The 122,176-nt window shown below is 42.2% G+C and overlaps 4 protein-coding genes, 1 long non-coding RNA gene and 1 pseudogene across 7 annotated transcripts; 3 read left to right on the forward strand and 3 right to left on the reverse strand.

The window, feature by feature from the left end:
* Positions 1 to 6,182: 6,182 nt before the first annotated feature.
* Positions 6,183 to 37,684, reverse strand: DYRK1A (dual specificity tyrosine phosphorylation regulated kinase 1A). Of its 3 annotated transcripts, XM_053456217.1 has the most exons (13): positions 37,235 to 37,684; positions 27,424 to 27,510; positions 25,265 to 25,336; positions 16,335 to 16,534; positions 14,753 to 14,845; positions 13,989 to 14,177; positions 13,121 to 13,268; positions 11,755 to 12,041; positions 11,517 to 11,663; positions 11,078 to 11,218; positions 10,640 to 10,946; positions 9,791 to 9,915; positions 6,183 to 8,554 (listed from the first exon to the last, which is right to left on the reverse strand). In XM_053456217.1, exons 3-13 carry the CDS (start codon positions 25,272 to 25,274, stop codon positions 7,940 to 7,942), a joined length of 2,262 nt encoding a protein of 753 aa, XP_053312192.1. In that variant the 5' UTR covers positions 25,275 to 25,336; positions 27,424 to 27,510; positions 37,235 to 37,684; the 3' UTR covers positions 6,183 to 7,939. The 3 variants fall into 3 exon arrangements, with proteins under 3 accessions (XP_053312192.1, XP_053312189.1, XP_053312190.1); XM_053456214.1 differs by lacking the exon at positions 25,265 to 25,336; XM_053456215.1 differs by lacking the exons at positions 27,424 to 27,510; positions 37,235 to 37,684 and having other exon boundaries at positions 25,265 to 25,466.
* Positions 37,685 to 38,618: 934 nt separating this feature from the next.
* LOC128473991 (uncharacterized) lies at positions 38,619 to 45,910 on the forward strand. The gene is made up of 2 exons (XR_008346306.1): positions 38,619 to 38,718; positions 45,777 to 45,910. It is a non-coding gene; the product is annotated as an uncharacterized LOC128473991 (long non-coding RNA).
* A 4,411-nt stretch (positions 45,911 to 50,321) lies between these two features.
* On the reverse strand, positions 50,322 to 50,489 carry LOC128481129 (uncharacterized; annotated as a pseudogene).
* Positions 50,490 to 53,851: 3,362 nt separating this feature from the next.
* VPS26C (VPS26 endosomal protein sorting factor C) lies at positions 53,852 to 59,358 on the forward strand. The gene is made up of 8 exons (XM_053456224.1): positions 53,852 to 53,997; positions 54,858 to 55,001; positions 55,597 to 55,746; positions 56,019 to 56,099; positions 56,732 to 56,806; positions 57,534 to 57,684; positions 58,052 to 58,204; positions 58,891 to 59,358. Exons 1-8 carry the CDS (start codon positions 53,941 to 53,943, stop codon positions 58,971 to 58,973), a joined length of 894 nt encoding a protein of 297 aa, XP_053312199.1. The 5' UTR covers positions 53,852 to 53,940; the 3' UTR covers positions 58,974 to 59,358.
* Positions 59,359 to 60,497: 1,139 nt separating this feature from the next.
* TTC3 (tetratricopeptide repeat domain 3) lies at positions 60,498 to 106,079 on the reverse strand. Its single transcript, XM_053456213.1, has 46 exons — positions 105,936 to 106,079; positions 97,821 to 97,896; positions 97,481 to 97,529; positions 96,818 to 96,950; positions 96,060 to 96,147; positions 95,544 to 95,597; positions 94,185 to 94,320; positions 93,472 to 93,557; positions 93,055 to 93,149; positions 92,657 to 92,719; positions 92,264 to 92,318; positions 86,942 to 87,104; positions 86,813 to 86,861; positions 84,309 to 84,393; positions 83,071 to 83,125; positions 82,707 to 82,764; positions 81,987 to 82,047; positions 81,132 to 81,269; positions 80,222 to 80,302; positions 77,239 to 77,351; positions 76,212 to 76,338; positions 75,632 to 75,754; positions 75,357 to 75,458; positions 74,981 to 75,073; positions 74,764 to 74,828; positions 73,945 to 74,075; positions 72,847 to 73,167; positions 72,268 to 72,531; positions 71,733 to 71,782; positions 71,444 to 71,500; positions 70,788 to 70,861; positions 70,325 to 70,480; positions 69,151 to 69,820; positions 68,260 to 68,325; positions 67,943 to 68,092; positions 67,357 to 67,496; positions 67,034 to 67,102; positions 66,462 to 66,561; positions 65,675 to 65,778; positions 65,274 to 65,361; positions 64,808 to 64,906; positions 64,378 to 64,691; positions 63,795 to 63,930; positions 62,865 to 63,002; positions 62,485 to 62,577; positions 60,498 to 60,888 (listed from the first exon to the last, which is right to left on the reverse strand). Exons 2-46 carry the CDS (start codon positions 97,881 to 97,883, stop codon positions 60,781 to 60,783), a joined length of 5,463 nt encoding a protein of 1,820 aa, XP_053312188.1. The 5' UTR covers positions 97,884 to 97,896; positions 105,936 to 106,079; the 3' UTR covers positions 60,498 to 60,780.
* Positions 106,080 to 114,949: 8,870 nt separating this feature from the next.
* Positions 114,950 to 117,700, forward strand: PIGP (phosphatidylinositol glycan anchor biosynthesis class P). The gene is made up of 5 exons (XM_053456489.1): positions 114,950 to 115,063; positions 115,919 to 116,008; positions 116,340 to 116,412; positions 116,587 to 116,705; positions 117,463 to 117,700. Exons 2-5 carry the CDS (start codon positions 115,927 to 115,929, stop codon positions 117,594 to 117,596), a joined length of 408 nt encoding a protein of 135 aa, XP_053312464.1. The 5' UTR covers positions 114,950 to 115,063; positions 115,919 to 115,926; the 3' UTR covers positions 117,597 to 117,700.
* The last annotated feature ends 4,476 nt before the right edge of the window (positions 117,701 to 122,176 follow it).

The raw sequence follows: 122,176 nt of genomic DNA on the forward strand, positions 1-122,176 counted from the left end.
GGGATTTTATGCGCTGGATTCTGTCGGCGCGGCGGTTAGGTTATCAGTTCTGGCTCGATACATGGAAATAGGCTGGCGGTGAGACATCTGCTGGAGCTGCCCCCCCCCCCAGCAGATCATTATCACCCCGGGAAGAGGCGTCTTGGCGCGGTGGTTGCAGACGTGGCAGACCCACCAGCAATGACTTAGCGGATGCTCGCCTTATTACACAAAGCGCCACTTAGCCTCATCAGTGATGTACCAACGTCACCACGTTCACAAAGCGGTGGAAGCCGATACACAGCCCCGGGGGTGAAGATTTAGGCAGAAAGACTGCAGGACGGGGTCAAGAAGGACAATATGCAGTGGAATACATAGAAAATGACTTGTTATTGGCAGGACTGGCAATGCCCCCCATATTTCCCGGCAGCCTTTCGAGCCCATCGCTTATTCCCGCACCGATCAGTGCGACGTAGCTGGAGAATACATTCAGGATTTCCTTCGCTATAAATGTATGTATAATTCATAGCGAGGTGTTTTAAAAGCAATAGCATATTCCATGCGAATATTACAAATTGAATCTGGGTTCTGCGTCATTTCTATATGTATAAGTAGTAACCCCCCGCAGAAATCAATGGAAATTTGAATCGAGATGCAATTCTGTTACACCAAATGCAATAAAAAACTTAGCATTAAAGAGAAAAGATATTACATTGCGGATCCAGTGTATAAATTGTCAAAAGTTTGCGGTGGCCAGGTGCTGAATTCCCGGGTTTTATTGAGTTTTATTCAGACTGTACAGATGCTGAAAAGCATAATGCTGACAGTTTCACTTTCTGGCACGGTGTATCGAGACCCCTTTTTCTGGTCTGCTGCCCGTCCTGACCTGGCTTTTCACATAGCGATCAGTATTTTAATGCAGGACTGTTAATTAGGACATAGGTCTAGTTGTCAGGACTATACCAGCAAAATTCAGGACTGTTGGTGGCTATGCTTGCAGACAGACTGGATGGTGTTACTGCATGCATCTCAACAATCAGTTTGTGGAGAGGTGAAGAAAGGGGGAAGATAATGATTGGAAAATTTTTATTAGCTATGTATGTATGTAACACAAGTCAGTGAGATTATTATTATATTTATATAAATATTAGATTAAATAAATTAGAAATATTAAATATATTTTAATGTATTCATACATATTATGAATAATAATAGTAATAATAATAGTCATAATATTAATTTGAGTGAGTGAGATTATTATATTTATATAAATATTATATAGTATTAAATATATTTTAATTTATTCATACATATTATTAATAATAGTAATAAAAATAGTCATAATATTAATTTGATTTAAATCAGTGACATTATTATATTTATATAAATATTATATAGTATTAAATATATTTTAATTTATTCATACATATTATTAATAATAGTAATAAAAATAGTCATAATATTAATTTGATTTAAATCAGTGACATTATTATATTTATATAAATATTATATAGTATTAAATATATTTTAATTTATTCATACATATTATTAATAATAGTAATAATAATATAATTGAAGTCAGTGAGATCATTAGTGTATTTAACCCACACAGATGGATGAGGCGGATGACAATGGGTTCGGCAAACGGTTAAATGACTGTTTTTATTAAAACAGATACAGCAAAGTCTGTTCGCAGAGTGATAATCCCCCCTAAACATAACCTGAGGGGGTAGCAAAGTAATGAAGCCCGTGGAATTCTTTGCACCCGGGCGTAAGCCGTAGGATCTGAATCGTGTCCGCCGTAGTATAATTAATCTTGTCGTCAAACAGATCCCGCGTGACACATATTACAGCAATAAATGATCGCTTAAAGCCATAATTACCCTGTACTTAGCATTAAGTGCCGGTGTTAACACCCAGGGGCAGTAATGCCGGCCGGTCATATCCTTCTCACAGCCTCCTCTGGGTCGGGAAATAAAGGCGATCTAATGGGGATATGGCTCAGAGCCCTTAGTAAATAATATTATTAATATCCCTCGCTGCGCCCATTCTTCACCAAATGATGCTACGATCAACTAAAGTATCTCACATTGGGAGGAGGATTCACTGATCCTCTCGGCGGAGCCCAACGTGCTTTCTTCCCCTACCTGTTAATGCCGTGCTTATTGGGGGGATTGCACAGCTGGGTACTGTAGCCCTGGAGCTGCAGCTTCTCCTCCCGGTACCCGTGCTTTATATTTATTTCATCTAAACAAGTAACACTTGTTTTTTTTGACAAGTGTTACCCATTGTTCATATTAACGTTGGCCTCGAATGCTGGACAAGAACCCGATACTTTGCAGATGGTCCTGGTTTGTTATCCAAAGAGCGAAGATCCAGCTTCCAACAGACAGTAAATGTCTCTTTGTAGACCACTCCTTTATTACAAATGGTCAGAAACCCAAGTTTGATACGAGGGGCATTTTGTTTTTTTTTTTTTGTTTTTTTTTTACTAATCCAAACCCAGTTTGTTTTTCATTTGATTAAATTTTTTTTTTAAAAAAAAACCCTTAAACCCCCAACTTCTGAAGCTACTGTGTAAGAACGTGTCGTAGCCCTGGAGAAACGGAGGTGGGTCTGCGTAGCTTCTGGTTTCCATGTAATTCCATTAATTCTGAATATTTAATATGAAAACCGTAGAGGGTTTTCTTCCAATAAAACACAATAGTTACAACAAATGGAACACAGTTAAGTTTTTTTTTGGTTTTTTTTACATTGCAAATTTATCTCTTGATTTTCTAGCAGCGGACGCGGAAACGTGTAAGCGGGCGTTCTATGTGCAGTTAGGATCGCAGGACGCAGGGATGGGGCTATTCGATGCATTAGACATTTATTGAACCGTCTTCAAATGCGCATTCATTCTTTGAGAAAGCGGATCTGGCCAACACATTTCCCGTTCTGTCCCACATTACTGATAACAGAAGCAGAGACGAGAACCGGATCAATTGTCTTCTACTGTGTTTAAAGATGGAACGCGGAAGCTTCGCTGTTTAGCACCAGTCTGTGATTTATAGAAGCAGACAGGAGAACAGAGGGATGATTTGTCAAAATAAGTTATCTGAAGACCATTTAGGAGAGCTCAGGGAATGGGAAGATCACATAACTACATTGCGTGTTCTCTCGCCCTGATCTATACATTTGTGAATGGAGAAAACCCACAAACTGGGGCTTATTCACTAAGCGGAGAGTTGTGTTTCAGCCCCTTGACCTTACTATACATTATAAAGGGCCAACGTCACAGAGCTTCTGCTGGAAGAGCTAATCCAGCCCTATATAATGTATAGGTAAAGTAAGAAGTAAAATAAAAAACAAAAAAAAAACATTTCATGTATCTTTAAAGCCGGCCAATGCAATTTACCCCATCAAATGATATATTTTTAAAAACTAGACACCCCAAGGTATTTGAAATGCTGGAAATTTAACCCTTTCCATGCACTGATTTTATCACCAGCCTTTGTGAAACTTTATGGTAGTAAATTTTTTTGTATTTCCGGTATAAATTTATCGCTCCTGGTATGTGTCCGTGTTTTTTTTTTTTTGTGTGTAATTCAGTTCTTGTGTGATGGCATTTGTCACAAAACTTGCCTTTGAAACTCCTTAAAACCCTTTTTTAATTTTGAGGTCTGCGAAGCCTTTAGGTGATACGACATAAACGGATAAACGGGGGGACGGCGTGGAATTTCAGTGCAGGACCCAGCATGGGACAGGCGACAATTTCTTCTAGACTTTTTTTTTTTTAATCTCTAAAATGAATAATCAATAAAGCATTTGTAATAATACATAACAGCTGGCATCATGATGCAATTACAGAGTTTGCCTTTTGCTGGGAACAACCTGTATTCCAAAAACCGGAAAATATTAGATTATAAAATAATAAAAAAAAAACAAAAAAAAAAAAACACACGCACAAAGAAAACCTACAAGCATGAAACTATAAAACAGCAGAAGCTCTCACCACGGATGTGTTTTGGTCACTGCTATCTCGTCCTCAGGCCGGTTGAACCACAGCTGGTTTCTCAAAGCAGTTTGATGCCATTTTATTTTTTCCTTTTAAATATCCCTTTGTCTTAATTATTATGCGTAAATCCGTAAGAACTTTATCCTACGCGGAGGACGCTGAAATGGCATCACGCTACTTTTCACGTCACACCCTTGCTCTGCGAGGTCAAGGAGTAGTGAAGAAAACACGGTTAAGGAGTAAACTGTACACTTATTTATTAAGCGGCATTTATATACAGATTAAAAGGGAGTATGACAAAATACATTTTGTGGTGAACGTAATCCTTAATTCTACAGGTTAAGAATACAAAAATATGCCACTATCAAATGGCAAAACAATTGCCATTTTGTTTAATTCGAGGGATTACAAATGAAGTTACTTTGTGACACTATTTTTTTTCCTTTTTCTTTTAATGACACCAAAAAGATTAAAATTTCTTAAACTGGACAACTGCAAAAATACCATACTTTGGAGGTACCAGACTAATCGAGCCTAGAACATCTGTTATGTCACCCTAAAAAAAAAAAACTAAAAAAAAACAGCATTGCTCAACTTTGCTAATCACCGGTGAAACGCGTCGGCCGTCATATCCTAAACCTGTGGCCAGCAAAATCCTATAACATGGGTTTTCTAACATGCCTATCGCGGGGGTAAATTGGGGGGGAAAGATCGATGCTTAATGCTGCATGTGCTGTAATTTACCAAAAAAAAGAAAAAAATTATAAGAAAACAGTGAATTAAAGCTGGCTTTGGCATAACAAATTTATATACACACATGTTTATATATATACATATATATACACACACATATATATACATATATATATATACACACACACCTAAGAAATATAATATTTTAGACTCGTCCTTTCTGATGAGCAAAATATACACTGTATATATTTAGAATTTTGTATAAATATATTTCAGATTTGTGTGACAAACAGAAGGGCATTGTTATGTCTTACCATTGTCCACTGCTGTGTAACTGATGTTACGTCATCTTTCAATAAGGCAAGTTAAAAGGCAAGCGTCCTGTGATCTGACCAGCATCATCGTATACAAACATAGTTGGAATCTTAACATTCTGGCTGGATAACATTTTTTTTTTCCTCTTTTTTTCAACCAAAATGTATTCAGCCTTTCACTGAGCAACTGAAGTTAAAGGCATTTGTGTGTAACTGATGAGCACAGCTCTGTTCAAAATGCAGTTATAACAGAAAAGAATAAAAATAATGCCAAACCCCCGCCCCCCTTAAAACATAAAAATTTATATTCATTATTTTTTTTTTGCATGTAGTGAATCAACATTATTTCCAATCTGTAAGAATTTAAAAAAAAAAAAAAAAAGTCATTATGGATTCATGCGCCTTGAAATCCACCAGGTTAAATACACACTACAAAAGAAAACAAAAAATGCAGAAAAAGATTTAACTGCATAGTAAAATACAAATTTTAAAAGGATTCTATTTTCAGAAATAATAATAATAAAAAAAAAGCAAAGTAAGGAGTCCGAGCAGAAATTATTCAACTGTTTATCATACATAAGACTGCATGACTATAATACAAAGGGCTTTTCTTTTTTTTTCATCGTTTTTTTTTCTCTTTTTTTTTCATTTAACATTACAATATACACAGCAAGTCCGGACTAGATCTTACAATCTGAACACATGTATATAACCTTTCTCCATGCTGTTTGTTTACAATGCACAGAGGTCCTGTAACCAAACTGCGTAGTAAAGCACACAAAACTGGACTGTAAGTTAGAAAGCTGAAGTGCCTAGCGCGAAAAGCGTTGTATATTATTTAATTTAAAAAATATATATTAAAAAAAAATTAAATGTAAAAAAAAAAAAGGTACATGGTTCAACAAGGAGTTAAAAAAAAATAAAGACCAAAAGAAAAAAAAAATAACTTACAGAAAACCAAATATTAAAAGGGAAAAATGTAATTTTCTCTTACACCCACTCTTATTCTAGTTGTGTTTTTTAAATTAAGAGGTCATAATTTAACGTTAGAATTTTAAGGACTTACACCGTATCGACTGGACAACTGGGTGCTATTGCTAACTTGGCAAGTCAGGCTATTAGCAACTTCTTAACGTTAACACGCGGTGCCACACTCGTAACCTTGTGCTCTTAATCTCTTCTAGAACTAAATTCAAATGTTTGTTTAGGAATATATAACAACCGGAGGATCAGATAAGAACGGCTAAATTGCATCTGCAGCTCGAAGCCCGATTACACACAAAATGCTAAATGCTATTTAGGTGACGGTAATATGATGTCATACTTTCAAATACAGCAGGCCTGTAAATGTTCTCGTTAAGTTCAGCAACAGTCCCAGTTTTGTTTAAGCAATAATACAGCCATAATTTTTTAAATGACATTTAAAAATCGTCTAGTTACACCATGTGCCAAAGTGCAGAACTGCTACATTATTGGTTACAGACATCTATGTGCTATAAAAACAGCTTTGGTACAATAAATTATCAAAAAAGGAAAATATTTTATATTTCTTTTTTTTTTTGTAAAATTCACAGCATAATTGTGAGGCAAAAATAAGCGATCACGTAAAATTCTGCATTTTTAAAAAAGTTCAAGATGAACAGAAGACATCTTTGTGCAGAAGTATTTGTGGAGATACCACATGCTGAAAAACATAAAAAAATGTAAATTATATATATATATATATATATATATATATATATATATATATATATAATTATAGGGAAGCAGGAAGGACACAGGCGCAGCTATTTTCATGAAATGCAAACCTCTACTTCCGTGACTTCCCTCTATTAAGGAAGTTAGCTTTATGACACAAGCAAGTGACCTTGCCAAATTCTACAATTAGTGGGTCAGAAATGTCTATTTTAAAAGAAAGGCCTCTTGAATTTCCCCAGTCTGTGTTTTCAGCATTAAAAACTATCTGCAAAACCATGTTGAAAAGTGATTGCATCTGAAACGGCAGGCTCTTCTATAATTCAGAGTCCGATTCCATAAGGCCAAAGGCTATCTCCCCCACAGACCACCGCTCGGACCTCCTCAAGGCAGGCAACCACTGACCATCTGATTGCTTTCCAGTGCATCTTAAAAACGGGACGAGCTGACCGATCGTTTAAGTGGTATGACCCCAAAATCTCGCCTTGCTGCTACAGCGCAGACTAGGAGATTTTGAAGACCGACACTTACCAATGTGGCCGCGTTACACACGACCGTCCCTTTCGCTTAGTTATCTATGGATTAAGGTTTCTAAGGTTCATACTTCCCTTGCTCCTTTATAGTACTGCATTGTCTGTGCCCATGTTTCAGCAGACATATAAGCCCCAAAAAGGGCTGGGTTCATTTTTTTATTTGATAATGTTGCTTTTATCGTGTTGGCAACCGACTACGTTAAGTATTACTTACCATGGTTAAAATATATAAATATATATGTATATACAAATACATATATAATTTCATAAAATAATTGCGAGTGTACAGTTAAAAGGGGGGGAAGCAAAAGGAGAGGTGATAACTCTGAGCCATCCAAGATGGAGGGTTTGGACAAAGCTTTAAAAAAAAACTAAAAAAAAAAAACCCACAAACAAAACAAAAATAAAAAGTTTGACTTCATTGTCCCTTTGCAATCGTTTCAAGTTTAAAAAAATAGTCAGCTTTTCCCTGTTGTAGCGGTAAAGGGTGTTTATCTCCTTCTGGTTAAAGCAGCTTTTTGCACTTTGTTTTTTTAGGGGGAAAAAAAAAAAAAGAGGGAAAGAAATCCAATTCTAGCACACAAAAACCCAACCCAACAAAAGAAAAAGAAACAATAAAAAACATAAATAATACAAGTTACTGGGAAAAAGAAAAAAAAAATATGAAAAACAAAAACAGAAAATAAAAAAAAATAAACCCACAAGAAACAAATCTAAATTGAATTTAGTCACGAGCTAGCCACAGGACTTTGCTGAACACAAACTCCAGTCATGGGAGACTCTTCTCTATCTATTCCTTGCCTCATAGTCAGATGTCCTTCATTTACATAGTGGCCAGCGCCCGTATTTGCAGAATACTGGTATGTTGGATGTCCAGTAATGCCAGTCTCTTGGCGAGGATTCGAAAAGACTGTTAAATTAACACCCATAGTTCCGTTCTGTCCAAAGTCCAAGGTGTTGGCGGCCACAGGGCGGTTCTGATAGGCCTGATTGCCTTGGTTGCCGGTAGAGGAGGAAGATGTTGAGGAAGAAGTAGCTGAGGAAGACAAGGATGTCATGGAGTGGTGGCTATGGCCAATCTCCATAGAATCCTGGGTAGAGGAGCTATTTGAAGGAGAGTTGTAGACCCTGGACCTCGTCCGGTGGCCCAGGATTTGTCCATGATGGTGATGGTGATGATGGTGGTGGTGGTGATGGGCGCTATTCCCATGGTGGTGTGATACATTTTGCTGTGAATGGGGCACATGAAATGTAGTTTCTTGAACAGGGCGTGTTTCGATAGTGACTTGGGTTGGGGCTTCAGTGACTGTCCAACCAACAGGTGGAGGAAACGGCTGTCGAATCTGGAATAAATTCATAAAAATGAAAATGAGTATAATTTTAAAGTATCTTTATAAAAGATACCTGAGGACACAACTTGAGTGGTCATCCAAGGAATGATTTCTCTGCTAAGGAACCCTTTTGTGGCAGCTTTGCGCTGGACTGAAATCAATAGTTACTCAGATGTAATTATCGTTGGCAATGGAACGACTTAAATGAACAGTTTCCTGTCAGTGGGATTCAACAGATACTAAAGGGAAAGTGTAAGTCGCGAGCTGTAAGAGCGTTAAATAAACGGTTCTGCTGCTTGCAAAATCGCCCTGCAAAAAATAGCTGGATAATTTCTACAACTAAACGCGTACGTAAGGGGCAGACAGCAGCTGCTCGAACGCCTTCCCACTTGGACAGACTAACTGCCAAGAAAAAAAGGTTCTTTTGCGCAGGATAAATCTCATTTGTCCAAAGCTACCAAGGCCTTTCAGATTAAGTGTGTTTTAGGCAAGGCTAAACATTTTTTTTTTTTGCCAAAAGGTGTATATGACAACAGACAAGGCAATAAATAATAAAAAATATAACAATATTATTAATAGGGAAAAGAAAAAATGTCGGTGCGCTAAGCTAGTCACAGGCTCAAATAATACAAATGTATAATACGAGGCCTACCAAACAGGTGTAAGCATGCTGCAAGAAACAGTGTATTGGCTGTACAATGTATACAAAAAACAAAAACTGTCTGCGCTTCTTACCCTAATAAAGTTGGCAACAAATATATAAACATAATATAAATGAGAGGTTTTGGTTATATGAATTGGCCAAAGCACAATTAAGCTCACCCGCCACGTCAAGGCACACTCTCAATAGGGTGAGAACCGACTCTCACCTCATACATAGCGGGCACACAAAGCAGTTTATACTGCTACCAAAACCTTATTAATGTGTTGGGGGAGGTGCAATTAAACCTCCTCCCTATTAACCCCCGGACAGCAAGCTGCAACCAGACTGATGAGGAGCCAACAACCTCAAATATGTGCAAACAGGGAAAAGAAAAAGTGTCGGTGCGCTAAGCTAGTCACAGGCTCAAATAATACAAATGTATAATACGAAAATATTGTTTTTCAATATTATTAATTCGCAATCAGAGTAGACTACATAAAATAAAGCATTTTTGCACTTTTCATCTTGTTTACAGTTACTAATTTAACCCCTTAATGACGATTTCTCCATCACCTGAAAACAGGTGTCAAGTAGTAAAATGTTACCTGAGGACTGTGTGCTTCGCAGTCCATAGCTTGAACGGCAGCGGTAAAATGGCCACTACTATGCCTATGTTGATGTGTTGGGTCAGACCTCGCTCTCCCACTGTTGCTAGTCCCAGAAGAGCCGCCTATGTCAAGAAATTAGAACAGATGGAGAAAACGGTCAGCAAACATCTTTGCTTGTGATTTTAATATGCAAAACAATTGTAGAATTTAAGCCATTTTAAAACCCAGCATATTTTTTCTCCCTGCTTCTATAAGAACGAGGCCTCCTCTGTAAACCAGTAAAAACCACTGAAACAAGTTAACAGCCAGTAGTAAACATTTCAGAAGCCATGGAAAGTTGACTACAGTTTGACAATTCCTTGATAAACCATGAAGTAAATGCAGTTGTAACTATTAGATTAGCAGCGAATCAAAGAAAATAAATAAAATGTAAAGGTCTCCAGAGTTTATACTAGTTATGTATGATTTATTTAGACAGTTCCCTGGAGTGGCCAGTGGCCTCTCCTACAGTTAACATCGAGGTTTATTAAAGCCATAGTTTTTAGGAGTTGCCACTCGCTGGATTCACGATCCATTTAGGGCCAGCCCTGAAATAACACAAGGGATTGTGTTACCTCAAGAGTTGGATGTTGAGATCCCCTGTGGATGCTTCAGAGCGCATTTATTCAGACACCCTGGGAAACCATTATCCCGTAACTGATCATATTCCTCCCGTGGCAAGGTAAAACAGACTAAGACAGCAAATCAGGAACATGAGATACCTTGCCATAGGAACGAGAGTGGAAAAGCGTGATACCTGTTGCATTTTAAGTCATCGTACATGTCTGTCTCTTGGGGTTATCGTACCTGAGCTAGACGACGTGCTCGAGGTGGTTCCTGACGACTGGGACTGCTCCATTGCTGGACTGGTAGATACACTGTTACTTGTGTTTGTACCTTCGTCGGCAGTTTTCTTAAAGAAACTATGTTGCAGGGCGTAATATGGTTGGATACGGGTCTTGGCATCATAATCTAGCATCCTTAAAATAAGGTCTTTAAACTTCAAATAGTCCGCTACAGTGTGACCCGATTCCCCAGCGCGACGCCCGCCTGGTCCTCCAGTCTCTACCCCAAGTATAATGTGAAGTTTTCGGGTTCCTGCTGGTTTATATTCCTACAGGAAAAGTACATCGTGTAAAATCAAGGGAAATGTATACAGAACTAAACCTCATTGTAAAGCAATACTCAAAGCCAAAGCAACTTGGGATACCCCAGCATTCAGAATATTCACTTTAAGCAATTTACCTTTTTCCCGTCTTTGGTCTTCTTTAAGTTCCAAGTGCCGTCTGGCAGCTTCTCAAAGAACTTTCTTGCTTTTGGTGCTTGGTCAAGGATGTGAGCAGTGGGTATTCCCAAAACTTCGACAATTTTATTCATCTGATCAACCTATCGAAAGGAGACAGTAGGCATTGAGCTGCACGCAACGGCAAATTATTTTTCTACACCGGTTTTCTATATCATAATTGTATTACAATCAACACTATAGATCAGATTCAGCCTTTACCCAACTGAAACAGGTCAACATGACTGGGGACAGTATTTTGGAATAATTCCTTGGAAGCACTTAATTGCACGCTGCATGCGCACCTTTTACTTCTGGCTCGCGGCCGCAGTATTGGTTTATATTTACTATGAATCACTATATACGCTGTTTATTAAAGAATAAGAACACTTTCACACTTACCTCATTGGCTCCACTGAAGAGTGGCTCTCCAGTGTGCATTTCAACTAAAATGCACCCAAGTGACCACATGTCAATTGCAAGGTCATAAGGCATTCCCAGCAATACCTCGGGAGAGCGATAGAAGCGAGACTGAATATACTGGTATATCTGGAAAACGGAGAGAAGAATTAAGGGGGGAAGAGTTCTGTTTTCTATCCGTTGCCCTGCCTTCATTTGGAAACCGATCACGAGTACCTACCCTCTGGCCCAGCTGGCACGAACTTCCAAAATCGACAATCTTGATAGCGCTTCGTTTAGGATTACAAAGCAAGATATTCTCGGGCTTTAGGTCACAGTGAATGATACTAAGTTCTGGAGTAGCCAGGAATAGTAGTGCGGTGCACATCTGCTGCGCAAACTTCCGTGTCAGGTTAAGGGAAACACCACGGAAGTTGGTGTTCCGCAACAGGTCATAGAGGTTGTAGGAGAGCATTTCAAACACTAAGCAGAGGTGGTTTCGGAACATAAAATGGCGTTTTAAATGCACTGCAGGGGACAAAAAAAATAAAATAGTTATTAATTATGAACAGTATTCACAAACAAATGAATCCACAATATTGAGTTACGTTAAGGATCTGTGTGAGTACTGTGTCTACACGCACACACAGCACTGTACAAAAGTTTTAGGCAGGTGTGAAAAAAAATACTGTGAAGTAAGAATTAACCATTTCTTTGTGCTTCTTCAAATGAGCTTGGACAGAACATCTGGAAACCCTCGTCTGCCTTGAGATGTCTGCCTGGGAGAGACCCTGCAGATGCAGTATGACTACCTTGTGGGTTGTTGCTGTGCCGAGTCTTGCCAGACACTTGTTAGTGAATTAGGCTATTTCTCACCCAGTTTTATTCTTCCTACACAACTGGTTCTGCTTACGTTAATGGTTATGTTTCAACCTACATATTAAATTGGTGATTGCTAGCACTTGGTTTGTTTAATCGTACCCAACTATACGTCTACAAAACCCCTGACGTTGTGCGAGTGTACCTAGAATAATGTATGTTGCTTTGAAGGCAAAAGGGTGGTCGCTCCAAATATTGATATGCGTCCCGTCTGTTTACTTTGCATTTTGTTAAATGAACTACAAACATGTTTTTGAAAGAATTTCTTACTTTACAGCATTTTTTCACACTTGCCTAAAACTGTTGCACTCCGTAAAATATTTAAAAACTTTACATGCTTAATTAACTATGGTCTTAAACCTAATGAACCATTTAATGGTGTTTACATGACTTATTGCTTAGAAGCAAGGTCTATTTCATATCATGTCACCCAGCAAGTGACAGACGGGGGATTTCATGCAAAAATAAGTCAAAATACAGTTTTAGTCATGCCTAGTAATGGAATATAAAAAACTGACACTTACATGGGAATGGGTTTACAAGACAAGAAAAAGCTAGGATCATTAACATAATGACTAATGTTCTAAAGAGGGGAAAGGCCGAGTTTAGCCCAGATCTGATAAGAATTCCCTTTGTCATTTTCTTGCCTGTGCATTTATAATTAAACTAGAAACAATGAAAGCAGGTTTCAATTTTAAGAAAACGTATAAGAAAAACATTATGCTCACCAATATAGTACTTCATCTCCGTGTCATGTTTGTTCATGAGCTCAAGAAGTCTCACTTCGATTTGGGCTTGATTTAGGAACGCTTTTTTGTTCTTTATAATTTTGATTGCCACCCACTCCTGTTCCACGCGATCATACGCCTTTACCACCTAAGGGAAGAATAAACGAAAATCAGCTCGGGTAATGCCATCTAGTGATGTGGATTATAGCACCTGATAATCTTGACTCAATCGAGTTTACAAGACACAAATAGGTTATTACATTAATAAAAATATTGTTGTAGACTAGTATTTGTCATCAGTTACAGTATTCTGTCCGTACTATTTAAAAGTACACAAAAATGTGAACAATGACGGGTTTTTTTACTGATATACTTAACACATCAAAAGTGATGGTGATTGTAAATGGCGAACCCTCTGAAAAACCTGAACCCACAGGTACTCAAGTTATGTATGTATTTATAGGGGTTACCAGTACTACATAAAGTATTAACCATACGTTTGCCTGTAAAGGCTTCCTAAATTAACAGCAACCAAAATAACAAATGCCTCGTAACCAGCAAGTCTCTATTAATAATGTAGTTATGAGGCATTTGTTATTTTGGTCGCTGGTAATTTAGGACTGTGGTTTTTCAGAGGGTGTTGTTCGCTATTTAGAGTCACTAAGACTTTTGAGGTTTTAAGTATATTAATAAAAATGAGCATTTTAGATCTTTCAGCATTTTGGCATTTACCATTCAGGGATTTAGTCCCCTGCCGGCACATACAGGGAGAGTGATACTTGTTCTTAGGGTAAACAATTAGGTCTTAGAGATATATATTTATATTTGTAAAAATTAGTAATTTCAGTCCAGCGATTTAATGGCTTACCTGCCCAAAGGAGCCTTTCCCAATAAGAGAGTCGATTTCATATCGATCCATCCACTTCTCCCCATTTTTTACAATGTAGTCATAGTTGTCGTCATCGTAGCCATCATTGTAAACCTTCCTCTCCTTCTTATGACTGGAATCCTCTCCCTGGCCTTGCTGATGCCGGCGCTTCTTTTTTGCATAGTAGACCTGGTAGTAAATAAAAAGGATTTGAACACAACCCTGTCACTCTTCACAGAGTTTACTCCAGATGTATGTATTCCCTTTACAAATTAAATTAATTTTAATAATCATAAACTCATAGTGTGTATTATGTGGTGGTGAATCAGGGGCCATCCTGACATTCTGTTAACTTGATATACATGATTATGTCTCATCTGCTGTTGGATATTGTGATTGATCGGATCAGGCAGATTTTAGGAGGGTGAGAAAGGCGTCAAGCTCATGAGAGGATATTCATTAGATCATGCAAGCAGATCATTTACCTTTTTCTGTTGAACAAAACAATTAAAAATGAACTGTACTACCACCCAACCCCCGACATGGACTGTTCCATGATATCTAAATTTGTGTATGTGTGTATATTTATTTTATACATGAGCATTCGCACTAAACACAAATGAGAATGTGTTCTAGGAACGTCATGTATCGTTGGTAGAGAAATTAAATAAATACTTCTAATCTTACAAATAACGGTTTATCGGTAGGGGCCCAACGAAACACCGCCTGCACAGACCCCGGAAACGGCCAAGAAAGCTTCTCACCTCATTAATGTGTTTGTACGTTTTAATCAAGTCAATTGACAGTTTCCTTAACGGTGCTGCGGTTGGATCACGAAAGGTTTGGGGCATCCGCCGCTGCAAAACGAGACGGTTACAGGGTTATTAGGTGCATACATTACATACATCGCTAGCTAAGAACACGAACCTCAAAACATTGGATGAACAACAAGCGTTTATATAAGTAGGTTATAACACGTTATATTGACACTATATGCAGTAACAAAGCTGAAGACAAACATTGTTTTACCAGATTAACTGCAAATTAAATTGTACGCAAATATAGGAAAGTAAAGTTTAATTGGGGTGGCCTACGTTTTATATAATACGGGATTTCTCAGGTCATTGCAGCCTGTTATTTATACAAACGTATGAATACATTGTTGTGTACGTTTCAGTTGCTAAGCAACAGGTCTGCAGTCTTCCCCAGATGTCCTTTGTGTGGGATCGCTGCACTGTAAACACTGCAGAGGGGGCATTACCACCTCCGACGCCGGCTTCGCACTTACACATCGCCTACTAAACTCGCACTACTAGTCTCTTTGTTGTCCTTAAAACACCGCAGCCCTATTTTTAGTACTAGTAAAATAAATTGTTATCTTAACCCAATCTACACAAGGTTCCTGACTCCTTATGCTACTTTGTAGTAAACAATAGAATGCCCCAGTCTTAATCACCCAGTTGGATACTCTGACTAATGAAAGCATATGGGGCGTAGCCGACTTAGTTAGCATTGCCATAAAGAATCAGCTCAGCGTGGTATTGGGGCAGAGAAAGTCACCCAAAATATCACATGACTCACAACAATGGCGGCCTCCATGTCCGCAGATAAAGGGAGTTTATTGGAAAAGATCCAGTTCTGTACTGTATACAGAACTGGATTTAAGGCTATTTTTCATCCACAGGGCTTCCCTTTACTATCCAATGCATACATACTTAAGTACGCTGCAGCCGCCAATCACAGCATTAAAGGGGAACTGAGGACGCTTATTTGAAGTATAGTAGGGGGAGAATTTAACTTTTCATATATTGCTAACGCCACATCCTCTCACCCCTGTCCGGAAGCAGGAATCTACATGCTGGCCAGCGGATCTTATACAAGGTTATTTGTAAGCATCGGTTTTGTACGTTTAACATTAAAAGGCTTTACTACTTAAATGATTTGGACAAGTTAAAGACAGAAGAGCACTAAGTACGGTCTGTAATTGGGAGAATTCCAATGGAACATATCCATAGGAAAGAAAAGTTATTTAGTATTTATATTATTCATATTCAAAATCACTGATGGTATTTTTTAAGGGTCTGGTTTGCATATTCAGTGCCCCCGAATGCGTTTTTTTAACCTGGAAAAGGTTGTCGTCGGTTCATTTTAACAAGCAGGCTGCACAGACCCAGCGATTCAACCAACACCAACCTCTGCCTTGTAACGGCCCGTAAGCACATAGTAGTCTATGCTTAGGGATATTGCTGCTCGTTACCCCAAAAGGCTATGTATTGATAATGTGAATGTGCAAGTTGGTTGCTACATATGTCACGGAACATATAGAACACAGCATTAAGCGTGTACCTGGTTAGCCGAGGGCTGCTGATTCTGGTCATTGTAAGGCAAGGCAGATACTTGAGGGTCATTTAGGTTCTGCTGACGGCGCTCACTGTACTGCTGATGCGAATGGGACATTTGTCCAGCCATCTGAAGGCCGGCAGCATGGAATGAAAATGATGGTGCAAGCCGGACAGACGACGGTTTGCATGCTGAAGTCTCTCCTCCTGCAAAGTAAAGACAGTTCTGTTATTCAAGACACATTTGTCTTAAGTTGCATCTCCATCTTCCTCCAATTCTAACATACAACATGGACACGAGAAGGATACATGTAATGTGGATTTTGTGGCCGGCAATCAAACATTGAGATATATTTTAAAACATTTTCTCTAATTCATGTTCCCTCCTTGAATTACCTTTAATCATTAAACAGGACACACACCACACAAAATAAAGTGTAAGCGTGAAGCTCAATTAACAGAGTTCCCCTGGGCGTTCACAAAGTTTACCAATCAAAAGAAAAATATCCAGGCGTGCGCAAATATTACGTATGAACCGGGAAAATATGTTAGCCGCTAAAGGTTTTAGTAAAACATCTCTATTAGCTCGGAAAAATCCAGATTTGTTAATGCATAGCTCGCCCCTAACAATCAGCGCGTTTCTGGCAACGTCGCTTCATATTTACTCAGCGTCGGGCGCCAGACGAGAGACAGAAATGTATTTCATGTGCATGCAGCAGATACGCACTAGGTGGCGCTCCAAGACGCATGTATGGGGGAACTGCACAGAGACCGTTAGAAACCATCACTTAAAGGGACAGCGCCGCCAAAAATCCACACTTACAGGGCTACATACGTTACACAAACAGTTCACTAGCGGCACTCCGGCTAATAAGCAGGCCGAGTTATGTTTAGAAAACACATTGTGGGAATAAAATGATTCACTCACGATTTGCCCCTTAACTGGGATGTTACTATATAGGTACAATTAAAAAATATAAATGCGTCAAACGACCAATCAATGCTCTTTTTAAATGTCCTATGGTCTCAATATAAAGCTCTATGCAACCAGTCACGAGATCAATCATCTGGATTGTGAGCTCTTGGGCAAGGCCCCTTTATACCGTACATTGTTTCATCCGAGACCCTATGCAATGTGAGAAGTGCTGTGTATACTGTTGGCGCTATATATAAATTATAACAGTATGATCTCCAGTACTTCAGTCCGGATTAGCGCTCTTTTCCCAGCGACCCGGCGCAGTAACATCACATACACTCATGACCTGTTTGGATTAGTTAGCGGGATGGGTGGGCAACGGTGCAAGTCAAGCGACGTGTCCGAGTAATATACAGGCTCCTAAAAACATATTTGGAAGAGAGGAGTCTGATCCTTATCTTTATTTAATTTGCTCCGTACGCCTTCGTCATGGCAATCACAATACATAAAACGCACGTATCTCCCCTACGACCATGTGCAGTTTGGTTACACAACGGTTAAAACACACAATCCCTTCCGATGCTGCGTGAAAGGAAGTGACATCATGTCCGTACAGCGAGGGGCAACTCAGAGCCCCCCAGCATGCTCCATGGGACCCCCCAGCATGTGGAGTCTGATGTGAGTTCAATGCTCGCTCACAGAGAACTTGCAGCAGGGTCTGCGCTGAATGCCTCGATGTTGCTGCGCAGGCGCGGAATGTTCGGAGACATGCATTTGCTGCATTCAGCGTGAGATCCTGATTTCCCGTTACCGGAGAGTTACCTGCAGTTATTAAGAAGGAAATCTAGAGCGAGGAAACAGTCGACAGCCTAAAATGCTACATAAAATATCGTTTCAGAAGGAGGCAGAACCTCAGCAGCGTCTTCTTCAATGATTCAATTTTTTCTCTGCTGGTCCAGGTATCTGCTTTGGCTGATCCATCTTCTCTTGGGCCAATACGGCCCTTTATGTAAAACATCTACACGCGTTAAGCAGTTGCGGAAAAAGCCATTAGAGCAAATGCACGGTTCAGTTGCGGGGCTCACGCTGAACGATCACCACGGGTTTTGGTGGGGACTCCAATGCAGGTAATCAGAAGCACCCAACGAGGTCTGAGGTGGTCTCCTCATCAACTCTGTGCACTTGTACCACGTCTCTTTCTGGACCCAGAGACATAAGGTTTCTGATGCTCCTCTTGCTCCTCTCCCTTCAAACAAGAACCTCTCGGCTACGGCAACCCTGGCCTAGAACAAAGGCAAGTGCCCTACGTGTGCAGCAGCTGGAGGTGGTCTGTATGAAGTTGCATTGGTGGGGCTTATAAAGTGACCCCATGTTTTGGACCCCCCCTTCATAGTCTGCCCTGGTAAAGACAGCAAAAGTTTCAGGCCTTCATCTGAATCGGGTTCGTGGCTGATGTGTGAGAACCTGGTTCCTCATCATCCATGCTGGACAGCTGACCACCGACACCGGAACACATCGTAGCGAACTCCAAAACAGATCCCCACCATGAACTTTCCTTCCCAGCTTCAGTATCCCCAAACCTAAAAACGCGACAACTGTCCGGGGTCCGGATTCAACCTACAAAGCGCTACTTTGGGCCTTAACTGGGTCCTCAAATACACAAGATCTCCAGAGATAGGAGGGCAGAAAGGAAGGCCGGACCCTTCCAGCTCCGTCCAAGATGCTTATTTAGCTCTTAAAAGCCAATTTATTCAGACCAGATACTACTGTTCCTCGCGGCCGTAGCGGTGTAAATGTAGCCTTTGAATAACGATCGATGTTTTCCTGCAGTATTTCAGTGAAAATGTCATTAATGAAATGATGCCGCCATCTTCTCTAACATTATCAGAGATAAGCCTGAAATAACTGGGATTTCACAAATTATTTTAGGAACGCGTCGGCTTCGTTAACTTCTACGGACCGCGGTGTTCTCGGCAACAGTGAACCATGCTATTTGTGTGCAGCGAGTAGTCGTCATGGAAACAATGACAAACATACAAGTTAGAGAAAAAAAATTCAGCTTGGCATTCAAAGCTCACAGAGGTAAGAGTGCACACGCTACACGCAACGCATAACCAGACAAGATGAAAACATGTGCGGGGAGACGGGTCACTGCCGGCGCTTCGGTCACCAGGCCCAGCGATGAATACGTTGGAACCGAGCAAAGCAGCTCAGAGTTGGGTTAACCCTAGCCTCACAGGACGTGAATTCAGATAGCCCCGCCATCGTTAAGCTGTCAGTATGGAGACTTTCAGCCGGGTTGAACTTGATGGACTTTTGTCTTTCTTCAACCTGGGATGTTCTTATGTTCCTATCTCTCTGCCATCCAGAGAAGCTCCTCGCCCTGTGGCCGATCCTGCTTACGAGTGCAGGCGCTTTGGGAAAGCGTTCACGCGTTCCCATAATTCTCATGGTTTACAGCCAGGTTCCTTACAGAACCCAAAAAACCCAGGATGCGCTCAAAGGCGGCGAGGTAAGCAAAGGACACGGGGCTAGCAGCTCCGCGTATCATTTCACTGCTCTGCAGGGCACAAGACGACTTTTGGGGCTTCAAAAATGGGCCGGGCCGAACCCGTCGAGACATGGACTCCGCTAGACCTCTGAAAGCGTGCTGTGGTATCTGCACCGAGATGTTAGCAGTGGGTCCAAAAAGACACAGTTGGATGAGTTTGGGGTGGAAGAACTTGACTGCCCCCCCCACAGAGCCCTGACCTCAACCCCATCCAACACCTTTGGGATGACCTGGAACTGAGATTGCAAGCCGGGCGTCTCATCCAACAACATCAGTACCTGACCTCACAAACGCTCTACTGAATGAACGGGCAAAAATTCCCACAGAAAAATCCAGTGGAAATCATTCAAAGAAGAGTGGAAGCTGTTATACCTCCAAAAGAGGGGCCCACTTCATATTAATGTCTATATATTAATGGTCAGATGTCCCAATACCTTTATCCATATTGTGTATCTGGAAGCCAACTCACTGCTTATTTGCTATACATTAAAATCTAAGGAACCTGCAGTAATGACCCAAGACAGCATAGCCTTTAGTAATGGCGGCCCCTTTTTATCGGACCCACATAGAAAGCTGGAATTTCTGAATAAGAGACCTCTCAGATCCCGAAAGCTTATGTAACCCTGCATTGGCCCAAAAACACATCACCACCAACAAATAACAGATTAGTAAATAAGGCCACTTGTTGGGGGGTCATGGGGTGTAGTTCAAGGAGAACTTGTGTCACAAAAAAATAGCACTCTAAATATAAAATGTATTCAACTTTCTCGTGGCCGGATGAGGATCAGGAACCTGAGCTTCTTAAAAACATCACCGCTGGATCTCTGCAACACCAATTTTGTCATGGTCCTCTGTTAAAGGGCATATATGGAAAGCACAGGGATTAATAGAAAATCATGATATTAAACTATATAAAAAAAATCTAAATGTAAAAAAAACCCCATTGGTTCGACAAACCCATGTGACTGCGGAGTAAAATGATCGGCCCCAGTGCCCACCTGTTGGGATATTAGCACATGCTTTTTATTTTTTAAATCAGAATATTTTTAGATGGCCCGTTGCAGGGAGCGCAGTATATTTCTCGGGCGCTAATGGCAGCCTTCCTCCGCATCGAATCAGAAGCCCAACGCGTGTGCGATTCTCTCTCTCATGGAAAAGAGCAGTAGGTTTAACCTCTCCAGTGCCAGAACGTAGTGACATGCCCCGCAGTAGGTTAAGAGTCCGTCTGGCACAGATAGAATTGAGATGCATAAAAATACCAGGTTGTGTCTTAATGCGCATGTAATATACATATGCAGCCGTGTGACATCCAGATCACAGGACCCTGTAACATGGGCAAAAATAAACATCTCTCCCTAATTAGCATCGTTTAAGAAAGCAATAGCACATTTTAATTAGGTTAATAGGCAGAAGGTATTATAGCATGGATTTTTTTTTATAAAGTTACTTGAACTGGACAATGTAATCCTTATTTCTGCTTTTTGTTCTCAGAATCCGTCTGCCTGCAGTGAGTACAAACTGCTGCAGATCATTAAATCCCCATTTATCAACGTCTTTCGCCAGGCAACACAATGCAGAAGAACGGCATACAGAAAAAGCACCAGACACCCCGGCAACAGCAGCTAATTAGCACAGCCTACCACGAAGACACAGAGCTGCGATTGGACGAGCTCCGAGAACGACTGGCCAATCAAAACAGCCTTATGCAAATCCACAGCTCAAGTTGCCAGGGCGCAGCCACTCCCCAGCTGCCTAATAGTGAAACAAACAATAAACAAGAAATGAAAATTGAGCATTGTCACATTTTCAAGTTGACATTAACATTAGAAATTAATGGTGGGGGGGTGAGGAGAGGAGGGTAGAGGTAGTTGGGGATGGAGGGGGGGGCTGGGAATCAGATGCAACTGGAAGGGATTAACTGCTTGTGCTCCTGCAGCCACTGGAAAGGGCAGGGCAATGCAGTGATATTGTGTAGGGAAATCTTTCGTTAGGATTTAAAGCGCCCCACTCACAGACCCGGCTGGGATTCGTTCTTTTGCCCGGGATCCGCAGGCTGCCGGACGCTATTTTTTGCATGCAGATGACGGCTCCTGGGTCGCGTGCCGCTGCCGGCTGAGGAAAGCCCCCGGCTCGCATCTGCACGCAATTCTGAGGAGCAGAAGCACCTTCCGAAAGGGGGCTCATCCAAGGCGGTTACTCGCCAGCAGCAGCGGGTTTAGACCTTGGCTGAGAAGAGACGTTGCGGCTCGCGGGCTTCTCAGACATTTGCAGTAACGAGGTTTCCCTAGCGTGTGGAATTTAATATGTATTGGCCCGCGGCATCACATGTAGTGGTCACCTAAAGAGCTCATTCTATATGTAATAAATATAGAAGACCCGATACATACTGCAGATGTGGTTTAGTCCTTTTTCCTGACACATGTAACATTCACATGTTACTCTGTTATGCCCCCCCCATACACCGCAGCGGGCAGTATGTTGCATGTCCTGCAAAATGGCTGATTTTTTTGCCCTAACTGGGGCAACTTGCTGGTCAACCAAAGAAACGGCATCCAATCAATCCATCTATATTAGGTGGCACTTATAAAGAGGCCAAATGAAACGTTAAAAACCAAAGATATCCAACAAGAAAGCCAAGGTGCGAAATGTAAAAGTTCTCTCTTTTAAGGACAGAATGAAAGGCGCGTTGGGTGGAGAACCGGGACGCATTCAGCAGCAGAAACACTCTGCCCGGCTTCCATTCACGGGAAAATCCCAACTATCAGCCATCAAGGAGAGACGCTCTCTACAAGAAGAAATGGACAGATTGGCTCATTACAGGGAAACGCAGGATGGAGTCTTTTCGGTAACGACTGCTGTCCGAAAGGCAGAATATCAAAGATCACAACGTATGGAACATAATTTCAGGCCCGCAAGCTGTGTGTGTGTATATATATATATATATATATATATATATATATATATATATATATATATATATATATATATGGTAGTAGAAGCATTATTAAACAATCTACAGACACCAGACAGGCCAGAAGGCTTGTTTTTCCCTCAGAAATCTCATGGGATTCTGGGTAGGCGCATGCAAATAAGGTCAACAATGATCATCTCATGCCGAGTCCCATTAAGGATGAAAAAGCTGCCCATGAGTGATCTGGCTATTGCACCTCTTACCTGGGTTTTATCAAAGGCTGTCTTACTTTCAAGGGATCCATGTATAAAGTGGATATAGAGGCAAAAGGTGATCATTGCTGACCTTATTTGCATGCGCCTACCCAGGATCCCTTGTGGCAGCACCATGAGATTTCTGAGGGGAAAAAAAACAAGTCTTCTGGCTTGTCTGGTGTCTGTAGATGAGTGTTTAATAATGCTTCTACTACCCCCCGCAATTTTAAGTGGAAGAGTTTTCCATCACCTTTACCCATCATATCCTACTCACCCTCACTAGGAGAAGCCAGGTGTTAGGGATTTGTAGTGCGATTTCTGAGATTTGCAGGAAATATGTACTATTTCAAGTGCATTGCCATCAATTCAACCCTTAAAAGCTTTCTCCCATGGGCGAGGGTTGCTATTTTAAACTATTAGCTCAGTGTTCTCCCACGTGGGTATCCCAAGGAATATCACCATCCGTTACCCCCGGTTGGGGAAGAGAAGTTTAGGGCCTCAGGCACAGGATCTGGCTGAATGAAACAGCGTAAAAGTGCTGAATCCCCCCGAAGACCCTTCACATAGATTCCCTTTCTGCCGGGTAATGCTGCATTTGATCACTGCATCCACGGCTTCTGCCGGCACAATATCTTACATCGCAAGTTTCAGGTCACTTCCACAAACGCCCTTGAGTGCCTGGAGCCTTTATTTACCTTCTGCATTTTCTGGGGAGCTGGCCCTTCCTGGCACAGCTAAGCACCTGGGTTCCCTTGGAGTGTGCAGATTCTTCATTCTGGTTATTCCACAAACACTAAGGCAGCGCTGAACTATTCCTCCCCGCCCGTGTGGTCACTAAACTGGAAGCCCGCGGGTGATTTCACTTCCAGCAGCTGTCTACATGTTATGGAGCCAGAGCTCAGGGGTGGCCTCACGTAACACCAATTCCAGGAACTCTCCCCGCACTATGATGTCAGACCGGGTCTTCATAAGAGTGACGTCAGCAAACTGAAATGTCCAAGGTTTGGCGACTTAACATCGACGCAGCAATTCACAAAACATGGAACAACCGGAACAGTGCCTCCCATCAGGCCTCCGAGCCGAGCGCCAAAAAACATGGCAATAAACAGTGCTATAACACACCAGACTGACAACCGGTAACGGCAGATAACACGCGTAAGGGGCGTAATAACCTTTTTCCTCCAATGGAGGGCCGGCATGGGCCATACGAGCTTTGCGCCTTCCAGGGCCATAGACGGAGGGGTTTATGGGCCTGGGGAAGCAGGAAGCTGATACGGCCAATGCCGGCCCTCGATTAACAAATGCTTTTGAGCAGATCGGCTGGAGGAATAAGTTATTACGCCTCTATCTGTATCTACATACACCAGTACACGCGTGTTATCGCACATTACTGGATTACCGATCAGGAGATCAACAGCGTCTACATCACCAGAAGCAAAAAAAATGTTTTAGGAAAATTGAAGCCTAATTATCTTTATCTGTCCATTTAACACACAGGAGAAGTAAGCAGTCTCTATACGTTGTTAATGGCGTGATCTGGAGTTTTATTCTTTCATCTGACGGCTTAAACAGAAATACTTTTATCGTTTTTATGGCAACAGCGTATCGGTATCTGGTTTGGCATCACATGACAATTAGGCACTCACTGAAAAATGTAGGCGGCGGCAAATTATTAGGGGGTTTGGCCCTTCAATGGTACAAGGAAAAAAGTTTGACAGAGGAGGTGGGAGAGCGCCTCACGGCATAAGAAACACTGCGACGCATCTACACAGGCAGACGATTTGGTCCTTCCATGTTCCATCAAAAAAAAAAAATACTCGGGACGGGGTTCATGAAGAGACAACTACAGGGCTACGAAAAACAAACGCACAAAAATCTAAATACCAAGAAAAGATCAAAAATTTGAATTGAATAAAATTATTATTTTGGACAAAAAATAAAGTCTCGGGGGCTGGTCTCTGCATTTCAGCAACTTCAGCAATAGTCGCTCGGTGATGAAAGCAGCCAGACGCAAAGTACGCGGAGGAGAGGTCTGCACACAGAAAAGCGAAGCCGAGACTTCTCTACGTGTTAAAAAACGCAAAGATGGAAGATTTTAATACCCGGTGAAAAACGTACGGCGCCGTATCATTAATTATCCCCGTATCAGGACTATTCACGTATTCAAGAGACACGACTTATGGGCTCGATGGCAAAAACCGCCATCAACCGCAACGCGGAGGCTCTTTGACAATTGCTTTTTTTTTTTGTATAACTTTATCGTCACAGACATGAGTTGTAAAGAATCGTGTAAAGAGGCGTTTACCTGTATGCATCGTCTTCTTTCAAGTCTCATATCCAGGGAATGGAGGGGAGAGTCCAGCCGCAAACCACAAAACTGAGAGAACCAACAAACACAAGGGATAATAAATACAGAGTAGCACTTCCAGACGCTGCGTTTCGCTGCCGACTGGACGTATCTATGAACCATAGCGAGAGATTCCAAAGGGGTTTAATATAAAGTATACAAAAAAAAACATTCATGGGACGACAGCTCTTTGAACTGAGCAAAAGCGTTTATTTGTTCCACGTTCTGATGTATTTACTTATCCCCAATGCCAAAAAAGTCTTTTATTGGGGTTTATTACTTGAGCATTGGCACAGATCCGCTTTTTTTATTTTATTTTATTTTTTTAACATAGAAACACAGAATTGGATGGCGGATAAGAACCGTTTGGACCTCCAGTCTCTTAATCAGTCGTTGGTCTCGTCTTAGATTCAGGAGCCCAATGCCCGTCCCATGCATGTTTGGATTCAAACTCTGTATGAGTTTAACCAATTCTGATGGGAAGCTGTGCCATTTATCTACCACCCTCTCAGTAAAGTACACACAGCTTGAAAGAAAAAAAAAAAAATTATATACATACACACACACACACACACAATGTTCATAGATTAAAAAGGCGAGGAAATATAAACATAATTTGCACCTGGAACATCTATGCTTTCCCTCCGAAGCAACATATTACACGCCCCCCCACAATAAAAACATCCTTCTAACAAAGGCTATAACTTTACAAATCTTTTCCGTGTATTGGGCGCGACATTCGCTATGCGTGCGAGCGCAGGTACAGCGCAAAACAGTAGACTTTCAATGAACTCGATCAACGGACAAATCATTTTGCTTTGTCAATTTCAATTTGTTAGAATCGTACGGTTCGCAGAGCAGCAGAGAAATCCAAAGAATTAAAAACCAAAAATAAAAAATAAAAAAAAAACATTTTGTTTATGACCCAGGCAGGACCGGTTACCGACTCAATACGTACGTAACAAAAGAAATAAAAGCGGTCGGGTCAGTGGCAGACTCACGCAATCAGAGGTAATAAGTTAGTTTATTCCGGCTGGTTGTGACCGGGTCATACTCGAGAAAACACAAAAGGAACATTACAATACAAGCGAATCCACGTTCAGAGGCAGGTGTGCAGAGCCCGGGTCTCTCCCGCTCCCACCGAACTACTAATCCCAACAGGTAACACCAGACACACAAACCCGAGTCGGAGGCTATTGTTTGACTCTCGGTATATATCGGCCCTTGCGGTCAGGCGAGGCGAGTATGCATTCAGGAGACGCCTGCTCTATACGTTACGCTGGTTTACAGAATACCAACAGACTCAGTAGCGCAGTCGTTACTACAATAGGAGGAGAGTAACATCGACACACGTTCACACACGCTGACTGCTCACAGCCCTTTATCAGCAAAGCCTCTGATGGCAGCGTGAATATTTTATCACATGAAAAACTATGGCCCTAAAACAAGCCGTTCCTCACACAAACAGGCTACTAATTTTGTGCACAATATACCCCCAGAATTAATAAAATTTAAAAAAATTCCATAAAAACTTCAAACGGGTTCACTGGCAGAAATCGGGGTCACATCTGCACTTTTGATACATAACTATATTTAACAGCCGCCGACCTATACACTACGCAACTTATGGCAAAACTATTTGACTCCAGACAGGGCTGGCCTCGGCGACAGACTGTTGCTTTGCTTCTAGAGGACTCTGAGGGCATCCTGAATTTGAGAAAAGACCAATAAATGATTAAAGTTTAAAGTGTTTTTTTTTTTAAAAGCAGGTAGACTATAGACAGCCGAATGGTTTTTATCCGCCGTCAAATTCTATGCTGTGTGATCCTCTTGGCTCAGAACACATAAGCCTGGCCACGCCATAAGTTATAGCCACGTACAACATACCCGACTACATGCCCTGGGGTATCTGCATATATGATAATATCTGAGCTTTGGACCTCCAACATCCTCTGAGCGATATACATTATATAATAATAACAGTACCAACTGAAAAGGGGCTTTGGCTTTGATGATGAGGAAAGCGGTCCCTGTTTTATGTAACGAAATGTTTAATAAGCCTAATAAACCAGGCTCGGGCTCGGAAAACGATGCCGCCATGAAAAGTTCTTACATACCTTCTCTGGTCACACGCAAACAAGTCGGTTTTATCCTCTCCAGGCAAGCGTCAGACATCAGAAAGGTTATAGATGCCATTCAAGCGTCTGGAAAATAAAAGGAAAACCAAATCACTAAACACTTCTTTGCGATCACGCTCGTTGGCATTAAACCTGCGCATAAAAGTGATATAATGTTCATTTGGCTTTTAAAATAAAGTTCTAAAAAAAATTAAAAAAGCGACACAGGTAAAGGTGACTTGAACTTGTTGAACAGGTAACTTGGTCTATTCACTTGCAGGTTGTGGATTTAACTTGCTTGGCTATTCAATATGATGGACCAACAGCGGCAGGTTTCTCCAGCATGACACCGTGCCCTGTATAATGTATAATTTCATGGGAGAGGACTTTGAGAAATTGCACAGATTCAACTATACATTGTACAGGGCTGGCCAAGCACCTGCTGCAGAAGCTCGCTGGGGTTACACATTCACGATGTAAAGCGAGGTCAGGGAGCTGAATCTTCTTCAAACTTCTCACAAACGCTGCGCGGGGGAACGTCACGGACCCCAGTAACAGATTAAAGAATTATATTCCTGGCCGTACGCATTAAACCTATAGATGCACGTTTTAATGTTTAAAAAAAAGGCACTTCTATTGAGTTATATTAAAAATATTTCATAGAACGGAACTATTTTAGACTTTAAAACAATGCTGGTTTCCATACAATAAACAGCGGATATCGGCTTTACGTGGGAGGCCGCAGGCTACTGGATGAGCAGAGTCCTTACACTGCTTTCCAGCACATCCACCTGCTGAGCGTCTATAGGGAACTCCACACGGAAGTACGGTTTCAGGGTACGGGGTATCAGTATATTAAACAGAACGGCTTTTATTGACCTTCTCGGTCCAGCCGGCTAGCAGACAAGCACCGTCCTCGTCACATTTCACTCGATCTTAAATCCCCTGGAGGGACGTCCGACCAACGAGTCTGAGGACTTCATTTGGCCAGATTGGTGTTGGCACCTACAATGGTCTAAAAGGCCGACAGAAACCCTTTTCGTGGGTCTCAGGGCGTTGGATAAACCCCCCCATTAGCTTGTTGTTCGTACACTCAGGGACCCAGCATGCGCTTCCAAAGCAGATTCCCATCTCTGCATTCGCACCATCGGAGTGCCGGGAACGGCCAAGCCGGTCAGCGGGGATCTCAATATTTAGCGTTAAGGAGCAGCGACTATTCCTGAGCAATAAACACACTTTACTCCGCCATGTTACAATAAGAGTTAAATAATCACAAGCTCCCGTGTCAAGTCTCCGTTTAAGCGGCCATTATAGCCATTGAAGCCGTTCTTCCAATTCTCTTCCAGAATGTCTCTGATTTTTAACGTGTTAACAGAATGTATAGAATTCCTACGCAGATACACCGTAAATCAGCAAAAAAAAACACTTAAAAAAAGGCGCCTTTTATTATTTTCCCGGAAGAGAATTGTTGACAGTTTTGTTTCAGAAGAAACGTGTGGATTGTGGATGGGTTTTCATTAAAAGTTTGGTATATTTTACATTTTAAGTAAAAATCTGGGGGAAAGAGTTGGCTTCACACTTTCTGTAGGTAAAATCCGGTACGCAGCGACAAACACGGGAACACAGAATCTGCCGGCAGACCGGCCCCATTCGGCCCGCTTCAAAGACTGAGACCTTAATCAGTCGTTGGTCTCGTCTTAGGCCCTTTCTGCCGATCCCGCGCATGTTTACATTCCCTCGCTGTATTAACCTAAAAAACCATTTATCGGTTACCCTCTCAGTAAAGTAAAACTTCCTCACACGGCACGCAGCCCTCTGACGCTCCGGCTTTAGACGAAAATCCCGCTGGTGGAAAATGTAACAGTGAAAGGTTTTGGGCTTTTATAACGTAATGCAGGCAGAAAGCGAGACTCACCAGGGTGCTTTATACAGACCGGCTCGAGCTTGTATCTGTTACAATAGATTGGTATATCATTATTAAAACTTTTATATAGCGCCATCATATTCCGTATATAACCCACTATATAACATGCAGACCGTCGTAGCGCGGCTCGTACATTCATCACGTCAGACATCCTCACAGACCCTCTAATGCGAAAGTACGAGTCTACGGCCACCAATACCCATCTCCATGAGCCACGGCAACGATGACCGCATTATACAGCTCTACCCGTCGCAGACACAAGACGTGGTCTATATTAATTAAAGGGGCAGCGCGCACCTTATTCCACGCTACCCATGTTTGTGATGGCTTCAGTGACGTCACATGATATCTCATGCAAACCCTAAACACTATGTATGTGTGAGACGACAGGGATGCAGAGTTTATTTGGCCCCCAGTGTTATACATTGTACAGGGCTACAGTTTATAGAAACAGGTTGGGGGCCAGGCTGGAAACCCACTGACTAGGCAGGTATCAGGCACAGGCAGCCTTAGGAAAGAAAACTTCCCGCTGTATTTCATCTATAAAGCATGTAAAAGGCAGCAAAGGCCCATTGTGCCGCCATGACACTTTAGAGCGCTGCTCCGGGCCTAGAGAGAGTACTTTGCTTCTCTAATTGAGATAGAAGGTAGAACTCTTATCCCAGTACGAGCCAAATGAAAGTAAAGAAGCGGGTTGCCATGACATGTCCCTGGAAGTGCCGCTGAAGCCTCATGAATGCAGCACATCCGGCGCGATACAAACCAGCAGACGTGACGCCGATGCTGAGAGAACGTCGGGGCGCACAGCAAAACAAATAGAGAAAGAGGGACGCCCCACACGATGCCGGGGTACACTTAGGGCTCTGTGTAAACAAATACACAACCAACATTTTAGATCTGAAGTAAAGAAGAGTTTTATGTTACTGAAAGTGTGGTAGATAAACGGAACCGCCTCCGAGGAGGGGTGGTAGAGGCTAATACAGAGAGGGAATTTAAACATGCACAGGAGAGGCATGTGGTGATTCTGAATATAAAATAAGACCAGGGGCTGGTTAAGGGCCGAGTCTTTAGAACAGGAGAAGCCAGGCAGATTAGATGGGCCAAACGGGTCATTTCTGCCAGAAAATTCTGTGTTTCTATGAGAACAGCGTTGGGGGGACAACGTAACAAACACACAAAGGCTGGGGTTCCCTTTAATGACCGGCTTCCTCACTGGATACGGGTCAGAGGAGTCATAAGGTCAGCGAGAGGATCATGTGACCGAGGCGATGTTTGTAAACAGCAGCTTCCCCCGAAGCTCGGATTCATCGGGAAGCGGATAGAGACCGAGCCGGAGCGGAACGATACCAGCGCCGCGGAACAAACTGCTTCATCATCGCTAATCAGAAGAAATCACCCCGAGCCGCCAAACACTCCTATGTTTGCACAATCCAACGACCGGTCACACTCGTACAGCTTTACAAGTAGTGGATACTGTGCACCACTGCCAGGCCACTGAAACATCAGTTTACACCTCGACGGAGAGGTTTTCTTATTCAATTCAATGGCATAAAAAGGTTCTCATCCCGGAGATAATGGGAATTTCCGTACTGGATTTGGGCCTTTTACCTCATGAACATGCATGAAAACAAGCTGCACGCCACAGCTGACAGGAGAGTTTGCAGTAAAGCTGCAGTTTCAGCTCCTTGGCTTCCTTATACATTATGAGAGGCCAATCGCAGTGAGCTTCAGCTTGGCTGGCCCTGTATGATGTATAGTCCAGTCAGTGGCACTTATCCAAGGTCTCCTCACCCATTAAAATCATGCATTATACAGGGCAAGCTCAGCGGGGGGGGGCATCTGCCAGCGAAGTGAGAACTAAAATTAAACCAAGTAAATAAACATCAGTAGAGAAATAACGCTTCTCTCCCAGGTCCAATTCAGGAACCCAGGGACATGGACAAAGTTATAAGGAATAAATAAGTACAAAGACTTAATAAATCACAATCAGCACCAGAGCCACGTCCACCGCCCGCTCAAGTCACCATTTACTAAAACTACAGGCTCTCCACACGTCAACAACTAACATTATGGAATCTTCCAAACTGGCATATAGTTTACCCAAAATTAAGTGTTTTGGGTTTTTTTAAAAGTATCATTTTATTAGAAGCGACAGGTGAGTACACACCAGCATTGAAACACACACAAGGAGTGATAAAGGGCCATTGGAACACAGGAGTGATGGGAGTGATAAAGGGCCATTGGAACACAGGAGTGATGGGAGTGATAAAGGGCCATTGGAACACGGGAGTGATGGGAGTGATAAAGGGCCATTGGAACACGGGAGTGATGGGAGTGATAAAGGGCCATTGGAACACAGGAGTGATGGGAGTGATAAAGGGCCATCGGAACACAGGAGTGATGGGAGTGATAAAGGGCCATCGGAACACAGGAGTGATGGGAGTGATAAAGGGCCATTGGAACACAGGAGTGATGGGAGTGATAAAGGGCCTCCGTACGCCTATGAAGAGATTCCATTAAAAATCTGCGGTTTCAGCTACAATAGTCATTTACAGCATTAACCCCGTCTGCGCTGGATTTCTCATCCGTTTCATGTTATTTTAATGGTCATATTTCTAAAGCAGGGCCATTTCTAAGCGACCGCAAACTTTTAAACGGTAGTGCATGTCGTGTGCGTATGGTCATCCCAGGTCACATCTTTTAGAATAACCAGTTTAGCAATAAATTTGAACAGAAATGCAGAGTATGAGGCACACAAATAAAAATGTAAAAAATGAACAGAATATATGACAGGGACACCCCCTCCTGCTCAGCCACCTCGGAGGGCTCCATGTACCTAGGCCAAATACTCTAAGCCGCTTGCAAGATCTACGGGTCCCATACCTAACAAAACAATCCATATAGATCTTCCATTGTAGTGAACATTCTTTTTGTATTTTCTAGGGGATTCAGTGAAGATTTGCACCTCTAGGATAGTAGGGACCAATGGTTTATTCCACTGCCAACTGGGTTGGCCAAAAAATATTTGCATAATTAACTTACTCTGAACAACATTCCAAGAACAGCCGCCTCGATCACAAATTGCAGAGGGAACTCAGCAACTCTTTCCCCAAACCAAAGGCTTCCTTCCCCAAAATTACATTTTTAACTTTTGCGACGACTCCTTGGAGTGTAAAATTTTCCAATCTGCCCGGTATAAACGTCCGAGCCCACCGGGGGGCTGACCAGTACAATAAAGTGTGGGGGGATTTCATCAACTACTGATATACTATGCTTTATCATACCTCCCAACTTCTACCAACCCCCCCCCCCGGCGAATTGGGAAGCTGGAGCTTGGGAGGCAGCACATTTCCAGTATGGATTCGCTCAGCGGGACAGAATGACAAAATCGTGACTGTCCCGCGCAAAGTGGGACAGTTGGGAGGCATGCATTATGCAGCTCAAATCTTCTTGCGACTCCCTGTGGTTGACCAACCATAATGAAGACATGAGTTGAAAATCTGTCTTGTGTTAAGCGAACGTGCCCCTAAAATCCCAATCGGAAATCTGCATCAAAGCTTTTTAAACCGTTCCTGGCGAAAAATCACTATTTTTAAAATCAAAGAAAAAACAGTATTTTGCTCTCGATGTCCTCTGTGAACGAGTCAGGACACAATTTTCCCATCAGGTTGGCCTAAACAGCTTACATCACGTGGATTTATTTTCTACAGGTTTCTCCCGTGTGCCGTTTGTAACTTATTTGGCAATTTGTATCGTCCGTTGTATCTATTCACCGGTTATTTTCCTGGGTGTTTAAAGTTATAACTGGGGTAAAAAGCAGAGAAGAGAATTGACCAGGACAGGAAATACAATTATTAATCCTAAAATAAATAAAAATTATCACCAGCATGGCTACGATTCACTTTTCTCTAATGATTGGGAGGCCAATAACTTTTTTCATGACTATTAGGAATAACCGCCAACGATTCCATCATCTCCACGCTAAGAACTTTGTTCGCTCGTAGGAAGGAGTAATTGAACGGCATACGCTGAACCCGGAAGCCCGGCAGACGTATTTGGGATGCAGGCTTTATTTTTGGATTAGGCCACGCGGAAGCTGAACGTCGCTTAGATTGTAGAAGAAAACGCTAAACCCGTTTCATTAACACGAGAGATATTACAGGTGGGAGCGAAGAACGCCGCGGCCGGAACTGCTGAGCATCAGAATATATAATCTATTATATATATATATATATCTCCATATCTATATCTATGTTGGCAAAACTAACATAAAACTCGGTTTCTTATACTGAATGAACATCTCCTCTTCAATCCAATTTACAGGAGGCAGCAACCGGCTTTCACCAAAGGGGGAGGAAAGAATGAACATATGACAGCTGTGTGGCCCCTTTAAATTTTCATGAGGTTCATTCCCCCCCTCAGCTAAATGCCCCGCAGGAGAGGCATTCAGCTGAACGCATTTCCCTCCACATGTTGTACTATCATTGGGGGAGATTCCTGCCACTGATTTGACAGCTTAAGCAGCCAATCAGTTGACAGCAATGCTCCCATTGCTTTCGTAGCAAGTACTATACACTGCCACAGAGATTGGAAGCTCAAGCATCCAATCAGTGGCAAGAAACTTTGGATCATCGAGGAAGGAAGCAGAGTTTGTAGACGGCGGCACATTCCGTGTGCAGCGTTCTATCATTTCGAGGAATGCATATTAAATGAAGGAATGGGGTTCCTCCAGAGTGCTTTGATATCAGTTATTCTGTGGTAGGGGTGGTCACGGATATTAGACTGTCCCAGGGCTGATCCAATGTGGGGGGGGGGCTTTAGCCACATTAATAAGTCCCTGATCTGAAAGTCCGTCTTGGGGAGAGCACTTTCTGTCTCTGCCTGGTGGAGCGCGAGACGGACAGCACGGCATACAAGGCCTGTTTATAAACACCGGCTTTACTGCGTGAGCCGTGATCGGTTTATCACTGCTCACATAACTCAGGTGTATGGGACCGCCTCTGCGGCGAGGCAGCGCTCCGTACCCGACAGACTACCTCACACAGAGGCCCGGGGGTATTGCGCTGTTCTAAGTGCACTTAAAACGTGTTCTTCTCAAACAAAACATTCGTTGTTCAGTAAATAAACCTTAAGTGGATCATTTTATTCTTTAGTCTGAATGTTTAATGACCAAAAAAAACTCCACGGAAACTTTTAAAGAAGCCTTTTTACTTTGCACGGTAACAATCTATCAACGTCTGTCACATGACAAGTAAAACAAAAACTTTATGTATATATTACGGATAAGGCAATATGTCACAATTCTGGGACGGGTCGGTCCATTCAGCAGAACTAGAAATGATGTTCCTAACGGCGCATTTCATTACAAAAGTGTTGCAATCAGTAGAGAAGGTGGAACGGCCCCTTTAAAGAGCGGCGTATGCACACATTACGCGTGATAATAGATTATCTACATGATCAGTCTTCACACAGCATGATTTCAGAGTCTGTTTCCCATATTTTGACCGATTTAAATCGGGCTGAAGAGCATTCATGAACCGGACTGGATTTTGTTCATAAATGCAGACGTTGGCCATAAATAAAATGGTCCTCTGCACGGTTACCGGGTCCGTTAGAACCGCTGCAGTCACTGGAGGATCCGTCTTCTCAGAGTGAACCGCCGGCCCACAGGCCCGACACCATCATGGAAGCAGAGCTACACACACAGCACATTCACTCCCAGCACACCGGGAAAGCCAGTCTTGTTTCCGAGAGGAGAAGTGAAGCCATGCGCTCTGTACAGGTGAGCGTTACCTGCCTCACTAATGGCCGAGCGATGTCTGTGCGATACCTGCGGGAAAACAAGCTCTACTACTCTAAAACGTTCATCAGACCAGCTATACGATAAAGCAATCATCAAACGACCTGCCTGTATCATAAAATAATCCAATGTATGACATCATGACAGTTATAAAAAGAGCCAACACCTGCACATACTACAGGCCCGCTACAAAAAGTAGTAGTACAGATGGGATTCACCGCACTGAGACAGGTGACATTTGTTCTAAGTGCCCACACACTCATTCAAACCAGGTAACTGCTCACAGGGCCACTAAATCCACCGCGATCCACTTACCGGAACGACCGGTGAAACCGGGTACCGGCAGCCGCTCGCAAAGGAAACCTTTCAATCTGCGCACGGCAGCGGCTGATAAAACACAGAAAAATACAGAGTACTAAACACAAAAACACACCATACGGACAACGCAAAGCCGTCTGATACCTTCAACCATGTTTAATCACCTGTGCTCGAGGCCTCAGAGGTCTCTTCTTCAGAAGCAATTATGAAGTAATTGCATTTGAAGAAAGGGACACGGATGTCTCTACATCTTACTCTATGAACAGAAGGCTCGCTCGCAATCGTAAAACATGTTTGGACCGCTCGTTACACACAAACAGATCAGACAGGTGTGAGCAACGTGACTATATTTTACAGGCAGGTAAAGACTCCGGGAAGCGTTTTGGTTTGATCTTTACTGGCCGGGCACGGACTGACTGAGCCACAGTAACACGTCACACTTTGTGACCCGGGCCGACCGGCCAGTAACTTTTTAGGAGCTGCGATCTGCCTTCCCGTTGGGGTTGGTAACACCTTGGGGTAGGTACATTAATACGATGGGATTTCACCATTTAGATCCGGCAACGTCTGGATCATAGAATTTAGCCAATTTGCCAGATTGCAAGCAGGTTTTTGAATACAGATATTGAGGGCCCATTGGGGCCAAAAGGCAAATGTAATCACAAACAAATCACCCCCAGATCTGCAGTACAGAAAGAACACAGAAGACATACAATTCCGCACACAAGGTACCAGCCACGTACATAACCTCTAAGGAGAATAACTGCATACATGTTACATACATGTTTTTTATTTTTTTTTATTTTAAATGTCAGCTTTAGATAATTATGCCAAAAATTGGATCTACCCACCTCCAACCCCAAACTCCCCTCCCTCCCCTCCGAGGAGGCCGGTTGCCTTGGCAGCCACCTTAAACAAATGTAGATAAGGAACCGAAATGTCACCAGAAACCCGACGGTCCATGCTGCTGGCTGAGTGAGAGGTGGTGGGGTCCTTCCAGCCATCAAACCAGATCACAAAGTAACGGTACCAAAAATACAAACAAAAAATCTCACGGAGAGCGGCCGCCGGGGGCCGGACGGTCACATTAGTTTGGCCCGAACCAGACACAGCGCTAGGACGGGTCCCCGGCATCCAGACACCGGCTCAACCTCACCGGGACAGGTGATTGCGGTTTGCCTGGTCACATCCCCTGCGCGTCACGCACACAGGTACCCCGTCCACAGGCCTGCGATGGGCAATCCAGAGGGGGTATAAAAGGGGCGATCTACCACCCACCAGGCCGGACTTAACGTTGCCTTCCATCTACCTCCATACATCGCATAACCCCCGCAGCAACCGGATACTCGATACAAAGCGATCCGCACAACGCATCCCAGAGACGATCCCCCAATAAAGCAGCACAAGATGGCTCTATGTTAAGCAAGGTGCCTGATGGCCATTTTATTTTAACACAATTGGGGTGCCAGAGGTGTGCGGTGCATTCCAAATCAGGAGGCTGGGCACCCCCCGCCAACCAAGGGCGCTGAGGGGAAAATATATACGAACACAGAGACAGCCTTGTGGGTTTGCAGTGGCCTCTATACGGACTGTACGGCGGATCTAGGGGTGGGAATTAGAAATGCCATCACACCTCCACGGCACGCAAAGGGTTCCAAGGGATGTTGCAAATCGCATTGGCCCCTGTGTAATACATGACAGGGGCATCCGGGGTGGCAATAACAAATACCCCCCCAAAAAAAACAAGGCAGCCCATCGGCGGCTCTTACCCGTCTCCTCCTGCGCCTCTCCTGTCTCTCCGGCGGCCGTTAGACGCCCATCCGAGCCCAGCCAGTCACATCCAGCACAGCCAACGGGATCACTGGGCAGAGACAGCTAAATATATACCTGTGTATAGAGAGAGAGAGGGAGCTAGAGACAGGCGAGCGGCCTGGGGGAGTCAGCCAGTCCGCTCCATGCACTCTCTCCCTCCCTCCACCTCCAGGAGCCGGGGCGGTGCTGCTCCCGGCCGCTCTCTCGCCTGCATAAGCCGGGTAGCCGATCAGACAGCCCGGGTGCGCAGCATGTCCGCTCCCCCGGCCGCCGCTCAGTCAGCCCGCTCACGGCACGGAGAAGCGGGGCAGTAATTCGCTGTAGAGTCTGTGCGCTGCTGTTGCTGGGGGGAGGCGGCGGTTCCTCGGTTCCCGGCCGTGCAGGATGGAGGGAGAGAGGGCTGGGGAGGAGGGAGAGAGGGCTGGGGAGGGGGGAGAGATGGAGGAGGAGGGAAAAAGAGGAGGGGGGCACAAAATGGCGCGCGTTTCTAAAGCTGCGCAGCCCAAGGAGGGCTGAGGGAATCTTCCTTCACACCGATACCCACCGGAGACTCGGTGCGCACCAACCCAGCAGTGCAGGGGTGATAACGGGGGGAAATTACTTCGTGACACCCGCTCCCAGTATATAAAAACGGCTCCGGAAAGGGAAGCCAAAATATTAACGAATTAAAAAATATTTAAAATAAAAAGAAATTGAGCGGGTGGCTAGAGAAACACCGCGTATCTGCCGCGGACAGATTTATTCGCGCGGGAAAAAAAACACGGAAATATACTTGGGGGGGGATAACAAAATGGCGGCTGGATGAGCGTGTTGCTATGGTAACTGTCAATCAGCGGAGAGCGCTTTCCCCCCTCCCGGATGCGAGCTGACGTCTGCAAATCAAGGTGGCGCGGCCGTGGATGACGTGTAGCGGTCACATGACAGGGAAATGTAAATTGAGGGTTTAAAAAAAAAAAAAAAAATAGTGCGGGACGCGAGACGAGCAGCTTATAAACATACATGGGACGTTTGGGGGCGGGGCTCGCGTGCTGCTCATTGCGTATTTTTTTTGTGTACATTATTGTAATTTCATCACAATAAAATTATTTTTCATATTATATATTTTTTTTGTGACATGTCACATTTTCGTGACAGACTATACATGGAGTCACAGTGTGACCATACCTGGGGACTTTTAGGCTTCATGGCGTTGACGGCTTTCCCCTTCATTGTGTGTTTTCTGCCGGGGGGATACCTGGGGACTTGTGGGCTCTGGGATACCTGGAGCCTACCCTCATTGGATGCACCTGGAGTGCCCACTGACGTCAATAGGGAGTCCTGCTGATGTCTGGGGCGTTCCATTTAGGAAATTGTCGAGGAGCGACCCGTTTGGGTGTTGACCCATAGAACTGGAGAAGAAGCGCTCCTTGAGTTCACAGGGCCAAACCCGGAAGGTTCCCAGGTACGGTCAGTGGGCGCCATCGCTGACGTTATGGGGCATTCCTCCATTTAAATTTGCGGGGAGTGGGGCATTTCAGGACCTTTCTCCTGCGCCCCGGAGAAGCGGCGGATACCCAGAGTCTCTGGTTGAAACCTGGAGAGTTCCCACGTATGAGTACGACCCGCAGAGTGAGGCCTGGAAACTCCTGGTCCAAAAGGCCCGATAATAAAGTGCGTGTGGCAGACAACGCTGGTAAACTGCACTGAGCTGATTGCTTTACGGCAAGGCTAATGAAGTCCTTTTCCCACACAGACTGTCCTCTAGTCAGACGGTCCCCTTCGGATTCTGGGAGGTTTACGTAAAACCAAAACATTTTTAATTTGCACATAATTATGAAAATTACTTTGGTCTGCGACTGACTGACAGCTGATGGGCTTCAGACGCCCTGACGTTATAATTGGATGCCGACAGACTCCTCCCCTCTTCCTTGCGTGCAATGAGGTTGGTTAATTTGGCTCAGGAACAGTTGAGGGAATCTAGTTCTGATCCCCTCTATGGATCTTGGGGGGGGGGGAATCTCGTCTGTTGCTATGGAAACAGTAGGTCACTCTTGGCAAGCAGCGTGTAACTTTCAAAGTGAAAGCTACTTTCTCAAAATGTTGGCGACTTTGAGAAATACGGAATACGCTGTTTGTAAAGCTGTTATTAAGAGAAAGTAACGTGGTTTATGGTCCAACGCGAGAGACTCTACTCCCTGCACGGATTGGGGGAGAGATGAGAGAGAGCGGGATGGGATAGAAACATTTAAATACATAAAGTACATGTTAGAACAAGAGATCATAACCTAAATCTAGAGGGCCAGAGGCTTAGACGTTTTTACTTTATTGATTGGGTGGAAGATAAGTGGAACAGTCTCCCAGCAGAAGTGGTAGAGACGAGAACAACGACTGATTAAGGTTTGAGTCTTTACAGCAGGAAAAACGGGGCCGATCTGCTAGCAGATTCTATGTTTCTGCACCAACTTTCTAAATGAGCGGGACCTGAAACATTAACCCCTTTGACTTGTCAGATTTTAAAGATACACTTAACTAAGTCACCTGCGTTCAAGCAGGGATATCAACCATAACATACTGGGAGCAAAAGCACCGATTGGGAGTCTTCTATCTGATCACAGCGGTGTAGAGTATGAAGGAGCTCCAGACTGTGTGACCCTGAGAATCTGCTCCTTTACCCTGACACCCCGAGACTGGGGCAAATACCCTGAGAGTTCGCAGGTATGGCGTGTGCCCGGCGGGTCAGCTGACCTATGAATCATCTTTATCTCGAAAATGGAATTTTTCACACAGTATTTCAAGCAGTAATACTGTACTGTGCTGCATTTTTCAAATGCAGAAAACGAGGCAAACCCTTGGAATAAAAACTTTTTTCGTTTTTTTATTTATTTTATTTTTTACGCGTTTTATGCTTTTCTGTGTAGATTGAATACGTCTCAAAAAAAAGCAGGTTTATTAGAGACAATTGTAGTTCTCCCCCCAAAAAAACTAGGGAGGTGATAGTTTACCAGAAGATACCGGGGTATATGAACGGTCTTCAGAATATAATAAGAAATAGAAACTGTAAAGCTTTCGGTTTCCATAGAAACAATACATTTTTGAGAAGTGCATTTAAAAATGCTCAGATTTAGCTTCTTTTTTAGAGGCGAGATTGACCTGATTTTACCCCGAGAACATCACTCGCGGTAGGTTTTTGCTACGGGGAAGACGTGTTCCTTGCGTGCGAAGAACAGGTTAATGGATCTGGGGTTTTGCTGGTTTCAGTGAAATGGGTTTTATCTTATTTTGGGTTTTTTCACAAATCCGTTCACTTTTTAACCCTTAGAGGTCGTGATGCGATTCTCACGTTGATGTCACATTCTGTTTGTACCCCGTCATGGGAAAATCATGACACTGTTTTGCCCTACAAATTCATTTCTTGCCCCATCCATATAAAAACAGCCCCCACCCCAACCATTTTTTTAACATTTAGGAAGCAGGCTGGGGCTTTTGCAGGACCCCCATAAAAATATACCACCCAACAGTCCCAGTTTTAACAAGACACTCTCGATTCTATCTGCTAGGCTGAGCGCTGCAAGGTCGCTGATCAGGTAAGGCAGGCCGGTGGCCATGTCTGCAGCCCTGGCCGCTTCTGGCACTGGATCTACCCCTCCGGACCTCTCGCCGATGGCCCCGATTTGCCCTGAGTAAAGGGCGGCCAAGTTGCGTGTGATAGAGTGAGTAGAGCAAGTGATTACAGTGAGTGGAGGGTGTGATTACAGTGAGTCGAGCGTATTATTACAGTGAGGAGAGCGTGTGATTACAGTGAGTGGAGGGTGTGATTACAGTGAGTGGAGGGTGTGATTACAGTGAGTGGAGGGTGTGATTACAGTGAGTAGAGCGTGTGATTACAGTGAGTGGAGGGTGTGATTACAGTGAGTAGAGCGTGTGATTACAGTGAGTGGCGGGTGTGATTACAGTGAGTAGAGCGTGTTATTACAGTGAGTAGAGTATGTGATTACAGTGAGTAGAGCGTGTTATTACAGTGGAGGGTGTGATTACAGTGAGTAGAGTGTGTTATTACAGTGAGTAGAGTATGTGATTACAGTGAGTAGAGCGTGTTATTACAGTGAGTGGACGGTGTGATTACAGTGAGTAGAGCGTGTGATTACAGTGAGTAGAGCGTGTGATTACAGTGAGTAGAGCGTGAGATTACAGTGAGTAGAGCGTGTGATAACAGTGAGAAGAGGGTGTGATTACAGTGAGTGGAGGGTGTGATTACAGTGAGTAGAGCGTGTGATAACAGTGAGAAGAGGGTGTGATTACAGTGAGTAGAGCGTGTGATTACAGTGAGTAGAGCGTGTGATTACAGTGAGTAGAGCGTGTGATTACAGTGAGTAGAGCGTGTGATTACAGTGAGTAGAGCGTGTGATTACAGTGAGTGGAGGGTGTGATTACAGTGAGTAGAGCGCGTGATTACAGTGAGTGGAGGGTGTGATTACAGTAAATAGGGGTATTTGCAGTTACAAGCACCCGTCAGATTGCGTAAATCAGGTGACGATGTGTCCTCCGAGCTCTCAGTATGTTTTCAAACAAATGTTTCTATGAACAGTCACCTGACGCGCTTCAGTGGATCGCGCGTCACGTTAGTCACATGACCCACTCGCTCGGACCGGAATTGCTGTTTACGTTTCACGGCCGTCTCTAAAGCAAATATAACGCGTCCTCCGTTTCCATGCGGTCGTTTATCGGCGCTGCTATTTCTTGGTACTGCGTTAGAAACTCCTTGAACCCTTGTGCTTTCTCAATGGCCTGAACTTGAGACCCTTCAAAGCGTCTTTATCGGGGGATTTTTCCAGTCCTGCCCCTCACATGAAGTTATCAGGAGTGTTAAAGGAGGACAGAGTTGGGTATTTAGCTCTTCGTAAATAGTGTTAATTCTCCCTGCAAAGTTCTATGCAAAGTGTATACCTACTCACAACGCAACACACTGCAGCGTCACAATCTCCACACTGCACCACATTACTCGGGAAGCAATGCTTTACACAAATCTTCATATCGTATTTCGTCTTTAGGAAGCGCGTTTCCTATAATAACGCGGATCTGATGTTCTTCTGGTTACTTTAGTTACAGTTTCACAACGATTCACAGTAGTGGACATGATAAGCATTTCACCGCCACCAGCAGCAGCGATACAAAGACAGCCAGGCAGCGCTTTATTTGTAAAAAAATAAATAAAATTAAAATGAGGTGCTGGTACTCAAGTTTCTTTACATAAAAAATACCTATATATACTGTATATACACAAATACAGTGTGCCTTACCCACACATATACACTAACTATCCTTTACCCACACATATATATATATACTAACTATCCTTTACCCACACATATACACTAACTATCCTTTACCCATACATTTATACTAACTATCCTTTACCCATACATATATATATATATATATACTAACTATCCTTTACCCATACATTTATACTAACTATCCTTTACCCACACATATACACTAACTATCCTTTACCCACACATATATACTAACTATCCTTTACCCATACATTTATACTAACTATCCTTTACCCACACATATACACTAACTATCCTTTACCCACACATATATACTAACTATCCTTTACCCACACATATACACTAACTATCCTTTACCCATACATTTATACTAACTATCCTTTACCCATACATATATATATATATATATATACTAACTATCCTTTACCCATACATTTATACTAACTATCCTTTACCCACACATATACACTAACTATCCTTTACCCACACATATATACTAACTATCCTTTACCCATACATTTATACTAACTATCCTTTACCCACACATATACACTAACTATCCTTTACCCACACATATATACTAAGTATCCTTTACCCACACATATACACTAACTATCCTTTACCCATACATTTATATACTAGCTATCCTTTACCCATACACACCATCTCCCTTACCCATATATATGTTAGAGTGCATTATATGTGTAGTACGCCAGCAATAGCTCTATTATGGTATGGAAGAATGACCAATAACATGAATACAAACGAAGACATACTGGTGTAGGAGGAGTAAGCATTGGAGAGCTTACAGTCTAAAAGGAGGAGATAGAAGGTGGCCGAAAATGGTTTGATTGTAGTTCATGCGGAAAAGTCGGTGATCTCAGAGATGGTGGGAAGAGATGGTGTAATAGTGGTGCGTTTACTGCATTTAGGACGGCGCAAGAGAAGGAGGTTGTTGGGTTCCTATAAAAAGCGCTTGGACAGGAATGAGGGGATCGGGGTTTAACGTCTCCTAAACACAGAAGAGTTTGGTTAAATAAGACGGAGGAGAGGTTTATGTGAGGTGAGGTCGGAAGTGGTGTGGAGTGCATTGTGGTTGTTATGGAGGGAGGGAAGCTGGAAGCTAAAGGAGAAGAGGGTGAAATAAGACGAGAAATAATAGATAGGAAACCATGATGGAAATTGGTTGCTGGTGAGATGAGTTTTGCAAATGAAACTGAATACCTGATGATGCCGTTTGACATTGTAACGCTGCACTTAAGATTGTAAAGAAAGATACTAATCACATGTAGTCATAACTACCAACTTCCTGGCTCCAACCTCAAGGACTCCTAAAGCCGTGTGATGTCACACAATTTGAACATTATGCATCCAGAGTCCCTGGCAGTCCTTTTACTCCGCACACTCTCTACCACACCCAACACCTTAGACATCAGCTGTCAGGACAGTCCAAGCAAATTTGTGGCTGATGGCAGCTATAGCTGTGCAATTTCCTATAAGGTATCACTAGGGTGACCACATCGGCCATGTTTTCCAGCACATGTTTTTGTTTTTCATATCGCTGACCAGCTCAGGTAAAGTACTGCCCTGCAGTTTAGACTCACGGAAGGGAACTGGTTTGTCAGTTATACATCCTCCATACCACAGGGCAGCATTTTACTTGGGCCGGTCAGCAATATGAAAAACAAGTGAGGAGGGCCCTGATCAAATGAGCTTACAATCTAAAGGGATCCTAGATGTGAATCCATCCACATATTAGAGAAATAAAACAGACTTTGTGCTTTACAGAGGGAGGCAGTCAGAACTATTACATGAACTAGCACAAGAAAAATAACATATTAACATCACCCCGCACCGAAAGGGAAACAGTTTCCATTGTGAGATATCCTTACTTACTGTTACAAATTATTAACTATATCTCCTGAATTCAGCAGAGATCAGGGGATGGGGGCATCTTCATTAAAATTATCTTTCATTTATATGCACCTATTGTACAGCGCTACAGAATATTATGGCGCTATATAAAACAATAAAAAAATTATATAGCACTAACAGTTTCCACGACCCAGCCTTTGCAGAAAATGTGTTTGTATGAGACTATTATCACAGTTCAGGAGGTTATTCACCAAACAGAAATTTTCCCAGAGTCGACAAAAAGAGGTGGCAACTCTGGGGTTAAAAAAAAAGAACGAACACAACTTTTTAATTCTCAAAATATCTGTGTATTTTTGATACATTACACTTTTTTTGCAGAATAGCTTAATATGCAGTGCAACTTTTCTCAATAGCTTTCTATGTGACCTATCCAAGGGTACTCAGTGAAGCCCACCCAGGACCCTGGTATTGAACGTTGCCTCAAGCTGCTAAACCCAGGAGCTGCTCCTTACCAACTCGGCTTGTTAGGTTGTCAACTGTTCAGTAGCCAGTGCAATAGATGTTATGCAGGGGGGGGCTATCACCTTCTGGTGATAACTCACATATGCCCTGGCACACACATTCACACTAACGTTCTAACATACATTCACGCTAACATACGCCTCTTCTCATGCACATTCATGCTCACACACTATACATCCAGGCCAAAACACACTCCCTCTCACACACTTACATATTTATGCTAACACGCACACTTATAAATACACTTTAACATACATACATACATACTACAGCCTTACCTCACCGACCCCCCCCCCAACCTCCGGCTTTCTTGCCGGATGCTCGCACACCCCACTTTTACATCGGGTCACATAAAATAACATTGTGTACCCTTTTGCAAAGGCCAGATCTAGGTCGGACTGGCTCTTCGTGAAGAATTCTGGATCGGCCAGGATGGGTTAGGGGGTTAATTGCCCTGGGGTTATGTATAAAAGAATGCTGGTGCTGAATGATACTATTTGGTGTAAGTGCGGTAGAAACCGTCCCATCCAGTCTGCCCATTTTTCTTGACGTAAAGACTCAAAAGTCTTAGATTCAGGAGCCTTATGCCTATCCCATCCTATGCATGTTTAAATTCCTCCACTGTATTAGCCTCTACCACTTCTGCTGGGTGGCTATTCCACTAATATACCACCCTTTGATAAAGTTAAACTTACTCACATTGCAGTGAGGTGGAAGAACAAGCATATATCCCATTTAGTAATAGCAAAAGCTGTGACGGTGACAATTCCCCTTTAAGGTAGGAAGCAAAAGAAAGGCTTTGAATTGAATCCGACATTTTTTCCTCTAGAAGGAGAAATAAATAACGCTTCCACCGTCTGTGGGATACAGGCACCCAAGCTGTTGAACGTTGGCAATGACGAGAGACGTTTCCTGTTTCCAAGTGGTGCAGATGCCCTGCATGAAAATCCAAAAACACAAAAAGCTAAGTAACCATGGAGTCAGATCGGTGGGAACAGTAATGAGGCTGTCACCCACCTGCTCGGTATCAGGGTACAGGAAGTCAGCCGTTAAACTTCAACATTCCAAAATGATGATTATTTCATTTCGTTTTGAATAAACAATTTTGCATCAATGGAAAAGTTGGGAAGCTTTACGCAGGTTCATCGGGGGAGCAGGTATAACCAAATCCCTCGCTCGGGGAGCGAAGATACTGGCTTGGGTTCCTCCACCATGACGCCGAAGGTCAAGGCCGGCAATTTCACAGGTATGACATATCACAATAATCACGTGACGGAGCAAGTAATCCCAGGAGCCAATCTATCTATATATTGGATACAAACCCAACCTTTTGTGAAGCCGCCCGGACACCAAGGCGTGAAGATCCAACCATCACCTGTGAGGACCGGGGCGGCTGTTACATCCTTTGCGGTTATGGCGAGTTGGTTACACTGTTGATGGGTGAAACTTCACAAAACATTGGGTTAGATACATTTGCATCGAATATATAGATAGATTGGCTCCTGGGATTACTCACTTAGACAAGTGATTATTGTTATATGTTGTATCAGTTGCTCAAACCTGAGTAAAGTCTCCGGGTCTGCAGATAAAAGGAGTTTATTGGAACAAAATGAAATAAAATCAGATTTCTGCCAATCATGACCAACATTACTGTACACAGCACTGGGTGTTATTACTGTATACAGCACTGGGGGGGATTATTACTGTATACAGTGCTGGGGGGGTTATTACTGTATACAGCACTGGTGGTAATTACTGTATACAGCACTGGGGAGTTATATTACTGTATACAGCACCGGGGGTTCTTACTGTATACAGCGCCAGGGGTTTATTGCTGTATACAGCGCTGGGGGGTTATTACTGTATACAGCGCCAGGGATCTATTGCTGTATACAGCGCTGGGGGGTTATTACTGTATACAGCGCCGGGGGTTATTACTGTATACAGCGCCGGGGGTTATTACTGTATACAGCACCAGGGGGTAATTACTAGACTTGTGCATTCGTCTTCCACTTCCGGGAACTGCCGCGATGCCGCGAAGCCGCGAAGACAAGGTAAGTTAGAAGAGGGGGGGAAGAATGGTAGACGAAGACGAAGACAATCACGAAGATCTTCGTGGTGTGTGTCTTCGTCTTCGCCTACGTTTTACCGCCGCCGTCTTCTCTTCGGCATGTCTTCGGAAACAACACGAAAACGCACTCTTCGTGTTCGTTTCCATCTTCGTCCGAAGACGAATGCACAAGTCTAGTTATTACTGCATACAGCACTGGGGGGTTATTACTGTATACAGCATTGGGGGTTATTACTGTATACAGCATTGGGGGTTATTACTGTATACAGCTCTAGGGTTATACTGAAGGAGAAAACAAGCCTTTTAATACTATTTCCTCTTAAAGTGTAGCAGAAATAAAGTGACTATCGTAACAAAGTATCCCGGGATAGAGGTTTCAATCACACTGACCTCTCAAAATGGGGATATCTGCCCCCAGTCACAGGCAGCCCTCCTCAGCCAACGCTTACACAGAACACACATGGAAGGAATTTCAAGTAGGACTGTAACCGCGACAGCTTTTAGCATAACTACATTTATTTACTAAACCACCTTTAGCTTACGTTTTGGAGATATTTGGATATGGGACTATTTTACCTCTTAAAAGTGGAGATATGTGGCAAAAGGTGGCAAAACTCACCTAACACTTAGCTTCCTATCCTAAAGCGTTCTCGGTTCCCTCAGTCACACTCGTGCAAAGGCAATAATTTACCAAAGTAGCGGGGTAAAAAAGTGAAGCAATAATCACGCAAATTCTGAAAATGGGAACTTATAGCTGATCTGTCATTATTTTCACTCAAATTCCTGCATTTTACAGTTACTTATCTAAAAAAAAATTTAAATTGCACTATATATATATATGTAAATAGATATATCTATATATCTATATATACATATACACACCACCTTATGTGTACACAACGGACATTTTAATTAGCTAACTAATATAACTACACAGATTTATTTAAATGTAGGAAATGTAGAAAAATGTTGCATTTGGAAAAGTTCTTTAAATCCCTGGCTGTCCGGCATCTGTAGCGCCACGATGAGTCCCACTGAATCTGACTTTTGAGAGGCAGGGTAGGCAGCAGCGCCTGACTTTTTGTGAGTCTATGTGAACGCACACAGGAGATGGCGTTTATTTTTAATTATTTCTAATAATGTAGTTATCTATATACGGTATATATTATTAGTATTTTATTGGACATTTATAAATGATCATAGGTATCATTCTGATTAGAGAGTCGTTTAGGAGCAGTGAGGTGTTCTTTCACAATTCTAAACAAATGGTTATCCATTGCCATGGCAATAGAGAAAATGTGATTACCAGAATGCCAGGTAATCAGCCCTCTCTAACACACTGTCCGCACTGCAGTTGTTTTGTCTTACAATTTAACCCACCTTACTGCATTACTCCCCCCTCCAGCATAGACAGGGTTAACAGAATTACTACACATCTGCTGTATTTTATAAATAGTGATTATATATATGATATATACCGGTATATATATATATATATATATATATATATATAGATATAGATATATAGATATATATAGATAGATATAGATATAGATACATACATACAGTTTAGAATGTTACTTCATCCCCAAATAAAGGCGCTTGCACTTTAAGACCAGCGGCCACCGATAACATAAGTGTGACTGATGGCTGGATATGAGAGTCCGCATACTAGGTTATCATCACACCTAGGAACATTCAGGCTCCAGCTACCTGGAGCCATCCCTTTTCAGCGCTGAATTCGGTGGGCGGTCCTGTGGCGTCGATGGGCGGTCCCGCTGACATCAGTGTTTGTCACCGCTGATGGCAGTGGGGGGTCCTGTGACAGGTACTTAGCGACCAAAGATGGTCAATGCATGGGAGATCAGGATGAGGACAGCCTGGTCTCCCCTCTGTCAGCAGAAGCCAGTATCACAACATGAAGGTTCTTAAACACAACGATGCTGAGCAAGTTCAACAAATCACCAATCCCTAGGCACACGGTTACTTTTGTTTGGTAGTCCTTTTGGCGCTAGATGGTAGTTGGCCCTTAATTCTCAAGCAGGCTTCACTCTGTGTTTCTTTCTTCCCCAATGCCCTTTTTGTAGGTTTTCAGAATGTTTGCTGGGTATGAGTGTATCACAGTGTTCTACGGTCCTAAAAGTCCCAATAATGTGTATAAAAAGAAATCAGCTATAAATTATAAATCAACTTGTGTAAGTAAAATACATTCTTTTTTCTTAGAAATGCCTTATAAACAGTCACGTAAATGTCTTGACAAAGCCCTGCCACCTGACCCTGGCTCCAACTACATCTCATAAAACAATAGTGTTGGGAGGTATGCAGCATCCAAATAGAAAATCATTCTTCTAAAACCATATTAAATTGTTCCTTAATGATAACAAAATAAATCATTATTATATAAATCCCTGGAACCAAAAAGTATTAAAAGGCCCAAATAAGTACCTGGCAAATGACCGCCTGACTTCACAAGCAACTTGTATCACAGTGCCACCTTTGCCTCAAACAACCTGTCTGTGAAACCTTTGCCCCCCAAACAGTATGTCTAAACTATCTGTGCCCCCAAACCGCCTGCCTGTGCCATTTTGCCCCAATTAATCTGCCTGTGCCATTTATATTCTCCACAAATCCTGCCTGTGCCATTTCTGCCCCAACCAACCTGCTTGTGTCAATCCTGCCCCCAAAGAGCCTGTCTGTATTATTTCTGCCCCTCAAACAGTCCGTCTGTGTAATTTTTGCCCCCTTCAACACGTATTCAGCCATGCTAACACACAAACATTTACTAAGGGTGCATGTAGTTTACATTAAATGTATTGTCTTTCCTTGCCCTTTTTAAGATGCCCCTATCATTATTTTTCTTTCATTTAAGGGACAATAGCATCTCCCTCTTTACTAATAGACTAATGACTGAAGCAAGTCAGTCCAAATCAGGACACTTCTTCAATACTTTCATGAATGAAGGAAGGAGAGTTGGGTCAGTAACATGCATGGGCACTGATACTCGCACACAAGCACTATTTAAGCAACTTCCAATCTTGCCTCAAAAAGGAGAAAAATCCCTTCCAGCTTTATCGCTGAAGCGATAACAAATTTTGTCTTTTCCACCAGTTGAAGACTGAATGGATGACGGCGTGTTCTTTGTACAGTCCTACTAACGGGCAGGTGATCAGAGTATGGCTGGTATTGTCCCCAAATGTATTTGTATAGGAGCATATAAAAATATAAAGACACTTTGTAAACAAATCATCTAGCCTTCCTTTATAACTAAGTTGTTCCATTCCTTTGTATTCAAGGTGGGGTCTTTTTTTTTGCAACGGTCCTAGAGATACTGCAATACCAGAATAATGCGTGAAGCGGATAGAGCAAGCTCTTCCTCCATCTCCATGTTCTAACAATCCATTTAATAAGTAGTCCCCAGATAGGATATTAAACTGATAACACTTGATATTAGCAAAAATGTTGAGAAACTATTCAATACTTCTTTTTATATTTGCCAATATCTTACCGGCCCTTGCCAGCAGCTGCCTGACATTGAACACTGTAGCCAATTGTATTGTCTACAATTATACCCAAGTCCTCCTCGTTTACCGATTAAAACCCCCGTTTAAGGTATAATTTCCACATTTATTTTTTTTCCTAAAATGCATAACTTTTCATTCGTCAACATTAAATCTCATTTGCCACTTGCCTGCCCGGGCTCCAATTTGACCCAATCTCATCGCAGGGAAGTAACATCTAGTTCTGACTTACTGTTTTACAGGTATTTTATCTCATTTTGTGTCTGACACGTGGCACAGTATTAGACAAAATGTTTCTCCAGAATGTTATCCCTTAACAAGCTTTCAAATGGTTTCTCCAAGAAAGATGTTAGGCTCACAGGTCTGTAATTACCCGGCCGAGTTTTAAATATTAGTACCAGCTCTGCTTTACACCTGTCTTTTGGCACTCGACCGTGTACCATCTGGCCCTGGAGCTTTATCCATATTAACACTTCAAATTATCAATTGTAATTGGAGCGGTAGATCGGGTAAGTAAGGGGCCACTGTCAGACAGCGTCCTAGTGCGCCAATCCGGGGCATGTCTGCAGTTCCAAGCCCTCTCCTCATTTTCACTCCTTTATAAAACCATAGCGTCAGAGGTTAAGCTGTGATGTCAATTTAAATTTACTGAGAGGGTGGTAAATAAGTGGAATAGCCTCCCAAGCAGAGGGGGTAACTGTTAATAGAGTGAGGGCATGTAAACACGCCTGTGATATATGTATGCCTATTCTGAACATAAGACCAGATCAAGGACCAAATATAGTTTAAGGACTTGAGAGCAAGGGCGACCTCTGCAAGGTGGGGTGAATGTTATCTACTGTCAAATGCTAGGTTCACCTTTAGAAAAGGGTGAACAAGGACACAGAGGTGGTCACTCACCACGGATTCCAAACCTTTGTCTCTCTGTCTTCTCCTGAATTCTCTATGACAAAGGGGTCTCCTGCAGAATCTTGGCCGGAAACCTCTAAACATATTTTGTCGCACTTGTAATTCTACAAACAACCCACAGTTCTTGGTGTCACTCTTGCTAACATGGCCATTTCTCACATTAACTTTTCGAGGGTTCGGATGTATTTTCCCCCTTGAGAGTGTGAAAGCCTTCTCCGTCTTTTGGCCAAGATCAAGTGAGTATCCGTGAGAGAGGGAGAACTTGGTCCTCTCTGAATATTGAGCCTCCTGGTATGGGGGCACTAGGGTCGCTTGGTGGGTTTTTGTGGTGTGCAGGGGCACATTCACTTACATGGGAGTCTAAGAGCACTTGAATTGTTTTTAGTTATTTTTTTCAGTATACGAACATTACAAAATTCAGTTACAAACACGTCAAGGGGGACAGACAAAAACGTAAAGGGTCTCAGCTGTCATATGCATTACGTACAGTGTTTATGCAAGTGTATATGATGGCTATGGAGCCCTGCTTGCTGATCACAGTGTAATCAGCAGACAGATCAGGAGGAGGAGAGAAATTTCTCTCGCTTCCCAAAAATGTATGAGATCCCCCAAAAGGGAAAACCCCAAAAAATAATAAAATAAATGAAAAAATATTTTTAAAGTTACCCTTAGCCCTACCACTTAAAATAATCAAAAAATCACTACCCCCAATCCCCTTAAGCCAATAGTATTAAAAAAATATGTGGTACAGGGTAATATGTAAAGCATGGATGTGGTCCTCTTGAACACAAACAAATATGTATGTGGGTTATCATACAATGGGTGATTAAGCAAAATTGCAAAAAATTATCGCTAATAATAATTTTTATGTTTTATGTATTTCTACAGTTTTAAAAGAAGATCCTACTTCTCCTGAACAAAATGATGTACAATTTTTGTAGGTTCATCAAATAAAGATTAACAGAGTTATGGGCACGTAGGCTGATAAGCATATAGGTTCCTTTAGTATTATTAAATGTTACTGTATACGGCGCCCGGCGTTACCCCCGCAGCCCTGCGAAGCTGCGTATAGCTATGAGGGTCTCCCAGTGCAGGGGGGGGCGGAACCATCATCTGTTCCATCTTTGATCTGATTATTACGTGTGTTTTGATTCGGTTTATAAACTATATGCATCGTTTCATCGAGCGAGAGCGTAAGCTCTGTATCCTCAAACCTGTTAACCCCTGCTGGTCTATATGCAGGCGTGTGCGGTCGTGCTTTACCAAAAATATGGTAAAAATTACAAAAATGAAAATCTGGTCCTTCGGTTATGAAAACTACCAGGGCTGGAGGGGTTAATTTGTAAACCAACTTCTTGCTTTTTTACACATTATTGGGGCTTTTAGGGCAGCGGAACCCTGCGATACCCTCACACCCAGCAAACACTCCGACTCGGAGCTCCTAGAAGAGGGAACATGTAATTTTAGTCAGAGGGACTGCCCCTCGTGAATTGGGACAGTGGTGAAACACGCTGGCACAGAATGTCAACAGGCAGGAGAGCTGCAGCAGTCTAGAAAACTGACGTGAGCAACGACATAAAGCTTACATTACCGGAAATAACGGAATGAGTTCTATAATACACTGCTGTGCGGTTTAGTCACAGGCTTAGTCACTTGGATGACTAACGCTTTGTGTATTTGTATGACGTGGTAATCTATAGTGCTCTGTGTGTATGAATATATATATATATACATTTTATTAAATAAATATATATATATATATTCCTCACAGCCTCCGCCACACGCGATGAGCCCACACACAGCATGTAGTGAGAGCCCGCCGACACTTCGCGCTCTGAATCACGCGACACAAACCGCCCGCGCACCTGCTGCAAACCACACCCACTATCCTGGCTGAGGAGCAAGCGCGGGAATCGTGTACACAAGAAGCCCCGCCTCTTTTGAGGTGGAGAATCGCGTCACCCGCCGCCATGTTGTAGAAAGATCAAAACACACTCAGGGAAGCGGGAAATAATTATCACGAACGCAAGCAACTAGATCACGAAATATACAGCTTCTTTCATGTTTACAGGGGAGCAACACCATGCGTCGGGCCTTCAGATAGTGACTAATAACCATTACTGCTACCAGGGAGCGCACGTATGAGTCAGGGGCGGTTATAATGTGAGGGGTCATGTATCGGTCCTTCATCATCACACAGGGCCCACGCATGACTCTTAACAAGAACAAAACTTCCATCCGGTGACACTGACGGATAAGCGGAGTGAAGGAACATTTTATCCCGCCTATTTCTTTCAGGGGTGCGTCATCGCAATGAGCGCACCGGTTGCTGTGGTGACAGCAGAGTACGTTGCAATGCGCTGGTCGATGTTCAGGGACTCAATAAAGTTGGTTCAATATCCTTCCGTTTCATCTGCTGTGTTGTAATCACGTGGTGTTCCCGGTCACGTGACTCTTCTTTCCTGTATGGGAATAAGGAGTGTAGAGATGTCAGTATGGGGACTGTTCTGGACATCAAAGTTAAGAGAGCCAATAAAGTCTACCGTGAGGGGGTAAGAGCGGAACCGGTCCTGCTGCGTAAAAGTGGTTTGTGCGGACGGGAGCGATGATGCTTATTGTTAAGACTCAATGTGATGCTGTGACATAGAACTCCCATGGTGCTCAGCCAGCCCCACCGGCAACAGCTGAAGTCATTATAAAAATCCACTTAACGTTTATTTAAATACATTGCGCTGGGCAGCTCTGAAGCATAGCAAAAAGGAGCTGCCGCTTTAATAACTTTTTTGTTTGCATTATTATATACATTTGTAATCCCAGATGCATAAACCCACCCTTAAACCCCTTCAAAACTACTACCCTATAAGGTACTATTTAAGAGATGGCTGTTGCCCCCGATATAAGCATGTATGTGGGCTATGTCTGTAATCAGGGGGCGTTGGGTTGTTGTCAATCAGTGGAAATTCTAATCAAAGGATTGGTTGCAAATAGAATTTTTTTTTTTTTTTTACATAATAGCACTAACAATTATTTCTTGCTTATTTCTATGGGTTTTAAACAAAAGCCCTTGTTTTATGAAAAAATGATGTGTAATTTTCCTCAAACACGGAAAAGGGGACATTTAATAAAACCCACAAATGGTAAAAATGGCAAAAAATGTATGCTACGCGGGTTGCTAAGAAGCGAAGGCGAGAGATACTTTGCTTACGGCTTTGCGGTTCTGTGGCATTCGCTAAATGTAGTTGCCACCTGCTGGCCGGAGAGTCGCCCATTTTTTTTTTTTAATAATTTTTTTTAAAGAAAATTTGTGTGAAATTCTTCGAACCGGTTGCCCTTTGACCCGGTGGACGTGTTAATAGACGGTAACGTGCGGTTTTGTTGATCTGTAACGCTTCTCGCTCTCGCCGCCCCCCAGGAGCTGTTGTCGGGACTGGTGGTGGTGATGAGTAAGGACTCGGTGCAGCACCAGGGGATCTCGCTGACCATGGAGGGATCGGTTAACTTGCAGCTCAGCGCTAAAAGCATTGGCGTGTTCGAAGCGTTTTATAACTCGGTAAAGGTGAGTGTTATTGCTTCTCCCGCGCTCCCGTACTGTGCTGCGGATGAAGGATAGCGATTCAATCCTAGTCGCTGCTCGGGGTACAGAGGTACCGGGTGATCTCCTCTCCTGCTTTCACACTCGTGCCGTGGCATTGTCTGGTTAGAAGTATATCTTATAGAAATAAGGTACCCGTCTACTATACGGAATGCAACTGGACCCGATGCCAAATATCACCTATAATTCCCGAAGGATGATAAATACTAAGAGGAGGCAGTAATGCCCGGGATGGAATTACATCTGTCCTGAGTAGTGTCTAAAATAAAGGCTCGGTGCAGAAACCGCTTACCTTGAACATCCAGGATCCAGCTCCTCGGAGGCCTTCCATCTTTGGGATGTGGGTAGGCGGACCTGCTGAGGTTGGGTAAGGGGCTAGCCCCATACACGGTACAATAGTACGTGGTGGGATGGAAGTGGGCGGGGAGTGGGTGTACCTCAGTCCCACCCCCGAGTTTCTCAGGCTGCGTTCCATAAAGGGACGGGTTACAGGAGGTCGGTTGCACCGATGAAGCCGAAGCGTCTGATTTCTTAGCGTCCGTTTGTTTTTATTATGCAGCCGATTCAGATTCTCGGCAGCACCGTAGAAATGGTGAAACCCGGAAAACTTCCAAGTGGCAAAACAGAAATCCCCTTTGAGTTCCCGCTGGTCATGAAAGGAAACAAACCCCTTTACGAGACGTACCACGGCGTGTTTGTGAACATTCAGGTAAGATCGCAAATATCGGGATGAGGCCGGCCTTGTGACCGGCGACCCGTTTAGATAACATTTCCAAACCCAGGGGCTGCCAAAAGGCTCTGTGCTTAGTGAAAGTTACTTGCTCCGCGTGTTATTTTGTGCTTTACACAATGCTTCGGCTACTTTTGAAATAAAAATTAGTTTTCCAAGTGCTATTTATTTATTTTTTCTTTTCTATTTCTCATGCATTTTTCTCTTTATGTTCAGACGGGTTTGATTAATTTTGTGCATCTCCCCCGCAGTATATGCTCCGCTGCGATATGAAGCGCTCCCTGCTAGCAAAAGACTTGACCAAGACGTGCGAGTTCATCATCCACTCGTTGGTAAGAATCATCTGTGTGTTTTCAAAGTGTTTTCACCGGTGATGTCTTTCGCTGTCTGTAAATATCTTCTATAAAATAATGTATATAATCACCGGCTAACCCGTGAAATGTTGTGTTCCGCCCGGTCCATCATCCGAGGAATCCATATTTAAGGAGATGATTTGCGCCTCTGTAGGTTCCCCCAAGATTCTTTTCCCGCTGGAAGCTTTTTACGTCTTTTGTTTTAAACATTTAAGGACGTAATGAAGCCTGTGACGATGTTATAGAAGAAATCGAATGTTGTAGTTACTGTTTATTCCTGCGGGCCGATGACTATGCAGTAGAAATGTATGTAAAATTAGTTGATTTGCCAGTCATTAATGACGTTAGGCGTCCCACCCAAAGTATGTGGGCCTGGGTGGTACGGAGTGTGAGGGGGTCCCGGGGAAAGGGCACAGAAATAGACAGATCTGCAATTCATCCGATCCCTGCTGTGACATCGGTCCATTCTGTGGTGGGATATGTGAGACGCCGGCGTCTACGCGATATATAGCATAACATACATGTTACTTTGTGAATTTGCTCGTTTGTTCTTTGGTCTGGTCTTCCGGATCGCGGGTTTTACATCCCTGACGACTTTTATTCTATTTTAGCCTCAGAAAGCCAAGCAGACCCCGAGCCCCGTGGACTTCACCATTACCCCCGAGACATTACAGAATGTTAAAGAAGTAAGTATTACGCACCCTGTGATAACAAACATTAACAATAATCCCACAAAACAAACGTTTGGGGCTATAAATACAGGACGGGAACGTGTGTTCCTTCTTCTTCTGGTAACTCTTAGGTGCTAGAGGGGCTGGCGTCATATTTCTTTATAGTTTATTGGCGCACAATGCAGTCATTTGTACGCACTAGGAGGGGGCAAATGTGACAATGCTGTTATCTGTGTTTGGGGTATCTACATACAGAACCATTCAAACAAACCTTGATTGCGATGAAGACTCTTCATGATAAATGCGTCACTACAGAGTATAAAAAACCCTTTAGAGCACCGTTGCTCTTTTTGTTTCTTACCTGGAAACAGAATCTGCCGGCAGATCAGACACATTCGGCTGTCTAGTCTGCCGATTATTCCTGCTGTAAAGACTCCGACCTCAATCGGTCTTCTGTCTCGTCTTAGATTCAGGAGCCATATGTCTATCCCGCGCATGTTTAAATTCCCTTATATTACTCTCAGTAAAGTAATTTGTAAAAGTAGTATTATTAGAATGCGACATCGGTGGCCTGCCAGATCCAGTGCCTCGCGGCAAACGTTACTGTGTTTGTAACGTGTGTCCACCTAAATCCTGTGTAACTTGTACATTCACCCATTGAAGCACTGGAAGGACTGGTGTTGGCTTTTGTATATTATTGCTACTAATTATCCGTTACCGGGGATTTGGAATTGTCTTACAGAGAGCTTCGCTGCCCAGGTTTGTGATCAGAGGTCACCTGGACTCCACTAACTGCGTAATCACTCAACCTCTGACCGGAGAACTCCTCGTGGAAACATCGGAAGTGCCCATCAAAAGCATCGAGCTGCAGTTAGTAAGAGTGGAAACGTGTGGTAGGTTTCCTTACACGTGAGTGAGTGTGAGGTGGATAGTGTAGGTAGTCTCAGACTCCGCTTTGAGTGAGATAATTCATGAAGGGGTTTTTAAATGCGGGGACAGGAGGGAAGGAAAGTTACGAAAATCTATCTTTTTGGGTGCTTCCCAATCACAGGGGCTCGATTTGTAAAGACCTCCTTTCGCCGTCATATCCACTGCAAGGAAATGCGAGACCTCCACGTGAACGAGAGACGTCTGTCTCTCAGATTAGACATGTTATAATTGTGGGAGGCTGTTTATGGTGGAGGGAAGACACTGATACATGTGCCGGTGCCGTTTGCATGGACCGGAAGCTTCTGACGCGCATTCTCTTTGCATGTAAAGGCTGCGCAGAAGGTTATGCCCGAGACGCCACTGAAATTCAGAATATACAGATTGCCGAGGGAGACGTGTGCCGCGGACTGTCTATCCCCCTCTACATGGTGTTCCCCAGGTTATTCACCTGCCCAACCCTGGAAACGACCAACTTCAAAATTGGTAATTTTAATACTTTATCGTTGCTTAATAGTTGTTCTTCCCGACACCAGCTGCTGTTCTTCTCTGCGTTCTCGGTTACTTTGTCTCATTCTTCTGTTTATATTCCGATACGGGAATCCCTGCCAGATCCTTGAAGCGGCCAAACGTGTTTTCCCCACGTAGGGTTATGTATGGAAGACATGGATTTAGCGCCATATATATATTATAAGAGCGCTTCTCCTTGCGTAAATTTCGTCTGGTTCAGCAGTGAATAAAATAAGTGCCAGAATCAACCACGGATTGCGATGAATATGCTGTACGATTTTATTTGCTTCCCTAATAACGGATGGTAAGCCGGCTCTTTCAGTATAGTTGAGTGCAGTAAGCCGGACGGTGCAGTTGGTACAGGTTTTGTAATCATTGGATATTTTGTTTTATTATATTGAAGAGACCCTACTCTGGTTGAACTGATTTTTAACGTTATTTTAGCCACTCGTGTAGTTAACTTCTAATCGTCTTGTGTTCTCTTCCGTCGGTATCGTGTTAGGTGTATAAATCAATCTTTTCTAGTTCCTATCGACTGCCGTCACAGCCCACGTGCTGATTCCGGGTGAAGCTCCTTGCTGCAATGTTCTGCGCAGGGCTAAGAAAAGCTGGATGTTTTAGTGTTATTCATCGGTCCTGAAACCGTTGCTCGTGTTTTCCAGAGTTCGAAGTAAACGTGGTGGTGGTCCTGCACGATGACCACCTCATCACAGAGAACTTCCCGCTGAAGCTGTGCCGGATGTGAGACGGAGGAACGGAGCGCCTACTGAAGGCATCTGTATTGTTATCGCAGCATTTTAACCGCCAGCACTTATGAGGACGGGCTCCCCGAGCTCCGTATCAAACCCCGGGTCCAAGGAACAAGTAAATCATCATGAAAAATGCTTTAACGTTTCTCATGAAACCAGTATTACCATTTAACTGCCGGAGCAGGGGGGCTCCCCGGGGCTCTTCATGACTAAAGTCTAAGGGGGAAAAGACTTCCATCAGAATAAAGAATCGGTGTGAGACTCTGTGAGACGATAGAGAAGACTCCCTTCTGGTAAAATAGACTTTGCTGCCCCAGTCACGTGGAAGTGCTTGTGAAACGTGTAAGTAGCAGGTATACAATTAAATGCTTTAAAACACGACCGTTTAAGCTCATATTAATTCTCTCCATAACATGTGGTAGGTGGCTCTGAGATCAGACTCCACCACCCTACGGAGATCTTTAATTCACATACGTTCCTCGATGCTGTTAGTAGAAGCCCCGATGCATACGCTGTGAAACGCGCTGGAGTCCGGGTAAGATCGTCCGATAAGCAATTTTACCATAGTCAAGGGGATGGGAAGCAGCTCTTCTACAGCCCCTGCCGGCGGGGATAAGCCGAGCTTTGAGGCGTATCCCTCCTCGTTAGGAGAAACATTTAGACGAGGCTGGGCGACTTCTCTGCTCTCAGCACTCTGTAGACGACTTCATATCAACTCCTCCGTCGATTTCAAGATGAACTGAATGAATTTCTACGACACTCCCCCGTGAATATACCCGAGCAAATTCTGCTGCTATTGCCAGACCCATTTTTCTTAATGCTTAAATATTTATTTCACCCCAGTAACCATCAGTCCTGTCTACACAGGGTGCTTATATATAAACACCGTACATGCACAAAATTACAAGCTGCAGTTATACGCCAGATGCAAAAACAAATAATGCCTCAGAATTCTTATTTTTAGGTTTAAGTTGAAGTGTGTGCGGAGAAAAAAATGAAATTAACGCTAATTTTTAAAGTCTGATAGCCCAATAAAGGAAGAACATGCAGACAGATAAAAGGGAGTTTATTGTACGTGTCGCAGTACACAGAAAATCCATTTTTCTTAATCAGGTGACGTAACATGAGAATTTACCCCAGGATTGGTTAAAAAAATGAAAAATTTTAAAAAGTGTTAAATTTGGAAAATACGCTGCGTGTCCGGAAAATACCGGAAAAAAAAGTGATACTTAATTTGCCCCCAAAACACGGGTTAGGAATATATTCCCCGATCTTTACAATTCACTAAAACACCAAGAAACGTTTTTTACGGGTTTTTAAAATGTACGCAGCGCTACATAAAGAGAAAATAGGGGTGAAAATAATGGGGGGGGCTGCGGGAAATGAGCCACTAAAACACCCCACTTCTGTTTGATATTCAGCAAAAGGTGAAACGTGGATTAAAAAGATTCCCGAGACGGCAGCGAATGGGGAAGAAAACGCTCTAAAGAACACAATTTAGAAGATGGACCTAATTTCTGCTAACTCAGAATAACAGGTCTGAGGCTACCTGTGGGAAAGTTAATTGCCCCAATAGGATGATATTAATTTATTAATTAGCCAAGTGATATTTGTCTTATAGTATGACAGAAACGGACAATATTTATGCTGCGGATTGGAGCCTTTCTATAGTATTTTCCGGGAGCCTGTCGAGTTCTTGCTTTATACGTAATTAATAAAAACCCGTGCATGAAACGGTAGGACAGGCTGTTGCTGTTGGTTACCCATTCAGAATATCAGATACTTCTGGGTAAAAAAGCTGCACTAAGCGGTTCTCATTCTCCCAGACAGAGCCGGGAAGTCTTCCGGCAGGAGAGCATGGTCTCGGCACGTCGGGCACGTGCTCTGCGTGTTCAGCCATTTCTTTATACACTGGAAAAGAAGATGAAGAGGACATGCGGGAGGTGAAATAATCCAGCGGTTTCCACAAACATGCAGTACTTCTAATAACTGTAATCACCATTTTTAGAAAAACAATTACTAACAAGCAGTCCGTCGTCTTTAATACTCGAGCGAGTGAAAGAAATACTTTGTAACAAGGTCAGTGACGTTGGGCATAATAGTGCGCTGCTGCCGCTCTGCTGATCCTCCGAGGAAACACGTTAGGCGTATTCTGCTACTTGCAGGTTACACAGAACCTTCATTTGGAGAAAAGCCCTCTTTATACGAAAAGTTAATGTAACGGCCGCATCCATCAGCCCTCGGCCCCAATCAGTGCAGGCGAGTTAAATCCTGCCATCTCTGGATGATTTGTTTGCAGATCATTGCTATGGCTGCTGTCTCCCTTTTCTTTCCTTCCTTTTGCAGCTAGTGAGAGGTTTTATAATAGAAGACATTTCATGAAGCTGAAGTTGTTCGCGGCCCTCACTTGGTCTATCGGTCTCATCTTCTAACCCGGCCTGGACACGCAGGTCGCCCCCCCCCACACACATTTCAGCCGCTGATATGCGTTTCTTACGCTGCTTCCTACACGGTTCGCTTTGTGCATTCTCACCGCTACAAACCGGCGGTTCCCTCGCTCTGGGAAATTCAGCTTTTACAGATTATTCATTGTTACTTTTCTGGCCCATTTAATAAAAAAAAAGTGAGCTTTGCCTCCTTATCTCTTACTAAGACCAGAAGAACCATCACTCGCTGGCTGACATCTACTATGAAAGATGTATTCTCATTTAAGGGGCGCACACTCTCTTTCCCCCAGTGCCCACCCCACCTAGACGCTCGTGGCGTCCTGATAATCTCTAGATGCCGCCTGAATGGCTGCTATCTGGGGGTCTCTGCAAACCTTTATCAGGCTTTACAGGTGTAAGTGTGCCTCGGTGGATACTCATTTTGGCTAGTAAGTGTCACTTGCCCTGTACTTGAGGCCCACTCCGAATGGAATTTATTTTTTTTTTATCTCTATTTTAATTTCTCTTTTTGCTGTGAATTTCTGGGCTTCCCTGAGCAGACAAGATTTATATCCACAGGGAGATGACGGAGGATTTAACCCATTCATTCTGTACAGACTACACAGCTGCAAAAAACTGATTTAAGAATATTAAAAAAAATCTGTTTTTAAATGCCTGATCCTTTAACCCTTTAGACCCTGCATCACTTCCAGTAATTATTTCATGCTAACCTAGAGGCCCAGCAGTGTAGGATCCAATCCTAAACACAACCAGAAATAATCCCCGAGCTTGGAAATCTGTTTAATAATATTAATTATAACGGGTAACATTTAAATGTGCTTGCGCGCTCCCTGCACTTCATGGTTTAGATGTCTAGAAGTAACTACTTTAGAAATAAACCCGAAAGCTTCACTCAGGTCCTTTGAAACGGGAGTGCTTGATGCCATCACACAAGATGTAATATGGAACATTGGGACCCCCGCCGCAGGTTGGGCACAAGGAAATGGCCCCCCGTTTAAGAAAAGATCCTCGGCCCGTGAGCCGCAGCGATGTTAGAATACAACGTGCCGGTAACTCTTACGTGTTTGTGAAAGTAGTGTCCGCAGTCCAGCATGTGCACCGGGTACTGCGTGAGATCATCGTGACATATAATGCAGGGCTCGTCACTGGGGGGCTGCACAGAAGACAAAACGGACAGAAAGTTAACGTTTCGCACTAACACGGATATTACATCGCAGAGCAACTTGGCCTAACAGTCCATTCTCTTCACTCTACGTAGAAATTCTGTCTGGGTTTCAATGTAACAAATGTATTGTTGAATGTACAATCCAGATGTTCCTAGGAAGACTGTTCAAATTTAAAAGTTTCTGCCAAATCAATATACATATAGATTGTTTATACAATAATCCAGTAAATATCTAACATGAGATCATCATTAACGATACAGGAGCTGCACAGTACCTCAAAGTCATTCGATTTCTGCCACTTGTTTTTGGACGATCCTGAAACCAGCCTCCATGGTTGTTGCTTAGTTTGGGCAGCCGGGGTTTGCTGAGAACTGGCCTGTCCTGGGTTAGCCTTAATTCCCCCTGTCGGATTCTGTAGCAGAGAAAAATGGGGTGATTTAAGTTAAGTCGAGACGAAGGGTAGGTGTCTCAAACAGCTGCAAGAAGACGCAAGAAAAAAACATGATTGTCCAAAAAACAAGCATTTACTCCAAAATAGCGCAAATCTTTATAAATAAATAAATATATATATACATACACATACACACATATACACACACACACATTTCTATAATACCTACATGTGTAACGATAACATAGTACAGCACCACCTTGTGGTCAAAAGCAGTCCTTGCAGCACTGCAGGTTCAGTTATTTACGCAGTAACAGACTTCAGAGGGCATTATATTTGACTATTATTATTATTATTATTATTTTTTATTTATATAGCGCCAACAATTTATGCAGTGCTTAACACAATACATATATTCAAGACGAGAATCGACAAACCGGAACATTAGGTGGAGAGAGCTCTACTCGCAAGCTTACAAATCACCAGATAAAGCATTTTGTATTGAAGAAATGTGCCTAAAAACTAGCTTTGTTACAGAAATATTTGTTAAAATGGTTCAGCAGTACATCTTTCATAACACATTTGGAATTACTTTGCAGGCCACCCTTAATAAGAGGGGGGATACTTGGGCTCACAGTGGGGTAGTAAGTTGGTGAGGTTGGTGAATGCAGCCATAATAACCCCCGACACACCCGGAGATGCTCATAGAATTGTATATTATAAACGAATGGTTCACTATCTATGTTGGTGCTTAATCAGCCGCAATGATTCCTGCGTAAAGATGTAAAGCAGAAAACCTCCCTATCTACTTACCTGCTTTACTTGTTGCTTCGTCTGATAGTCCAGTATGTATTCAGTGACTCTTGCAATGACCTCCTCCTGTTTCATGCCCCCGAGAGACCCTCCGACCTTACTACGCACCTCCTTTATGAAGAACGCGAGCTCCCCGCTGCCACAAAAGATGCACAAGAGGGGAATTGAACAATTATTTAACCATGTGACATTAACCATTTCAAAGCCAAAGGAATCATTGGCACATTGCTTAAACCTCTGGCACGGAAAACGGACAAAGTGCGGGATTCAGGGAACGTTTGGCGACGTACCTATACTTATCACTCGTTTAAGATAAACGTGTTAACTGGAAAATGCTTAGGTTATGAAGTCAGGCTGGGATGTCTCATATAAAAAGGGTCCAGCCATGTCCAAATGCATCCAATTATTACCCATCTGTACGTTATACTAAAACACACACTTTGCTCCATTTTTCACTAGTTAGACTTTCTCTCCAGAGACAGGAACGGCAGAATGTTGTTATTCTTAACGGATACAAACAGCTTATTATAACGGCAGTGATGCTACACCTCTCTGCGCTGGATGCGGGTTTGCAGGCGCGTACCTTTTATAATAAGGAAAGATTTCCTGCAGCTCTTCAATGATCTTATCAAACGGCGTCTGTTTCGCCGGGGAGGGAAGTCTCGCTTCTTCTCTTGCGTTTTCTCTCCTCTGCTGAGCGGCCGTCCCCTTAGCTTTAGAGAAATGGTGCACTTGCATCTTTGGTTTGACAGCTGCATGGGGTACGCGGGTCCTATCAGTCGGCCCGGCTGCTTTGACTACGGCATGGCTCTTTAAAGGGGACGAGAGGGGTATCTGGGACACAGCAGAGATGGGACTGGATGCAGAGCTACCGGCCGGCGACTTAATTTCACATCCCTAGAGTGAGGAAACCAGCAATATGAGCGAATCATTACCGTTAGTCATATGTTAAAACCGCTTGATTCAGATGTTAAACGGTTTTTAATGGTTAATGATATTTAAAAGATACTCACAGTAGTAAGAGTGGTCTGGAAACTGGATGCAGGACGGTCCGAGAGGGAACTGAGCTTCGTACCATCTTTCGCTAGTTTGATTTTCTCATCAAAATGGCACTACAATGAAGAGGATGTTTTTTCTAATTAAGACTCTCTTAACAACAACCAAGGTTTTTTTTTTTATCTCACAAAATCCTTGAAAAATAAATCTTTAATTTAGTGCGTACCATGTACAAAAACCATCAGTGATATCTGGGGCAAGTAACTAATAACCCCCCAAAAAACAAACATTGTTCGACAAAACCCCAAAAAGACTCACGGGCTCGATGGCTGGGGTATCACTTGCCCGTAATGTGAAACAATGCAAGCAAAAGACCCTTCTGACACAACCTGCTATTGATAATTCATGCCGTGTACAGGTAATTATAACACTAAAGCTAGAGAAGGAACATATGAAACATTGAAATCTGCAGTCTGGTTTCACCTTTAAACGTTCTGCCTCCAGTTTGAGGGCCGACAGCAGAGACTCCAGGCCGCCAATCTGTTTCAAAGACTCTGCGGAAGTCGGGTGACTGCGAATCAGAGAGCAACGTTTTTATGTAAAATACAGCGTAACAAACATCGTACCAACAAAAGCTAAAAAAAGTAATCCTGACGGTGCCCGTTAAGGAAAATCCCAGCTGGCTGCTGAATGCTGAAGCCCTTCCTAGGAACAAATCTTTAAACAAGTGAAATGTTGCCAGGATCACTTTACTGTCACGTGGCACAAACCGATGTCCCGACTCCATCCTTATCCTCGATGTCTGCGCTGCAGCCTCACAATCCCCCAGGGATATCAGGGCTAATTTGTGACCGGCGGCGGCTGGTAGAAGGGATGCGACGTACCTGCTGGCCATTGCCTTTAATAGACCGAGGCTGTTTTCTGCCTTCGATGCTTTGGTCCTTAGCCGTAATAATTCAGACTGTTTTATATTCTCCAGCACATTCACCTACAAGAGAAAAAACGAAAGCGTCAACAGAAAGAAAAGAAGAAACTCTCAGCACTCGCAGCACTGGAGCTGTCATTATACCCAATACCACCCCGATTCTTTACATAACTAGAACCGGCATAGACACTATGAGTTTGCAGAGAATGTAGATCTTAAAAAAGTAACATTCAGGAAGCTTTCAGCAGAATCAAATTAAATATGTGATTTGTGCTTTTGGGTTTTTAATCAGAATTTCTGTTTTTGGAGATATTTGGTTTAAAAATGTACTTTTGGGAAATTGAGATTGTCACCAAACCCAGCCTCCTGTTCTTACGAAGGGAGGTGACTAATAACGCTACTCCTTTATAGATACACGGATTACTTTAACATTTAATTTGGCAGCCATAAAAGGCCGACTTCCATACGATAATTGGACCAGGAATTCTAACCATTATGTTTAGTTAACAGCGCTAAACTTTAAAAAGTAAAGTTTGGTAGAAGAAAGATCCATGTTGGCAACCAAAAAAAACAAAAAAAAAAAACGACATATATAAAGTTATAAAAAATAACACAAAGAACTAGTGGATTTGTGGATATCATATCTTAAATATGGAGAAGCAGACTCGGGTCTGAAATGCCACGACTCTGCTAGCTGGAGGGCCACTTGCCCAAAAACTCCCAATTTAGCAAGAAAATACCCTGACCTCGGCAGCGAGCGCTCTCTGCCGGATTTCCGCCAGCTCCTCTTGTCGTTCCTTCGTACGTCTCTCCACCTGGGTTCTCTCCTCTTCAAAATTACTCAAACTGTAAAAGATTCTGCGTTAGATCACTGGGTCACAGAAACACAACGAACGCAGGGACCCTGCTCGTTTTCTCTCTCAAAGCTCAAGAGGACAGAACGGGGATGCCGTAGTCACGTTTCTCCAGCATTCCGTCACACAGAAACCCCATTCTACAACTTTATATGCCTTTAAACATGGCCTTTATGTATTTAGTATGCACTGCATTGCACAATATCATTTAACACTGTAATTGCCGTAATTAAATACAAACAAGAAACAGATTCCCCCGATTACTGTCTGCCTAATGTGCTTGGGCAAAAGCTCCTCACACCGTTCCCCTATAAGCGCTCGAATGGGGCCTTTAGTCTATGAATTATTAGGGCGCTGGGGCACGGCGATAAAAGTGTGAAGAACACCGTGCCAGATCACTGAGCGTAACAAACAGATCCACGTAGAAAGCATGTAATAAATAGAAAACAAAATGCAGTAAGTACCATGTGTGAAAAAATTTCTCCAGATGCGTTTCATACTGTTTTTTCTTCTCTTCAATTTCTTTATAACACCTATAAAACCCAACGAAAAGATCAAACATTGGGATAGAACAACATTTTATTTGCCTGACCACAGTTGTATTTATCACCAATATAGCAGTCGCTCGCAGCACAAAATCACTTGACCGCAGCTTTTCCATCAGACTCTGGACAGCCTGAGGATTATGGGAGTTGCAGCGGAAGACTAGTTGTGGTTCTACTATTCGGCAAGCCGTGATAAGGCGTAACCATCCAGTTGCTAATAAAAAGTCTTCTCTGGTACTTACCGCTCATTGGCTTCAGACACCACCTTAATATTATTCTTTAGAGCTTTGATCTTTTCCTGATTTTCTTTCTTCTCTAGCTGATATTTTTTGACTTCATTCTCCAAATCTTGACTAAGCCAAGTGAGTTCTTTCTTTGTAATCTAAAAGAAACGCATATAAACACACATATGAAAGAACAGCAACATTTAAATTAATTCACCCATCGCTCAGTTAAATGTATTAGATTTTCGGACTTCATCTCTATCTTACAGATCAGATACGTTAATGAATGATGCCATAAGGCACCGGTCCTCCGACTACCACATCTACAGTACAAAAAGCTATGAAAGTTTACATTTCAAGGTTAAAAACAGATTCACAAACTGTAACCGGCAGAAACAAAGACAAGGGAACAAAAATAAAAATGTAAAAGATTTAGAAAAGACGTATAAATGCTGGAGATGGAACTGGTGGGTGAAGCGAAGACTTAAGTCTCCTTATAGAGTTCTACAATATACTTTTATGCAATATTTACAGGTCATAGCTGTCTTTGTATACAAAAACAAGCCTATACTAATTATATAGAGGATAGACCTTTAACATTTACCTTATTCTTTTCTATAGTGTCATTGATCTGCTCGGTCAGACTGACTATTTCCTCCTGACAGCGGCTCTGCAGATGCTCGTATTTCTCGGTGGCTTCTGCCAGATGCTCTTGAAGAACTAGATGCTCCTTTTCCATACGCAATATATCACCCTGGGGTACAGACCGGAACGCAAACACAGCACTGTTTTATTATGGAATTATGTATTAATTACATTAAGAAAAAATGGAAAGCCAAGAAACACCTTTTGCTTGTGTGTGTGTGTGTGTGTGTGTGTGTATATATATATATAATGAAAATCTGACAAGCCTGTACTCACCTGTTGAGTTTCAAAGGGCTGAAACGGATCAGTATTCATATCGTGTTCTGACACCTCTATATCTACCTATTAAAAGACAGGAACAGACTGTTAAAGCACGACTTTGCTTCAGGTGAAACGGGAACTCCAGCTTTACAGCTTGCCTTAATTTCGCTGGCACAAACATAATGTCATTTAATACACAATACAGGAAAAAACTAATTTAGAGAGCAAGCCTCGTCAGGCTTCCCGCCTTCACAATGGCTGCCATGATTATACCCTCTTTCACTCTAAACACATCTAAACATGACCGAGGGCAGGACTAGCGGCACTAAGCGTGTAACGGAAGGACGCGGGTGGATGCTCTACCTTTCCTCCCCGTTTATTAGGCATTTGTGTGATTGGAGTTATACAAAAAGGATGCCCAAGATCCTCAATACTAGCCATCAAAAATTATTAAATCAAAACGTCATTAATATACCCCAAGGGTGTTCTATTATTAAAAGAACTAAACAGCAGTGAATAGATTATAAATCCAGATCTCCGCTAACATTAGGTATTAAGATTATAAACGTTCTCACGTTCTAGAAACAATAAGTTACATTGCATCGACCCAAAATATTCTTGGTGAGATCTGAATTAAAAAAAAAAAGAAAAAAAAAAAAAAAAAAAAAAAGAGACCAAATTAGAAAGGTCATTGTATTTAGAAGAGGGGAGACAAAAAATTAATTAAAATAGTATTATTACAATAATAATAAAAAAAGTAAAATTTGCTCCCATTTAGATCCACTAAAAACTATTACATTAATAAATAAAAAAAAATCATCCGAACAGGATTGAAACCCAAAAAAAAAAAACATTGGAGACTATAATCGCGCAGATCCAACATTTTGCTATCCTCCAGCGACTTACCTGCACCGCTACTATTGCTGTACGTTTATGTTTCAGTGGAAGGGACCTCTGTTTATCCTTTCTCGGGGAGGAATCGCCGTCGCTGCCGCCACAAGGTTTCTCGCTAGCCCGTTGCGGATTTACGTTATCACACCGAAGTGTATTCACACTATCTACCGTAAAGGGGTCCACATCTATACCTGTATTATAAACCCTATGAATATCTCCAGTTATAGAAGGTATCGGCTCGGTGTTGGGACTAACGGAAGTTCCTATAGTCATCGGCGGCAAAGTCCCATGACCTAGCGGTAATATAGGATATAGCGGCATATAATTAAAAGCAAGGTCAGTATAAAGGACTGGAGATGGATTAAGATACGTTATATTTGCAGTGCAGTCTGAATTATTACGTATCACTTCATTAACGGCTTTATAAGATACGGGATTAAATTCCTTGGCGGTTGGGTTGAGTTGGGTTCTGTCCGTGATATTTTGGAGCAGAGCGGCTTGACTCTGGAGGCCAAGCAAATTGCCAACCGCTGCAAAGCGCCTCGATTCCAGGAGGAAATCCTTCAGCCCTCCAGATTCATCTACCAACTGGTGTGTTTCTGCGGGGAACTCTCTATATTCCCCAGCCAGGATCTCATCGATCTCCAGAGGGCCGTGCTCCTCCAAAATCAGAGAGAAATACCTGGGAAGTGGAATAAAATATTATCAAAATCACACAAAAAAAAAGGACCGGGTCTCAAACAACAATACTCAGCATTTTGACTTTTATGACCAAGGGAGAGTGTGCAGCTGCAGCGGAACTAAGAACCATCACAAAACAAACATATCCCGGGAACAGACGGTCACTTTGGGCAATCGCTGCCGTATGATGGTCCCGGTCTGACAGCGACAAGCGATTTCCAGCATCGTTTGATCTCAAGGGGAGGCAGAGAGGAAAGAAAAGCGAAGGAAGAAAAAAAGGAGGAGAAAAGGAGTTTTTGCTAGACCATTTCAATGGTGGACAAATAGGCTAACGTAATAATAATAATAAAAAATACAGATTCAGTACACGACACAAAATACACTCGCATATCTCATCTATCAGCGTAATTGCTTCCCTTATGCAGACAGGGATAAGCTATGTATTAAAAAATGTTCTTCCAATTAAAAGATCGTCAAGCGTGTTAACGACGGGGCAGAGTCTTACTCGTAAAGCGTTTCCCGGATGGCATCTGCACCGCTATCAAAATGCCGCAGGTAACGATTTCTACCGAAGTCAGGATCATAGAGGATTTCAAATTCTTCTACTTGGTGGCGCAGATATTCAGGGACTATAAAGGGTTCGTTTGGATCCAATAGGCTTCTGAGGATGGGAACAATTGTCAGCAATTAATAAACTAAGAAAGACATGGTTTACTAAAGCATACAGTATACTTACATTCATTTATTCAAACATTCGATAACATACTTTTTGTTTCAAAAAATGACTTTTCTGATTTTATCATCCCAAAGGGTCATCATGGGGAGGAATTATACAGACTCTGAAAACAAGAAGGACTGGCAAGACTTACTTTGTGCCAAAAAGCAAAGTCATTTTTTGTTTTTTTTTGCAGAAAGAAGTATGCATTTTGGTTCTGTGAGCTTGGGATAGGTATTTGAAAGCTACTCACAGGGTGTTTTCTTCAGTAAATATGTCTTCTTCTTGAGACCTAGTGCTTACAGCCCCCGACAACATATAAACAGTCTGAAAAAACAAAACACATTTATTAACACGGCAGCATTCATCTGCACTAAATGACTTTGACTTAACGTTTCTCCTACTTCACATTATCATTCATAATTTTTCCAAATGTATCGAGCATATTCGAGAGTCTCGGGAAATCAGGGCAGCCATGCCAGGGGGGGGGGGCTAAGCAGACCGTGTAGATCATATCATAAACATAGCAAGTGACGGCAGATAAGAAGCATTCGGCCCATCCAGTCTGCCCAACCTCTCAATACTTTCTTTAGTACCTGGCCTTATCCTATATCTATCTTGGGCTTAAGCCTATACCATGCTTGCTTAAATGTCTTTACTGTATTAACATCTACCACTTCTGTTGGAAGGCTATTCCATCCACCGACTACCCTTTCAGTAAAGTAATATTTCAAGCTGTTACCTTTAAAAACCTTTGCCCCTCCAGCTTAATACTACATAGTAAAAGTTTCATAACCCACTACGGTTTTTTTTTTCTTGTAGAAGAAAAAACAGAAAACCACACATTAAAAACATGATAAAACCAACCAGAAAATAAGAAAACAAAAATAAAAAAGCACAACAAAACACCTTTGGCTGATTCTGTTTCTTTTTCTTGTGTTTGTTTTTCACTTTGATACATTTAGTCTAAAGAAAGAAAGAAAAAAAACATGGATTAAATATTAAAATTAAAATAAGCAAGCTAACTTCCGCTAGGCAAGCTTCCGTAAGCCATGACAAGAAGAAAATCATTTTCAAACGTTTGATTTTTAGAGTACTAGATAAGAAATGTTAGAATACGAGGCATAGAAGCTTAAAGGGAAACCAGAAGACTTAGTAGTCAACGTTTTTAAGAACATCTTAAGAAATGCACACTTACGGGCTGAGCTTCATTTGAGGATTTTGCTCTAAAATTATAATACGGCGCATCTGTAAGAGAAAAGAAATAAATTAGCATTTAGAGTCAAGCTCTGTTCTACAAATAGAAGTCTCTAACTCTCAGCGTAGCCCAAAAGCACATTAGTCCTAATATCACTAATATTAAATATTCTATTAAATATTACTCACTAACACCAGCTCTAATGCGCAGTTCTTGATCCTGGGTCAAAAAATGGTAAAACCTCTATTTTAAGCTCATGGCTAATGATGCCCTTAAAATGGATAAAAATGTCAGGCGCCATAAAGTTACGCTTCAAATAAAATGCATTGAAGGGTTTTCCTAAAGCAACACCGTTGTAGTAATCACTAATAAGATTGTAAGCTCTTCTGAGCAGGGCCCTCCTCACCTGTTGTCTCTGAAAGCCAATTTGTTCAGTTACATACTACTTGTTATGTCCTGTCCACCCATTGTACAGCGCTACGGAATATGATGGCGCTATATAAAACAATAAATAATAATGATAAAGATACCTTACCCATCTGTGTAAAGTATATATCTAAGGCCCCTTCCAGGCCTCCATATGAGAAGTTCCCTCTGTGTTCCTCTAGGAACCAGATGAAGCAGCGGAAGGACTCTGGATCGTTTAGTTTATCGAGGATTTCTTTTACATCGAGATCCACGATGTCGAAGTCCAGATACCTTCCGTACGTCTCGTTCCACGGATTAATCAGAGCCTCAAAGTTAAGTTTACCAAACAACTCTTCATTGCAAACATGAAAGTTTCTCGCTGCTCGCAAACCTTAAGAAACAGACAGAGGATCCTTAAAACAAAAACAATATTCCAACTCCCTTCAATTCACAGATAAACCCAATGGTTGTATTAAAAAAAAACCCAAAAAACAAAAACTTTTTAATGAAATATCTTAATAATTCATACATCTAGCCCTGAAGAAGCAGTGGGCTTTTTCTTGGAATAAAGACCAATTCTGATGTTATAAAAAAAAATCTCATAGTTTTAAGTATTTTTATATTTTTTGGTAAAACACAAAAGTTACTGTAATATTATAACAGAAACCGGCACGCTCAGCTCTTTCTACAACAAAATACAAGTTACCTGCTACGTCAATCATATTTATCCAGTTATCCAGCTCTAAAGTTAGGAAATAACATTTTGACAGCAGGTAAAGAAATATTCTGGTTTTCACTCTATGGTTAAGTTTGTAGAGGTGTTTCAGGAGGAGCGTCATCTCTTCGTGCGGACCGTTACAAGACGTATCAAACGAAAGCGCGTCGAGTTCCTCCTCGCTTATAATTTCCCATAAGAGTAATAGGTCCTGAAACTGTTCGGTATCAGAGAGTCCAGACGTAATTAAAGCTTCTTTCTGCTTTATATGCTCTAACATTATTTCGAAAGGCACAGTATCGTAACAACCTTCTGTAAGAGAGGAGAAAAAGGTATTACCGATTACTGGACATTATATCCACAACATTTATAATACATATACATATATATATATATATATATATATATATATATATACACATATACATATATATACATATACATATATACACACACATACATACATACATACATACACATATATATATATATATATATATATATATATATATATATATATATATATATATACATACACACACACATACAATATAAAAAATGGCAAGGGGAAAAAAAAATAATAATTTTATGAAAACCGTATTTAAATCTCACATAGAAACTAAACAATCTTATTTGGTAGCCCCCTGCTTGAATACATTTCTGGCCCTTTTCCGCTACGGTTTGCCTTTCAACCCACCTGGCTAAGTTTCAAGGTTCATGTCCGGCAAAGTCTAATCATTTGACCCGTCTAGTCTGCCAGTTTTTTTATGATGTAAAGACTTAATCAGTCTTGTCTTGGGAGCAATATGCCTATTCCATACGCGTTTTAAACTACGTTACTGTATTGGCCTCTACCACTTCTGCTGGGAGGTTGTCCCATTTATCTACCACTCAGTAAACGGCTTCAAGGACCCTAGAGACCTGCGGACGGACTGGTTCCATCTGTATTCTGCAAGTACTACATTGCAACATAAGCAAGGATGCCAGTCTGTTGAGCATTATATTTTTAGATGTTCTTTCTCTTTACGAAGCATTCTCACATCATTCATAGTTACCAGCAGATCCACTCAAAGCTCCCATTTTACTCACTTTTATAATCTACGCTAGGGTTTTTCTTATGGTTTTTCTGCTTATCATCATATGGCAATTTTAGCTCCTCTTCCTCGGCTATTTTCTTGCGTTCGCCTTTATTTTCTAGTTTAATTTTTAATTTCTTGGTGCTAAGAGAAAAGGAAAAATAAAGTCAGGTTGAGCATATTCATGTAACATTACACTTCATTTAATGAACTCGTGGACTTCAAACCATACAACATGAATTACATCTCAACAAAGTGAATTCTATTTCTCTATAGCGGAACTATTACCTGACAATCCCAGAGGAGCAAGGACACGCCGGATGCTGGTTTTATAAATGTGTCAATTATTAGGATTAAAGGGACACTCCGGCTGTAATCAGTTAAAGGTCCATTTTTAAGATTCCATGTGGTTCCCCACCGCAAAATGAATGGTGTTCTCCATTATGCATTATTTCTTTGAGAGGAGGCAAGAAACACTATACCTTGCCTATATAATAACTTTTAGTTCTGAGGGCTGATCCATAATATATGATTAAAATATAAGAGCACATTAAGGAGTTGTTAAAGCATCTTAAATCACTGGCTTCGCTGTACTTGGTGATTTAAGGGCAGAGGTGGCGTAAAACACATTCAGCAAGTTTCCCAAACATTCCTTCTGAGATTACAGCGTAGTAACTAACGCCTTTGTGTTTTATTACGCAAATATTCAATTTAAAACATTGCCAACAGGGTAAAAGTCATTCTTTTAAATGTAAACCTTTCAAATTATAAAGGCATTTTTTACACTGTGTAAATCAAGCAACTTTTACACGAGAACAGTATAAAAACATACCCCGATCCCTTCGGCTTGGGCGCAGGCTTCTGAGACTCTCGCTTTTTAACAATTTTATCTTCAAACTTTAAAGACAAGGAGAAAAAAAATACTAATAAATATATATAGTTAAGAAATCAGTTACTTGGGAAAATCACGTTTATCTGACACTCTCACTTTTTTCATGTTCTAATAACATTGTAATTGTCGGGAAGAGGATGACCCGTTTCATATTTACCTCGCATTTCACAACTCCAGTGCTATCAAAGATTACAATGAGACAGATGCTACCCTTACAGTCCGGCGTAAGACAAGGGCCTCTTAGGAAATCCTGCATGGGCAACACACAAAATATCAATTAGAATGTTTGTTCCTTCGTAAAATATCAAGAATTATTGCTAATAACAAAAAAAGGAGAACACTTGGGGGCCACAGAGTAAATAACGGACAACAGACCAGTTCCTGTTACACGCAAACTAAATGCGTCCGGCAAGCTGTTGACAAACCTCATCGCCAGTATAGAAACCTCTGAATCGAGACGTTGACGTTTTCTTCCTGTTAATATCCCTCTTTAAACACACGAGTGGGAAGAATGAATAAAAGCATTCCTTTACCTTGTCGGTTTTATCAGAGTAAGCGGCGGCCTTCAGTTTCTTCCAGCAACAAATATGAAACTCGACTTTACACAAGCGGCAGCACAGCATGCGGATGAAACCCTGAGATACAGAGGGATGCGTCGGTTACTCGCGAGTCACACTGACGAGGTCATCACAATGGCTTCTATTTATGGTGCTACCATACGTTAGTTTCCTTTCCAACAATATTGCTACATTTTTTGGCTAGCGTGAAATTCTAAATGTTTATATAATGTAAAAAAAAAAATGTTTACCTTGAAATCTGGGTCGGTGAAATAGATTTGTTTCTTAGGCAGGCTGAGACATTGCTCGTAGCGACAAATTGCTTCAGGTTTGGGTGGAAACTTGCATTCTTCTATACGATTCTCCAAAATCAACTGGGGGGTGGGAGAAAAATATCACAGTTGGACACAACCGTTGCGTATATCACAGAGAAGCCGTTAAGCCAAAGGAAATATACTTGACTATTTCTTTAATTGGGACCTTTACTGCAGAACCGCACGCAACTATCGGGACAGGTTTACAACAAATATCCCGTCCAGGACTGCCGACGACGCATCTCTATTGAATTTTTAGTTAACGCACATGCCAAGATAAGTTACCCAACATGAAGCAAGAAAATATGTGCGTGTATGTATGTATATGTATGTGTGTGCGTGTATGTATGTGTATGTGAGAGAGAAGAGGGTACACACATTTTCTCTCTATTATATGAAAGGTTTAGTGTCCCAAGAGGTTCACTTGTCTGTTAAGCATGAAATCATACTAAAGAAATCAGATAAACTCCTTTATTCGCCCAGTAAATCGCTCGTCCGCGTCCATGTCGGGTTTTACCTTTAATTTCTCTGGTCTGCTCTCTTCAATGACAACTGACGTAGTCGGCCATGTTAGGAGCCCCGGCACAATCTTATGCGCCACCATGGTCTGTGATCTCATATACTGGTTTAATGCATCTGAAAACCTAACGAAAGCAGATCCTATTTAATTAGGTGGACCTCTTGTTGAAAAAGTTCCTAAAACCTGCAGAATCCATTTGCAAGATGGACATCACAGAACGTTAGAAGGGACCGAGCGGCAACCCCATGCATTATATGGCTTATGACAGCTGGAGAAGGGGAACTTCCAAATGTTTTTTTTTTTTTTATTACAATTAAAAATATTTCTTTCTTCATGTTTTTATACAATATGTTTTCAGGCAGCTGCCTATTAGCCATTTGTATGTGCTATAGCTTTCTTACCTTAGCCCAATATGACAAAGACACTGATGCCTAATACTCCCTGGAATAAACAACTGAATGGCTGCATCTTAATGACTCAGCTGGACACTCTGGCTAAAGGAAGTCTATGGAGCAACAGACTTCATTAGCATCGCCATAAAGCATCAGCTCAATGTGGTGTCTGAACAGGTAAAATTACCCAAAATATCACATGACTGATTACAATGGCCGCCTCCAGGTCTGCAGATAAAGGGAGTTTATAAAATTAGTTTTTTTTTGTCAATTTCTAACTATATTACTGCATACAGCGCTGGGGCTATTACTGTAAAAGCACTAGATGCTATGCTCAAGGAGATCTTTCCATGGGACTTCCCCTTTAAGAGTAAACATAAGGTGGGGTGGTTTAAGAAGTATAATCTGTTTAAATCTATAAAACAGCATTTACAGATCTAGTGTATGAAACTGTAAAATTTAGCATTTTGGGGTAAAATCTCTCGGTTCAGATTTGGAGAAGCTTTGTAAGCAGAGCAGATATTCGAAGGGAACCCAAAAATGAATAGCGAAACCTTTCTCTACAAAATCTTTAGTTGTGAAACTTCTAAATCCCTCCCCACAAAGGTTAATTGTTTAAGTGTTAATCTTACCGGTTTTGCCTGAAATATACATTGCCGATTCCATAGACAGCCAGACAGTTAAACCTCTCCTTGCTGTACTGCTGTTGGATATGTTTGAACTGAGTTTCAGCTTTTGTTAACTCCTAAAGGAACACAGAGAGACACAATTTAGATAACGGTGCGCGATGGATACAAATACAATCAGTTTAGATCTCCATTAAATGCACGGCACATTGTTTTTAAATGTATTTAAGTGGCCCTTTTTTTTTTTTTAAACATTTTAATAGCCACGGAGTTACCGAACTGGCTAATTTTATATAATATAATATATTTAACCTTAACATTTTCTCCTGAAAAAATACGCAAAAATACTCTGCTCTCATGGATATCAAACACATGCATACAACGCAGGTTTATATATATATATATATATATATATATATATATATATATATATATATATATATATATATATATATATATATATATATATATATAGATATATAGATATATATATAAAAAAAAAAAAAAAGCGTGGCATGATTATTGGCCCCCTTTTAGTCAATACTTAGGAGTTTTCTCCTGTAACGCCTGATAAGGTTGGACTCATTGATGAGGAACATCCCTCCATACAGAATCTCTCCAGATCCTTCAAAGTTCGAGGTTGATGCTGGCAGATCTTCAGTTCACCCAACAGGTTTTCTATGAGGTTCAAGTCAGAGGACTGGGATGGCCGTGGTAGGATCTTGATTTCATGTCAGTAAACCATTTTTTTGGAGTTGAGTTTGATGTATGTTTTGGATCATTGTCCTGTTGGAAGATCCAACCTTGGACACATTTTAAGCTTTCTGGCAGAGGCAGTCAGGCGTTCTCTTCCGGGTTCATTCATAACATTTCCGGTAGACTGGAACCTCTTAATTTTCTTATAGCCACTTCTCATTATGTGAAGCCCTATAACCTTTTGCCGCACATCACCGCCATATTGCTTGGTCTTACCCATTGTGATGAATGGCTAGGGGAATTTGACCTATGTGTTACCCAATATTTATACCCCTGTGAAACAGGAAGTCGTGGTGTCCTGTTCCTAGTCACCCCGGTTTCCTTCAAATACACATTTTTCTCATATGAATTCATAGGGGTGCCAATAATTGTGCCACACACACATATTTCACTTTTTTTGGACAAACCTGTGTTTTGTTTGCAATGGGTTTGATTTCCATGAGAGCGGAGTATTTATCAGGGGTATCTATCAGGGGGTCGACAAATTTGGTTTGGATCTAGGAGCCAGCCAAAAGTTAGGAGCCAGCGTTTTTTCCCCATAAATTACCCAACCTGGCGCCCAGGGTTTGTTGAGCCTTGCCGTACACTAACATATATTTACACACCCTAACACCGTACAGTAACACAAGCTAACATTCTATGCTTATGTACACACATGCTAACACTATACACTAATACACACACTCAAATACTACATGCAGACATACACACATGCTACTACCATACTGTGACACAAACGTCACACATGCTAGCACCATGCTGTTATACACACACTCGCTAACACTATATACATATATAAACACTATGTAAATGGACACACTGAATCTTGCACTACAACACAGTAGACATACTGACTCTGGTACTGTACATATAGCACACATACACTGGCACTAAAGTATATACATACATACTGACTCCATCACTATACATAAACACTGGCTTTGACACTATAGTACACACGCACTCACATACACTACTCCCCCTCTCACCTGCCACACCGCTGCCTATCGGCGACCATTCTGTCGAGCCCAGATATACACACACACAAACAAACACACACACACACACACAATACCCCAAAAGTTTGGGGTTGCTTAGAAAATCACATTTTGTCCATTAAAATAACATGAAATAAATCAGAAATCCAAAGCAGACTGGGTTAACAACAACAACAACAACAAGTATTTATATAGCGCTTTTCTTCTGGTGGGTCTCAAAGCACTTTACAGGTATATGCATTCGAGAAAAAGAGTGAATTATCTGAAGGATTGGGAGAAAAGATGGGTTAATGTTGTAAATGATTATTATAGCTGGAAACGGCTGATTTTTTAATGGAATATCTTCATAGGCGTACAGAGACCCTTTATCACTCCCATCACTCCTGTGTTCCAATGGCCCTTTATCACTCCCATCACTCCTGTGTTCCAATGGCCCTTTATCACTCCCATCACTCCTGTGTCCCAATGGCCCTTTATCACTCCCATCACTCCTGTGTTCCAATGGCCCTTTATCACTCCCATCACTCCTGTGTTCCAATGGCACGTTGTGTTCGCTGATCCAAGTTTAAGTTTAAAGGCTAATTGGTCGTTAGAAAACCCTTTGGCAATAGTTACCGCTAGAAATGTCCTTGCTTTCCAGCGACCCCAAACTTTTAAACAATAGTATTTGTGTGTGTCTGTTTTCAAGCATTCGTTATTTTAGACAGAGGCTGCTGGGAGTGGCTGGAAAGGAAGTGAGTTTACTTTAAAGGAGCGGCCCTTTCTTCACCTTTACAATCTGGTTGGAAATGTATGTAGTATACCAAAGCGGTTTGGGAATGTGCTCTCAATAACAAGATACAACACGGGTTCAAGACGCAGGGTTCTGAATACACGACGAATAGGTGTGCGCTTACTCAATCTTAAAGTAAAAACACCTATTGCATTAAAATATTTTTTCTATGTAGGCAAAAGGTTAAAATATGGCAGGCCATATATTAGTAAAAAGTACATTCCGTCTGCCATCTAATCAATCCGGTACTATCCATTATAAATACATAATAAATCTTACCGCTAGAGAATGAAGTAACCGCTTATTGCTCCTCCACATAAGCTTATATCACTAACGTGAGTTTAACCACACAGCGATATAACAGTAATTCTAAACGGTCCGCTTAAACCTAGCGAGTGACCTAAAAATGTAACAATATTCTTCCAGAAGTTCTACAACACGTACAGCCCGCGCTACTACTCACCTCGCACTGCCCAATGCCAAGAAGCGCATTAGCGTAGCCATACCGGAGAACGGCAGAGTCCGCATTAGAGAGATGAAGCTCCTAGCAAGAAAATATATAAATATTATAGAATAAGACGGATACATTAATTATAAAACGCTATTATTAAAATATAAAATAAACAAACGGCGGTAGGAAGAGAGATTGCGGTGGAAGAATTGGATAGTGATTTTCCCAAACCCAAGGAATGGCTCCAGCACTGGTTCTGGGAACAGATCCCTATAGCATACATGGAAAGCTTGGACACCAATTTTAATGGGGGTGCTTCCCTGCCACTGATTGGCTGCTTAGAGGAGGGCAACTGCAGCTTCAGGGCAGCCTATTCTGTGTCAGGTAATTGCTTTAATTGTATTTATTCCTTTTGCATAGTGATCACAGAAAGTATTTTAATTCTTCTATAGTGGGGGTGTCAGGAACAGTAAAGTATGCCTTTAATAGCGTGTAAGGGTTAACGGTTAAGGAAGAGGTTAATATTCTGTGGGTTTTTTTTTTAAGTTATTCTTTGTATACACAAGTGTAACAGTAACTTTATATCAATACAAGAATGTTCCAGCACAGATTAACATGTCCTTGAACCTGGGATGCGAGAGAGAGTCTTCAGACTGAGGAGATAGGGCGTACAGCACAGGAATCCTGGTTAATTCCCCTAGTAATCTAGTTTATTAATCTAGTATTATTCTTGCCCCGTCAGTATGGCAGGTATAAGGTCGACTGCTGTTTCTACTTACAAAGCACAAACAATTTTCCCCATTATTCATTATATATTATTTTTATACATAACCCCCAATATAAAAAGATTACAGCTATCCATATCAGAAGGCATTGGATAATGAACAGTGCCCACTAAGTCACCGCGTCCGAATATATTTACCCTGATGTCCGCCTGTTCCAAGACATCCAGGAGCCGAGAAAATATTCCCTGCGCGCTGTGGAAGCGCTGGTTTTCTAGGGCCGTATAGCCTTCGTATACCTGGGACTTCACCAAGTCTATCAACGCCGGCAAATCCATCTGAAAAACGGTAACAGTAAAATAATCATAAAAAGTAAAGTAATTATCCACTTTTAGCACACTGCCCTAACTTACGCTTATACCAGCGTCCTTCCCTACAGCGGCACTTTTGCCTCTTATATAATACACCCCCAACTCCTTCTAGATTGTAAGCTCCTTTGTGCAGGACCCTCCTTACCTCGTTTCTGTAAGTCGATAGATAAGCAATTTACTACCCATGTCATGTTTACCCATTGTACAGCTATATAAAACAATAAATAACTACCCCCTTTATATATGATCAGTATAGTGTCGGAACAAGGAGTTAAAATGCTCACTAAAGCATACGTTTGCATTTAACAAAACAGCAAATCTAAAAAAAAAAAAATATTGGGCAGATAGTACATTTTTATCCTTTGTAAAGAGACCAGCGTTATCTGTTCAATTTCCGGCCCTAAAGTTTCTCTCGCCCCCCAAAAGGTTGTAATTAGCAACAAGCAAGTCAACAACAGGAAAGCGTTTAGTTGGGGGGCTGTTAATCATGCAGACCCCAACAAAGAGGTGCACTTACACATAAGGTCTGTTTCTAATAGGTATGCATTGATTATTTTAAGCAGTAAAAGGTCATATTGTTCTATTTAGCGTACAGAACTGTAAATGTAGAATTTGGGAAGAGCGACTGAACTTCTTTATTTCTAACAATAACAGTGCGTCTTAAACGTCCCATTGAGCCCCTACCTGTGGAGACCTGCAGGTTATATTGTCCAGGGTCCCGTTGGAATTTACGGCGGCAGATTCCCTATAAAATATATTCACGTTAAACAGGTGTCACCAGCGCATACTCTGGGAATTTACAGGATAAAGCTGGAAAATAACAAAAGCGGGGGCTTAGAAATATATCTGTGATATGGGTCAGGAGGCCACGATAGGGCACCCAACATAGAGCAAGGAAACAACTACTTCATTTGGTTAACCCTTTACAAACGGCAATATAAGAGCCAATAAACGTACAAACAAAGGGGGCATCCCACGGGAAGAAAAATATCCAGCGCTGTATACAGTAATGTAGGTTATCATTGGAAAAAAAAAACCCAGTTTTATTTCCTTTTGTTACAATAAACTCCCTTTAGTCTGCTCTACCACCCCACCGGGCTTATTGTTTACAGCAATCTTAATGAAGTCCGTTCCTCCATAGACTTTTAATAAAAACAAAGTATGGCTGGGTGATTGAGACCGGGTCATTCTATTTTTACAAAAGTCTTGCTCTAGTAGGAGGAACAAAGCTAGAACGCATACAAATGGCCAATATGCAGCTGCACAAAAATAGTATGCAAAAACTAAAACTGTTCTATATAAAAATAAGAAGAAAAACTACTATTTTTGAAAAGCTTATTTTTTAACCAGATACTGGTAATAAAAAAAAGCCCTGTAACGAGTAAATATAACAAAAAAACTAACCTTATTTTGTCACAGCCTCCACTTTTACCTTTGGATTTTCCTTTCCTTGTATTTTCTCCTAAAACAAACACAAGGTGGTTTTTTGGTTGTTTCGTTAACAGGGCTTTCACTAAAAATGCACAAAAATATCTGTCAAAAAACACTTTTCACATTAAAAAAAACTGTTGTGCTGGGCTTTTTTTGGGGGGGGGGGTTCAGACGGCCAGACAAGGTTATTTTTTCCCCCCAGGATATAGCTCAATTAGCTTTTCTATTTCAGTATTCGTCAGCTAACTGCGCATGTATGTGTTTAACTTTCCAGTACCAGTGCTATCAGAAAGGGGGGGGGAATTTCAGCACAAAAAGGGAGTTTTTATTCACTTACCAGTGAAGCTATCAGCACTTTCTTTATTCCCCATACTCTTTCCTCCAGAAGGCAGCTAGAAAAAAAAAAAGGTAAATTTTTACAACAAACGACGCGCTAATGAAACAAGAGGAGAGTCTTCCACCGGCATTGAATGTCTTTATATCGAGGCACTGCGATGGCTGAGTGAAGAAAGCGAGCATTTTGATCGCCTTCAAAGCTTATTTCAACCCATGAAATACGTCAATTGTTGTCAAGGGGTTAAAGCATATAAGATGGCTCGACTGTCCATTTACAATAACTTTCAATATTTGTCCACCGTGTGTCATCTGCAGCACACAATACATTTGCCAACAAATTAAGAATAAACATTGGCTTGTTTATTATAAACTAATCATTTTTTGTAAAAGAACATAATGCCTGGATACTGGAACAACAAGAAATCAGCTATGGTTACTTGGAGATGGCTATAATTATAATATATATATATATATATATATATATATATATATATATATATATATATATATATATATACACACACACACATACATATACACACATATACATACACATATATAAACATATACATATTTAAATATATACATACACACGTGTGTATAAATTAAGCCTGCAGACCATGGTATAAATTACACTTCGGACTACTTTAAATGTATAATATTGCTGAAGAAATCTACGTATTCTTTTTTTTTTATCTAATGCTATTCAATAAAAGGAATCATCATTAGCACAACTTTAAACCATGGAATGGGGAGGACTAAGTAAAACCAAGCCAAATGATCGACCAGCAGTACATGTTAAGGAAAGAGTGACTGGAGAAACAGCCAAGAGAGACCTAAAATCTAAAAACACCCAACCAATGAAGCCCTGCGGTCGGTCATACCGAGGAGTCAAAGGGAACTGGCTTGCAACTAATAAAAGCCCTCTCCGAGACCACCGGCTCACTCCCAGGGTCAGATACCAGTCGACAATAAACGGGAAACAGAACGTTAATGCTGTGAATGGCGATTTCCCACGGATTTTAAGATATTCCCGGCGGGAGAGTTCCTATTTTGGTAATGTTTTATGATTGCATTGCTTAGCAGAATAAGGATTTATTTGATCAGAGGTTTTCTTATTATATAAACCCTTTAAAATGCTTGCGAGCTTCCTTCATGCACAACACCAACCAAAAGGACACACGAAACACTTATTGCTTAAATATATATTTTCTACACGACCGTGTCCCTCTCCGTTACCTTAATTACGGAGTCCTCTTCAACACCGGAAGATATATTCTTGCTTTCTGCGAGGTCAGTTGCCGAGGAGAACTGAGCAGCAAGTCTGAGAAGAGGTAAAAGTAAGACGTTGGAGCGTTTTAATTCACTGCCAAGTGTGTAACGCATGTCTGAGCAGAATGTGGTTTATTGTGCAAGCATAAAATAAATAGTCGGTTTTGTTGCAGTCCGGCAGAAACATTGCAGGTAATTATAAAAAAAAAAAACAAAAAAAAAAACAAACAACAACAAAAAAAAACAACGTAATAAAGCGTCTGTGCTACTGGTTGAGACTAATTATGTCTGTACAAATCTGTCTAGAAGGCCAAAAAAAAGTTACTGAAAAGACTAATTTTGCAATATAAAAAAAAACAAACAAAAAACGTACTTTTTTTCTTCTTCGATGCACAGTACGTCTAATTAACGGAAACACTATATGGGATATTCCCCACCTATCGCTGGTTTATTTCAACGGAGCAATCTCATAATTACAATTAGTAATGTTATGTCGTGGCACGTCAAAGCGATTGCTTCTTGATTTTCCGTGTGTTGTACCAGAAATAATAGCTTGGTCCGCGCCACATCTCCCGCGTATTCGTCTGTTATTTATATAGCGCTCCTTGCAATACAAATATTCAGAGGGAACGGCAAAACTAGAACCGACAGCCTGAGACAGACATTCTTATCCGTAACTCCCTCCTTCCTCCACTTCACGGACCTGCTGAGTGATCGCTCTGTGCACCAGCATAGTTTCGGTATCTGACTTGTACCTGAACTTGTTTTCACTTGGAATGGCTGCTTAATCCTTAATACTTTCAGCCCTCTGCTAGAACCCTGTAGTACCCGGTGGGATCTTTGCGTCCTGCTTCTTGCCTGCTGTCGGATCTCCCCACCCCGACTGGACACTTTCTGATTGAACTCGTTACTCATCTTGCTCCGAGCTCTGCCTACGGATTTAACCCTCACGAGGACTCCAAGGTCTCACGTCGGCGGACTGTCTCCCAATCTCTGCTTTGTGGGTTTCTGCCCAGCCCAGGGATAATGAGAATTGTGGCAACCTGTGGCATAGAGTCTCGTGTCTCCATCTCCAATCCTTACAAAAGCTGCCTGAACCAAGCAATCAGCAACTTAAGAGAGGAAAATTGGGGAATAATTGTGCATACCTTCAGAAATGGCAGATAAGTGTCCCAATGGCACAGACGCCAGGTGGGGTTTTGGTCACTTTAATGGAAAAAGTTTTTTTTATTCTAAAAGCAGCAATGGCAGCAGACAGGGCAATTGCTTACAGCTTACGAGCTATACATTGAACATCAATCCTATATATGGTCTCTTAAAGGGGCAGTTAAAATCACCTTATACACATATATATATATACACACACATACACACACACCGATCAGCCATAACATTATGGCCACTCTGGGTGGGATATATTAGGCAGCAAGTAAACCTCCTTTCCTAACACATTCATACCTATAGTACCCCAATCAAAACGTCTGTAGGTTTACTCTTCCTCTTATTTACTAAACTCCGAGCCATAAGCGCACCTGTTAGCGCTAAATAAAAAATATACAGCTGAGCTGTTAAATATGTTACTTCCCCGACCCTGTGTTAAGGCTAATGAGTTTATTGCCTCTTTAATACGCTTGTTTTTGTTTCGCTATCGTTTTTTGTAACGTCCGTCCTTCACAATAAGAGTCAAATACATTATTTTCAGACACACAGCAGCCTCACCCATATAAAGCAAACAGGTTAGGCAGGGAACATGCCGCAAATATTTGGTTACAGCTCATGAGGTGTATATATCTATCTATCTATCTATCTATCTATCTATCTATATCTACATACATTTATATACACACATATATCATCTCCAAGCAAAAACCAAGACAAGTTACATAAATTAAGTATTTAACATATTTCTTAAAACCGTATAGTATACTGTAAGGTATAACAGGAACTTTAATTATGTTATGTGAAATGTTCCAGTTTGGCTGAACACAGTTGAATATGTCCTTGATCCAGGAATCCTGGGAGTCGGAGAGCCCAGACTGACGATAGCGAGTACAGCCGGAGAATGCTGTTTTTGTTAATTAACCACAGAACGTACTCCCTTTATTTGGTTAGAGAGAGATCTATAATCTCCCCAACTGACCCACAGCCCCAAATGGAGACTCTGGGGCTATGGTACGCTTTAGCCACTAAAGCACGCTTCAGTCCCAGAGTCTTCATTTGGGGCTATAAAGTTGTGATTTGGGGCTTCAGACCCAGTACCCCTCCCCCAGCAATGCCCCTGCTGATGGCTGAGTGTCATGGGAATTGAGTTCCACCTAATTAAGTGCGGGTTAGCGACTCCAGTGTTGGCCAAATTAATGGACTTGAGCGGCACGGGAACGCAATAAATACAATATTTAACTCACCGCTGCATCATAAAAAAAGTTTTACTGTGAAGGTTTATAACAAAACTTTAGACTTTAGCCACCAACCTTTTTTCTTGAGTTTGCTTCTTACTAGTTTTCTTCTTTTCTTTCATGTCTGTAAAATATATATATATTATGCATATATATTATAAATAAATAAACCCCGTAGAGAACGCATAGAAACTCTGTACTCGCCTTTCATCTCTTCCACTTGCTTTTGAAACTTTTCATGCTGCTGGAGTAGATCTCGTATGCCGTCCGGGCTGTCTTTGCACAGATCCTGCGCCTTCTCGTTAGACGCCAGCGCTCGCTCCTTCTCTCCGATTAAAAACAGGGCTTCGCAGAAGAGGTAGTGACCCTGTTGGACGAGCCCGATATTACATAGTAAGCGGGCGCTCGACATACGTGGAATGGACGAAAGAAAGCAAAAATCAGCTATTATCCCCAAAACCACAGAGAACGTAATACGTCGGGGCAAAACCAGACTATAACGCAGAGGAAGCCGCATTACATCCTCCGCTGCCGTCACCAATCCCAGCTGCGTTTGCCGGCCGCCGCCGGCTGTCCCCAGGAGAAATTTGTAGTGCGGATTCACATATTTAGAGGAAAAATACATAAAAACAAAAAATAAAACAAAAGCTGATGTACATGATCCAAAACCTTGGCATACTAGGTGTTTCTGAAATCAGGACAAATGCCTAAATATATTTGTTTTCTAAAACGTACCCATTTTTATTTATTTATTTTTTTTTAATCATAAGTAGTGATGGTTTATTTATGTACACAAGGTTTCCAAAGAATTGGCACAAAAAAATTGAAGGGCCTGCTCTAAATGCTGCTGAAATTACTCAAAAAAAACAAATACACGTACGTTTCCTTCAGTTTCAATGTTTTGAAGACGCGGGTAGATACAATGTGATTAAACGGATGAGCAGATAATTATCAGGCAGAAAACAAAATGTATACATTTGGACTAAAACAACGGAAACAAACGAATAAGCGAACGGCGCCACTATCTCCGCATTTCGATGGATAACCAGAATAGTGTGCAGTCCTTTGGGCACTCGGCCAGGTAGGGGTTAACCAGAACACAAGTATCCGGAGATAAACCAGAACAGAGCTACGGGTTAACCCATACACAAATACCCGGGGATAACCAGAACAGAGTTACGGGTTAACCCATACACAACTACCAGGGGATAACCAGAACAGAGCTACGGGTTAACCCATACACACAACTACCCGGGGATAACCAGAACAGAGCTACGGGTTAACCGACACACGACTAGCCGAGGATAACCAGAACACAACTAGCCAGGGATAACCAGAACAGAGCTACTGGTTAACCAATGCGCAACTACCAGGGGCTAACCAGAACACAACTACCAGGGGTTAACCAGAACACTATTAAAAGGGAACAACTAGAACACAGCTACATGTAACCAGAACAGAGCTAACTGGGTATAACTTGACCTAAACTAGGACAACTCCCTGCTAAACAGAACTAGAGCATTACCTGAACACAGGTAAACAGAACAGCACTAACTGGAGTTAGACAGACAGGAAGCACAGAACGGAAACCCTTAAAACCCGCGATAACTACTCACCGGCAGTAAGCACCGCCAATGGGATCGCGGCTATAGCAGTGCCGAGTACCGCACAGCTCAGCAAGAAGCCCGGGACCCAGCACCAAGCGCGCGGATACACCACCAGGATCACGTGTCCGCGCTAGCTCGCCCTCTCATTGGCTAAGCGCCAGATGTGAGCGCGGGACGAGACCGACGATGCAGTCGCAGATGAGTACTGCAGAACGTGCCAGTACTCGGACTGCAACTCCCAGCATCCTCAGCTTCACTGGAGCACCCCCTACTAGAGTGACACAAATGGCCATCCCTTGCATTAAATATAACGGGCTACATAAGCTCAACAGCTGGGGTGACTGGAGCCTACGTCCCGCTATAACCAGACCCCCAGGCACCCTGCTAAAGTAACAATCTCACAGACTCGAAACCAGCCCTCAGTTTCCTGTCAGGCGCTTCTCGTAACGGCAGATTCGGTGTAATAAACACACAAAGGGGAAGACCCGGTGAGGGGGCGGGAATCTCGTTGGGCATATAATGTACGGCTGTATGAATGAGGTAACAGCAGGCGTCTGCCATCCCTAATATAAACTCCCGTTATCCTCACACCTGGAAGCCGTCAGTCTTGGGATCCGTTGAATGTCTTTTCGCATCCTCCCCACACAGAGCTGATTCAATACTAATGAAGTCCCTTCCTACATAGACTTTTGTCTGGCTGGGTGATTAAGACCGAGTCCTTACACTGATAAGGAGTCAAGGTTTGTCTATGAGATTACGCTATAAAAACAGAGCAGAACATCCGATATGCGCACAGCTGCCTGCGAACATTCAGAAAGCAGAACCCACAATATGTTTTACTATAAATGTTGGACTGGAGTTTAGCCGGTTAAGTTAACCCCACCGGACAACTTCATAGGGGAAACTCTTATGTCATTCCTTATAGGAGGTATCTGTATGACGTATCAACTACCAATGATATATATATATAGATAGATAGATATACCGTATATATTATAACTATCTATCTCACCCGGGGGATGGCTGGTATCACCGTGCCCAGGAGATGTTGCTGTAGAAATATTGGGGGTGTTTGGAAGTGACTTAAACCAGTGACTTAAATTTATAAAATACAGGGGAACACAAACAAAATTACTACCACAATCTTTGGTCAGGGCTGTGGGTAGAATTAGCGCATGGAAGTGTTTAGATATCTCAAGGTTTTTTTGTTTTGTTTTTTAAACAGTGGTATTTTGTTTTCCAAAATATATAAAAAATATTTTTAACAGTCTTCAAAAAAGGTGTCCCAGCCAAATAGGACACGGGGTAAAAAAAAAACCACCAAAAAGACATTGGGTATTTTATAAATTCTGAATTTTTTTTTTTTTTTTAGGAAATTAGATATGACTAAAAAAATTGTATCTAAAGAAAGCAATCCCTGTTCCAGTTCATTCCAAAGGGGTTGAGGTCAGGGCTCATCCAACCATGTCTTTATAGAGCTTGCTTTGTGCGCTGGGAGGCAGTCAGGTTGGAATAGAAAAGGAACTTCCCCAAACTGTTCCCACAAAGTTGGAAGCAGAACATTGTCCAAAATATCTTGGTATGCTGAAGCATTAACACTACCCTTCACTGGAAGGGGCCTGAACCCTGATTTCTATTAAGATCTGTGTCCCAATACTTTTGACAAACAGTGGTGCGCATAGCAAGGTCCATATGCACATATTTGGAAGAACTCGAACACATTTGGGATGACCTGGAACAGAGATTGTGAGCCGGGCATCTCGTCCAATATCAGTGCCTGACAAACGCTCTACTGGATGAACGGGCAAACATTCCCACAGAAAACCCCCCAAAATCTTGTGGAAACCCTTCCAAGAAGAGTAGAAGCTGTTGTATCTGCAAAGGGGGACCAACTACATATTAACATCTATGAATTTAGAATTTGATGTCATCAAAGTCCCTGCCTGTAGATGTAATGCGTCAAGTGTCCCAATACTTTTGTCCATATTGTGTAGATAGAAATCCCTGGCTATTTCCCTGTAAATATCAACCAATATCAGATTAAAAAAGCTTCCAAAACTGACTCTTGATCATTGTTTGCCTGTGGGAAACAATAGACTGACTCAGCCTCAATCACCCAGAAACTCTGACTAATAAAAGTCTATAGAGGAACAAGCTTTATTGCCATTGTCAGCTCGGTGCAGTATTAGAGCGTTAAAAGGCTTTAATATTAACTGGTTTCAAAGATGTCCCGCGTAGGGCATAGACGTAAAAATTAAAAAATTGTGCACTTCCCAAGTGTGACCTTATAGCCCCCAAGCAAACCTGTGCACATGTGGCACCACTGTTGTTTAACACATATTGGGGTGTTTGGCAGTGACACCAGGAGCTGTAAATCCAATACGTGACATACTATGTGCATGAACAAAAAAATGAAAATGTTTGTATTTTTTTCACATATGTTGTACTTCAGGTATAAATTTACCACTCCTGGTATATGTCCGTGTCAAACAACACCCCAATATGTGTTCAGTAACATCTCCTGAGCGCAATGATACCCCACATGCATGGGTTATTTGGGAGGTAAAAGGCCACATTTGTGAGGCGTGTATTTTTTTTGCCGTTTTGTGCCCACGCCCCATATTTGGGACATCTTTGAAGCCGACCAATTCAATTTACCCCATCAAATCATACATTTTTAAACCTAGACAACCTATGGGCATTTATAATGCCAATATTTTAAACTCTTTCCATGCGGGAATTTTTGTGGAGATATAGCGTAAATTGTAGGACTCAAAAAAAACACACACACACACACACATTATATATATATATATACACACCCTTTTTTCTTTTTTTGGTGACAGTGGGGAATTATTTTTATATACGTTACCGTATTTTTTTTTTAATGAAGTCTAAGGAGGCCATGCTGAGTTACGACAGACTCCAACGCAGAAAAAGTCCGGTTGGGGAGTTCAAAGATCTCCCTTGTAGAGAGCCCATTGTGCAGCGAGACACTGGGGGGTCTTGATCGCCCTAATCGTCCAAGCCCAGGATGCCTCACTGCTTGTATGCCCAGCCACAGGCTGCGCAGGAGTTTGTACCCTGCTGGTGATAAGGCTGTACTGCAGCCCCCAGACAACAAGGAAGCGTCAAAGTGCAATGGAGGGGTACAACTCTAAGTCAAGATCCTAATCTGGCCCTGACTACAGCACCTGTCTACCCAGCTCCCCTTGCTCTACTATACAAAACTTGTGCCAATGGAGCAAAAACGAGTCAAAAAACTTTTTTGTTTTGTTTTTGGTCCATTTGTTTTTGGGCAACAATTTGTGAAGCTCACTAATGCTCTCTCTGAATGTTCATCCAGTCGGGGGAGTGAGTGTGCCTGGAAGATCTGCCATTTTGTGAGTTCACTGGGATGCCAGAATAATGAAGACAGATTTGTTGAGAAAAAGGAGTGTTTCTGCATCTCTTTCTCAGCTGATCTATTTGCATTATTCTGGCCTTTTGGGGGGAGAGGCTCTGCCATTTGCGGAAGATCATCGAGAAGCAGACCAAGAAAGAAGACACAAGGAGCAGCGGACGAGGAAAAAAGACAGAAGAACAAGGAGATATGAGGGAAGGAGTGGAGTTGCACAGCAAGGAGTCAAGGAATTGGTTGGCAGAGAAGCTATGGAGACATTCAGAGACAGTGAAAGTTGGGTGTCCCTGCTGGTTTTCGGATATTTATAAGAATTAACAAAATTGGCAAGTTTGCATAAAAATGGAAATTCGTACGAACCCCAATGCGCAAGTCTACGGTATACTGATTTTTCTTGTTTGAGACACATACATTTACACGTCGCTGTTTGCAACATGTGAAAAACATATAGTTTAACACAAATATATATATATAATAAATCCTATCTGTATCAGTTGTGGTCGTGAACAACGTACATACCTTCGGCCAATTTTGTTTGAGAATAATAGCTTTCTTCCCATCACTAAGCGCTTTCCTGTAATAGAAGTTAGGATATAATGGGAATTTGTAGAGGAGAGAGTAAGGAAAACATTCTAGAAAAGCACCTCTTACGTTCTAAGCTACTGAAAGTTTGTAGCGCAGTAGAAGTACGCTAAAGAGAAAATACAAAGCCGATAAGCTGAATTTTATTTTAGGAAAATTTAAATATTGTTGCACATTATATCAAAGGTGTCTTGCTACACGAGCTAATACAACAAGATACTTCTAAGAAGCATGATCAGTCTCCCTCTCAGAGGCTAGCACGATGTATAGATCAATTTAGGAGCCCATTCTGATGGGGCCAGTAGAAACAGACTGTAAAATGATACGTACCAGAAGTTGCCCATACGCAGAGAACAAAGTGCGCGATTGCTGAAGAGAAGGTGGTTCTCGGGGCTGTGAGCAGAACAAACATATAAAGAAAATTAATGAGTTACTATTAAGAATATAAGAATGATAAACATGCAATAACATGAATGACGCAGAGGTATAAAGGTTATTTTTTAGTTTTTGGCTTCGAAACCACATATTTGGCTGATAACGGCTACCCAGCCTACAGGCTTTTCCTCTGTGTAACTCTTTCCACTACAGGTGGCCATATATCATGGCAGACCGTGCGTGATAAGCCAAGAGCAGCCGACTGCCTAAAATAAAACAATCAGTTTGCCTGCACTAGCCAAAAAGGGGGAAAGGGTACTGAGCACTTTTGGTGGGCGAAAGTTGGCTTTTACCTGACGTTTATAGCTTTGGTGTACATTTCCAAGGCCAAATCAAACCGGCCTCTTGTAAAATCCTCGTTCCCAAACGCCTTCATTTTTTCAGTCTCCTGAAAAATTCAGATAAAAAAAAAAAAAGAATAAACCATCCTTCAAATAAATGAAATTTTATTTTGTTAATTTAACCCTTTCAGTCCCCTTAGGACGTACCTGTACGTCCTTGAAAAACTTGTGGCAAGAAGCCCATTAGGACCCACAGGTTGCATCATAGTGGGAATTACTGCTATAATATTTATATTACCAAAATCACGTAATAGCAGAGGTTGCTATGAGAGGGGAGGGTTAAGGGCTAGTACAGCGTGCTAATAATTCAGTATTTTCTCTTTTTATGAAATAATAAGTATCGCATTTTAAGTAAATGGGTTTTCTTACCTCGGCACATAATTTGCAGCACTGGTTGTTAAATAGGCACACCATGGTCATGCGATCATCCGCCATCCGTCTTATATAGAATGGATCTATGGAAAAACAAACAAACAACAAGTATAGTGAATTGAGCGATAAGGGCGACAAACCCGACAGCCGCATGCCTCGGATTCTAAAATAGGGGAGATCAGTTAAAAAGTAACTGTTAGGGCTAATCTCCAAAACAAGGGACAATATTTAAAAATGGGGAAACGATTAGAAAACATTTTTTTGCACTTTTTCACTTATTAAAGTTCAGTTTCTTTTTCAAGTATTATGGAACATTGCCAATTCATCGTTAAACAGGACAGCCAATTACTGAAGATTTAGTCAATCCAATCGGCTCAAAGTTCCTTTAACCTTTCTTAAAGAAAGTTAGAACGACTCGTTACTTTAAGAGAGAGACAGAGAGCACATTGGTACAAAATAGTCCGATCTGTATACGATGTTGGAAGGTACATGAAGAGCCAATCGATGCCAATATTCACATTTATCATCATTTATATTTCATTAGGTTCAGAAAACACGTTTTCGAACAAACTACTGCCATGCAACATGAAAAAAGGGAGGGGAAAAAAATCATGGAAAGAATGGTGACCATGTCTGCAAAAACCACAATTTCTACACAATGTCCTCAATGTACTTTATTAAAGCAAACGCAATACTTTGTATTCACTTACATTCAGTGAAGAAGAACCGCAGTATGCGGGTGCACCGCGCTTCATCTTCCTGTAATTTAACATAAAGGCCCATTTCCCCGTTGGACCGGACCCAATTTAACGCTTCGCGTATGGGACAAGGCTTCTTACATTTATCCTAGGAGAGAGAAAAAACAAAAAAACATTATTTTATTTTTTTTACTTTCTTTCAAGAGAATCAACTTCCCTTTATCAAGACCAAACCAATATTCAACCCCGCAGTGGAAGGGTCAGGAAAAAACAGATAAGGCACGGGTCGCAGTAATCTAAGGTGGCCATATATTCATTGGGTCAGTTAGAAAAGAATGTGGGGGGGGGGTAGGAGGATGGCTGGTGATAAACTACTGGCAAAGAAGGCGATGGGATACAAGAAAAAAACTGAAATAGACTTAAATTTAGGAAACATTACGTAAACTATGAGACAGGAGTCTAGAAGCAGAAAAGAAAACCAAATTTATATTTCTTTTCTATTAGAAAGGTCACAAAATGTTCCAGATATGCAACGCTTATGTATCATAATCAATTTCACGCTCCAAAGTTCTCTGCCTTCTTATCTCACTCTCAAAGGCTTCCTAAACCAATTATCAGGTGAACTTAAAAATAACTTACTACAGATAAATAAAAGATTATAAATAATAATCCTGGAAAACAGAAATACAATTGTGCATGTGGAACATGTTAGGTGGGTTTCTAATACATATACATTGCTTATTTTATGGGAGACGTACTATTACGTTCCCAAAAACAGGTAGTTAAGGAAGAAGACATAATATTATGTCCTCTGCTATCGTGTACAGTTTTCGTACAGCTACCTGTTTGTTTTTTTCCCCTCTTTTGTTAATCCTAGGAAACTTTTTATTTTTTTTATTTTATTATTTTTTTTTTTTTTTACACACTTAGATTTGGGAAGGGGAAAGGGTTATAGATCATTAGATTTAGGGTAAAAACTCAAACTGAAAAGAAAAAAAAAATGTAGATTTCCACGAACTAATTTTAACCATTCCTTGTCTTAAAACAAAAATATGATGCAACATGGTTTATAGGGTTTTTCAGAAATCCGGACAAATATCTAATTTATAGATTTCTCCCCCAAATGCACTGGCTGATTTTTGTCAAGTCAAAGTGATTTTTTTTTTTTAACACATATGCATATTTGTTTGGTTAAAATAAATTAGAAAGACAAAAATATGCTTCATAGCAAGACAGCAAAAAAAAAAAAAAAATCCTTTAGTCTTTAAGGGTAAAAATTAAAACCCGGTCCATAAAGGGACTATTTCGTGTAATGGACTGTAAGAATGTGACAGATACTTTTCACAATATAACAAGTCTGATTACACTTACATTGTCCATTTTCTTCCCGATCTTCAGTATACTCTCTATGAAACGCCGATGGTTCTAAAACAAATAAAAAACAAACATTTTAAAAACACAAGTAGGAAATCGACCAGCACTCCAGACTTCACAGCTACGTCCATACAGGCTTAGGCGATGGTGACCTATCAGCAGTTCTACTTCAACTCCCAACAATCTCAGGCCCAACAACCGCCGTTGGAAGGAATTTCTCCAAACCCACCCCCCCAGCTTTGCCTTCGAATGGACCATCTTTCACTGATGTCAATCAGATTTCAGAAGAATCCCAAAATCATAATCCGAGCTCATTTAATTTGTTTTCATTTAATCAGGCTTTAATTCTGAAAAATCTGCTACCTCACCATATAAACACTAGATTTAATCTATAAACTGCAAACTCAATTCCTCCGGACGTAGGGGTTTCAATATCACCAAAATATAAATCTAGTTTTCTTTTCTGCTTCTAGACTCCCGTCTCATAGTTTACTTATGTTATCAAACACGTACCGCTTTTTTCTTAACCAGATCTGCAAGATCTTCCACCAGCTCGATGTAGTTTAACTCTTGAATGTTCACGTCCGAGTATTCCGCTATTCTGTGACAAACAATAAAAGTGGATAGTATTGTATTTTAGTTATACCTTTTTATTTATATTTAGGGTACATTTTGGAGAGCATCAGCCTCTCTTATCAAGTTTAAAAGCAGTACTAACCAGAAGTATTCAAAGCCTATAATCCCCCCCCCCGCGGTGATGGATGCGGAGAGGGGGCAGAGATAAATGCACTCATTTTATTTTATTTTTTTTTGTCTTAAAGGCAGGATATAACCCTGGCCCACAACTCTATTAATTCGATTTCACACAAGTTTATTTCGGAACAGACTTTTTTTTTTTTTTCGGGGGGGGGGGGTTTGATGGTGTCGGAACTTTATGGATTGGTGCCGACATGGTTTATATTTTTGTTATTTAGGATGAAATACATCAAACTATCAGGACTGTTTGGGTAAAGCAAACCAGATATCTCCTGAAAACGAGCATCAGTGAGATGGAAACCAGCCCCCCCCTTAAATAATAAAGCAGACCTTCGTAAAAACTCTTCGTAACAACACTGCATTTAACAGCAAAAGCAGTAACAAAGTAATTGTCACCCGATAACAGGTGTCTGAAAGCAACATGGAAATACACAAGTAACCGATTTGGTAAAATTAAAAAAAAATAATAATAATAATAATAAAAGATATATATATATATATAAAAAATGACTCACCGCGGTTGCACACATCGCAAGGAGTCCCTTTGCCTAATAAGGATCGGCCATAATATAAAAAGTTTAATCGTATCGCAATTCGCTCTTATCACGTCATCGGGATAAGAAAGCCAGAAGTCTATAGGATCGACCGCTACGAAATAAACAGGCGTGTGAGTTAGACACAGAGGCTTCGCATGAAGGCATCGTAACGGTTAACGATTCCAGTTTTGCATATTGTGAATTTTTATGTCATTGTTAATATTCACTGCCCCCCCTTTTTGTACTACGCTGTGGAACCTGCTGGCGCTTTGTAATTAACCCCTTCAGGGCCGAGGGTTTTTCATGCCCTAAAGACCACAGTTTTAACTGTATTTGCAAAATAGCGATGAAGCTTTTAATTTACTCACACAAATCGTACATCGTTTTTGTCAGGGGTAGTACGTTGCTGTTATTTGTTTTATTGGTCTCAGCGAGATTGATCTGTTATGTTAGCTGTGGAACTACTGAATAACCTTTTTATTGCATGCCTGAAGAAGAGCGCTCGATTTGATTCGGCTAGCCAAGAAAACATTCTATTTTTACCCAATTGGCCGTCTTTTTGCCCAAAAACAGAGGTTTGCTTTTGCAATGCCCAACTGTCATTAATACTAGAAAAAGTTTCTGAAGACTTGGTGGGCTTACCTTTCATGTACGCAGTCAGCGGCGGTGTTTGGATATGAACAGTATGCCCCTAGAGTTTGCAAAAAAAAAGAAAAGAAAATATATGCTTTTGAATTATTACTATAATTTTTTTTTTTTATGTAGCTGCATCAGGATTACAGACACCAAAGGTTGGTTTATAACAAATCAAAAAAGCCACATTGGATAGTATTAAATAGCACTATCTCATCTGCGACTGATATGTATCAAGGCTGGTAATTCATATTAACGCATTTTAGGCATGGTGTCTTTATAAATCCCCCCTGTGATCGCTGGGAGTCTTACCGCACACCCAAGCCCGACGCTGCAGTGAAACACCTACCAAAATGCATGTGCCCGTTATAATGTTGGGACGGTTCATGTCATCATAACTGCATTCAAACATGGTCAGCGGATCACTAAACAAAAGCACAAAAAACAGATTAGTATGTAGACAGATGCATGTCCATAAATGCAATTTAATAAAGTTTTTCATTTTTGAGAGGGTGGTAGATAAGTGGAACAGACCCCCAGAAAAAGCGGTAGAGGCACACGGCTCCTGAATCTAAAGCAAGGACTGATTGAGATCAGAGACATCAGAAATCTACACTTTCAAAAGCACTGCATTAACCACATATAGGAAAAATATATATTTGTTTATTAAGTTGCAAATCGATGACTTCTGCTCTTATTCTAAGGAAGTCAATCCTTTTGTTTTATTTACATTTACCCTGTAAATAGAAAATCAGGAACAGAACCAACACATAGTGAATGCTCCACTGGGGAGTTAACTGCATAGAAATATGATGGCCAGATAAAAGGTATTGAAGGAACACACCTTTTATTCTTAGATTATGACTTTAATTGCCCAACAAATACACATTCTACGTTATCTAAAATTGTCTTCTATTAACCCCTTCGAGACAAAGGCTGATTTTACTTTTTGTACCCTTTGTGACAATGGCCTTTTTAACATTTCTGCGCTGCTCGTGTTTAGCTGTAATTTTCTTCTTTCCCGTTTACTGAACCCACACACATTATATATTGTTTTTTTCAGGACAAGAAGGGCTTTCTTTAGATGACATTGTTTTGATTGTATCATATTATTTACTATTAAAAAAATTATAAAATATGGTGAAACATTTTGAAAAAAATGACTGTTTCTAACTTTTAGTTGAAAAATCTTTTACTCATCTATAAAAGGTAATGAAAAAACCTGCTAAATAGATTCTACTATTTGTCCTGAGTTTAGAAACACCCAATGTTTTTATGTTTTTTTGCTTTTTTCTACCCATTATGGGGCAATAAGTACAGGTAGCGTTTTGCCATTTCAAAGCCATTTTTTCCAAATCTGGTAATTCTTCCCCCCTTGTGCCATTTCGGGTATCTTTGAACCCGGCCAATGCAATTTACCCCATCAAATCATATATTTTTGAAAACTAGACAGCCCAGGGTATTCCAAATGCTAGTATTTTAACTCTTTCCATGCACCATATCTACCACCAGTCTTTGTCAAACTTTGTGGTAGTCATTTTTTTGCATTTGTTTTGTCACACACATTTTACTTCAGGTATGAATTAAAATGTTCTCGTTTATGTCACTATCACAAAACACCCCAATATGTGTTCAGCAACATCTCCTGAGCGCAGCGATACCCCACATGAATGATTTTGCCTGGCTGTTTGGGGGCAAAAGGGGGCATGCGCATTTTTCAATGTTGAACTTTGGCATTTGGGATCCACTGCCCATGCCCTATTTGGTACATCTTTGAGCCGGGCCATTTCAGTGTGCCCAACAAAACCATATATTTTTCAAAACTAGACACCACAGGGTATTTTAAATGCTGGTATTTTAACTCTTTGCATGCACACATTTTACCACCAGCATTTTTTCAAAGTTTGCAGTAATATTTTTGTGTGTGTATTTTTCCCACACACACCTACTTTATGTATGAATTTACAGCTCCTGGTATATGCCGCTGTCACACGACACCCCATAATGTGTTCAGCAACATCTCCTGAGTGCAGTGATACCCCACATGCATGGGTTTGTCATTTTTTGGGGGAACTAAAAGGCCACATTTGGTACGTGTGCATTTTTCTAATTGGAAATTAGATGTGTGGCCATCCTTCCCCCCGCGTTAATTGGGACGTTGTTGAACCTGGCCCATTCAATTTACCCCATCAAATCATACATTTTTTAAAAGTAGACGCCCCACGGGCATTTAATATGCCAGTATTTTAACTCTTTCCATGCGAGAATTGTTTTAAGCTAATATGCTAATTTTAGGACTTGCTCACAAAAATATATTTTTTATATATATATATTTATTTTTTTTATTATTTTTTTTAAAAAAATTTTTAACATGTTTTTCAACTTGGAGGTTCCCCTGATAGTGACATCAGTGGGAAATTATTTTTACATTTTACTGGTTTTTTTACTATTTTTTTCTAATTATTATTAATTTTATTTTATTTTTTAATTTATTTTTACTAATCACACTGTGATTAGAAAGCTGGGCTCCATTGACTTGCATGGTGAATGCAGTACCTGTATTCAACCTGCAAGTGGAGCCAAAGTTCTCTAGATGGTCTGGACCATCTAGCGAACTTTTAAAATTTGTGGTTCCTGTTACAGGACGGCGGCCATCTTCCTTGATGGCGAAGATTGCCGGCAGCTGCGGCTGTGACCGCTCTCCGGAGCGGTCACAGCCCATCAAAAGGTTAGTGTTTGGTGTCGCTGGATGCCTCCTGATCGAGGCATTCCAGCGACACCATTTAAGTTTAGGAGGCGATCGTCGATCGCCTCCTAAACGCTTTTAAAACGGGCGTCCGCCGCCATACAAAGTATGGCGGATGTTGACGCCCCGTGGAGGGGCCAGAGATGGCCCCTTCGTGCCGATCGCGGCGTTGCTTAATGCCTCGAGGTCGAGGCATTCAGCAACGCTTTTTGGGTGCAGAAAGCGATAGTAGATCGCTTTCTGCACCCGTTTAAAGACGTGCCGGTCCTGGCACGTCAATTGTCGTAAAGCACATGCTTTTCCGTGCCGTGCCAGGACCGGCAATTGTCATTAAGGGGTTAAAAAGCAATTAAATAGAAATGGATTTATAGTTTAGAAGATCCAAAGTAAACAATATAACACCCCCGCCCCTTAAAATAATAACTTGTAATCTTTCCCTAATGTATCGGTCGTCAATTTCAGTTTTGTCAGACCCTTTGAAGCCGGACAATGCAATTTACCCCAACCACCATATATTTTTGAAAAGTAGACACCCCAGCGTATTTTGAATGCTGTTATTTTAACTCTTTCCATGCACTAATTCTACCGCCAGTCTATGTCAAACTTTGTGGTAGTAATTATTTTGCATTTTTTTCATTCAGGTATGAATTTACAGTTCCCGGTATATGCCGCAGCCAAACAACATCCCAACATGTGTTCAGCAACATCTCCTGAGTACGGTGATACCCCCCATGCATTGGTTTGTCAGGTTGTTTGGAGGGTAATCGGCCACATTCGTTGATGCCCTCATAAGCTCTTTTAAATCAGACGTCCCTCGCCACACAATATATGGCCGACGTTGCCGATCTCTGTGTTGCTGAATGCCTCGACATCAATAACATTACAGCAACACTCCGTTAAAGTCATGACGTGCCAGACACGTCGATTGTTGCCAAAGGGATGCGGCTGGCGTGTCGATTATCGTGAAGGCGTCGAACAGCTAGAAACGGATGATATCATTACAATAATTACCGTATCATCATCTGACAAACAGACTAAGGCTTCTTGCTGGCCAACGACCAGACCGTTTCATCCATATGCATGGGACATATCCTAGTCTAAGATGAGACCAATGAGTCATTTCATCAGGAAATACCACATAATATGCCTAAAGAAGAGACCTTAATAGTCTTAAAAGCTTGCAATCTATTAAACTTCTTCTAGCCAATAAAGGAAACATCTTTTCCTTTTAGGACTAACACAGTAACACTCTATACCTTTATCATCAGGAAAATTCAGTTTCTACACCGAGACTGTTCCGTGAGCTGAAGCTCCCCCCAACACAGAAAGGGACGGGTCACACATTTAGCTTTAACCTGCACAGAAGAAATTAAAGTTATTTCCTCTCTGCCTAAGAAAATACTCAAAGATTATTACTCAAGCTTAAAAAATGCATTTCCTAATCAGGAACAAGAAAATCCAGACTGTCCAATAAAACTATATTTAAAATAATAATTACACGTAAGAGAAACCAGTAATAAATCAAGCAGGCTTTATTGCGTTGCAAGGTGAACATCGGCAGTCTGTAGGAGTAATTAGGACACAACCAGGTATTTAAAAGATTCCGATGAACAAATAACATTCAACAAAACGGCTCCGGGCAGAGCCGTCGCGCAGCGACAATCACCAGATAAAGAAATGGCCCAAAGTTGATTTGACTACATTTGGCCCAATGAAAGATCCATCGCGTTCTGTTACAGAGCCCAGTCTCGTGGCCCAATGCGACCATACCCATCAGGCTTTATTCACTAAAGGGTGCGTTGGAAGGACAATTGGATGGAGTAGCGGTTAACTTTACTGTTCATTATGAAGGTCAACCCTGGCAGGTTTACCCAGCATGATGTGCCAAGCCCGCCCTGCAGAATGCATAATTCAATGGGTAAGAAGGCTATGAAGAAATCTGACTGGTTTAACTATACATTATACAGGGCCAGAGACTCTGTTTCTTGAAGGAGACGCTCACCGGGGTTGAAGCTTCGTCATGCATAAAGATCTCAAGGAGCTGAAACCTTAAACCTCCTGAAAACTACCCATTTAGTGAATAAAGCCCGCTTCCTTTAACTCAAATACAAACAATATGCCGGCCAGTCCTGCGATATAGAATAATAGCGTTTTAATTGGACAAACATCCCTTTCCACCCTCACTTCCTCAACCCTTCATAATCCTGCTCATTATTGACTAAACTTATTTGCCAGCACCTTATCAGCCTCTATCCTTCTCCTTAACCCCTGAGCTGATGTTTCGCAGCTAGTCTTTCTTTTCACTCGGTAAAAGGAGGTTGATTCTCTCAAAAGCTTGTCCTTAAAATAAAAGGTATTAATCTATATTGTAGCTCTCCTGCATGCATTCAGGTGGATCTCCCTAAGACTAAGGCTGAGTACAGCATTTTATATGTAGACAGTATTTTTTTTTTTATATATATGAAATATATATATCCTCTAGAGAGTAGGTAATAATCTGGTAATGTGTTATCCTCTCTTAGGGTTTGTGGATATCGATACTAAAAGCCCAAAGACAGACTTGTTACACAGTGCCACAATTACAAAAAAACAAGACATACAAAAGAAAAATAAAACAGCAAACAGTTCTTAAAATCAATGGGACTTAAACACAGGACCCTCACTCACGAGTTTCTCCAATAAGCCGGCCTGTGGGAACTCCTTAAATCCAGATGGTTTCTTACGATGTTGTTCCCATCAGAGTTTATCATGGAGTTCTGCTTTGAGTTCGCTGCATTGTCCCTAAATCAGACTCTTTTGCAAGAAATCTGCCAATACGTTATGGTGGGGTTAAGGTGATGGAAACCCCTCCACTTAAGCTAGGAAATTAATTCCTATTACTAAGGATCCTTATCAGTTGGGCCATGAATCACCACAGGGGTCCTCTGGAAGATGTCACTTCCATCCAGAACAGAGGGCACGTACAAAGAAACTGGTTTAAATCAACATCAGGTTAACCCATTCAATGCTTACACAAAAGGAATTAACCACCTCTGATGGATTACCCTTCCATGCATCCACTACATCATATGAGTTAATCATGACAGACCGTACCAGCAAGATCACGCGTGTACAGAATCCAGAACCCGCCGTGGGCCACGCTGCATTCCGTGCTCTACAGAGAGACCTGTGCCATTTGAGATGATTTAGGATGTAATATTGCTTTATCTACAAGTGGACAGCATCCAAAAGCAATGTAACCGTTCAGAGCCGGGCGTGTAACAAATTATACAAATTATATACAAATAAAACATAAAACCCAGTCTATTCACCCAATGACTCATTCCAGTCCAAGCCCATAAATACATCAGATGTAACACGTTAGAACCTGCGAAAACAGGCAGCCTAAGGATCTGAGTGAGTGTGGGGGCCAAATTGTGATGGCGAGATGAGTGGGGGGTTCCCGGTCTGCAGGGGTCGGTATTTATCAAAAGTGCTCCAAGGAACCGGAGACAGGGTCATGCGCGGCTCATTGATGCACGTGGGGGGGTGGCCAGCCCTTGGGGCCAAATCCAACAGACGAGCTGCTGGAGCTTAAACTGCTGAAGTGACTGCTGGTTCTGATAGAAAGGAGTCAGAACACGCAGAGCGTCTCAGTTTGTTGCGCATGGGGGCCGCGTAGCCGCAGATCAGTCAGGGAGCCCAGGCTGACCCCCGAAAGCGTCTACAATGGGCCCATGAGCAGAAGAGCTTCAGGGGGCTAGTGGAGTCCGTGCCTCGACGGGTCAAAAGGGGGACCGACACGATATTTGCAGGTGGCCATCATGTTATGGCTGATCGTGTATAGTGCTTGATAATCACGACGGGCCAGTAAGGCAAAAAAAAACAACAAAAAAAAAACTCTTGCCCCCTCCTGAATGCCTGATTTGTAATACAGCCAAGTGCCCCAGGAATGCCGCTTTATCTACCCCAGATTTTCAGCCAATCAGTGTCAGGAAAGCACTCCCATTGAAACGCATGCATTCTAATATATTCTTAAAGTGGTACTGAGGTCAGACCATCTACCTTCATAAATCCTAAAAAGCGGAGGCTGATTTCAGGAATTATTACCCATAAAATATACATTATGCAGGGCCAGCCACGCTCCTCCTTGCAGCAAAAGGTTGTTGTGGTTGGACATTCAGAACATGAAGTCAACATAAACTATCCTGCAAACTCCTGCTTTGGTGAATAAACCCAACAGCCGTACCCAGAAGCTCAGCGTCAAAGACAAACATGAGCTTTCTTGCGTACAGCAATCTGATTAAAAGGGTATTTATATACATTAACAGAACGCACGCGCCCACAAAGACAGGTAACATGCATACTATAACACTCTATACACTGCATTGGAATTTCAGTTACTTTATACATTTCAAGTCAAAGGTTTGGGGTCATTCAGCTGTTTTCATGGAAAACGCATTATTTTTTTATTTATACAGCGCCAGTTTACGCAGCGCTTAATACATATATTCAAGTGGTCAAGACGACAATTGACAGACTGAGACAAAGTGATACGTTAGACGGAGAGAGCCCGGCACGCAATGAAGTTTCTGGCTGCAACGTAATTACAAAAGAGTTTCTAACCATCAATTAGCCTTTTAAACTTAAACTTGGATCAGCAAATACAATGTGCCATTGGGACACAGGAGTGATGGGAGCGAGAGAGGGCCATTGGGACACAGGAGTGATGGGATCGAGAGAGGGCCATTGGGACACAGCAGTGATGGGAGCGAGAAAGGGCCATCGGGACACAGGAGTGATGGGAGCGAGAAAGGGCCATCGGGACACAGGAGCGATGGGAGCGAGAAAGGGCCATCGGGACACAGGAGTGATGGGAGCGAGAAAGGGCCACTGGGACACAGGAGCGATGGGAGCGAGAAAGGGCCATTGGAACACAGGAGTGATGGGAGTGATAAAGGGCCTCTATACGCCTATTAAGAGATTCCATTAAAAATCAGCAGTGTCCAGCTACAATAAGCATTTATAACATTAACCCCGTCCGCGCTGGATTTCTGATCCATTTCATGTTATTTTAATTGACTAGAAAATCTTTTGAGCGGCGGTGTTCTTGTTGGCAGAAGAAGTTGTTTGGCGAGTCACATTCTTTATTTCCTGTACATGTAACCGACACGCAGAACAGCCGGCGGCGCGTGGCATACGGGGTTCGGTGCCCTAAAAAACCCGCTCCATATGGCTAAATAATGTAAAGAAATGCCTCAGCCATACGGAAGCCATTGAACGATACAAACACCCAGATCGGCTAGGACCAAGTAACAACAAACACCACCGCAGCACTTCTTACAGTCCCTACGTTCAAAGGGTCTGACAGGACTAGAACCACGGACTTAATAGAACAGGTACATTAGGGGGCTCGGCTCAGAAGCTTACACTCTAGATCAAAGGAAGTAACCTGGAAGTTCAGTTATAAATCCAGGGTTCACGACACCAAAAATGTTTCTGAACACCTTACTGGGGGCCAATGGCTGGCTCCACCAGCTGTGGACTCCAACTCCCATGATGCAGAACCATCATTATCTTTATCTGGTCCCTCAGTAATTTCCCAGCATGGGAGTCGTAGTCCACTCCACAGAAGCCAGGGCAGACCGGGTGCATAACACTTCCAACGCTCGGGTCCTTGCACTGTGAAGGGTTAACCCCACGGCCTGCACATACGGACGAACCCCCCAAGACACCCACCTGAGGGTGAAGAGAGCGGAAAGTTTCCTCCTCCTGCCTCCGGCTCGCCTTTATTCCGTCCCGGCTAAAACAATCAAGAAGCCTGCTCAGCGAGTCATAGAGTCAGCGCAGCGTAAACACGTAAATCTTCGGGAATAGCATGTGGGCGCCAAAGCAGTGACGTCACTCACTTCCAGAACGCAAACGAGGCGTGGAACTCAAATACTGCGAAGTCCCTCATTGGTCTGTACCGCTTGAACCGGAAGCGTGGAGACAGCCTGGTTGGGTAAGTGCGGCGTTTGTGTCGCTTCCGCTGTCAAGAACGGTTATAGAAAATAATTATCAGATTATTGTAGGCGCTTAACTGCCGAGCGTCCCGTTTTAGAAATGCCAGTCCCTCTTTTCTAGGAGCCCTTACTGGGTATGAGGGTATCACAGGGTTCTACAGCCCTAAAAGCCCCGATAATGTGTATAGAAACAGCAGGTGTGTACATGGGTGCATAAATTACATTTTGTACATTAACTGCATAGACAAAGCAAAAGTGCCCCCCCCTGTTTGGCCGCATGCGCTCCTGGGGGTGTGTGAGTGGGGTATTACAGGCCCAATAAAAACGGGGCAAGAAGTATTCAGCGATTTTATTAGGGCCACATGCTCCACGTAGGCTGCCGCCCTGAGGGGGGTCTGTCTGGTGCTATAGGGGACACGGTCTCACTAGTCACTATGGCTCAGCGGCCCTTGGTTTAGTCACGCGGTTTAGAGCGTTCTAGCATTGGTACTTCTGTCCTTGTCATGATCTGTTTACCTGTCTCCCTGCTGAGACGCAATAATCACCAAGTGTAACGTAAAGATGTTCTACTTAACTGAGAGGATGGTGGATAGGCAGAGCAGCCTCCAAGCAGAAGCGGTAGAATGATGCAGGGAATTTAAACATGTGCAGGATCGGCTTATGGCTCCGGAATCTAAGACAAGACCAACGTCTGAGTCTTTACAGCAGGAATAACGGGCAGAATGGGGCCGATCTGCAGGCAGATTGTCTGGCATCAGCACATACATTGAGTAGCACTGAAGTCTCCGTTAGGTATACCATGCGTGTGCCCAGGGGCCCCGGTGCTGTACTGTATGATCCGGCTGTACTGTATCTGTGCGGCATGCACTCGGCATACTAACAGAAAGCACAGAGGAGTGGAGAAAGTAACCTGACAGGTAAACAGGTTTGTCTATGAAAGTGTCTGCATGGGGCCCTGGAGGGTGCTTATCTGGCTGATCGGGGGACACCCCAGCCACATGCCCCCCAATTGTCCCGATTTAGGGTCTCTGTCCTACCTATCCCTTCCTCTGTCCCGCTTTGCAGAGGAAGGGTGAGGCGAGATCCGTACTGACCTCAGGTGCAGCTGCGGGGGGGGCGCACAGCCCCCCGATCAGCAGCTGCAGACTAGCTGGGAGATCACAATTTCCCTCTAGTCGGCTCGACATTAGGGAGCGCAAGGTCTGTCACTTCATACCTCGCTTTACCGCTTCCTAATCTGAAGTGACGGACCTCGCGCTCCCACCACAGGATGGAGGCTGGAGGAAGAGGTAAGAGATGAGGAGAAAGGGGTGTAAGGGCAGTGTATATACATGTATGTGTTTGTAAGCTTGCTTGTGTGTGTGTGTATGTATGGGCTGGTGTGTGTAAAAGCAGTATAGGTATTTGTTAGCCGGTGTGTAAGGGCAGTGTACGTGTATATATGTGTGTAAGGGCAGTGTATGTGTGTTTATGGGCAGGTGTGTGTAAGGGTCCTGGGAGGGAGGCTAACATTTGCCTTTTGTAATTTAAAAAATATCTGCCGCTGTGGACTAATCTTCCAATGATACTCAGCCAGCATTATGGTGGACACCTGGCTGGCTGAGAATCATGGGAATTTTAGCTCACAGCGAACATCTGCAGCTTTACTGTTGCTGCACTCAGCATCATGGAAGTAGTATGTCTGGCTGAGCCTTATCGGAATTCAATTCAATGTGCATTTTTAATATGCATGACTGTGCTGACAAAAACGAAGCGTGTTTTAAGTGGCGATGCAAGCGCAACATTTTAAAGTGCAATTGGATGTATTGGTGAGTTCTGCGAGATTAAAAAAAATAAATGTCCCTCTTTCACATTTTGAAATGTTGGGGAGTTTGCAGCCACCATGTGCACTTTAATGCATACGGTAGCCGAGTGTCACCTTTAAATATACATTTTCTTTTTTTGCATGTATATGGTATTCATCAGGCCCCCCTTAATTAATATGGCAGGATACATTCACACTCCCTCCCTGTGCGTCACTGCGCATGCACATACTCCGCTCCAGCACCAGCTCGCACCCCTCCCGTCCTGTGTAGCAGATAGTGCCAATGATTATATTAGGAGGTTTTCTTTGCCAATAAGTGGCCAAATTGGGACAACAAGGGGGGGGGATTTTTCACCAGGGTAGGGTTTTTTTGGGGGGGGGGCAGTAGTAACCAAGTACTTTAATATGCATACTTTGTTGTAGGGGCTTTTTGGGACATTAGGCCTGCTGGGTATCTTGTGCATTTCATGGCAGGAATGAGTGAGAATTTACAGGTGAGTTGGCAGTTGAAGGACAACCTTATATAAATAGGAGAGCTGGCGCTGAATAAACACAAACACTCGACCGCCGTCGGCATAACTCTGTATAATTCTGCTTCTCTTGTTCATACGCTGGGTTGATCCTTAGTTCTGAGCTTCAATAAACGGCTGGAATCCATCACTGCATGTCGAGTACCAACATTAGGCCGCCCCCTGCTGGCAACATCCTTGTTACTGTTGGTCTAATCCATATACATGTAACGGGCGGCCCTCTGCGGCCAGCATCCCTATTACCCATTAGTCTATTACCCCCGGCGGCATCATGCCCTCTGCTGTTAGACAGGTTGAGGTAAAAGACAAGGTACCCCCTAGTGGTGGTATACCTATTGCTTTTAGTCTAGGTGAGGTGGGAGGCTGCTCCCTAGTGGTGGTATACCTATTGCTTTTAGTCTAGGTGAGGTGGGATGCTGCCCCCTAGTGGTGTTATACCCGTTGCTTTTAGTCTGGGTCAGGTGGGAGGCTGCCCCCTAGTGGTGGTATACCTATTGCTTTTAGTCTAGGTGAGGTGGGAGGCTGCTCCCTAGTGGTGGTATACCTATTGCTTTTAGTCTAGGTGAGGTGGGATGCTGCCCCCTAGTGGTGTTATACCCGTTGCTTTTAGTCTGGGTCAGGTGGGAGGCTGCCCCCTAGTGGTGGTATACCTATTGCTTTTAGTCTGCGTCAGATGGGAGGCTGCCCCCTAGTGGTGTTATACCCGTTGCTTTTAGTCTGGGTCAGGTGGGAGGCTGCCCCCTAGTGGTGGTATACCTATTGCTTTTAGTCTGCGTCAGATGGGAGGCTGCCCCCTAGTGGTGTTATACCCGTTGCTTTTAGTCTAGGTCAGGTGTTGGCGTGTACCTGGTTCTGTGAAGCTGTGGCCACTATATACCGTACATATTTCATTATTTCACCTACTAGGCTGCCCCCTAGTGGCATAAGCCAGTGGTGGAATGATAGGAGGCAGAAGGTTGTAGGTAATGGGGTATATTCAGAGGAAGGACTTGTTACTAGTGGGGTATGTCAGGGATGATATTTTATTTCTGATGAATTGATGGCTCTGCCACTTTACAGATCTCTGGTTAGGCTTCACCTAGAGTATTGGGGGCAGTTCTAGAGACCCTCGGTGATCCCAATATATATGGCTTGCAGGAACGAAACATTTAAATACATAAAGAGATTTAACACAGTACAGGAGGGAAGTTTATTTTAAAGGAGGAGAAATTAGAACAAGAGCTTGTAATCTAACATAGAAAGTGACGGCAGATAAGAAGCATTCGGCCACCCGGTCTGCCCAGCCTCTCAATACTTTGCCTGGTCCGTGGCCTTATCCTATATCTAGCTTAGCCTTCTGCCTATCCCATGCTTGCTTAAATGTCTTCACTGTATTAACATCTACCACTGCTGCTGGAAGGCAATTCCATGCATCCACTACCCTTCCAGTAAAGGAGAAGATGGCCCTGCTCCTGTGAGCTTGCAATCTATTTATATCGGTTAATGATATTTAAGCTGCACTTTCTATTTTTACCATACCCTACTGCAGCCGCGCTACGGAAACTGTTGGCGATATATAAAATGATTGCGACTCCTGCCCATCCGAGAGGAAAATTCCTATAATGCAACGAAATAACCTGAGCAGCGATTCACTGTTCTTTGAATTGTAAATGATTATGTTTATGCTTTTAGTCCAGTTTGAAAGGTTTAGATCAAGACCAAAGACACCATATTTTTGGCAAATAATGCCCCCCCACTTCGTGTAACCCTGCAGGGGTATTGTGTATATAAGATGCTTATTACACCCCCCCCCCATTATCTGCCCCACTAGGCAGCAGGGCAGACAGGCGGCGGCAGGGATCAGTACCTGGTGAATGTACCTGCGCGACCGGCAGCCCGCCCTTACCGAATTTACAGGGGAGGATGAGCTGTGTTTCTAAGTGAAAACCTACAGGGTTCGATGAAACAAACCGTCTGCCTCACTGATCCCCGAAAACGAGAACACGGGGCGCATGAAACACGGCGCGCTACTTAGTAGCCACGAGTATGTGACTTTTAAGGAGTTATGTCGTCAATAAGGGTTTATACAAAAATAATATATTTCACTTAAACAAGTTAACACATTCTGCTGCTTCTATACCCATTATTTTAGGGCTGTAGAACCCGGCGATACCCTCATACCCGGCAAACATTCCCAGCTCCTAGAAAAGCGGGATTCTAACGAGTAAATGCAGTCATTCATTAAAACATAGATAAGAAATCTGCCGACCTACTGAACCTTTTTTTATTTTAACACTTTTTTTTTTTTTTTTTATCACCAAATGATAAATGTTTTAGGTCCAACCCCCCAATAGCTTACACGTGTGTGTATGTATGTATGTATATGTATATGTATGTATGTATGTATATATATATGTATATATATATATATATATATATATATATATATATATATATATATATATATATATATATATATATATATATATATAATTAGTCCAGCAATTTCATGCACAACCCCCGAATGTGGATAAGAAAGAATCCGAGATTCCGATCCACCTAGTGAGTAAAAGTGAGTGAGTTGAAGGGTTTCTTAATCCCCCGTTAGGGGCTTTTCAGGAGCCATTGTCCGGAGAGATGTTATCAGCAGTTTCAGCAAGAGGCAAATAACTGGTGGAGGAGAGGAGGGCAGATGGGGCTGATAACTGCCCTTCCCCAGAGCTAGTGTCACCATGAAATATTGGAGGGGGTAAATGTACATGTCGTCGACCCCCACACCCACAGCAGCGATTCTGTCCTCTTCTATGACCTTTAGCTTGGGAAAAAAACAGTCCCTGTTCTCACAGTCCCTTTTAAAGGGTCGCGGGTTCAAAGGCATGCGACCTTTCCGGGTAATAATGGGTGATTAATCCTGTGATGTAATCAGGCGCAGTGAGGGACAGATCACCGCGTGTCGGGTCCGGGCGATGAAATAACTTATTTATTATTACTGATGGATAATGAGGACCTGCTGAGGCTCTGCCTCGGGTAACAGAGACTGAATGTGGTGATGACATCATGCTCGTGTGATGTCATGAAAAAAGTGGGCAGTGCTCTCATTTTAAAAAAAAAATGAAAACTGCAACACAAAAATCTAATAAAAACATTAAATAAATTTATATAAAGATACGTAGAGATATATTGGCAGAAAATGAAAAGCTGGGAACTGCACAGTTGTAGCGATATATTATAGCGCTGTACCTCAGCCTTTTATATTGTGTGTTGGTGTATATAGCGCTGTGTGTTGGTGTATATAGCGCTGTACCTTTTGCATTTTATATTGTGTTGGTGTATATAGCGCTGTACCTTGGAATCTTATATTGTGTGTTGGTGTATATAGCGCTGTACCTTTTGCATTTTATATTGTGTTGGTGTATATAGCGCTGTACCTTGGAATCTTATATTGTGTGTTGGTGTATATAGCGCTGTACCTTGGCATTTATTACTAGAATGTTGCCTAAAATGCTCTATTTCGCTCTTTTGTAGGGACATATAAAGTATTTTATATAAGAAACAATTATCTCTAAAGTCTAAATATTCAAAGAAAAGGCTTAACAGAAAAGAAAGTCATTATATATTATTATTATTATTATTATAAAATATGGCATTTTACAACAAGGGACTGAGATCGGAAGCTGTAAATGAAGCTGTTGTGTTTTTCCTCCTTTTTTATTAAATCATTTTAGTAACAGCCCGCCAGCAGATTCCGCAGCTCTGTTACACAAAGCGGAATACAAAATGACCAAAAACAGTAAAATGAACAATATGCAAAATTGCCAATAGCAGTAACACATGTTTAGACTGGTGCAGGAGGAGAAGAGGGCCCTGTTCTTGTGAGCTTACACTCTATCAGCATGTTTCTGTGTAACGCTGAGATCCTGCCAGTGAAGGTGAGCAGTTCAGGGTTAGGTCACACGAAGCCATCAGCTCTGGTTTAGTGTCCTCACTGTGCGAGGTGCTGAGTTACAGATCTACCACTCGCTAAACAGCAACAAACACTTCATTTTCACAGTGCCCCCCCCCCCCCCCGGACCGGCTGTCATCAGGAGCGAGCCGCTCTCATTTCTCATGCCTTCCATATCAAACCTTCGATCAGGTTTCATCAGGCGAGCACCTTGGGAACAGTAGAGGTTGAGCAGAGTTCAGCTGCCTTTAAGGAGGTAACTGTGTTGCCCGTGGGAGTTATTACGCATCGTTATTACGCCGTCTGTGGCACGAGCGGGCTTTGGGGTTAATAATGTGGTACTCCCAGTTCCATATACATAAGGGCTGCAAACCTCAACATTTCAGGTGTACCTGTGTTGGGGTGTGTGGCCAGAGGGGGCCGCGCCAGAGGCAGGGCTGCCTGCCCTCTTTGCCGGAATAGCCATCTATGGTGGTCTGGCGGGAGCTACAATGAAGCCTAGACCTCCATTAATTTTAAATGATCTACACAACCAACCCATGATCCTCACTGTCAGAAAATCGGGTCTGTCCCACATAAAAACCTGAGGTTTGGGGATTTGGTGCTGCAGGGCCCTGTAACCCATTCTAGTAATTGGAGAATATCCCGTCCATGCTTCTATCTGTCAGCCAGAGCAGCGGGATGACGTGATCGGAGGAAATGTTATTAATGCTTATTTCCATAGCTAATTAGATCGAAAAAGGCACAAAGTTCTACCGATCCATAAACCCGTATTGGATGATCAAGAAGAAGGCAAAGAACCTACTCGGATAGTAATGTTATCTCATGGGGGGGGGGTCAACTTGTTGACTCCAAGGCAGCCGGACTCGCCCTGGATCAACATGCCTTTATCCACCTTTACTCCTAAAAATAAATGTTAAGGCCGTTAGACTTCTGTCTGCAGTCATTCCTTTTGGTCTAGAGTCCATGATGTAGTCCACCAACATCTCCTTTATTAAAGAGCTTTTTGGGATGATATGGTACCCCTTATTTAGGCCGACCAGAGGTCCCCATTTTGAGAGGACAGTCCTTAGAATTGCCCTGTGAAACCATCTCCCTCAGTGTATTAGCCTCTACCCCTTCTGCTAGGAGATTGTTCCACTTATCTACCACCCTCTCGGTACAGTAAAAGTTACTTATATTGCAACTAATGGCCAATAATGTCTCAAAACCAACGTTCCTTTTTGACTTTAGAAGTCCCACCAGCCAATTGGATTTATTATTATTATTACTACTACATGCGTAAATATTTGGAGTGCCACGGCCTGTGATGTATCCTGGCCAGGGTTTAGGGCGGCAGGTCCAGGGGCGATGGAGGGTGTCCTCTTGGGCAAACAAGCCGCCTGGTGTCCCACCGCTCAATGGGCTGGTTACAGGGGAGATCTCTGACCGTTTACTCGGTGGAGGCTCTGCGGTGCCTCCATCGGCTACATTCAAGGCTTCTGTGAGGATTAGTGCTGGGATATCACGTCATATCCAGACGCTCCATGAGGAACGTGGAGTGAGGGCCTGAGGGTGCTGCCGTGGGTCAGGCCTAGGGCAACGCCGGAGGTTAATACGTCTCCGGACACGGCTTTCATGTGACTTCGCCCTGTGCTAGAAGCCTTGTTCGAGAAGGGGTTAAATATCGGAGATAACCGCTACATGTTACAACAAACTCTAGTCCTTTGCCCAGTTTTATATGAAACATGACAATATAGGAGCGCAGAAACAATAATTCTGTCCTTAACGAGCAGCCACCTGACCAGCGGTGACCTTCCGCTGACCGCTTGGCCCCGTTACTGATTAACCACCACGCTGAACTTTAGCTGACTTCAGACCCTTTCTGCGCTCAGACTCTGTTATCAGCGACCCATCGCTTTTCCGCGTGGAGTGCCGGAGTGTGGATGTGTTTAGTTAGGCTCGGTTTTAAAGTGCCCTGGGCTTTCTATTTCATTAGCGTTACTCGACACCGGGTTTATTAATTTCCATTTTATGCCGGTAATTACGGGATACATTCGAAGAGGTGGCTTCGCTTTGTTTGTTAGCGTAAGTATAGATCAAAACACAAACTCGCTGTTCAGGAAGGACAGGCAGGCCACGGCATTGTTTTTACGTGCACTTCCACATGTGGCCACCAGAGTGCCAGGTGGGCTTTAGTGTTTACACCCTGGCTGGGTCCTTTCTGTGCTCCTGTTATGAAGTTCCTAGACCGTTGGGATCCAACTTTCAATTATTTCCACGGCTATAGAGAATGCAGTTTAAGACCCCAGATAACAGCCGTAAATCCAGCTTAGAAAGACATCCCCGATATAAAATAGTATTATCACTATCAATGTTCACTATTGTGGAATAGCGATTGCCCCGTAGACCGCAGTAGGAAAGCTGACAATCTGTTCTATCTGCAGCCTTTTGGGGAAAACGTTTGGCTTTCTTTTTCTTCTTTCTTTCTGAATAATATGTATATGTTGTTACCGGCTCAGGGCTGCGTGGCGTCCCGGCCTGCGATGGAGACCATTTAGTTCAATGAAGTTCTGCGCTGAACAGACTTGGGTGATAACGTGGATTACAGTGCCGGTGCCGCCGGGGTAAGTAAAGTGGGCCTTGTCATTTCTTGTGAATCTAATGATAACCGTATGCAGAGAGCACCAATTTTATATGTTTTATTACCTGTAATTACCATTGGCACTGGGGCCGGGTACTAAGTCCAGGTGTGAGGCTTCAGGACTTGCTCTGGTGATTATAAAAATTCTGGGCATGGTCGTCGGCGGCGTGACGCTCGGGTGATTTATTGTTAATTCTTTGTTCTGTATTATAAATGCAAGTATCAGGTGCATTAAGCAACACAGGACAGAGCAGATCATCTATAACAAGCTCAAATCACTGAGGGGTGCGTTGGTCGGGGGCCGAAATGCCAATGGCGGGGTGGCCCTGGCACTGCCTGATGACGGAAGTGTGGCTGTTTTTATGCTTTTGTAGTGTGCGGCCGGGCATATTCAGTCACTGGCCACACGCCGCAGCACCTGAGCTTTTCATGTCTCCTAGTAACATCTTACAAGAAGTGTCCTCTCTTTGTCTCCATTCCTTCCTTATTGTTTTTCCTACAACTTTCATTCCATAAAAATAATACCTGCTATTTTTTCTCCTGCCGCCTTTGCGCATGTACTGTGTGCGGAAACGCCTGCCGGTGGCGCACTTTAGCCACAAGTAAAAAATGAATGAATGACCCGGACTTCGTCTCGGCAATTCATCCTTGGACGGCATTCTACAAGCTCATTGTACATGGATACACATTACACAGACGCACATAAACATAAACAAAAGATCTCAATGTAATCCAAAGGCAATCCTGCACCATGTGGATGTCATTTCACCAAATTACTCATAAGCTTTCTCACCCTCCCCCTTATAGAGATATATATAATATATATTATTTTTTGTAGGTTCCAGAATGGTTGAGAACTCGCCTTCCCCGCTTCCAGAAAGAGCTATTTATGGCTTCGTCCTATACCTGGGCTCTCGGTTTGGTCTTGGTGAGTATCCAAAAACCTCCATTATTAAAAACATAGGATAGGAGGATTTTCATTAAAAAAAAAAAAAAAAAAATCAAGGCAGGGATGTGATGTGTCGGATGATTGTTTTCTGATTTTCTATTGGAGATCATTTCTGCGACAAGCCCTTCCTAAGTTGGCATGATCCAGCTTGGTGGAGCTCTTCTTCTTCTTCTAATGTTCTAATACTTGGGACGGGGATGAATTATGATAATTCCGAGCAGGTTCCGTTCCAGTTGTCGCTTCACCTTCCTCTATAGGTTTATAGGCTCGTAAGTCTGTAATATTGTATTTGTTTTTTTTATCGTTTCAGTTCTTTACTTGACTTGGGCTTTTGTTCCTGAATCCTGGCTGCACTCATTAGGACTGACCTACTGGCCCCAAAAGTACGTAATCCACGCATAAGTAAATGAGTCTGTGCCGACGACTGTTATTTGTCTGAGAGTGATATTGGCATATTCACAATGCTGTTAAAATGCATGTATTTCTGCTTCACTATAACACAGAAGTCATTGAGTAATTGCAGAATTATTTGCGTATTTATTCTTATTCTCTTGCAGGTATTGGGCAGTGGCTGTGCCCGTTTATCTACTTGTCGTGCTGGGCATTGCTTATATCTTCCTATATGGTGTAAACATGATGAGCACGGCACCGCTAAACGCCATACACACTATAACCGGTGAGTGGACTTTTATATGATATTGGGGTATAATCCCTAAACCCTCAGCCAGTCCCCGATGGAGCCTCCATCCAGGCCCAGACTGGCCATCTGGCATATCGGGCAAATGTCCAGTAGGCTGCTGCCTGACATCGCTCCGTACGCACGTGATGTCCCATATGCAGTTGTGAGCCGCGTTTCATCAGGCGGCCACTGGCCTTAAAGTGCCAGGGCCACCCCATCACCTCTAGTCCTGGTCCTGCCCCCAACTTACCTTTTTATTGCCTCTTGAGCTACAGATCCTGGCCACCGGCTGGAGACGCGCAGTCACGGTAGACACGGGTAATGCAGCCGTTTGTATCCAGCAAGTGGCTGCGCATACATCATTTTATTGGCCTGTAGATTTAAAATGCCAGGGTCAAGATTAAGCCCTAGGGCTAATTCCCTAGGGCAATGGACAAGCTTTATCTTGGACTTTTAGGCAGTAAAGGCTGAGGATGAGATAACCCATTCCATCTACATGTCAGGATATATGGGCGTTAGTTAATTATATGTTAAGTATTTATTATAATGTATTATTTATTAAAATCCTTAAATTCTGGTAAGATTATGTCCATTGAGATATATTTTTCTCGTAGAATAATAAGAGTTACATATTCTATGAGCATAAAATACTATGTTGCCTTTTATACACCTGGGTCCCACCATAAGCTCATATTATCGTCCCTTTGACACAAATCCCCCCTGTATTGTAACCTCGTGACATGTTCTCTCGCAGACACGTACGCCGGGAACCAGCAGGTTAAGGAGTCCCAGACGGACGCGATCCCCGCTCTCAAGGACATCCCTATCAGCGAAGTTAACAAAATGTTCTTTCTTCCGGACCGAATTCAAACCGTGCGCCCCCGCTGACCCCGTGGGACGTTTACAAACAACACACCGGCCTTGACGTTCTAAATAGTTTCAATTTTTTGCGTTTTTATTATTATTATGAAAAATAAAATCAAAAGAAAATGTTTTGAGGTTTTTTGTATGCTCTGTAGTAATAAGAGCCATTCCTGCGTATGCTCGCTAAACATCCGCAGTTTCGGTGAGAGGATCTAAAAAAAAAAAATACAAAAACAAATAAAAATCACCATTTTTTGTAATGGTAAAAAAGTAACTTTATGATTACTCTGAAAAAAGAACTATGAAAAGGTTTGGCTTTGATATACTTCTTCAATAACTGAAACGGGCTAAACATAGTTTTTCCAAGGTTTGTCCATGTTTTTGGAGCAAATGATTGGCTGTATCTGAGATCTCGTTGTACATCGCTGCAGAATATGGCGGCGCTACATAATTAATAATTAATCTTGCTTAAAGTTCTTGGAATATGTTAGGGATGTTAAAGTAGATATGTGATTGAAAAGGCTTACAAGCACATAATATACATTTGAATATATCTATGTATAAATATTTATTTTTTATTTTTGTAATCATCCAAAAAACCTAAAATATACCCAATTCCATTGCTATAAATATTGTCTGTGCCCCATTAGACGGCCACGCGGCTCTCAGTCATTCCTGATGTCTTAAAAGCTCTGGGAAAGAATCTTTTGGCTGCTTGAATGTTTGGGGATGAAAGGCCGGTGAGACGCGTCCAGATCCTATCAGTGATGCATTTGGCGTTGTGTTTAACCCACACAGTGCCGAGTACACGAGGAGACTTTGAAGCCGGGATTTCTGTTCTGCCGGGTCCCGGCTGTTACTCTTTAACCGGTTTGCCGTATATTTTGTAAATAACAAGTCCCTAAACAAAAAGCAAAAATAAAAGAGAAGCGCGATCGGATCAGCACCGAGCGGAGCGATGGTCATTATGTGTGTGAAACCTGATGGAAAACGCACTTTTTTCACACAGCCGGATAAAGCCCTGCAGCGCATATGATAGCTGCCGTTCCTTTAAGTTTACGTGGGGTCACCCTTGTACGTTTTTTCTTTGAATTTTGAATAATGCATGTAAATGAGTTATTGTTTAGGGGGCTCCCTGGGACCCCGAAGCATCACTTTAAATCCTTTGCTTAAAGGGGCAGTAGCATGAATTATTTTTTTAAGGTTCATTGATGGAGCAACACCCAAACTTTTCTCTTCTACAGGTACGAGATGAGAGTGGAACCCTGTCGGTATCTGTTTCAATAGCACCCAAGCCTCCTGAACCGACGAGGAACTGTGCTGTAATTCTGTATCTCTTCCTTTAAATGAACATCAAGCATTCATTTCCCAATATTTCATTTAGCGATGAAGGTGACCCCATTGTATGTAACACGATAATACATACATATATATATATATATTATAAAGGCTGTTTATAGACCCGTAATAGATAGTATTACTATTTGATTTATTGATATTTTAATTGATTTCTATAGCACCATCATATTCTGGAGCGCTGTACAATAAACAGGACATAACGTAATTTGGATTTACAGAAAGAAGAGGTTGGGGGTCCTGCTCAAAGGAGCGTACAATTCAGCTTTTATTATTCTATAGTGCGTGTACTCTCATGTTTAACCCTCGCAATGAGCCAGGGAATTAACCTCTTCCAGTCTTATTCCTTTCATTAGTCCTTTTCTAAACGCAATCCCCATGACAGCCGAATTTCACCTCCAGATGTCTGCCGCTGGTACACATCTGTCCATCAATGCGTTTTCTTCCACTATCACCAAAAACAAACCTTTCTGCCATCAAGCACCTTAACCCCTTCTCTTCCAAGCCCCGTCCATGTAATGATTTACCCACGGGTCTCCAGTAAACTAAGCCAGCTCAAATATCCCCTGGCCCTGCTAGGTAACAAACTTGCCCTCAATTTCAACTACTGACCTCACCTTATCAGCAGCCTCCTGACACCATTATGATTAATATTAACACTTTGATGGCCGGAGGGCTGAGAAACTCAATGCAATACTAACCCCCCCCCCAACTCCGTGCAGAGGCTAAATAGACCCAATTACTCTAAAAGGTTAATAACGAAAGACATTAAAACCTTTTATCAATGTTAATTAAAGCGATCATATGATGAATCAATATTAACCCATGTTAGCTTACGCTTCGGAATATGATGGTATTTTAAATAATAATAATAATAGGTAAATAATATTTTAACAGATTATTAAAAAAATATATGTTTTTTATTAAAAAAGAATTAAATTTATTGGCATAACATAAAACAGGCTATGTGTCTAATCTGGTGATTATTTTTTATGTTGCCGCCCTTCCTTATGGCAAGCGATGATAATTCTGCTGGTGTGTAATTACAAGAATTGAACGAAAAAAAAATCACATTATCCTTCATCACCTTTCAATATTTATTAAACTTTGTATTGAGTAACACTCCTTGGTTAAGGACAGAATACTTCTGAATGAGATATACACTAATCCGTAGCAGTATAAATCATCTAATTCGCTAGGTGACATTCACGTAAGATTTAACGTAAGGATGATTTACTTTACTGAGGGGGTGGTAGATAAGTGGAACAGGCTCCCAGTAGAAGCGGTAGAGGGTAATACAGTGAGGGTATTAAACATGCGTGGGATAGTCCAAGGAGTGATCAGGAAAGATGTCTGCTGACAAATTCTAGGTTTCTTAATAGGAATCAATAAAATCCCCCCCAATAAGGATTTTTTGCGTTTCGGTTTTGTATTTTATTGCTCTGTTGCACGTCGTGTCAGAGTCTTTACAGCAGGGAAAACGGGCCGACTAGACGGGCCGAACGGGTCTGATCTGCCCTAAATTCTATGGTGATGATTTATAAAGATTCAGGGTAGCTTTATGCCTATCCCATACATGTTTAAATTCCCTTAATGTGTTATCCTCTACCCCTTCTACTGGGAGGCTGTTCCGCTTATCCACCACTCCCTCGGTAAGGTAAAACTTCCTTGCATCTAGCTTAAGCATCACCTGACTGACATGACTTCATGCAGCCGCTGATTTGTAAGATTATACTAAGCGCTGCAAATCACCAGCCATCATCTACTGTGAGGGTCAAGGCCGGCTACGCAGTGATTATAGAAATCTTACAATGCCGGAAACTGGAGATTTTGCGACTGTATATAAAAAAAATCAAATACGTAAAATAAGGGACCAAATAAAAAATAAATAAAAATAATATTTTTCTTTTTTTTGGTGTATATCGGTACGTTATTTAAAAAATCACTAGAAATAGAAAATCACAAAAATAGGTATTTCAAGATATTTTTTTTTAAAAAAAGTCTAAAACTATTGCTGAGTCTTCATAATATATTATAATATAATAATATTAAATGCTAAACACGCAATTTGGTAATATTAGTGTCAATGTGTAAAAATATGTATTTTTGAAAAAAAAAAGTTTTGTATTGATGAATAAAATAACTAACAATATTTATTGAAAAAGTTAACAATCAATGACGTATTCCTGGCCTAGGGGGCGCGGCAGATCACCATTTATTATCCAACTGGCCCATTTTACACTATGGAGTCTGTGCATTTAAAAGGACTGCGTGGCTGTGAGTCACATATGATGTCATAGCCCGGCACTTCCTGTCTTAAAGGCATAGTGAGTCATGTAAAGCAGTGAAGATGCCGACGCGCATGGGGGGGGTCTGGTTGGATGCGGCTGGGGGTTCTGCCCTAGGTAGCTAAATACATCGCTGGTGACAATAAGAGATTTTACATAAAGTCCAAGAAAGAAAGTGGAGAATATTTGTAATATCATTTATTTTTACGTTTCACTTTCCCATGATCCTCCGCTGTTGGTGAATCCAGTTCTCGAGACCTGGAATCCTCGTGGAGATCAGAACTTCGGCACTGATTGCGATACGTGTGACGCGGTGTGTCCCGGAAATATTTATGCCACAAATGGTACCAAAGGCAACAAGACTCATGGCTCCATCTGTGGAGCGTCAACCTAGGCAGGTACCATCTCTTAGCGTCCAAAGTCCAGCGGAGAAAGGCGGCTCTCAACCATAGAGAGGACTGGAAAATGATAGAGAGAAAATAGGATCTAAGGGAGAAAACTGTGTCCAAGTTCTCCTGCTCCTCTACTTGAAGCAACCAAACCCTGCTTAGCGCACATCGCCAGATACCCTACTGATAATGTAAATAAAGATGGGAGCCCCCGCCGTAACCTAGGGGGCATATAAGTACAATATATACGTAATCAGAAACATTTTAGTTAATGTGTGTACAATGTATACCAGTCTATCCTCACGTCAGCTCCTTTGTCTTCATATTTCTGCCGACACTGGTGGGATCTGTCAAGACGGTGACCAAGGCGACCTTTGGGTCATCCATCATGGTGAGGAGAGGTCACAAGCCCTACAGTACACAGCAACGCTACAGCTACTGAGCGCTCCCGCCGCACGGGGTACGTTTACCCGCCGCACGGGACGGGACACGACTTTCCCAAGGTAGCGTTTGGCCGCTGTGACAGTCATTGATATGACACGCAGCCGACGTGATTGATTACATTCTGGGT

This window comes from Spea bombifrons, chromosome 2 (genome assembly GCF_027358695.1).
Source record: "Spea bombifrons isolate aSpeBom1 chromosome 2, aSpeBom1.2.pri, whole genome shotgun sequence".
NCBI lineage: Eukaryota > Metazoa > Chordata > Amphibia > Anura > Pelobatidae > Spea > Spea bombifrons.

Coding starts and splice junctions, on each gene's coding strand:
- DYRK1A (XM_053456214.1), bottom strand. CDS start 27,502: ATGGCATCTATAACCTTTCTGATGTCTGACGCTTGCCTGGAGAGGATA. Junction 13,269..13,988: donor GGAAAGGCTCCTTTGGGCAG/GTAAGCCATTAA, acceptor TTCTTCCCTTAG/GTGGTAAAGGCGTATGATCG. Junction 11,664..11,754: donor CGTGCCAGCTGGGCCAGAGG/GTAGGTACTCGT, acceptor TCCGTTTTCCAG/ATATACCAGTATATTCAGTC.
- VPS26C (XM_053456224.1), top strand. CDS start 53,941: ATGGGGACTGTTCTGGACATCAAAGTTAAGAGAGCCAATAAAGTCTAC. Junction 57,685..58,051: donor AGTAAGAGTGGAAACGTGTG/GTAGGTTTCCTT, acceptor TTGCATGTAAAG/GCTGCGCAGAAGGTTATGCC. Junction 58,205..58,890: donor AACGACCAACTTCAAAATTG/GTAATTTTAATA, acceptor CGTGTTTTCCAG/AGTTCGAAGTAAACGTGGTG.
- TTC3 (XM_053456213.1), bottom strand. CDS start 97,883: ATGTTTGAATGCAGTTATGATGACATGAACCGTCCCAACATTATAACG. Junction 80,303..81,131: donor TGGAACAGGCGGACATCAGG/GTAAATATATTC, acceptor TTTTCTTGCTAG/GAGCTTCATCTCTCTAATGC. Junction 66,562..67,033: donor GAGAAATTTTTTCACACATG/GTACTTACTGCA, acceptor AATCTTTTACAG/TTTGAGTAATTTTGAAGAGG.
- PIGP (XM_053456489.1), top strand. CDS start 115,927: ATGGTTGAGAACTCGCCTTCCCCGCTTCCAGAAAGAGCTATTTATGGC. Junction 116,009..116,339: donor GGGCTCTCGGTTTGGTCTTG/GTGAGTATCCAA, acceptor TTATCGTTTCAG/TTCTTTACTTGACTTGGGCT. Junction 116,413..116,586: donor CTGACCTACTGGCCCCAAAA/GTACGTAATCCA, acceptor ATTCTCTTGCAG/GTATTGGGCAGTGGCTGTGC.